General features: G+C 33.9%; 5 protein-coding genes and 1 long non-coding RNA gene across 7 annotated transcripts; all 6 read right to left on the bottom strand.

Moving 5' to 3' along the window:
* Positions 1 to 29,850: 29,850 nt before the first annotated feature.
* On the bottom strand, positions 29,851 to 40,366 carry LOC145252390 (klaroid protein-like). Of its 2 annotated transcripts, none has more exons than XM_080111786.1 (14): positions 40,209 to 40,366; positions 37,048 to 37,114; positions 35,930 to 36,061; positions 35,545 to 35,638; positions 34,549 to 34,622; positions 33,975 to 34,015; positions 33,817 to 33,851; positions 33,337 to 33,478; positions 32,613 to 32,669; positions 32,202 to 32,286; positions 31,754 to 31,869; positions 31,161 to 31,328; positions 30,401 to 30,493; positions 29,851 to 30,287 (listed from the first exon to the last, which is right to left on the bottom strand). In XM_080111786.1, exons 2-14 carry the CDS (start codon positions 37,097 to 37,099, stop codon positions 30,171 to 30,173), a joined length of 1,206 nt encoding a protein of 401 aa, XP_079967912.1. In that variant the 5' UTR covers positions 37,100 to 37,114; positions 40,209 to 40,366; the 3' UTR covers positions 29,851 to 30,170. The 2 variants fall into 2 exon arrangements, with proteins under 2 accessions (XP_079967912.1, XP_079967911.1); XM_080111785.1 differs by having other exon boundaries at positions 29,853 to 30,287; positions 37,048 to 37,121.
* Positions 40,367 to 49,531: 9,165 nt separating this feature from the next.
* LOC145252863 (uncharacterized) lies at positions 49,532 to 59,874 on the bottom strand. Its single transcript, XM_080112875.1, has 14 exons — positions 59,732 to 59,874; positions 56,850 to 56,923; positions 56,077 to 56,208; positions 55,696 to 55,789; positions 54,927 to 55,000; positions 54,228 to 54,268; positions 54,052 to 54,086; positions 53,485 to 53,626; positions 52,748 to 52,804; positions 52,336 to 52,420; positions 51,901 to 52,016; positions 51,328 to 51,495; positions 50,124 to 50,216; positions 49,532 to 50,010 (listed from the first exon to the last, which is right to left on the bottom strand). The coding sequence occupies exons 2-14, from the start codon at positions 56,899 to 56,901 to the stop codon at positions 49,894 to 49,896; spliced, it is 1,206 nt and encodes a 401-aa protein (XP_079969001.1). The 5' UTR covers positions 56,902 to 56,923; positions 59,732 to 59,874; the 3' UTR covers positions 49,532 to 49,893.
* A 13,463-nt stretch (positions 59,875 to 73,337) lies between these two features.
* LOC145252389 (SUN domain-containing protein 5-like) lies at positions 73,338 to 80,451 on the bottom strand. The gene is made up of 13 exons (XM_080111784.1): positions 80,375 to 80,451; positions 79,584 to 79,715; positions 79,203 to 79,296; positions 78,287 to 78,360; positions 77,628 to 77,668; positions 77,452 to 77,486; positions 76,824 to 76,965; positions 76,186 to 76,242; positions 75,775 to 75,859; positions 75,339 to 75,454; positions 74,766 to 74,933; positions 73,927 to 74,019; positions 73,338 to 73,813 (listed from the first exon to the last, which is right to left on the bottom strand). The coding sequence occupies exons 1-13, from the start codon at positions 80,424 to 80,426 to the stop codon at positions 73,697 to 73,699; spliced, it is 1,206 nt and encodes a 401-aa protein (XP_079967910.1). The 5' UTR covers positions 80,427 to 80,451; the 3' UTR covers positions 73,338 to 73,696.
* A 16,621-nt stretch (positions 80,452 to 97,072) lies between these two features.
* Positions 97,073 to 101,457, bottom strand: LOC145252862 (SUN domain-containing protein 5-like). The gene is made up of 9 exons (XM_080112873.1): positions 101,384 to 101,457; positions 100,712 to 100,785; positions 100,012 to 100,052; positions 99,836 to 99,870; positions 99,127 to 99,268; positions 98,522 to 98,578; positions 98,111 to 98,195; positions 97,676 to 97,791; positions 97,073 to 97,270 (listed from the first exon to the last, which is right to left on the bottom strand). Exons 1-9 carry the CDS (start codon positions 101,422 to 101,424, stop codon positions 97,073 to 97,075), a joined length of 789 nt encoding a protein of 262 aa, XP_079968999.1. The 5' UTR covers positions 101,425 to 101,457.
* Positions 101,458 to 101,783: 326 nt separating this feature from the next.
* Positions 101,784 to 106,156, bottom strand: LOC145252388 (uncharacterized). Its single transcript, XR_013863588.1, has 3 exons — positions 106,000 to 106,156; positions 102,583 to 102,656; positions 101,784 to 101,898 (listed from the first exon to the last, which is right to left on the bottom strand). It is a non-coding gene; the product is annotated as an uncharacterized LOC145252388 (long non-coding RNA).
* A 13,999-nt stretch (positions 106,157 to 120,155) lies between these two features.
* On the bottom strand, positions 120,156 to 129,159 carry LOC145252387 (uncharacterized). The gene is made up of 14 exons (XM_080111783.1): positions 128,997 to 129,159; positions 126,956 to 127,029; positions 126,059 to 126,190; positions 125,679 to 125,772; positions 125,070 to 125,143; positions 124,370 to 124,410; positions 124,194 to 124,228; positions 123,652 to 123,793; positions 123,007 to 123,063; positions 122,596 to 122,680; positions 122,161 to 122,276; positions 121,588 to 121,755; positions 120,749 to 120,841; positions 120,156 to 120,635 (listed from the first exon to the last, which is right to left on the bottom strand). The coding sequence occupies exons 2-14, from the start codon at positions 127,005 to 127,007 to the stop codon at positions 120,519 to 120,521; spliced, it is 1,206 nt and encodes a 401-aa protein (XP_079967909.1). The 5' UTR covers positions 127,008 to 127,029; positions 128,997 to 129,159; the 3' UTR covers positions 120,156 to 120,518.
* Positions 129,160 to 144,179: the final 15,020 nt, after the last annotated feature.

The raw sequence follows: 144,179 nt of genomic DNA, 5'->3' as shown, positions 1-144,179 counted from the left end.
GTGTTTTCAGCTAGACGAGTGTTTCACGTGAAAGTTTGGCAAGGGAGACCATAGATTGAAGCTCAGTCGAGCACTTGCCATGAAAATAACGATAAAGTAGAGACAAACTCGCAACATCTCTTCTGTGAGATAGAAGTTGCAGGGAAGAGAAAAGGACATCTCCTACGAGGCGATGAAGTCTATTTTGAACTCTATCAAGGCAGGACAAGTCATTTCTAGCAGCTCCTGCCCAGATGTGGCAACAGTACCTGGCTCTTATATAGATAGGGAATTGCATCAGCAGTGAGATATCTACTGGATCGATAGAAGGATTCCACCATTTTTCCAGCGGCCTTGGTAACAGATTTGATGTACATGTTCCATTTAAGATCAAGAGTAAAGGTCAAGGCCAGAAGCTTGTCAAAACATGAGGCCTCCCCAAGACGAGAGCCATTCATTTCAATTGATGCCAGATGGGGATCAGAGCGTTGATGATGTAAAGATAGAAGCTTGGTTTTAGATACATTAAAAGTAACAAGCCACACCTTTCCCCATTGTACCACGTGCTCAAGATCAGAGAAAGAGAATCGGAGAGAACTTGGTCGTTTACCGTCTTAGATGTGCTACCATAAATGGTAGTGTCATCAGTATAAATGTCTACGAATGATGTAAGGATGTGATTTGGAAGATCAAGAAAAGAGTTGGGCCCAGGATGGACCCCTGAGGGACTCCAGCATTAATACTGTGAGCTTCTGATTTTTGCACATCAACTACTACTCTTATGAACCTATCAGAAAGAAATGATTTAATAATTGAGAAGACATTTCCAGCTATACCATAGCTGGAGATCTTGTGAAGTAAACCTTTATGCTATACTCTATCAAAGGCCTTTGATATGTCAAGAGCAATTGCCCTAGAAAGGTTGCCTCCGTCGAGAGATTCGCTAATCCTATGGGATATAACTGTAAGCACATCTGCTGTACATCTAGCAGAATGGAAACCATATTTTGTTTCACTAAGAAGGTTATTTTTGCTGAGATGGTTGATTACTTCTCTATTTTACACAGATTCCAGCAACGTACTCATGACGCACAGGAGACTTATTGGCCTGTACTGAGAGGAGGATGAGCAACCACCTGAATTCTTAAATATAGGGCATACTGATGAGATTTTTCAGGGTGATGGGAAGCAATTCTCCTTAAGACAACGTTTTTGTAAGTATGGGCGCTAGTTCTGGTTGAAGTTTTTGGAGTACTATAATTCGAATACCGTCAGGGCCGGTTGGTTTACTGGAATCAAGGTTTTTGATTAGCTTAGCAGCATCACATACAGATATTTGTATATCACACTGTTTAATATCATTGATTGGTCACTGATAATAATGTTCCTTTGAGTATGAGCGTCAACAATTCTCCCTATATTTTGCAACAACCGTTTACCATTGATTTCTTGCTGTCAACGATCATTGTCTTCTCTTGGATTTGGGTATTAGTATTATCCCTCCTCGGCTTTCTATCCTCCTTGACCCTTCAAGACTATTTAAGATGGTTCCATCACATTATTTGGGGGAGGGGTAATTCATGAGATTTCCCTTAGATTCAAATGTAGTTTTTGCTTCATTTCTATTGCAACATTCATATGTCTGGTTTAGTCTATGTTCATTGGTTTCCGCATTTGAGTGTTTTCCTTCACATTGTTTTCATTATTGCCGTTCATCATTATCGCAACAGCCGTTTACTATTAATTCTCACTAGAATTTGAATGGCAAGGTTTCATTAATCTTTTTACGCTTTCAGTATAGGTTAGATTACTATTCTTTTTCTATTATCTTTCTGTCCTTCTTCCATCTTCAAGACCATTCTATGGAATCAATTTAGTATGTGTGGGTATGAATTCTGGGAGTTCATAGGTCATAGGTCATAAGAGTTTTGACACTTTCAATGCCTTTGGAGAGGTTCACTTTCTATTTCTTGTTCAGTTTTATTTAAACTGATTTGAGCAGTCAGAATTACCGAATTATGTTCTGCACTCGAGTACTTTTTAGGTATTTCAGCTGTTTTTATTAGTGCTATGCGTTGTCCGGTGTCGATCCATTTAGTCTTAGTGTAATATTCTCGGTGGGTTTATAACATGTAGAGGTTTATATACACGTGTCAGTCATCTATATAACGTATGTGTATACATCGTGGAGAGAACAACACTATTTTAAAACTTTCATTGAAAATATCAATTCAGGTAACTTGCTTTTGTAGCAGAGCTGACATCTACAGGGTGACTCAAAAAAAAACGAAAGCTAAATGGATGCCATCTAGAACATATGCTGTAGAACGGAGAAAAAAAAAGGCCAAAGACCCTAGTGTTTTGATGTGATGTTTTGAATATAACAAACTAGTTATGACCAAAGTTTTATTTCATTTGGACAAAACGCTAAGAAACAGGGCCTAATTAGAATTGAGTCACCCTGTATTCAATGTAGAAGCCGTCAGCCTGAATCACCGCTTCGATACGGGTCCGGAACTGGGAGCATGCCTTTTCCACAAGCGCGGGCTGGAGCTCGAATACTCGGTGATCAGGCTGGCTTTGGTGTTGTGGGAGGTCATGTTGGTGATGTTACAGAGTGGCCGGGCAGAAGCAGTAAGTTACCTGTTTATCGATCTGTTTATCTAATTACCTGTGTATCTGTCTATCTATCTATCTATCCATCTATCTATCTATCTATATGCATATATATATATATCTATACCTATCTATCTATCTATCTATCTATATATATATATATATATATATATATATATATATATATATATATATATATATATATATATATATATATATATATATATAATCATTTATCTAGCTAGAGTTGTATAAACAAGTGATGGGGAGCCATGTTTTTGACAGATAATCAAAACATGTCAAACTCTAATACCTATCAAATTTGTACCAGAAGGTATCCGAACAGGTGATCGGAAGTTGACATGTCGCATGTCACGTGTTCCATTCTGGGTGAAGAAGTCAGAATGGAAGCATAGAAGAACCCCACCCCCAAACTAGAGATCGTCGATCACTCCTCTGCTGTGACAAAGATATGGGAGGGAATAAAATATATAAAAACACATATCGTCTTGATCTGTCTTGTGAAGTGTCTCCCCTAAAGCAGGTCCGGCTCCCGAAGATGTTGAAGAACTCCCAGAAGAAACAATAGCAGAATAGGTATTTTGCTATGTCGTTAGGTCATGTTATATGTATTTATGTCGACACACACGAATCAACACCACTAGATGAGACGAATCACGGGTCGTAAAGTAGACATTTAAAGCAAGGACAACAGTCCATTATACAACGTGCATACACATGTCCCGTTTATCATTACAAACAGCAGACACTATTCAAGCACGTACGATTCAACAATATACACATACTAGCAAAGATACCCGCGCATCGCACGGGACTTTTCTACACACCTAATTTCGGTTTGTGTCAAAAAACGAAAATAAATATTTTTTTATCATAAAAACAGTTATTTGTCGAATCATGAGAAAGTGAAAGGAGGCCTGGGGGTCATTTTTTTGGCTCGTTTAGCTCTTTTTAGTGTTTTTTAGTAAATGCACGGGCGGCCATTTTGCTTGCTAAACTGTAGAGTGATTACGTTGGATACTAAATGTCTTCAAACATGAATAACTACTCGTTTGCGCAAGAAATAAATGCAATATTTGTTCTCAGCGTCCTCCAAAACTTATACAAGTCGACAATTCAAAGGTGAATTCTGAGGTGTCGATAAACTAAAAAAAAAAAAAAACGATTTATGGTAATAATTATACCATAGTGATGTATGTGATATCATATATGGAAAAAAAATTATATTTTATTTTAAATCTATATAATTATAAAACTCAAATGACCTGTTAACGGGTATTGTAACCCAACATCCGGTTTACGACTTCCGGTTGCGTATGCGTACATAAACATAAACCCATAACAACGTAAACAAATAAACATAAATCGCTACTTTTGCAGAATTTGACCTGCGCACTAAAATATTAACGCTATTGTTTAGAAATTATTATTTAACATAGGAAGGGTGGGGATGTTTTGCAAATATTCTGTATTACAACTATACTGTCACAATTTTCTTACAAATAAATCAACTTTAACTGGTTGATAGCGTATTGTTTTACTGTGTACGTTTTCAGCGTCTCAATTGTTTTCTTGTTTTTTTTCGCGTTTAAATTATCCAAATAAACAATTGTTAATACTTTCTACATTTTTTTTACATCGTTCATTTCCGTATTACGTTTAAGTTATTTTAACGCAATTTTCTTATAAATAAATCTAATTTAACTCGTTTACAACCATAAGAGCATTTTACAACGTATTGTTTTACTGTGTACGTTTTCAGCGTCCCAATTGTTTTTTTTTCTCGTTTAGAAAAGAGGCTTGCATTTTTTCTGTTGTTCTGGGCCTTCAGGTCGGGATCAAAGTGTAGTATCTGTTCTACAGATGCTGCACTAAAGGTAATTTGTCCCAGTCAATGGAGGGGAAACCCTCTATACTGGGACAATTATTATTTTGGTAACCAGAGTGCCCCTTTTTGCCTACTTTTAGGGGCGCTGTTTTTTACCCCACATTAAAAATGGCCTTGTGCCTAATTTGCTTTGGTGGGGAAACAAATAAATACATTAAATTAAAAAAATATATCAAAATTTGAATTTAACTTTAAGTATTATGCTATCTGTTCAGTGCACATTTACCTATAAGTATGGCAAACAAACCACTTATAGTTCAATGGCTGTAATTTTTTTTAATTAAAAAGAAACAATTATAAACAGAACGATGAATTATATCGGCGTAAAACTACTAAATACAGTGAAAAAAACCCTGGATAACTCAACAATAACAAATAAAAAAAGGTTTGTACTCATGCAGAGAGTGATCCAGATGTAACTCAGCGCACGCCCGGCTTTCTCCGAAACATGACGTCAACAGCTGGAGTAAGTCGAGAGTTGCCGAGAAAATTAAGCCGTCTGACGAAACATAAAGCTGAACCAATGACAATGTAGCGTGATAGTTTTCAACGCGACGCGTGTTCACGCTAGTTGAAAATTTAACGCAGCAGACAACAATTTGGAAGAGGAAGAAAAGAAAATTAATTAGTAAAAAAAAAAGCACACCATTTGATACTTTAACATCAGAAAAAAAATCATGAATTTTACAGCCTTAAGTGAGCAACTGGAAACACCAACTGGAGTCCTCGACTTTTGTCAAGAAAAAAATTACTGGCACGGACGAAAACTTGTGCATCATGTGGACAAGAAAAGGTAAGCGATGGCTATGCCTGGAGGTGTCAGGCTACCACATGCCGAACCTTTACATCATCCGGACTAGTACCTTTTTTTTTGCCAAGTCTAGGCCTACAATTGCCATTTCGGGCGTTTGAGCAAGCAAACCAGAAAGACCCCCCAGCGTGAATGTGGAATACGATTTACGCACACACACCATTAATAAAACAACGGTCTGAGGAAACAACAACAATATATGTTTTAATATAAAAAATAAAAATAAAAAAATCCATCCCACCCAGTTTTGTTTCAATTTTCCTAGTTTTCAGGTTTTTCCTTGAGAAAAAAAAATAATAAAAATAAAAATAACACCTCAAAAAACAAAGATCATTTTTTTTTCAATTTTTCTTGAAAAAAAAAAACTTTACAAAAAAAAGTGTTTATTTGACTTACCTTTGAACTTTTCCTCGAACAAAAAAATCGGTCAATGTCAAGTTTCCATCCAACTCCTCAGAAAAGATTTGTAAGGTTTTCGGTGGTGCTGAAAACGAATATCACATTTAAATTTGTGGCAGATTAGTAGTTTTAATGATATGAAGAAATTTTTTTCAAAAAGTGGAGGATCACTTTCCTATATAAATTTAACATAAAATGAGCTCCCACCTTCTGGCCATATAGTAATTTCTTCATATCAAAACATTTAACTGATATTCGTTTTCAGAATCTCCGAAAACCGGCGCTGTTTTTTTTTTTTTTTTTTTTTTTTTACTAAGATTCGTTCATTTTTCATCTCATAATTTAGGACGCTAATTATGCTGTCGGTAAGTTTACAAAAAGATGCTTTTTTTTTTCATTATACAACTTGTATAGTTGTTAACCGGTGCTTCAGCAGTTAAATATTTCACAAAAATTCTGTAAACAGAATTCATGTGAAATATTAAACGATTGTGCTTTAATGGTTTAATGGTTAATGTCGGCACGTTACTTACGGAAAAACGGTTAATTCAACTACAGAAGCACCTGTTAAAAACTATACAAGTTCTATAATTGAATACACACCTAAAAAAAAACAAACCCACTCATGTAAGGTTACTAACGGCATTATTAGTGTCCTAACTTATAAAAAAATTAACGAATCTCTTAGTTAAAAAACAAAAACAAAACAAAAAACAGAACCAGTTTTCGGGGGTGCTAAAAACGAAAATCACAGTTAAATTTGTTTTATGATAGGAAGAAATTATTAGGTGACCAGAAAGTGGGTGCTCATTTTACATAAAAATTTATATAGGGCAGTGATCCCCCACTTTTTGAAAAAGTAATTTCTTCATATCATGCCCCAAATTTAAATGTGATATTCCTTTTCAGCACCATAGGAGAGACGTTGCGAGCTTTGTTTTATCGTTTCGTCTGAGCTCCAATCTCTGGTCTCCCCTCGCCGATCTTTCACGAAAAACACCTGTATAGCTGAAACCACTGTCAATAATTTTCCTCACTCTTTATCTGTGCCAAAACCAAAACGTAGATTCCATGAACAAAGCTTCTTTCTTAGAAGTGCACGCTACTGGAACTCTGTTCCGTCTGCCTGTTTCCCACCTGACTACAACTTGGATGTCTTCAAGTCCAATATAAACAAATTCCTGATGAACCGCCCCCTTAAGTAGACACTTTATCAAATCTCAACATCAACGTACTGTATACGCAATAACCCTTATCCCCGAGTGGCTTCCGGGCCTTGATAAGTGGTGACCACCTTGTAAAAAAAAAAAAGAAAAAACACCGAAAACCTATAAAAGTCGTCATTTTAATTTTTTTTTGAGGAGCTGGAAAGAAACTTGACATTGACCAAAAAATCTTTAACATTATTTATCTAAAAAATATATGGTGCTAATGCAGAGAATGATCCGAACTATTTTTTAAATCGTATGTCCACGTTTAATTAACGTTTTATGATATGTTTTTATTCAATTGTAAGGTTCAAGTACAGAATAGGTACAAAACACCCTCCCCATGTTAAGAATGGCTTTTTAAATAATAACGTTATTATTTGAGCACGGATGACTCTCTGCATGAGTACCAAATATATATATAGCAAAAACAAAACAAAACAAAAAATATTATTATAAACATACATTAAATTTAAAACAAAAAAAAAGAGAAAAAGGACGCGCCTTGCTTATAGAACAAATATTGGTCTTAGTCTTAGGTTCGAGTTTTGTGAAATTTTCTTTTGACTTTTCATTAATGTACTCTGAACTGTTTTATTCTTTGAATAATGTATGTAAACGTATTTGATAAGTGTAAATGTAATTATGTGATGTATTAATGTGTTTGTATTTGTTTTTAAAAAGCTAAATGTTTTTATCGTGTTTTAATGCTTTTTAAGAAATCGTGGATCCCTGTTCAAACAGGTGTCTGTAATATGACGGTAGCGCCGATGACATGGCGCCGATGACGTGGCTCCCAGCAAAGATTTTGTTACTAATTTATTGGAACTTTTTTATGTATTTAATAATAGAAGCGAGTCCGAAATTTATAAGTTGAAATGTTTTATGATTTACTGTTGCCGAAGTCAAAATATTTTTTCAGTCGACCTCCAAAATTGCTCACGTGGAAAGTTTTTACTCCATATATTTGTTTTTTATTGTTTGAACTGATGTTCTTTGTGTAAAAGGACTTCTGTGAAAAATCTGTTTTAATGTTTATTTTTGTATGCAAACGACTGCATGTACTTTAACACCATTTTTGTACATCTTTTTTGTCTTATATTGTTTGTATTGTGCAGATTAGGTGATTTGAGGATCTTTGGCTTGTGGGAATACTTACGAACAATTCTAAACAGAGTAAATTATAAAAAAAAAAAGAAAATAGTTAAGCGGAATACCGAGAAAGGAAATGCAGAGAAAAAAAACTATGATTTATAAAATCTGAGGTCAGCAATAAATTAAGATTGAATAGAAGGGTTCTGTAACGATCGGCAAAAAAAAAAAATATGTTCTCAAAGTGATTTGCGATCATTTTCGAGATTCTATTGACAAGGAGTAGTGTCGACGAGGAGCGAGGAAGCTCCTCACAATGGGAATCTGTGTTACTGCGTGCTGTGAGTTAGAAAGGGCTAGCTGTGGGTACAGGCTGGAGAATTGATTACTCCACACAGCGAACAAGGCAGACTTATTCCTGTTAACGTGCACTTCATGGCGAATTGGATGAAAGATCAATTTGGGGGGCAGAAGGATCCCTAAACAGGTTGGCAGAAGGATGTGATGTCTGTTGAAATCCATCAAGATGCAATCATTCGAGTGAGACGAGGAGATGTATATAAAAAAGTATGGGCCGACATTTTGAGCAATTAAGTTCCTTCCGTAAGGAGAGTGATAGAACAAGATATTTGGCTTTTAAAGTAGTATGAAAGGGAAGTTATTCTGTCCCTAGTTAAGGGTCCTCTAGGCGCCGTTAAGATGGTGCAAATTGTTAGTTTAGTTAGGGTGTGGATTGTTTCCTTTCCAGGACACTGGTCGGATGGTCGTGGCCCCCAAATCTGGTGAAATCCGAGTGAATCTGTATGTTAAAGGGTATCTTGGAAATTAGAGCGCTGAACACCAGATAGGCTAGAAGGGGTTTTCTGTTTTGTTCCCCAATATTATTAGAGGTATGATTGAATGTTGATAATGACAGAGGGTGTAAGACCAGGGATGTTGATAATGACAGAGGGTGTAAGACCAGGGATGTTGAAGTATTTTGACGCCACCTGTGAAAAGTAGAGCTTGTCTATAAAGCCAGGGACAATGAGTCGTCCGCGTTTATGAAGCAAAGGGTCTCGATTTTTGGTGTTTCGGCTATATGTTCCTGGAATTGAAATTTCGTTTTATAAAAAAACCATGAGGTCACAGGAACTGAGTCGTACTTTCGACATGGTGCAAGGATTAGCACCACATGGCATTAATTGTGGATTTTATTTTATTGTGAATTATGGTATCACAACTATCTTTGCCAGCGGGGTGTGCATATGTAGTTCTTTTAATTTCAACGTGAGTAGTAGAAAATGTATATCTTCGCCATACATTTTGATAAAAATAGGGGAAGGAATGATATAGAGTGGCCGAACAGAAGCAGTTAGTTATATGTATTTATTTATACTGGTATATCTATCTATTTATCTATCTATCTATCTATCTACCTACCTACCTACCTACCTACCTGTCTATCTGTCTATATAATTATTTTTCTAGTTAGAGTTATGTGGAAAGGGATGTGAGGCCATGTTTTGACAGATTATTAAAACATGTCAAACTTGGTGACCAGTCAAGTTTGCACTGGAAGGTATTCGAACAGGTGGCCGGAAGTTGACATGTCGTATTTCATGTGTTCGTGTCTGCGCAAGCATCATTGGCAGTCGGATTTGAGATATCAGTAAAGGCAGATGGGCTAGAAATGGGTCTTCCTATGAGAGGGGAATAAGTCTCCAAATGGAGGTATAGTAGAACCCCACCCCAGGCTAGAGATCTTCAATCACTCCTCTGCTATGACGATGACCTGGGAGCGAATCAAATATATAAAAACGCATATCATTTTGGTCCATCTAGCGAAGTGTCTCCCCTGAAGCAGTTCCGGTTCCCCAAGACGCTGAAGAAACACCCAAAATAAACAATTGCAGAATAGGTATGTCGTTATGTTGTTATGTCATGTTATATGCAATTATGTCGACACGCACACATCAATACCACTAAATAAGACGAATCACGGACTGTAAAATAGACACTTAGAACAAGGACAACAGTCCGTTATACAACGTACATACATATGACCCGTTTATGATAAGAAGTAACAGACATTAGAAGTGCCACATATACAACATTCAAACACGTACAATTCAACTATATGCACATATATATAACATCTCACAAATGCAAACACGAATATACACACTTTTTTATATATAAAAGTATGTTTATTTAGTACCATAGTATATACTCGGACATATAAACACCACCACGTTCTCGACGTATGACTAAACGAAGTAGTTCAGCGTGTTTAAGTCGGGGCCGGAAGGGAGCAAGTGAGAGAAGGATACAAAATCGTAGCACTCCTTCTGAAGCCAAAGCTAGGTCTCTTTGAACTTGTGGGCCGGCGCCGAGTCCTGCTGCCCCATCGAGAGGCTGCCAGCGGCCACCTGACAGCACCAGGGGATCACCACATTCAGCTCATCAAGGTACATTTTGGTTATTACTTTCAAGCCATCTTCGAGGATGCGAGGTGGCATGATGTGGTCCTCACTTGAAAACTCCCCAAAGCCGTGGGTTCTTCGATGCGTGCCGGCAATGGTCCTGTTGCTATAACTTGCATCGGTGTAGAGCATGCTCCATCTCTGATCTTGATTTGACGAAAAAGCTGCAAATGAAAATTCATACAACTGGAAGTTTGGATTCATTACTTCTCCATGAACCGTCTTTCTCCCATTAGCTACCAGCTTGGTCTGTTCTCTGACTTTCAACTCTTGACTAACTTATGCGTGTCTTTCAAACTCTCTCCTAAGATCCACGTCACCTTAAGTGATTTCTATGTCAGACTCTAGAGGCCAGGCCTATTTTTAAATTATTGGTTATGTTTTAACATTCTTTTCTATAAAAATATTTGAACGTAAATAATTTTATGTGTATATATTCATTTTACTATGATAACATTCTTGCTGCCATTCTATTTTTATAAATTTAATAACCATCGTACGAATCGTCGAACACCTTGCGGCATTTTCCGGCCAATATCTCGCATTAGTGTTCTTACATATATTGGCTTTGCAGTAATTTTCCTGATTGGCCTGCCACAGTGAAATCGCAGATAATTAGTGTTATGGATACTTATTCATTAATTCGCAACGGACTGTTCTAATTATTATAAAAAAAACTGATAATTTATAGTCTCTTGAGGAATTATTGCGACCCTGACGCCAAAATTTTCGACAACCAGTCCGACAGAAACTAGGCCATTTTGGTCACCTTTTTACTGTCGGACTGTTTTTGGTGACTTTAGGAGGTCCACTTATCCACGACTCGCCCCTCAGTTTCTGGAACGAGCAAGTTTATCACTTATTATTAAAGGTGCCCCACCGGGGAATGTCGACAGGGCCATTCAGACTTATTTTTGCAGCGCTATAGTGCTCCTCTTCTCGTGGTGAGAAACAGAGACTGTGGTAAATACCAAATTATCGCAATACAACGCGAAATTACAGACTGTTGAAACAATCGGAAAATACCTGCATCCTTTCTTTGTATTAACTTTCTTGTATAATATATTCTTTCTACCTGAACTGGTTGTTCGAAAGAAGTTGTTGCCAAGGCGAGGTTGGTTGAGTCTTGCGAACCTTTTACAGCTAAATTGTCCAGACTGCTCACTTGCCGTTATCAGAGCCGACTATTTCCCCCTCCCTGATGATTATCCACAGGACATGGATATTACGGTTCTCCGGTAACTTGCATTATAGACCATTTATAATAAGAACAAAGTTGCTGGGTAAAAAAAGGAGTTTTGCTTGGGTAAAATTTTATATATATATATATATATATATATATATATATATATATATATATATATATATATATATATATATATATGACATTTTATTTATTTTTATTATTTTCAAAACAGTAATCTACGTACAAGCGATAAAAATAAACAGTAAAAGTCATCAACCTTTGTCTCGATATATATACTTGTTGGCGATAATAAAAGACGCACAGCTGGTTATAAAAATATTTTGTTTATTAAAAATCACTGTTTTTAAAATAATAAATAAATAGATAAATAAAAAAAAAGTACGTCCAAATAAAAAATGGGCTACTTTCTAAGAAAACCCCGGATCTCCGAGGCGGAGTCGTTAACCTTAGTATCGTTTAAAAAATCAACAACAAAGACTATATATATATATATATATATATATATATATATATATATATATATATATATATATATATATATATATATATATATATATATATATATATATATATATATATATATATATATATAGATAGATAGATAGATAGATAGATAGATAGATAGATGCATGCATACATAAATAGATAGAATTCGTATATCCGACTGAACCGACTATTCTAAGTGCGTACATTTTCTCACAATCTCGTTTTTTTTTTTTTTGCGTCGAAAACGAGGCTCTGATTTTTTTTTAAACAAGAATCACGCACAATGTCTCGTATTGTTTTTGTCGATCCTAATTAATCTGATTTCTTTCAAGATTCTGTATCAATGACCCAAGTTTAGTCATGAGCAGACGACCAGTCTCCTCGATAAGTCCACACGGTGCCTTACCGCCTCGAATTCAGCCAGCATTCCCTCTGAAAAGCGAAGTTAGCTGTCTCTCCCAGCCAAATTGTCCAGACTGCCCACTTGCCGCTATCCGAGCCGACTATTTCTTCCTGCCCGATGATTATCCACAGGACATGGATAATTACTGTTCTCCGATAACTTGCATCATAGACACTTTATAACAAGAACAAAGTTGCGGATATATATATATATATATATATATATATATATATATATATATATATATATATATATATATATATATATATATATATATATATATATAGAATAAAAATTACAATAAAATTTACCAAAATGATCCAAGATGGTAAAATTTAAGTATATTATAAATATTAAAGAATTAATATTTATAAAATTATCTCAGCCAGATGTAAAAGCTCGATAAAACCAAATAGGAGATAGAACTTATAATACGAGCAAACAGTTAAAAAAACATGTTAAAAAACACTTTTTAAAAGAATAAAAACATATTTCATCTGAAAAGGAAACACTAGATAACTGGATATATATACAAGGCATTTTCTGTTTGTGTGTATGTGTGTGTTCGTTCTCTATAGATTTCGATACAACTGGGCCGATTTTTTTTTTAAGTTTTCACACAAATATACTTTGTGTCTAGGAGTGTTCTTAGATAGCTGTTATATCAAAACGCCTTCAATAATCATCGCAAATCGAGGAAGTTCGCTTAAAAAAGAGATAGTCCAATTTTGACCAAAGTAAACACGCTTATGCAGCCTTACGCCACAAATGCATTTGAGAAGTTTCATCATTGCATAAACAGAAAATAAACATTAGGTTATTTAATATGACAGAGGCACGTTCGAAACGATTGTTTCAGTTTAGAGCGCTATTGAACCATGATACTTGCCTTTTGGATATTAAATGCAATATTGTATGCATAAATGTATAAATGTATTTAAATAAATTAATGTACCTTTCGACAATTACTTAAAATAATTAAATAAATGTATGCATAAATGTATAAATGTTTTTAAATAAATTAATGTACGTTTCGACAATTACTTAAAATAATTAAATAAATGTATGCATAAATGTATAAATGTTTTTACATAGATTAATGTACGTTTCAACAATTACTTAAAATAATTAAATAAATGTATGCATAAATGTATAAATGTATTTAAATAAATTAATGTACGTTTCAACAATTACTTAAAATAATTAAATAAATGTATGCATAAATGTATAAATATTTTTACATAAATTAATGTACCTTTCGACAATTACTTAAAATAATTAAATAAAAGGCTAGTACACTTAAAGAAAATTAAAATATAAATTAATAATAAAAAAAAATAAGATAAAATGCAATAAACAGTAAAATTTTAAATTCTTCTTATTAACGTCTTAGTTTGTTATGGCCCCGGACAACGCCGGCTAATCCTGCGAATTCAATGACACAGCACAGGTTACAGCAATAGGAAGAGCTGAATTATCTGGGGGTCTAAAGCTAAAGATGATATCCACGAGGGGTCACGGCATTTTTTGTAATGGACTGCGTGTGTAGATTTGCCAACTTAAGATTTTCAAATTTTTTCGAGATCGGAACAAACAAATCTCCATAAAACGGTTAGATTTTAATTTGGGGGGTATTTTCTTATGTTTTGCTGTCTACGGTTGAGCTAGGTTACAAACATGACCATTCTCATGACAGTTTTTTTGGGCCTTACTACTTCCGTGCTGGCTCATGACAAATTGGAAGCGAATGTTTTGTTTGTGACACGATCACTCAAAAGATTGCTCTACAGGTCAAACGGGCTTCCTCTATCTGTTTTTTTTTTTTAACAGTGCGCACTTTACACACACACACACACACACACACACACACACACATATATATATATATATATATATATATATATATATATATATATATATATATTACATAGGAGTCACCACTTATCAAGGCCCTGAGGACACTCGAGGATAAGGGTTATTGAGTGTACAGTAATCAATAGGATAATATCGTAGTAGTCGTTATTAATGAAAATCTGGTAGATTGGATTACTTAAGGGAGCAGTTCATCAAGAATTTGTTTACGTTGGACTTGGAGACAACCAAGTTGTGGTAAGCTGGGAAGTAGGAAAACAGAAGAGAGTCCCACAAGCGTGTTGTTCTAAGAGGGAAATATTGTTCATGGAATCTACGTATACATTGTCTTTATTTCGGCTGAGATCCTCCATCTACCCCTCGCATGTTACGGTTAGTGATTAGGAAACACATGCTTCACTATAAAATTCGACATTGCTTGAGAATATCACAGGATGTAGTACACCATGCCTAAAGGTGGCCTGGAACTGTGCTGAGGTATAATACTTAACTTGAATACATGCGGTGTCTAGTATTACAAAATAGTCACTCCTCTGGTACTCGCCAGGCTCAACGTCAACGTTTTATGTTTACTTTCAGCGGCCTTGTAACGCTTGCTTCTCTTATTTTGTTCACTAGTCCTTATATTGCAAGAGTGATGTTTCTGTCAAAGAGGGAAGAATCTATTTGGGGTCAAAATCTATTCCATCCAACACAGCGTTGGTAAGTTTTGATCTTGAAGAAGTTAATTTTAGCTCTTTGCATAAAGTGGCTTCATATCTTGTCTTGAGCGATTGTCATATAAAAAACTTTGATGATCTAACGAGAACCGACTAGTCACAGTGTTTATGCCGAATTATCTTATCGTATCATATCTATATATATTCCTTCTATAGTTAGTTTGTACGTTACGCCTTGAAGAAAGTCAAATACAATTTTTAAAAAGATCAAACTGCTTTTTAAAAGCCAAATTCGCATAACTTAGCTTTTAAAAAGCCAATCTGGACAAGAATATGAGGGTGATCTCCCTTTGGTGCAGAATTGTCTTCAAAATATCATTATAATGATAAAACCTATGATCATTGTTGTAATGGTTTAAGAAAGAAACACGTAATAATTTTGACGAGTAGTGGTTTTTCACCAAAGAAAGAAGTCAGCGAAACGTTACGTAAAAAGGGAGCATTCAAAAGAAACAGAACAAAAAGAACACTGCCTACCAAGAGTTGCTGGAGTGAAGGAATAAATTAAAGATTGTTCCTTACAATGTAATTTTATTTGTATTGAACTATGTAGCATAATGTTACTTTGTGAGTATTTATTAGTATTTATTAATTTATCTCACTTGAATCAGCTCTATATCTAAAATCATAATTGACACTATTTTCATAGTAATGTTAATAGACTCATATTTTCTGTTATTAGTTTTTCTGTCAAAAAAACTTAATTTTAAAGATATTTGTTGATTAAATACATTTCTGATTCCGTGAAATTTCCACGGGTCCTACTAGTTACATATTATTAATTTTAACGTCATTTTAATTGTGGTTTGTCATTTTAATATTGTTTGTATTTAATTTACATGTAAAAAGAAAAAAAAAGCAATATAATACACGAATGAGCGGTGCTGAATACTCATGAAATGTAAAATTTCATAAATCTTTTTATGAAATGTAAAATTTCATAAAAAGATTTATAAAGTCGTAATGAATTCGTCTTATAGAATCGGGGGATCCTGGAGATATATTTTGATATTGTTGTTGAAATGTACGTACAATTTATGGAAGATTGTTTAAGAAATAATCTCGTATCATGACTAGAGAGGAAAGGAATATGGAAATTCGGTAAAATGAAATCTGAAATTTCGGCTGTTTGAGCAGAAAACGAAATTTCCAGATTTGCCAGAAAAAAAAAATGCTAACCTCTAGATCCAAATTTTACCAGCTAGATTCCAAGCAAAATATTCAGATCTAGCGAGAAAACCGTTAAATTGCCAAATACAAGTTGGAACGATAAAAATGTCGCTCTAAAAAAAACACTACATCTTTATTTTAAAACCTTTATTGAAAAGATCAAATCAGGTAACTTGATTATGTAGTAAAGCTGACATTTATTCCATGTAGCCGCCTTCAGCCTCAATTACTGCTTCGATACGGACCCAGAACTGGGAGCATACTTTTTCCATAAGCGCGAGCTCGGCGAATACTCGGCGGATGGTGGCGATCAAGCTGGCTTTGTGTGTTGTGGAAGGTCATGTTGGTGATGTTATCGACGTATGACCAAACAAAGTAGTCCATCGGGTTTAGGTCGGGGGAGGAGAGGGCCAGTGAAAAAAAGGTTACAAAGTCGTAGAACTCCTTCTGAAGCCACAACCCTAGGGTCTGCCAGTGGTAACCTGCTTGCACCAGGGGATCACCACACCTTTCAGTACATCCAGGTACACTTCAGTGTTGACTTTCAAGTCAACTTCGAAGATGTGAGGTGGCATGATGTCGTCCTTACCTGAATCCACACCAAAAACTATAAAGGTGGCCGGAAACTTTGTTTTCATCGCCCTGGGTATGTCCCTGTTATTCGTGGCAATCCAGCGATGCATTTTAAGAGTTCTGGCAATGGTCTTATTGTTATAACTTAGATCAATAAAGAGCATGAGTTTTACAGTGGCGCATCTCCAATCTCGCTTGTTGAATATTGTGTCACCTTCAGACATGATAGAAGGCTTTTATCGCTTTTGGGATTTGTACACAATTGGCAGACTAGTAGATGGTCTGCAATAAAAAAAAAGAAGAAAACGTGTTTTCATCAAGTGGAAATGGAATCATGTCGTCTTTTCTAGGGCGACAAATTGTTCCACCTGGTATAGTGCATGTGTCGTCATCGCGAAGCATGAAATGATTGGAACTTTTTAGGGTTTTTTTAAATGAGCTTGAGATGTCAGTAATGGTCGATTAAAGAGCGTTTATTAGGTTCCTTGATATATTTTGGCGGGCAGTTAGCATGGCAATACGAATGTTTTGTTTTATGGTATATAAATCTTTTCAGGTTATTTATTTTTTTTTTTTTTACACAGTGATCACCACTTATCAAGACCCGGAAGCCACTCAGGGATAAGGGTTATTGCAAGTACAGTACGTTAGTGTTGAGATTTGATGAAGTGTTTACTTAAGGGGGCAGTTCATTAGGAATTTGTTAACGTTGGACTTGAAGAGATCCAAGTTGTAGTCCGGTGGGAAGCAGGCAGACGGAACAGAGTTCCACAGGCGTGCACTTCTAAGAAAGAAGCTTTGTTCATGGAATCCGCGTTTTGATTTAGGCACAGATAAAGAGTGGGGAAAATTTTTCACAGTGGATTCAGTTAGACGGATGTTTTTCGTGAAAGATTGGCGAGGGGGGAACCAGAGATTGGAGTTCAGACGAGCACCTGCCATGGAAATAACGATAAAACAAGGATAGGATCGCAACGTCTCTTCTATGGGAGATAGGTTGCAGAGTAGAGAAAAGGGCATCCCCCACTAAGCCACAAAGTCTATTTTGTAGTCTGTCAAGGCAGGATAGGCTGGTTTTAGCAGCTCCTGCCCAGATAAGGCAACAGTATTCCATCCTTGGACGTACTTGGCTTTTATATTTGATTTCGAAACCAGCCATCTATCTATCTATCTATAATTATATAAATGCAACTTTATCTCTGTGTGTAAGTTGGTTATTTATAGATTCCGAAACGGCTAAACAGATTTTCTTTAAAAGCTACAGAACTTTAGTGGATAAGACTGGGAGTGATCTTAGTAAATTTTTGTCTCAGAATACCCCCGATAATTACCGATAATCAAAACCGTTATTTTAATTTATCTATCACCGGTAAAGCCATTTTTCCATGTCATCGCTTAGCAGCAATGATAGAATAACAGGCCATGAAAATTCTACTGCGGATAAGGTGATCTAAGGTGATAGCGTGTTTTTTTGTTTGTTTGTTTTTTTTTTTTTGTTTTTTTTACACGGTGGTCACCACTTATCAAGGCCCGGAAGCCACTCAGGGATAAGGGTTATTGCAAGTACAGTACGTTAGTGTGGAGATTTGATGAAGTGTTTACTTAAGGGGGGCGGTTCATTAGGAATTTGTTAACGTTGGACTTGAAGAGATCCAAGTTGTAGTCCGGTGGGAAGCAGACAGACGGAACAGCCGACATTTTATTTAGCAAATCATCGTCACCATTGGTTAATTTCAACGTTTTTGACTTCCGGCGACAGATTTTCTTTCACTTTCATATCTGCCTTTGCGTCACGCGTTCGAGCCTGTCTGCCTACTACCACTTTTTTGTGCTCAACACACACCTTCAAGCACCCAAAATTCAAAGTTCCCCAAAGAGAAACAATGCGTTTGATGTTTCCTTTTGCCGGCACAAAGAAGGTTTACGCACCGCAATTCTTTGTGCCGGCAAAAAGAAACATCAAACGCATTGTTTCTCTTTGCGGAACTTTGGATTTTGTTTTCTCCCGCTTTTTTTTTTCTTCCCCTCGTTGTGCAAATATTTTAATCGTTTTTAAACGTTAATAAACTTATTTTAGTGCCCCCGTACTTTTGGCACATTCAATAGTTCCACTTTAGAACTCTTTATTTTTCGACATAATATCATTTTTTACGCTATCGATTTTTCCCTGGTGAGATGATAGCCGAAAGAGCTCTTGAGAAACCGCCGCCTATTTTATTTAAAAGTGTATATAAATTCTGTACCTCCAAACATATATATATATATATATATATATATATATATATATATATATATATATATATATATATATATATATAATTTATTTATACAAACATTGATGGATACATATGTGCATACATGTTTCTGTAATCACCCGCGTTTGGGGATTACGTCTTCAGGCCAAGAATTATCGTCAATAATATACCTGCTCTGTTCACTCATTGAGTACTCTTTGGTAGACACATGTTGTTTCATTGGATGTACTTCTAGGAAACTAAACTTTACTGGCTAAATATATATATATACTAGTGACATATGGCCGAGTGGTCCTAAACGTTGTATCAAAGTTTACAGTTACCCAAAGGTGTTGAGTTCAATCCTGAACGAAGGCAGTGAAAAGTAACATTCAAAACAGAGAATCATCAACTATGTCTCAGAGCCTAGCTGAGGTCCGAACACGGTACCCCCGTAATAATAATAAAGGGTTGGGTTCGAGACTCCTAACAATCGGTTCCCCAGTTCGATACAAAACACCTGATGAAGGCCGGAAGGCAAAACGGCTGAAACGTTGTGACTATAACAACCAAGATGAGGAAGTCAGTCCTACAATCTCAATCAATGAAAACGCCTCATCTAAAAAATACAGGCAATTACTAGAAAAAAGGATTATCAAACTAATAGCCCTGTTTTTAAAAAGGTGTAACACAAAACAGAACCAGAAAAAATGAATAGTTATCTTAATCGCCAATATAATAAAATGATAACTAGCAGGACCCATGGAAATTCCACAGGGGACTCATTCATATGTAATATATTGATGTTGGCATTCTGTAGATGGTCAGCGTAAATGGAGACGCTCTGATATTATTGTACCTATTTACTATGCCTCCCCACGGGACAGAGTTAGACACCAGGGTTGTTTTTTAACGTGGAGAAAAGGTACAAAAATAAAAAATTGTCTCAGTCGTGAAGGATTTCTCCTCCACCGAAAGAGAACAAGAAATGGAAGTGCAGCATCTGAAGAACAGATGGTGTTTATTTGCTCCCCCACAGAGCAAATTAGGCACAAGGCCGTTTTTAATGTGAGGTAAAAACCAGCTCCCCTTAAAGTAGGCAAAAAGGGGGCACTCTGGTTACCAAAAATAATAATTGTCCCAGTATAGAGGGTTTCCCCTCCATTGACTGGTACAAATTATCTTAAGTGCAGTATCTGCCGGAACAGATGGTATTTATTTGCTCCCCCACCGAGCAAATTAGGCACAAGGCCGATTTTTAATGTGAGGAGTGAAGGGAGGGGGAAGGGAAAAAGGGGACCAGCTCCCGAGAGGTGGGAAATGGGAGCTGGTTAAAGGTCAGGCATGTGGGGTTGCCCCCACATCTGGTCTTTGCTAGTCATAGCTAGTCAAAGCTAGTCATAGCTTGCAGTATCTGCCGGAACAGATACTACACTTTGATCTTGTCCCGAAGGCCAAGAAAAGAGCTCTTTTGTTAAAACTGCAAAGTATTTACCTAAGCTAGCACGAACGGTCTGAAAATATTTTTTATTTATTTTATTTTATATCTTTTGTTTTGTTTTCTGTTTTTTTGCAAAATATTTATCAACAAAATGTTTGTTTGTTTTTTTCCTACAAAAAAATATAAAATTTTTACTTTTTGTCACCGTAAATTCTTAGGTGTAAGTACAATTTTTCTTTTGGACTTTTTGTTCAGACAATTTTTTTTTGGGGGGGGGGATATAAAATATGTAAAATATGTTTACGAAAAGCATCAATCGTTACATGAAAGTACCGTAAAATATTTAGTTTTTTGTTTTTTCTAAAAAACTTAATATCTTTATTTTTTTTTTATATTATTATTATTATTATTATTATTATTATTATTATTATTATTATTATTATTATTATTATTATTATTTACGGTTGTTCATTGCCGGTGTAAGAACTTTCTCGAGATAAGAATATTTCCTTAGGAATCTTTTACTTCGGTCGACTTTTGAACCAAAGTTGTCCCGAAGTGTTTTTAAAAATTATTTTTGTTTAATTTTCATGCCGTTATTTATATCTATTTTAGGCACCGCCAAAAATGGCCGCAAAATCAAGTTGTTGTTGTTTTTTAAAACTAAATTACATTTATTAAAATCCATTATTTCTGAGTAACTTTTTTTTTCCAGAAAGATAAAACCCTGAATTTTATCATATAGAAAACAGAAAAATGTAAAACTTTTTCTACTATTTTTAATTGAATTTTAAATGTTAAATTTTCCCAAAACGTTAACAATTGACATTTTTTGTCTTGCACAAAAAACGTACTTAAATATTTAAAAAAAAAAAAAGGTTTTTGAAATAATCAATTTATTTATTTATTGTCTAACTAAGATTTAGGATGATTTTCTAATAGAATATGCAAAAATATTATAATATAAGTACCTGAATTTCAAATAATTCCACTCATTCATATAGGTAACCAGATATTTCGCGTCGATGCAGAGTCGAGATCGACTCTGTTTACGTTTGCGTTTTATAAGAAGAAAACTATGGAAGACCAAACAGGCCAAAAAAACTTATTTTTCAGTGACGAAAATTTCAATGTATTATTAAGCTGAGGCTGGCCAGTACCAGATGGGTGATCATTTGTATGAGTTTTGTTTTTAATGTGTATGTGTATGGGGGCCAGGCTCCCCAAAATGGGGGGGGGGCAATTTAAAGCAGAATAAAAAAAAATTATTTCAGCGCGTTTGGTCCACCGTAGTCGAAAGGCGGCAAACGTTTTCAAACGGGATCGAAAAAAAATGATGCTATTTTTAACACAAAGGGCACAACATTTATCGATTTTTTTTTGTATCGATTATTCAAAGCATGCCCTGTTTAATAATGGTCATGCATTATTCGGCTCGCTAAAAAAAAATTGTTAATTTATTTATCAAAAATTTTAAAATGGCTTTTTTCGTATAAATATTAAAAAAAAATTTTCTTTTGTTTTGCTTAACTTAAATTAATTATTTTACTCAACATATTCACCGAATTTCACACTTCAAAACTCAAAAGCGGGATAATTAAACACAATCGAAGTTCTGATATTCAGACGTCAAAATAAGGTATGCAAACAATTTTTTTTTTTTTTTAATCTATAATTCTGTCCCTTACAATAACACAATATGTTTTGTTCAGTTTCAGATGATTATTTTAAGCATATTTGTTCCCACTTCAAAACAAGGGGGGGGTTGTAAGCAAAAAAATATATATATATAAATATCGTTTATGAAAAATGAGTACACTGTTATAAAGTTCATTCTTCTCTTAATAATCGCTGAAAATTTCGTATTGATCGGATAATTATCTGATTTTTGGTAGATTTTTAAAAAGACGGTCCGTCAAAAAGTACTGACCTGCCCCCCCCCCCCAGTTTTGGCGGTGCCTAATCTATTTAGTTTAAAAAAAACGATTTGGAAAATTAAATTGTAACGGTTTGGCCATTAAATTATTCTATTAATCGGCGATCTTGTTAAATTTACTTTTAACGGTCCCACGGATACCCTCCTACGTTCAACTTCAAGAAATATCAACTTCGAGAAATTTCAACAACCACAACCTCGGTCTTAAAATTGATAGGTCCCAATTATGAATTGGTGAACACTGACTCACACCCTTACAAATAGGATTCCATGTAGGTTCCTATAATTGGCAACCTCTGCACATCTTCCTATAATCGGTAATCCCGCGAGAGTTACTATAAATAATAATAATGATAATGATGATAATGACGATGAGGAGTAGGATAGAAATACCAAAAAGAGAAAACACTAACCAGACCTCCACTGGATGTGTGCGAATAGTACTGAGACTTTGAGGAGCTTATTGCCACCCAAATTCCAGTGAAGATCAATGGTCATTGTCAGCAAGAAATCAATGGTAAGCGGCTGTTGCGACAATGCAATGTTATGTGTAATGATTATTAAAAGAGGTGATAAATACTGGAAATCTGAGGAGACTTGCTGTTACTCAGACTCCAGGGAACACCAGCAGTTATTATCTGTGAGTAATTATGGATGATGACGTGTGTGAGAAGTTAAGACCCTAACGATTGGGAAAAGTAAGGTACATAGCTAGTAGCTATGCAGTTTGCATAGCTGGGTAGCCTTCTATATATATAAAAGCGAAAACGTGTGTATGTATGTTGGTTTGTATGTATGTATGTATGTGTGTTTGTATGTCTCGCAAAAACTTTCGACACAGGCCACGTTCGTTGGCTGTTATTTTTGTTTGGGTTTTTCCGATTTTTTAAGAAGTTCTTTACCCCCCCCCACACACACACACACACCTCCAAACACCCTGGCAACGCCGGGTACCTCCACTAGTTAGATATAAAAGGAATATTATAACAATCGAAAATACGTTAATAGTAAAAAAAAAAAAAGGTTTACAATAAACAAAAGCAATGAAAATAGTTTAAAGAATAAACAAAGTTGAACTTTTTACAAACGCAAGAGATTGCTTAAGCAGGAACGGAGATGTTTTGTTATAGCTGAGTTAGCGGAGAGGAGAGCTTCCAGTTACCAGGGAGATTCGCTCGGTCACATGATGACTTTCATTAACACATGATAACTTTCATCCTGGGAGTTAATATGGACGCTACAGCTGAGATGTAAAATCTAGCAAAGAGGTTGCAACTCCGGGGAATATGGGGAACATGAAAATAAAGTTACAGAAATATAAAAAGAAGATATTAGTGTCACTAATTCACATAGAAGCATTTCTTTTATAGCAGTTCAAGTCAAGTACCAAACCGGCATGGATCAAAGGTAACTATCGAACTAAGAGGTATGTCCTCTTTGTCTGTGTGGAGCACAGACAATATGTTTATACACACATTTATTGAACTGTGAAAAAGTATGAAACGCCCACACTCACTCCCACACCTAATCAGTGACAAGATGACAACATTGTATTTTATACATGCATCTCAGAGACATACTACAGATCAACCATCAATCGAGCGGGAAACACTTCAACATTAGAGTAATTTAATTACATGCAATAATTTTAATTCTCTCTTTTGTAAAGAATAAACGAGTAAAACTTTTTTTCCTAGATGTTCGTATATTAAACATTTTGTGACTTAAGAAGAAAGAAGTTGATTTGTTATGGTTTTAATTAGATTTTCAAGTTAAACAAGGTAATGCAATCATCATCATCATCATCATCATCATCATCAGTTTAATGTCGTTTTAACACATTGACATGCGTGTATGGCTTTAAGATTAAATTTCTAAGGAACATATCTCTGGCCAAGTCTTTATTATCCCTCCTTCCCTCAGGTCCATTTTTATCACTTTCTCCTCATTTTTCCTTGGCCTTCCCTTCTAAGCTGAATCATCTGCCTCAACTGTTGTACATCTATTCACTCAATCATGTTCATCTTTTTTTTTCAACGTGGCCATACAACCAAAGTCTACTCTTCTGCACACATCTCCTTATTTCATCTTCCTCCGAGGTCTTCGGATTATAATTTGTGATGTAGATCATATGTTATCAGAGAATTTCATCATCATCATCATCATCATCATTAGCAGCAGCAGCAGCATCAGCATCAGCATCAGTTTAATGTTTAATGTTGACATGCATTGCGTGCCTTTAAGATTAAATTTCTAAGGAACATATCTCTGGCCAAGTCTTTATTATCCCTCCTTCCCTCAGGTCCATTTTTATCACTTTCTCCTCATTTTTCCTTGGCCTTCCCTTCTAAGCTGAATCATCTGCCTCAACTGTTGTACATCTATTCACTCAATCATGTTCATCTTTTTTTTTTCAACGTGGCCATACAACCAAAGTCTACTCTTCTGCACACATCTCCTTATTTCATCTTCCTCCGAGGTCTTCGGATTATAATTTGTGATGTAGATCATATGTTATCAGAGAATTTCATCATCATCATCATCATCATCATTAGCAGCAGCAGCAGCATCAGCATCAGCATCAGTTTAATGTTTAATGTTGACATGCATTGCGTGCCTTTAAGATTAAATTTCTAAGGAACATATCTCTGGCCAAGTCTTTATTATCCCTCCTTCCCTCAGGTCCATTTTTATCACTTTCTCCTCATTTTTCCTTGGCCTTCCCTTCTAAGCTGAATAATCTGCCTCAACTGTTGTACATCTATTCACTCAATCATGTTCATCTTTTTTTTTTCAACGTGGCCATACAACCAAAGTCTACTCTTCTGCACACATCTCCTTATTTCATCTTCCTCCGAGGTCTTCGGATTATAATTTGTGATGTAGATCATATGTTATCAGAGAATTTCATCATCATCATCATCATCATCATTAGCAGCAGCAGCAGCATCAGCATCAGCATCAGTTTAATGTTTAATGTTGACATGCATTGCGTGCCTTTAAGATTAAATTTCTAAGGAACATATCTCTGGCCAAGTCTTTATTATCCCTCCTTCCCTCAGGTCCATTTTTATCACTTTCTCCTCATTTTTCCTTGGCCTTCCCTTCTAAGCTGAATCATCTGCCTCAACTGTTGTACATCTATTCACTCAATCATGTTCATCTTTTTTTTTTCAACGTGGCCATACAACCAAAGTCTACTCTTCTGCACACATCTCCTTATTTCATCTTCCTCCGAGGTCTTCGGATTATAATTTGTGATGTAGATCATATGTTATCAGAGAATTTCATCATCATCATCATCATCATCATTAGCAGCAGCAGCAGCATCAGCATCAGCATCAGTTTAATGTTTAATGTTGACATGCATTGCGTGCCTTTAAGATTAAATTTCTAAGGAACATATCTCTGGCCAAGTCTTTATTATCCCTCCTTCCCTCAGGTCCATTTTTATCACTTTCTCCTCATTTTTCCTTGGCCTTCCCTTCTAAGCTGAATCATCTGCCTCAACTGTTGTACATCTATTCACTCAATCATGTTCATCTTTTTTTTTTCAACGTGGCCATACAACCAAAGTCTACTCTTCTGCACACATCTCCTTATTTCATCTTCCTCCGAGGTCTTCGGATTATAATTTGTGATGTAGATCATATGTTATCAGAGAATTTCATCATCATCATCATCGTCATCATTAGCAGCAGCAGCAGCATCAGCATCAGCATCAGTTTAATGTTTAATGTTGACATGCATTGCGTGCCTTTAAGATTAAATTTCTAAGGAACATATCTCTGGCCAAGTCTTTATTATCCCTCCTTCCCTCAGGTCCATTTTTATCACTTTCTCCTCATTTTTCCTTGGCCTTCCCTTCTAAGCTGAATCATCTGCCTCAACTGTTGTACATCTATTCACTCAATCATGTTCATCTTTTTTTTTTCAACGTGGCCATACAACCAAAGTCTACTCTTCTGCACACATCTCCTTATTTCATCTTCCTCCGAGGTCTTCGGATTATAATTTGTGATGTAGATCATATGTTATCAGAGAATTTCATCATCATCATCATCATCATCATTAGCAGCAGCAGCAGCATCAGCATCAGCATCAGTTTAATGTTTAATGTTGACATGCATTGCGTGCCTTTAAGATTAAATTTCTAAGGAACATATCTCTGGCCAAGTCTTTATTATCCCTCCTTCCCTCAGGTCCATTTTTATCACTTTCTCCTCATTTTTCCTTGGCCTTCCCTTCTAAGCTGAATCATCTGCCTCAACTGTTGTACATCTATTCACTCAATCATGTTCATCTTTTTTTTTTCAACGTGGCCATACAACCAAAGTCTACTCTTCTGCACACATCTCCTTATTTCATCTTCCTCCGAGGTCTTCGGATTATAATTTGTGATGTAGATCATATGTTATCAGAGAATTTCATCATCATCATCATCATCATCATTAGCAGCAGCAGCAGCATCAGCATCAGCATCAGTTTAATGTTTAATGTTGACATGCATTGCGTGCCTTTAAGATTAAATTTCTAAGGAACATATCTCTGGCCAAGTCTTTATTATCCCTCCTTCCCTCAGGTCCATTTTTATCACTTTCTCCTCATTTTTCCTTGGCCTTCCCTTCTAAGCTGAATAATCTGCCTCAACTGTTGTACATCTATTCACTCAATCATGTTCATCTTTTTTTTTCAACGTGCCCATACAACCAAAGTCTACTCTTCTGCACACATCTCCTTATTTAGTCTTCCTCCGAGGTCTTCGAATTATAATTTGTGATGTAGATCATATGTTATCAGAGAATTTTATCCCCAGATATCTACCCCCCCCAAAAAAAAAAAATAAAATAATTGAGTGTTTTTTTTGTAGAAATAAAGAAGTAATTGCATATTAATAGAAAAAAAGTTATCGTATTTTACGTTCAGGGTAAACTCTAAATTATTTTTTAAAAACTATGTTCAAACAATTTTTATTAATCGTATTATTTTGATTCATCGGACTACTGATTTTATCTTGAGTGTGATTAAACCTCCGACTTCTTCAGGTGTATCTTGTCAAACTTGCGAATGTCTCTGTCAAACGGAAGAATTTGGACAGAATTTCAAATGAAACACTTTATTTATTGGGGAAGCAGGTTTTGTTCCGTCAGCTATGACTGTATAGAGGTCCTAAGTAATTCACAAATGTATTTTTCGGTGGTCCATCTTATGGTGATAATGCCCCATCATATGACCTTGTAAAACGCTGGCATCGTGAATTCAAACATGGCCGAAAGTCTGTGGAAACAACTCCCAGACCTGATCGACCCTCTCCTGCCATTGATGAGGCATCTGTCCGTCAAGTTGAGGCTGCCATTTTGGAAGATCAGCACATTACTATTCGCCAAAGAGCCCAAGATGTCATGATTAGTACAGGGTCTGTGGAAACTATCATTCATGACCATTTGCATATGCATAAGGTGTCTGCCAGATGGATTCCCAGGTTGCTCACACCATTCCAGAAGTGAGAACGCGTTCAGTGCTCGAGGATGAATTTGGAAATGTGGCAAGAAGATGAGTCAAAGTTTTTCAAATGACTGATTAGACAGAATGAAACCTAGCTCCATCACTATGATCCAGAGACCAAAGCCCAGTCAATGCAGTGGAAGCACTTGGACTCACCACCTCCAATGAAGGCAAGGGTGCAGCCCTCCGCTGGAAAGGTCATGCTTACAGTCTTCTGGGACCAGGACGGAGTAGTGATGACAGATTTCCTGGAAAAGGGTACCACAATTTCAGGAGCCTATTATGCTTCACTTTTGAGGAAATTAAGGGAGCTATCAAAATCAAGAGGTGGGGCAAGATCAGCAAAGATATACTCCTCCTGCAGGACAACACTCCGGTCCACAACTCACATGTCGCCAGATCAAAAGCATGGGCATGTTGTTATGAAACCCTTCACCATCCTCCCTACTCTCCTGACATTACATCCTCTGACTTTCACCTATTCCCAGCTATGAAGTTGTTTTTGAAAGGAAAGCGTTTCCCAGATGATGCAGCTTTGATTTCTGAAGTAACGTGGTGTTTGGAGGATGGTCTCCAGAGCTGCATAAAACGATGGGAGAAAAGCATAACTCTGGGTGGTTCCTATGTAGAGAAAGACTAATAACTGTGCCAAGTTTCGTTGCTCTACTGCTATGGGAAGTGGATGAGAGGCATTACTTATTGCACACCCCTCGTATAACCTTATGCAGTGTGTATTTTAGTGTATATTGACCTTGCAATATATACAGCATTTAATAGCAACTTTTTCATACGTGTGGATATTTTGGGCCCTGGTAGACCAAGGAAGACGACCTGGCTTGTGTGGGTAAAAAGTCATATAACTGCATGCAACCTGATTGATGTCAACCATTTGCATCAGATGACACAGAGAACAAGGATGAAGCATTGCCTGACGTTTCTCACACTGGAATCTGGGACACACATTGGTTCCATTGTTTGTTGAATTGAATCCAAAGTTTATCATCCAAAGTTGCCATCTATTTCAAAGATTTTAATTATTCAATGAATCTGACTAGGATATCTTGGGCACTAAGACACTTGCAGCATCCTAAATGGCAAAACCTTATGATTATAATAATGATGTAGAAGCAGTAACAAGAAGTTGCTCAAGTATATCAACAATGTGATCAGCATAAATAGTTTTCAAAATAATCGTGTTTGATTATGGTATGACGAATGGATTGCATAAAGAGTATTGGAGCTTTTCAGAGATTTTATTTATTCAATAAATTTGACCGTTCTGCAAGTTATAGTGATTAGTGCTTAAAGAAAGTATGTGTGTAGGAGGAGTAACCGAGACTTACCGGAAACTGAGGCGACATTTGCCATTACATCAGGTGGAATAAATGATGCGGAAGAATGAATAAAGCAGAAGAGAAATCAGTTTGCGATGGGAATGAATTGAAGACAAAAATATCCGAGTTTCAAAAGAAATTTGTTAATATTTTTCGTTTTTCATTTTTTACTTTGCAAGTCGATCTTGTAAACATTTGCACAAAAAAATAGAAGATGCAAAAATTATATTTTAATATTTTTTATATGAAGGTTTATAAAAAAAATTTCAATTATTCAATATTTTTGTTTTCAAATTAAAATTTTAAAAAAATACAAAAAAGAAAAACAACAACTTTTTATTAAAATAAAAAACTTTATTTGAACATGATTTCAGATTTAAAATATTAAAAAAAATATTAAAAGACTAAAAAGAAAAACAACAACTTTTTATTAAGAGTAGAACAGTTTATTTGATCATTTATGAAAAAATACATGAAGATGAAAAATATTTACATTTCAGAATTTCTAAAATAATCAGAACGTATTTACAAATTGATCAATGGATGCAAAACAGAAACTTTTTTTCTGGAGATTCAACAAAATTGAAACAGAAAATAAACGAATTGGAATCTACAGAAAATAAACCATTTGACCAATGAAAAGTATTTACAATCTACCCATAATTGGGAACAAAAAAAAAGTGTATTGGTGGCAAAATTCAAAAGGGCCAGAACAAATTTACATAAATTTACATAAACGATAGTTTACAGACACAGACATGGTCCGATTAAAAAAAAACAACTAAAGACGTACAAAAATCAGTGTAGATTTTTAAGGAGTGTAAGGAACTCCATGTACACGGAAACGATAAAGACAAGTATATTCTGAATTGCCGTGGTTGCTGGAAATCCGAACTTCCACATATTGTGTTGGGTTTGCATTATTCTCCTGAAATAAAATAATGAAAAGTAATTTAGCATTTCACATGGGAAAAATATTAAAATAAAAAGAAAATCTTTATGGAAAATTGGTTAAAAACAAAGAAAACACAGAAACATTACCTGTGTAATAAACTGCTGAATAGGTCTCCCATCATCTTTGTATGTATAGCTGCCTAAATAGACACCTTCATGATCATCTGGACCGGACAGGCTCTATGAGGTGGAAAAAGATGGACCAAGTTTGAAAATCAAAAGAGATTCAGTAAATACTTGCCTGTAAGAAACTTATTCATACATTTTTTTTTCATAAATAGTGTAATATTTTATCATCGCATTAATTAATGAGAAACGAATTACCTCCCTTTATAGTCACTTTTTATGAGTTAAAAATCATTAAATAAATTCCTCTGCAAAAATTTTAAACAACAAAAAATATAGCTGTCTGTTTCCGGTTTCAAATTGGTTATTTTAATTTATACTTTGAAAAAAATTCATGTCGGAAGCAGAGTTTAATTTTTTATATCATAGTTTGTTTGTTTTATTAAAAAATGTGCAAGTTAATTAAAATCTGTTCCTTTTTATCAAAAATTATTCATAAAAGCCAAATAATGTTCATTGAAAAATGTAATATTTAAAAATTAATTCTATTAGCTTCACACATTTCTAAGTTAATTATGAAGCAGAGAAGCGCATAACATTTTCATATTTTATTTTCTTGTTTGTGCATAGAAAAGCAGATAATTTCAAGCAAGACAAGATATGTATTATTGATTCTCAAAAGTTTACATTTGTTATCTATGTCGATATTTTAAAAATGAAACTCCATGTATATATAAGAAAACATTAAATATTAGAAAAACAATAAAACAGATGCACTTACATAAACTGAAAAATCCTTCGGTGCACTCTCGATGTGTCCAGAGGGAGAGATGGATTTAGGAATATGTTCCATGCTGAAGGCAGTGATTTTAATTTTATGTGATAACCGAATCACAAACTTTCCAGTACTGCCTTCAAAAGGCCAACATTCACCGACATTGACATCAGACTAAATCAAGAAATAAAGAAAAAAATAAAATAAACACACAAACACAAAAGCTGTTTTTCTTATTGCGAATATTTTGATGAATGTAACCTCTATCGTTTGTGTGAATCTTTTCAAACATGCAAATCTTTATGTTCCCAATTTTCTAAAGATGTACTTAAAGGTCATAGATCACATCTTTATATAATACAATAAAGAAAAATTAAGTTTTCATAAAAATAGTTTTTTTTACCTGAATTACAGTTCTGTTGGAATTGAATTTAGGTCTAACATCGATAATCCGACGTCATCAATAAAATTTGACTAACAACAAATCTATCCATAAGATCTGATATATAATTATGGGAAATGGGATTAAATAGACAACTACTTCGATTTTTATATGCATTAAAGAAAAATTAAGTTTTCATAAAAGAAAATTATTTTACCTGAATAACAGTGTTGGGGTAATTATATTCATAATAGAGAGGAATACCAAAGATACTGATGAGGGAAGAATACTTTGTAAAAGTCTCTGAACAACGATTAATGATCATACTGCCACCTGAAATAATAAAGAAAAGGATTTTTCAAAAATACATGAAAAAAACCTTTTTTAAATGAATGCAACTCATAATAATATATCAGCTTAAAGTGGATTATTATATAATTTGTCAATATTGATGAATGACAGTGCTATAAAAATAATTGTGTATATGTGGTTTATTAGGGGGCAGATTGATTTTAAATTTGTTTAGTCAAGAATTAGTTTATTGGCTATAATTATTGTATTTATGGTATTTTCTTTAGCTATACTTGAATTATTTTATCACACAACTTAATGACCGGTTCATAATTATCTATGGAGATAAAAACAGGGAAAAATCAAAAACGCACCTCCAGATTCCAAAGCAAAATCTGCCATTGCAGTTTTATCAGCATTCAACTTCATCAGAGCTTCGTCTATCAAAGATCGTAGAAACTGGAAAATTAAAAATGAACATTGTGAAAGTTGTACGCATAATGAAGTTTCATGTTTTACCGAAGGGGAGGGGTTAGTGTAGTGTATGTTCATTCGTTATATATACTAGTCTAGCAAAACTGTGAGGAAAGGGAGAAATGAAGAAATACAATCTTTCTTTAAAGTTATTTAATTGAATTTTTGGTTTTACATATAATTGCTGGAAATTATTTGTTCTTGTTCAGGTCATTTATTATTTGTAAAATATTGTATACTAAAAATATATAAAAGAGCATATATGTACTAATTGTCCCTAGCCGGGGTTGCCTGGGAGTCATATTACTTACGTCTTTGGTTTCCTTTTCTTTTAATAACAGAGCTTCCTTTATCAAGAATCGTACAAACTGGAAAATTAAGAAATTAACATTTTTTTATCAAGTGAAATTAAATAGGACAAAGTTTGGACATTTTTATTTCTGTATTAATGATAGTGTGTCTTTTATTGTCACATATTATCAGTGACATTTGGTATCTTTAATCCTGTAGGTTGAGTTTCCAGTGTTTGAGTGAACCCAAAATATAAAACTAATGTATAATGTCCATTGAATACAAATATATATGTGGATAACAACAGGATTTTATATATATATATATATATATATATCTATCTATATATATGTGGATATATATATCTATCTATATATATGTGGATAACAAACAATATATGTATATATATATATATATATATGTGTGTGTGTGTGTGTGTGTGTGTGTGTGTGTGTGAACAAATTATATGTATTAAAATTTTTTTAATCCTTGCATCCTAAATTATCTTACAGAGAATTTAAATCGAGTGATTGGTTGCAAATCTAATTTTACAAATTTCAAATTCACAGGAATTGACATAAAACAATGCCAGACAAGCACAATATCTGCCTCATATTGCCCCCCACCTCTATCCCAATATTCCACTTTTTAAATCAATTCATAGCAACTGTTTTTTGCATTCTTACCATTCCAACATCAAAAATGACCAAAAATGAAAGTAAATTGAATTCCGATTAAATTTACCTTTGGCAGACTTGCATGAATGTCTTCTTTGACATCAGAACGAATGTGATTGAATCCAGCAAGAAAATCAGAACGAAGAGAATTTTGAAGAGATTTTTTGATTGTCATTTCATATTTGTTCTCAAAACTTATTGAACTTTGGCTGCAAAAGAAAAATTATTCAAGTTGAAGTTAATCGTTGTAAAAGAAGTGGAATTTTTATTCTTGCAAAATGTTACAATTGATAACCTCATTTTTTTTAAAGGAAATATAGTTGGGAAATCAAGAAACAAATTATATTGATGGATCACATAGTTTATTTTTTTAATAAAAAATTCAATTTAGTGGCTAAACTACAAGCATCGATCTCATGCAGCCATCTTGAAACCAGTTTGAAGGAATAAAGGAGATAACTCTAAATAATTCAAACTATTCTGGGAAGTAAATTTCAATTTATTTATGCACTAGAAAAAGAAAAAAAATGTGAAAAATCAAACTCACCTGTTTAATGATTTTCCTAAATTTGTATTCAAACACTGAAAAAAAATTAAAATTATTAGTCGGTGAATTTGAGTTTTTACTAAGAAATAAAACATGGAGAAAAACGGGAAGAGCAAATCCAGTGGGGGGTGGGGATAAAGAGAATTGGATGTTCTTACCTCAGATTTTCCTGGGTATTGTGACATATTCGATAGGCCAGCTGCAAAAGAGAGAAAAAATAACAAGATGGATAAAAACATATACGTGATCCTCTTCTTCATAAAAGGAAATTATACCAAAGGTAGCAGTTCACCCAAAACTTGAAAAAATCACCTATAACTGGAGGCTATTCACTCATAACTAGAGGTAATTCACCCATAACTGGAGGTAGTTAACTAATAACTTGAGGTAATGTACCTATAACATGAGGTAGTTCACCTATAACCTCTTATGCAACATTTTCATTTGCTACTAAGATCTAAGAGTGCATCTCACAATTCAATATAATGTCAAAAATTATAGTTTTTTATGATGAAAAATTCCTGCAACAAACTCAAAAGTACAAAACGAAAAATACAGTAATCATCCAAATTGATAAATATTTCAACAGATTTGCTAAATTGTGATTCTTGTTTTTTAATTTACAATTAGGTTAGTCAGATTATTCTCACTATGTTCATCTTTGCTCCAAGTATAACTTTTATAATGACTCGATAGATGTCAAAACATGTCACAAGAAAAAGCAATACTTACAAATGATCCACAATCCACTGAGCAGCAGCAAAATAAATATGGGTAGACGACGGGTAAGTCGACCAGAAGTAACACTGTCAACAAGATGAGAGACATGATTAGACATATATATATATATATATATATATATATATATATATATACCAGCATTCCGCCTAGCATTACCCGATTACAAAATATGTTTTAATACAATGGTATTTTGAAGACCCAAAATTGACAAAGTAGTTTGTGAAAGATCATTCCACAGACAAAGTCACTTTTATAATAATTAGCATGACCTGAGGAAATTCCACAGCAGACTTTTTCATATGTAATATATTGATGTTGGCATTCTGTGGTTGTTCAGCATAAATGAAGCCGCCCTGGTATTATTGTAGTTTTGTGTTAAAACTGCAAAAGTATTTATTTAAACTAGCAGGGACCCCTGGTAACTATATATATATATGTATATATATATATATATATATATATATATATATATATATATATATATATATATATATATATATATATATATGTATATATGTATGTGTGTGTGTGTGTGTGTGAGAGAGAGAGAGAGAGAGAGAGAGAGAGAGTAAGTTGTGTTCTTTCAGCTATAATCGAAACCAAAACTAAAACTCATAAAGAATTCTTCATAAAATTATTTATTACAAATAGTGGAAAGTTATAACGCTTAAACGACAGTTATTCCCAAGAAAAAAGTTGTAAGCATGACAAAGAAAATAACACACACGCAATCGTATTAATATATAGATGAATCTTAACCAAAAATTTGTGAACGTTTCAAGTTTTAACACACTGTACACTTGTTTCTAGCACACACACAATAAGTTATCATGAAAATGTTAAAAATTCAAACTGTGTATTATCTGTTTCGAACCAAAGAAAGTATTTATCTTTAGAGTTTAGAAAGGAAATAAAGAAAGGGGGAAAAATTTTACGTCGATTTTTAAACATTTAATTTAACAAAACCTGTTTAGTGTTTATACTTACATTAAAGTTATGTCTGCACAGAAACGTTTTGCACCTGCCTTAAAGCCTTCATTGGATATGGGGGTTGACTTCACATTTCTGTAACGTCTGTTTTCTGAAGAAATTTTAAAATATAAACATTTCAGCTAAAAATCAATTTTATCGAAACTTATGTGCTGTTTTAATAAATCAAATTAAATATTAATTTTTTTTTTTTTGTCATTTTATAAAACAACTACATGAGAAAAAAAGTTTAAATTTTGTTTAAATATTTTTTGGATACATATAAGGATGTTTCGTATTTTTAATTGCCAACAGTTTTTATTCCATGACCCTAAATCTCGAGTATTTTGTTAATGTCTAAATAGAAATGCAATATAAATTGCTGACTTTTTCAGCCACTTACCAATTATGTCAAATCTATCCATTAGATATTCACCAGCTGATTCTAATTTAGCTGCAGCAGATGCCATCCTCTGAGCCATTAATATTTCTTGGGATGAGGAGATGCTCCTTACATTTCTATAATTTCTGTTTTCTGAAGAAATTTAAAAATAAAAACATTTCAGTTCAAAATTAATTTTGTAAGAATGTACATGTTAACCCCTCCCCATTTTGTCCTAAAAAGATTTCAAAGAACATAATGCCGTGTTTGGTTTCTGTCTTGGCTCTAACTCACTATTCAGTTGGTTTTATTCTTTGTTTATAGAGTCTGATGTCGGAAGAATGAGTTTGGCATGTGGATGTATTTGTAGACACCTTTCGTGACGATAATTTTAGCAATTTTGTTAATTTCTCACTTGGAGCCACTTTTTTTGCACAAAAAATGTAATTGATTTTTTTTTTTAGAATTTGCTTTTGTAGCATGGCTTGTTTCTTTTCATTCACACAATTAGTCAATAAATCTACAGGATTGGAAGACAAGTCAATCTAATACAATCTAATATCGCTTTTGTTAGAAATAAATTCTTGAATAATGTTGTGAAATTCTACGCAAACATAGAAAACAAGCTAATTTTTTTAGAAGTTGATTATCTTATAAACCAAACTAATTAAAGAATTTAAGTTTTCAAATTAATAATATCACTTTTGGGTAAGCATTAAAAATTGTATTTTGAGTTAAAATCTATTTAGCATTTCACATGTAACTTGAGAAAAACATGCTTGAAATGTGTCACCATTATGGTGAATTGAATTAAATTCACTCGCCATTTTATTTTGATTTTGCTTTAACGCTTATCCTCTAATAAACTACAATTTTTTTCCTCTAATTTTATTTTCATTTAATCAACACAAATAATTGAAAAATATTTTTATTATTATAATTAGTAGTTGTAATAGCAGAAGCAGTAGTAATAGTAATAGTTGTAATAGTGACATTTATTATATTAAAGCAGCAGTAGTAGTAGTAGTAGTAGTAGTAGTGTTTATGCAATTTATATTTATTTAAAAAAACTATTGTTTTCATATAATGTTTTTTATTTGTTACTTGTTAACAGGAATCAACTCTTTGCAAAGATTTACCTGAATAAACAATCCTTTGTGTTCGAGGTCTTAACCAATAAGAATGAGGCATGTTGGCTCTTGATCCCTAAAAACTGAAAAATAAGGAGAAAGAAACGACATTATTAATAAAGAAAAGCAAAATCTATATATACAACGTTGATTCTTTATCGCTCTAAAATTGATATTAAAAACACACTTTTTCTATTTAAAAAATTATTAAAACAAACTTCTTAATATATTCAGTCATCTATTTTTTAAGGTATGTGAACTTTATTTTCGACCTGAACACAAGAACTTTATTTTCGACCTGAACACAAGAACTTTATTTTCGACCTGAACACAAGAACTTTATTTTCGACCTGAACACAAGAACTTTATTTTCGACCTGAACACAAGAACTTTATTTTCGACCTGAACACAAGAACTTTATTTTCGACCTGAACACAAGAACTTTATTTTCGACCTGAACACAAGAACTTTATTTTCGACCTGAACACAAGAACTTTATTTTCGACCTGAACACAAGAACTTTATTTTCGACCTGAACACAAGAACTTTATTTTCGACCTGAACACAAGAACTTTATTTTCGACCTGAACACAAGAACTTTATTTTCGACCTGAACACAAGAACTTTATTTTCGACCTGAACACAAGAACTTTATTTTCGACCTGAACACAAGAACTTTATTTTCGACCTGAACACAAGAACTTTATTTTCGACCTGAACACAAGAACTTTATTTTCGACCTGAACACAAGAACTTTATTTTCGACCTGAACACAAAAACTTTATTTTCGGCCTGAACACAAGAACTTTATTTTCGACCTGAACACAAGAACTTTATTTTCGACCTGAACACAAGAACTTTATTTTCGACCTGAACACAAGAACTTTATTTTCGACCTGAACACAAGAACTTTATTTTCGACCTGAACACAAGAACTTTATTTTCGGCCTGAACACAAAAGAAAAACAGGTACCAATGTTACAGTCAGACAACAGAAACCATTTCTTCAGAATGCTGATATCATAGAATTCTGTCCTTCATATTTATCTTCATCAACAATATTTAGAGCAGTGTTTTTAATTGGAGAGGGGGGGCAGTGTTTTCGGTTGTAGTGGTGAGGGAAATTGGCAACAATAATAAAAATAGGATCAAAGGCCACAAAAAATACAGTGTGCATCACTTAATCTTACTGAAAGGTAGTGATGGGACATTCCAATATCTTTTTCTGATACCGTTACGATTCCGATACAATTACCGATTCCGATTCTGTATGAATCTCTAAATATTTAACTACAGAGTTGCTATTTATCCTGATTACAATAAAAACATGTGTTAAATGTGCGGATATTTTCTCAGACATAAACTTACACTTGTGCGAATGATCTATAAATTTTAGTTTAAACAAAATAAAATAAGATGATTGTGAAGCAAACAAATAATGTATAAAACTATGTTCTAAACTACACCGTATCCAATTAGCATGCAGCATTTGGTAAAAACGTGCAATCGTGCAGGTTAACAAATCACTGCAACCAATGAGGAGAACTTCATGCATATCAGACGATTGTGAAGCATAACTTTGGTGAGTTTTATGTAGAAATAAACAAATAATGTATAAAAATATCAACTTTCGATAGGATCTTCATGTCAACATCTTTAGGTTTTTGTACTAATCGTTTACTATTTTTTACTTTTTACATTTTTTAATTTAAAAATATAAAATATTTTTATTTCAATAAACAAGCAATAGTAAAATCTAAAAATAAAACCAAATAATATCTGTAAGTCACGTAAATACGAGAAATATGCAAAAGAATTTTAGTGAATAATTTATTTCAATAAATTTTTAACTTTATTTTAATTTATTACACTTTTTTTATTATCAAATATTTAAAAGAAATTATTAAGTGCCTTTTTTTGTTCCAAACCATTATTAATCATATTTACACATACAATATTTTATCCGATAATTGAATGCTCGTGCAAGACAATTATATATTAAAATGCATTTTAAATAAAATCACTATAATGTAATTACGTGTCATGTCGAAATTAGTAAAAATTCACCCAAAAAACTTTGTTATTCCACATCCACCATTTTCTAATTTGAAATACTGATAGTTAACAGAAAACAAGGGAGATAAATCAGTTTGCCATACAGATTTGGTTACAATAGAAAAAACTCATAAAACTGCATTACAACAATACCTTGAAATACGAATTTAATTCATTCCATGACCACTAACACATCTAAAAAATCGCATCTCAAAACAATTTTTCTCATTTGAATAAAAACAGACAGAATTAATCCATTCAAAGGTTAAGAAATTTATGCATCACAAGCTAAAATTATGCTTGAATTACACTAAAAAATCACTAAAGAAAGATAAATACAAAAGTAATGACACAGAAATTAAAATATAATAATAAATATTAATAAAAACAAAAACAAGATAGAATAGTACTCAACACCTTGGTGAGTGCCAGTGTTAGAGATGTACACAAGGAGGTGGGGAGAGAAGCAAGGCTACCACACACACACACACACACACACACACACACACACACACACACACACACAAACACACACACACACACACAATATGGCAACTAAAAAGGGCCAAGATTATACACGAATACAAACTAAGATAGATGCAATTCTCTACGCGAGATACGCCCCAAAATGGAGCACTGTTACTACATCTGAGCAGGAGCTTCTCGGCGTACCCTATCCAGCCTTGATAGAGTTCAAAACTATCTTTGAAACCTAGTAGGTGATGCTATTTTCTTTTTCCTGCAGCCTCTTTCACACAGAAGACATGTTGCAAGCATGTCTCTGCCCTTCTATTATTTTCATGGTAAGTGCTCGTTTGAACTTCAATCTATGGTCCCCTTTTGCCAAACTTTCACAAAAAACACTCAACTAGCTACAACCTTTATATGCCATATCCCTTATATAGTGTTATAGCAGCAAAAACCCTCAAGAAGCATTTCTTCCTGTCCCCTAGACGCAATAGCTTATCAACTTAAGAGGAAAAATAGATAGAAATAGAGTCCGAAAGAGTGTTTATAGCAACTCTCCCGTTTCGTTTTTATGGCTGGGCAACGCAAGATAATTATGTTTGTGTCAAATAAAATACACTTTTAATGCAGGAAAAAAAGATCCTTACCTGTAGATCCTTATTTACTCTTTCTGTATGATGATAGGATGTGACACAAGGTCGTCAAAAAGATATTCAGCTTCTCAAAAAGGGAGACTTATTGATCTATATCTATCAGTATGTCACTAAAACTTTGTTTGGCGTTGCTGACTTGTTATCGTGCACAATGAAGAATGAGTGGCAATTGTTAAAAGATTTCCCTTTATATAAAGAATGGTAGTTGACAAAATTCTTTTATGACGTCACAGAAAAATGATTTTTTTTCTATTGACATTAAATGGTAAGGAAAAAATCTTTTATGACGTCATAAAAGGATAACTTTTCTATTTAGATAGATATGTAAGAAAACAAAAATCTTTTATGACGTCACAAAACGATATTGTACCTATTTATTATTGTAATCTACTAAAAAAGCTGATAGATAACTCATGACATAAAGGTCAAAGGTCGTATTTTTTTACACAGTGATCACCACTTATCAAGGCCCGGGAGCCACTCAGTTATAAGGGTTATTGAAAGTACAGTACGTTAGTGTGGAGATTTGATGAAGTGTTTACTTAAGGGGGCGGTTCATTAGGAATTTGTTTACGTTGGACTTGAAGACATCCAGGTTGTAGTCATGTGGGAAGCAGGCACACGGAACAGAGGTCCACAGGCGTGCAGTTCTAAGAAAGAAGCTTTGTTCATGGAATCTACATTTTGATTTAGGCACAGATAAAGAGTGGGGAAAATTTTTCACAGTGGATTAAGCTAGACGGATGTGTTTCGTGAAAGATTGGCGAAGGGGGACCAGAGATTGGAGTTCAGACGAGCACCTGCCATGGACATAATGATAAAACAAGGATAGACTTGCAACGTCTCTTCTGTGGGAGAGAGGTTGCAGGGTAGAGAAAAGGGCATCCCCCACTAAGTCACGAAGTCTATTTTGTACTCTGTCAAGGCAGGATAGGCTGTTTTTAGCAGCTCCTGCCCAGATATGGCGGCAGTATTCAGTTCTTGGACGTACTTGGCTTTTATATAGATAGAGAATTGCATCAGTAAGTGAGATATCTTCTGGAGCGGTAGAAGGATCCCACCATCTTTCCAGCGACCTTGGCAACAGACTTGATGTATGTGTTCTATTTCAGATCAGGAGTAAAGGACAAACACAGAAGCTTGTCAAAACATGGGGTTTCTCCTAGACGAGAGCCATCCATTTCAATAATAATAATTATAATATATATATATATATATATATATATATATATATATATATATATATATACATATATATATATATATACTGTAATGCTCCCTATCTTAGGTTGAGAATATTGGGCAATGATGTACAAATTACCCTTAGTGTATGAAGTCATGCTCTTTTTGTAAACAAATTAACATTGGGTATTTGGAAATCGTCAAAACATTGTTAATTCACTACCCGCATAGTAGCTACCGAATAGCGCAACTGTTAGAAGTTCCGACTGTTATATGGATGGTTGGGTTTCGATCTTTGCTTGAGGTAGTTGCTTGTCTAGCAGTAGTGATGAGCTATGATACAGCGAAATAGTGCTGTATGTGGATGACATGTATATATATATATATATATATATATATATATATATATATATATATAAGACAAATTAAATGCTAACAAAAAATTTAAATTACGGTTTGAGCAAGCAAGTAAAATAAAAATATAGAACTGCATGAAATTAAAACTTTGAAAATTACAATGTATGAAAAAGTGCAATTTTCAAAGTTTTCATTTTTATATTTGCTATTATTTCCTGTGAAGGATAAACATTTTTTAAAATCCACATAATTATTCTTTATATCTATTGAACTTAATGTTCCATGTTTACGCACTTATCAGTGTAAAACGAGACACTTCCTTCCAGTCATGAGTTTCGGACATCTCTCCTTCACTCTTTCTCTCTCTCTCTCTCTCTCTCTCTCTATATATATATATATATATATATATATATATATATATATATATATATATATATATAAATAATGTGCTACATATTCTCCCCCCCCCCACAAAAAATCTTTAAAAAATACAAAAAAAAAACTACATAAAAGAATAATAAAATTATTTTTATTCTATTTATTTCCTCAACCGTCACTTCATTTTACCTTTTTTTTTATTTTAATGTGTCATTTTTATAAGGACGGATTTTTAAGACAAGTATAATCACCTCAATATAACAAGAATTACTCGTGAGTATAAGTAATGAATATATATTCCCTACCAAATAACTCTGTCAATCTATATTTTACTAAATATGTGTTGCCTACCTTTTAGTGATTCGTGAGGAAAGAACACCTTTAAAATTCAAACATGTACATCTGATTTCAATGCAATTTAAACCATATATACAATGGTCGTTGTAAAAGTAAGGCTTCTTTTTTTTTAACTCATGAATTAAAACGTTTGATTTTTCAGAGCATACTTTGTCAATAAAATAATTGACGCCACTCTGAAATCCACAAACTCATCTCCTAACTGTTGACATCAACTGCATCGACTTCAAAAAAGTTCAACAGCCGCTGTTGAATATTGATCAGGTCAATTTTTCTGCATGGAGAAATTCAATGATATCTTTTCTTTTGACCTACCTTTTTTTTTTTTTTTTTTTTTTTTTTTTACACAGTGATCACCACTTATCAAGGCCCGGAAGCCACTCAGTTATAAGGGTTATTGCAAGTACATTACGTTAGTGTGGAGATTTGATGAAGCGTTTACTTAAGGGGGCGGTTCATTAGGAATTTGTTAACATTAGACTTGAAGACATCCAAGTTGTAGTCCGGAGGGAAGCAGGCAGACGGAACAGAGTTCCACAGGCGTGCAGTTCTAAGAAAGAAGCTTTGTTCATGGAATCCGCGCCTCGATTTAGGCACAGATATAGAGTGGGGGAAATTTTTCACAGTGGATTCAGCTAGACGGGTGTTTTTCGTGAAAGATTGGCGAGGGGGGACCAGGGATTGGAGTTCAGACGAGCACCTGCCATGAAAATAACGATAAAACAAGGATAGGCTCGCAACGTCTCTTCTGTGGGAGAGGGGTTGCAGGGTAGAGAAAAGGGCATCCCCCACTAAACCACGAAGTCTACCTTGCACTCTGTCAAGGCATGATAGGCTGTTTTTGGCAGCTCCTGCCCAGATATAGCAACAGTATTCCATCCTTGGACGTACTTGGCTTTTATATAGATAGAGAATTGCATCAGTAGTGAGATATCTTCTGGAGCGGTAGAAGGATCCCACCATCTTTCCAGCGACCTTGGCAACAGACTTGATGTATGTGTTCCATTTCAGATCAGGAGTAAAGGTCAAACCCAGAAGCTTGTCAAAACACGGGGCCTCACCCAGACGAGAGCCATCCATCACAATTGATGCCAGCTGGGGATCAGAGCGTTGATGATGTAAGGATAGGAGTTTGGTTTTGGATGCATTAAAGGTAACTAGCCACAACTTCCCCCACTGAAACACGCGCTCGAGATCAGAGGAGAGAGAATCAGAGAGAACTTCATCATTTACAGCCTTTGATGTGTCGTGTCATCAGCATAGATGTCAACGAATGATTTAAGTATGTGTTTAGGGAGGTCATTGATGTAGATCAGGAAGAGAGTTGGGCCCAGGATTGAGACCTGAGGGACTCCAGCATTTATATTGCAGGCCTCCAATTTTTGTCCATCGACCACTACTCTTATGAGCCTATCGGAGAGAAATGATTTAATGATTGAGAAAACATTTCCAGTTATACCGTAGCTGGAAATCTTGTGAAGTAGACCCTTATGCCATACCTTGTCGAAGGCCTTTGATATGTCAAGAGCAATTGCCCTAGAAAGGAAGCCTTTGTCAAGAGATTCACTAATCCTGTGGGATATAACCGTCAGCACATCTGCGGTAGATCTTGCAGAGCGGAAACCATATTGTGTGTCACTAAGAAGGTTATTCCTGCTGAGGTGGTTGACTATTTCTCTATTTAATATTGATTCCAGCAACTTACTCATAACACAGAGAAGACTTATTGGTCTGTACTGAGAGGGAGATGACTTATCACCTGAATTCTTAAATACAGGGCAAACTGATGAGGTCTTCCAGGGGGTCGGAAAGCACTTCTCCTTAAGGCAGCGCTTAAATAGTTTCGTAAGTATGGGAGCAAGTTCTGGTTGAAGCTTTTTTAACACTATAATTGGGATGCCATTAGGGCCAGTTGCTTTACCGGAATCTAGGTTTTTTATAAGCTTGGCGACCTCATGCACGGATATTTGTATGTTACCTAGCTTGTTCTGTGTTATAGGAGGAAATATGGAGAGTTGATGGCCTTCGTCGCATAGGGTAGAATTAGCTGCAAAGTTCTTTGCAAATAGTTTGGCCTTGTCTGACGCTGACGAGATGACCTCTGGTCCATTGATAATGGTTGGGATAGAATGCACACTTCTGTTCAGGATCCTATTTGTTATTTGCCAAAACTGGTGGGAACCAAGCTGCTGATCAGCTACCTTGGATTTAACAGACTGGGCATATAGCTCTCTTGCATTTTTTATTACTCTTTTACAGTGGTTGCTGGCAGTCCTGAAAGCAGCTTTAGTCTCAGTGCATCTATTACGTTGGTAGTTATGGAAAAAGTGCATCTATTACTATTACTACTTACTATTACTATTATTATAGCTATGGAAAAAGTGATTTCTGTGCGCGATAGCAGTAGCACATTCTGGGGAGAACCATGGCTGGCTGTTAGGTTTTTGTTGGAACCTCCATAACAGGGGTTGTTTTAATTAGAGTCTCACACTGTCAATATCTACAACAGAGATATAAAACTTTCAGGTTATGAATGCATCAGTTCAGTCACCATAACAATGCAGTTTGCAATCGTTTCTCATCTATTCAGGCAGAATTTAACAATAGGAGGCATTTCTTTCTGAATACCCCTCGTTTAAGATATTAATTCACAGAATTTTCCAACATTTCATTTTTTCCGCCTATATTGAGAAGCAAAACGGGAGGGGAGGCAGTAAAACCAAAGGCAGTAAAATATTATGAAAATAGTACAAAATTACATGGAAATAATCCTCATTCAATCCCGAACGATGCCAGGTTTTCCTGTTAGTTAATTAAAAAATGGTGCTTCGTGATGAAGATGTTTCTGTATTTTTAAATATTTGAAAAATAAAATCTTTAATTTAAAAAAAATATTTTAATTCTATTTATTTCCTCAACCGTCACTTCATTTTACTTTTTTTATTTTTGTTGTTATTTTTGTTGGTCATTTTTATGAGGTCGGATTTTTTAAAGACAAGAATAATCACTCCAATATAACAAGAATTACTAGCGAGTATAAGTAATCTATATATCTATAAAAGTGAAAATATGTGTGTCTGTCTGTGTACATTTCTCTACCAAATAACTCTGTCAACTTTCGGCCTAGAAACTCGAGATTTAGCATAAGGAGCATTGAAATTTGGGGAGATCTTTTTCATCCGTTTTCGTCTAGAAATTTGAACGCCAAAAATTTGGATTTAACGTTGGTAATCTCTACCAAACTCCTCTGTCAATTCTGGGTCTAAACACTTGAAATTTTAGATGTTGGTTACCTGAGTCAAATTTTTTAATACGTGGGGCGTGCAAAAAGTAAAGCCCCTGACCCACTTCCAGTTATCTGATGAAATTTTGCATGTGTAATGATTTATATATCTCTACGGGTTATGTGGCAAATTACAGCTCTGAACTAATTGTGGTTTCTGTTTTACAGGTGTTTGAACTGAGTCAGGTGTGAAATGGAGCATGTTGAATGTCGAGCAGTTATCTGGTTTTTGCATTTGAAAGGACGCACACCACAGGAGACTTTTGATGAAATGAAAGAAACTTATGGTGATAATGCCCCATCATATGACCTTGTAAACGCTAGCATCGTGAATTCAAACATGGCTGGCAGTCTGTGGAAACAGCTCCCAGACCTGGTCGCCCCGCTTCTGCCATTGATGAGGCATCTGTCTGTCAAGTTGAGGCTCCTATTTTGGAAGATCGGCGCATTACTATTCGCCAAATAACCCAAGATGTCAAGATTAGTACAGGGTCTGTGCAAACTATCATTCATGACCATTTGCATATGCATAAGGTGTCTATCAGATGGATTCCCACGTTGCTCACACCATTCCAGAAGTGAGAATGCGTCGAGTGCTCGAAGATGAATTTGGAGATGTGCCAAGAAGATGAGTGAAAGTTTTTCAAAAGACTGATTACACAGGATGAAACCTGGGTCCATCACTATGATCCAGAGACCAAAACCCAATCAATGCAGTGGAATCACTTACGCTCACCACCTCCAAATAAGGCAAGGGTGCATCCCTCCGCTGGCAAGGTCATGCTCACAGTCTTCTGGGACCAGGATGGAGTAGTGATGACAGATTTCCTGGCAAAGGGTACCACAATTACAGGAGCCTATTATGCTTCACTTTTAAGGGAATTAAGGGAAGCTATCAAAATCAAGAGGCGGGGCAAGATCAGCAAAGATATACTCCTCCTGTAGGACAACGCTCCGGTCCACAACTCGCATGTTGCACGATCAGAAGCACAGGCATGTTGTTATGAAACCCTTCACCATCCTCCCTACTCTCCTGACCTTGCACCCTCTTACTTTCACCTCTTCCCAGCCATGAAGTTGTTTCTGAAAGGAAAGCGTTTCCCAGATGATAAAGCCTTTATTTCTGAAGTCATGTCGTGGTTGGAGGACAAACCTGGGGTGTTCTACAAAAACGGTCTCCAGAGCTGCATCAAACGATGGAAGAAATGCATAACTCTGGGTTGTTCCTATGTAGAGAAAGACGAATAACTGTGCTAAGTTTCGTTGTTGTAACCTCCGAACTTCTTAACATGTATTTTGTCGAACTTGGCAATGTTTCTTTGAACTCGGAAATGTGGACGGAACATTGAGCGGAACCCTTTAATTACTTCACAGGCATAGCATGCACTTGTTCCGTCAGCCATGATTGGATAGATGTCCTAAGTAATTCACAATTGTATTTTTCAGCCGCCCACACTAAGACTTGAACCTTCAACCTTCAAGAGAATATCACTTGCACAATTGATTTCGCCAAGTACTCTAACCACTGCACCATGGGTCCTTCTGGAAAATCAATTATAAAAGTGATATTCTTCTGAAGGGTGAAGGTTCAATCCTCAGTGTGGGTCACCGAAAAATACATTTGTGAATTACTTACGACCTCTATACAGTCCTGGTTGATGAAACAAAAGCCTGAAGGGTGAGCTTCTTATTTCTGCCAATCAACCACTACTCTCATGAACCTATCAAAGAGAAATGATTTAATAATTGAGAAAACATTTCCAGCTATACCGGAGATGGAGATCTTGTGAAGTAAACCTTTATGCTATACTCTATCAAAGGCCTTTGATATGTCAAGAGCAATTCCCTAGAAGGGTTACCTCTGTCGAGAGATTCACAAATCCTATGAGATACAACTGTAAGCACATTTGCTGTAGATCTAGCAGAACAGAAACAATATTACATGTCACTAAGAAAGTTATTTTTGCTGAGATGGTTGACTACTTCTGTATTTAAAACAGATTCCAGAAACTTACCCATGATGCACAGGAGACTTATTGGCTTGTACTGAGATAGAGATGACCAATCATCTGAAATCTTAAATACATGACAAAGTGATGAGATTTTTCTGGGTGATGTCAGGGCCAGTTGCTTTAAGGTTTTTGATTAGCTTGGCAACATCACGCACAGATATTTGTATGTCACATAGCATGTTTTCTGGTACAGGAGGAAAATTGGTTGGCGGCATTGGTTAAAAAGTGTAGAATCAGCTGCAAAGTTCTTGGCAAAGAGTTTGGATTTGTCTGATTCTGACGAGATTACCTCAGGTCCATTGATGATAGTTGGGATAGAGCACACGCTTCTGTTAAGGACCCTGTTTTCTATTTGCCAAAACTGGTGAGAACCAAGCCGCTGCTCAGCTACTTTAGACTTGACAGACTGTGCATACACCTCTCGCGTTTTTTATTACTTTTTTTCAGTGGTTACTGACAGTCCTGAAAGAGGCTTTAGTCTCAGTACATTTCTTACGTTGGAAATAATGGAAAAAGTGATTTCTGTGCACAATGGCAGTAGCACATTCTGGAGAAAACCATGGCTTGCTGTTAGGTTTATGCTGGAACATTTTCGAGGGTATGAAACGAGCTCGGCCTACACTAAACCATTCCATCAGGTCTGATACTATAGAGGAAACATCTTTTTTAAACATAGGCTTAGTTTCCTTGTTTCACTTCAAACTGTTTTTAAAACCATAATAAATGCACTTCCATAAATGCCACGTTTTATAGCAACCCTTTAATAAGCCTGGATATCTTGGGCCCAGGTAGAACTGCCTTGTGTGTGTAAAAAGTCACATAACTGCATGCAACCTGATTGATGTCAATCATTTGGGTTAGGGTTAGAAAGAGAGACCAAGTGTGAAGTGTTGCCTGACATTGCTCACACTGGAATTGCGGACACACATTGGTTCCATTATTTGTTGAATTGAATCCAAAGTTCATCAACCAAACTTGCCATCTATTTCAAAAAGTTTACTTATTCAATGAATCTGACCTGGATATCTTGGGCACTAAGACACTTGCAGCATCCTAAATGCCAAAACCTGATGATTATAGTAATGATGTAGAAGCAGTAACAACAAGTTGCTCAAGTATATCAAGAATGTGATCAGCATAAATAGTTTTCAAAATAATCGTGTTTGATTATGGTATGACGAATGGATTGCATAAACAGTATTTGAGCTTTTCACAGATTTTATTTATTCAATAAATTTGACCGTTCTGCAAGTTATAGTGATTAGTGCTTAAAGAAAGTATGTGTGTAGGAGGAGTAACCGAGACTTACCGGAAACTGAGGCGACATTTGCCATTACATCAGGTGGAATAAATGAGAGTAAAGAATGAACAAATAAAGCAGAAGAGAAATCAGTTTGCGATGGGAATGAATTGAAGACAAAAATATCAGAGTTTCAAAAGAAATTTGTAAATATTTTTTGTTTTCATTTTTTACTTTGCAAGTCGATCTTGTAAACGTTTGCAGAAAGAAATAGAAGATACAAAAATTATATTTTATTATTTTTAATATGAAGGTTTATAAAATATTTTTTCAATTATTCAATATTTTTGTTTTCAAATTTAAATTTCATAAAAAACAAAAAAGAAAAACAACAACTTCTTATTAAAATAAAAATCTTTATTTGAACATGATTTCAGATTTAAAATATTTAAAAGAATATTACAAGACTAAAAAGAAAAACAACAACTTTTTATTAAGAGTAGAACAGTTTATTTGATCATTTATGAAAAAGTACATGAAGATGAAGAATATTTACATTTCAGAATTTCTAAAATAAGCAGAACGTATTTACAAATTGATCAATGGATGCAAAACAGAAACTTTTTTTCTGTAGATTCAACAAAATTGAAACAGAAAATAAACGAATTGGAATCTACAGAGAATAAACCAATGAAAAGTATTTACAATCTACCCATAATTGGGTACAAAAAAGTTGTTTGATGGTAAAATGAACATTCAAAATCCATTTATTCTTAAGACAGGGCCAGAACAAATTTACATAAAGGACAGTTTACCGACACAGACATGATCTGATTAAAAAAAAAACAACTAAGGACGTACAAAAGACTTTTAAGGAGTGTAAGGAACTCCATGTACACGGAAACGATAAAGACAAGTATATTCTGAATTGCCGTAGTTGCTGGAAATCCGAACTTCAACATATTGGGTTGGGTTTTCATTATTCATCTGAAATAAAATAATGAAAACTGATTTAGCATTTCACATGCGAACAATATTGAAATGAAAAGAAAATCTTTAGTGAAAATTGGTTAAAAACAAAGAAAACACAGAAACATTACCTGTGTAATAAACTGCTGAATAGGTCTCCCATCATCTTTGTATGTATAGCTGCCTAAATAGACACCTTCGTGATCATCTAGACCGGATAAACTCTATAAGGAGAGGTGGAAAAAGATGGACCAAGTTTTAAAATCAAAGAGATTCAGTAAATACTTTCTTGTAAGAAACTTATTCATACATTTTAATTTTTGCATAAATATTGTAATATTTTTTCTAAAGATTTAAAATGAAATATTTTTTCTTATTTTAATGACAAAATAATGTTATAAAGTAACTTTCATTTTATTTTTAAACACTTAACATAAATTTGTTACGGAATGAATATTTAATAATTTATAAAATATTCACTTTGGTATGAAATTTTACAATTAAGAATAGGAATTAGTTTCAGTCAATTTGAAATTCTAATAAAATATATTAGTTTATTTCAAAAGTAAGTTTATCGCTTTTATAGATATTTTTAAAAATCATGAAAATCGAAACATCTGTTGAACAAACTTTTAAAACATCCTATAGTCATCCTGTAGGATTTTAATTTAAAACTGTATTTTCTTATATAGCCACATCTCTTTATGTATTAGTTTATTCAATTATTAATTTACTTGTCCGACGTCCGGTGTCACACAAAATGTTAAATTTTTAAACAACAAAAAATGTAGCTGTCACTTTCTGGTTTTGAATTGATTATTTTATTTTATAATTAAAAAAATGATGTTGGAAGGAGACTAATTTTTTTATCATCGATTTTTTTTATTTAAAAAATGTGGAAGTTATATTATAAATAATTCATAACACAAAAGCAAAAAGATTTTTTTATTAATTATTTTAGCTTAAAAAGTTAAAAGCAATTAACTACAATATGTTTTAAATTCGTCCTATTTGTTATATTGTAGTTTTTTCATTTAATTTTGTTTATGATGTGTTTTTAAAATTTTCACGTTTTATTTATTTGGTTTAAGCATCATAATGAGTTCTTTAAAAACAAATTCACCCACTTTTAAGCTAAACATGAAGCAGAGAAGCGCATAACATTTTCATATTTTATTTTCTTGTTTGTGAGTAGAAAAGCAGATAATTTCAAGCAAGCCTAGATATGTATTAAGTTCTCAAAAGATTACATTTTTACCTATGTCGATATTTTCAAAATGAAACTCCATAAGGAAATTTTAAATATTAGAAAAACAATAAAACAGATGCACTTACATAAACTGCAAAATCCTTCGGTACACTCTCGATGTGTCCAGAGGGAGAGATGGATTTAGGAATATGTTCCATGCTGAAGGCAGTGATTTTAATTTTATGTGATAACCGAATCACAAACTTTCCAGTACTGCCTTCGAAGGACCAACATTCACCGACATTGACATCAGGCTAAATCAAGAAATAAAGAAAAAATAAAATAAACACACAAACACAAGCTGTTTTTCTTATTGCGAATATTTTGATCAATGTAACCTCTATCGTTTGTGTGAATCTTTTCAAACATGCAAATCTTTATGTTCCCAATTTTATAAAGATTTACTTAAAGGTCAGAGATCACATCTTTATATAATACAATAAAGAAAAATTAAGTTTTCATAAAAATAATTATTTTACCTGAATTACAGTCCTGGGATCTAACATCGATAATCTGACGTCATAAATAAAATTTGATTAACAGCAAATCTATCCATAAGATCTGATATATAATTCTGGGATATCTGATTAAATAGACAACTACTTCGATTTTTAATACATTAAAAAAAAATTAAGTTTTCATAAAAATAGTTATTTTACCGTAATTACAGTCCTGGGAGAATTGGATTTATAAACGAGAGGAATACCAAAGATACTGATGTAGAGAGAATTCTTCGTGAAAGTCTCTGAACAACGATTAAGGATCACACTGCCACCTGAAATAATAAAGAAAAGGATTTTTTCAAAAATACATGAAAAAAGCTTCTTTAAATGAATGCAACCCATAATAAAATGTCAGCTTAAAGTGGATTATTATTTGAAATAGAAATTAACACTTGGAAAGATAAATTTGTGAGCATTGGAGAATGTCAGTGCTTTGATTTGAAATTTGTTTAGTCAAGAATTAGTTTATTGGCTATAATTATTGTATTTATGGTATTTTCTTTAGCTATACTTGAATTATTTTATCACACAACTTAATGACCGGTTCATAATTATCTATGGAGATAAAAACAGGGAAAATCAAAAACGCACCTCCAGATTCCAAAGCAAAATCTGCCATTGCAGTTTTATCAGCATTCAACTTCATCAGAGCTTCGTCTATCAAAGATCGTAGAAACTGGAAAATTAAAAATGAACATTGTGAAAGTTGTACGCATAATGAAGTTTCATGTTTTACCGAGGGGGAGGGGGTTAGTGTAGTGTATGTTCATTCGTTATATATACTAGTCTAGCAAAACTGTGAGGAAAGGGAGAAATGAAGAAATACAATATTTCTTTAAAGTTATTTAATTGAATTTTTGGTTTTACATATAATTGCTGGAAATTATTTCTTCTTGTTCAGGTCATTTATTATTTGTAAAATATTGTATACTAAAAATATATAAAAGAGCATATATGTACTAATTTTCCCTAGCCGGTGTTGCCTGGGAGTCATATTACTTACGTCTTTGGTTTCCTTTTCTTTTAATAACAGAGCTTCCTCTATCAAGGATCGTACAAACTGGAAAATTAAAAAATTAACATTTTTTTATCAAGTGAAATCAAATAGGACAAAGTTTGGACATTTTTATTTCTGTATTAATGATAGTGTGTCTTTCATTGTCACATATTATCAGTCACATTTGGCATCTTTAATCCTGTAGGTTGAGTTTCCAGTGTTTGAGTGAACCCAAAATATTAAACTAATGTATAATGTCCATTGAATACAAATATATATGTGGATAACAAAATATATATATGTGTGTGTGTGTGTGTGTGTGTGTGTGTGTGTGTGTGTGTGTGTGTGTGTGTGTGTGTGTGTGTGTGTGTGTGTGAATAAATTAAACGTATTAAAATATTTTAATCCTTACATCCTAAATTATCTTGCAGAGAATTTAAATGGAGTAATTGGTTGCAAATCCAATTTTACAAATTTCAAATTCACAGGAATTGCAAAAAAATGCAACAGAAACAAAATATCTGCCCTGTACCCCCCCCCATCCCAACCCCGATATACGACTTCAAATTCACAAGATATAAAACAATGCCAGACAAGCACAATATCTGCCTCATATTGCCCCCACCTCTATCCCAATATTCGACTTTTTAAATCAATTCATAGCAACTGTTTTTTGCATTCTTACCATTCCAACATCAAAAATGACCAAAAATTAAACTAAATCGAATTCCGATTAAATTTACCTTTGGCAGACTTGCATGAATGTCTTCTTTGACATCAGAACGAATGTGATTGAATCCAGCAAGAAAATCAGAACGAAGAGAATTTTGAAGAGATTTTTTGATTGTCATTTCATATTTGTTCTCAAAACTTATTGAACTTTGGCTGCAAAAGAAAAATTATTCAAGTTGAAGTTCATCGTTGTAAAAGAAGTGGAATTTTTATTCTTGCAAAATGTTACAATTGATTTAAAAAAAACTATTGGGAAATCAAGAAACAATTTATTTTGGTTCATCCACTCATAACTCCAAATAATTCAAACGATTTCGGGAAGTAAATTACAATTTATTTATGCACAAGTAAAATATAAAATATAAAATATATAAATTAATCACATAGTTTTATTTTTGAATAAAAAATTGAACTCAGTGGCTAAACTACGAGCACCGATCTCATGATGTCATCTTGAAACCAAATTTCAATTTATTTATGCACAAGTAAAATAAACGCATCAGTATTAAACTTACTTAATATGCAGAGAGAAGGTACATCATAAAAAACTTTTAAAAAATGTGAAAAATCAAACTTACCTGTTTAATGATTTTCCTAAATTTGTATTCAAAGACTGAAAAAAATTAAAAATATGAATCGATGAGTTTGAGTTTTTACTAAGAAAATAGAAAGAAATTAAAAAATGGAGAAAAAGGGGGAAGAGCAAAGCGAGTGTTGGGGGAGGGGTCGAATAAAGAGAATTGGATGTTCTTACCTCAGACTTTCCTGGATATTGCGACATATTCACTAGACCAGCTGCAAAAGAGAGAAAAAATAACAAGATGGATAAAAACATATACATAATCCTCTTCTTCATAAAAGGGAAATTATACTAAAGGTAGCAGTTCACCCAAAACTGGAGGTAATTCACCCAAAACTTGAGGTAATTCACCAATAACTGGAGGTGATTCACCAATAACCGGAGTTAGTTAACCTATAACTAGAGGTAGTTCACCTATAACTGGAAAAAATTCATCTATAACTGGAGGTTATCCACTCATAACTAGAGGTAATCCACCCATAACTGGAGGTAGTTAACCAATAACTGGAGGTAATTAACCAATAACTTGAGGTAATTAATCTATAACTGGAGGTAGTTCACCTATAACCTCTTATGCAACATTTTCATTTGCTACTAAGATCTAAAAGTGCATCTCACAATTCAATATAATGTCAAAAATGATAGTTTTTTATGATGAAAAATTCCTGCAACTCAAAAGTACAAAACGAAAAATACGGTAATCATCCAAATTGATAAATATTTCAACAGATTTGCTAAATTGTGATTCTTGTTTTTTAATTTACAATTAGGTTAGTCAGATTATTCTCACTATGTTCATCTTTGCTCCAAGTATAACTTTTATAATGACTCGATAGATGTCAAAACTTGTAATAAAAAAAAAACAATACTTACAAATGATCCACAATCCACTGAGCAGCAGCAAAATAAACATGGGTAGACGACGGGTAAGTCGACCAGAAGTAACACTGTCAACAAGATGAGAGACATGATTAGCCATATATATATATATATATATATATATATATATATATATATATATATATATATATATATATATATACATACATATATATATATATATATATATACATATATATATATACATATATATATATACATATATATATATATATATATTATATCACACACATATATATATATATATACATATATATTAATATATATATATATGTGTGTGTGTGTGTGTGAGAGAGAGAGAGAGAGAGAGAGAGAGCGAGAGAGAGAGAGACTTGTGTTCTTTCAGCTATAAACGCAACCAAACTATAACTTGTGAAGAATTCTTCGCAAAATTATTTATTACAAATAATGGAAAGTTATAACACTTAAACGACAGTTATTCCCAAGAAAAAAGTTGTAAGCATGACAAAGAAAATAACACACACGCAATCGTATTAATATATAGATGAACTTAACCAAAAATTTGTGTACGTTTTAAGTTTTAACACACTGTACACTTGTTTCTAGCACACACACAATAAGTTTTCATGAAAATGTTAAAATTCAAACTGTGTATTATCTGTTTCGAACCAAAGAAAGTATTTATCTTTAGAGTTTAGAAAGGAAATAAAGAAACGGGAAAAATGTTACGTCGATTTTTAAACATTTAATTTAACAAAACCTGTTTAGTGTTTATACTTACATTAAAGTTATGTTTGCACAGAAACGTTTTGCACCTGCCATAAAGCCTTCGTTGGATATGGGGGTTGACCTCACATTTCTATAACGTCTGTTTTCTGAAGAAATTTTAAAATATAAACATTTCAGCTAAAAATCAATTTTATCAAAACTTATGTGCCGTTTTAATAAATCAAATTAAATATTAAATTTTTTTTGTCATTTTATAAAACAACTGCATGTGAAAAAAAGTTTAAATTTTGTTTAAAGATTTTTTGGATACATATAAGGATGTTTCGTATTTTTAATTGCCAACAGTTTTTATTCCATGACCCTAAATCTCGAGTATTTTGTTAATGTCTAAATAGAAATGCAATATAAATTGCTGACTTTTTCAGCCACTTACCAATTATGTCAAATCTATCCATTAGATATTCACCAGTTGATTCTAATTTAGCTGCAGCAGACGCCATCCTCTGAGCCATGAATATTTCTTTCGATGAGGCAATCCTCCTTACATTTCTATAATTTCTGGTTTCTGAAGAAATTGAAAAATATAAACATTTCAGTTCAAAATTAATTTTATAAGGATATACATGTTAACCCTTCCCCATTTTGTCCTAAATTTCAAACAACATAATGGCGTGTTTGCTTATAAACCAAATTAATTAAAGAATTTAAGTTTTCAAATGAATACTATCACTTTTGTGTAAGCATTAAAAATTGTGTCCAGAGCAGAAAGAAATTTTGTTTTGACATTAAAATTGTTTCATGTTGTTTTTATTATATATTAATAAATAAGAAATCATTTTGAGTTAAAATCTAGTTAGCATTACGCATGTAACTTGAGAAAAACATGCTTGAAATGTGTCACCATTATGGTGAATCGAATTAAATTCACTCGCCATTTTGTTTTGATTTTGCTTTAATTCTTATCCTCTAATAAACTTCCATTTTTTATGTTAACTTTTATTTTTATTTAATCAACAAAAATTACTGAAAATTTTTATTATTATTATTATTATTATTATTATTATTAGTAGTAGTAGTAGTAGTAGTAGTAGTAGTAGTAGTAGTAGTGTTTATGCAATTTATATTTATTTTAAAAAACTATTGTTTTCATATAATGTTTTTTATTTGTTACTTGTTAACAGGAATCAACTCTTTGCAAAGATTTACCTGAATAAACAATCCTTTGTGGTCGAGGTCTTAACCAATAAGAATGAGGCATGTTGGCTCTTGATCCCTAAAAACTGAAAAATAAGGAGAAAGAAACGACATTATTAATAAAGAAAAGCAAAATCTATATATACAAAGTTGATGTTTTATCGCTCTAAAATTGATATTAAAACCCCACTTTTTCTATTTAAAAAATTATTAAAACAAACTTCTTAATATATTCAGTCATCTATTTTTTAAGGTATGTGAACTTTATTTCTTCAGAATGCTGATATCATAGAATTTTGCTAAACAGTCCTTCATATTTATTTTCATCAACAATATTTAGAGCAGTGTTTTTAATTGGAGGTGGGGGGGTACAATGTTTTAGGTTGTAGTGATGAGGGAAAATGGCAACAATAATAAAAAATAGGATCAAAGGCCACAAAAAATACAGTGTGCATAACTTAATGTTACTAAAAGGTAGTGATGGGACATTCCAATATCTTTTTTCTGATACTGTTACGATTCTGATACAATTACCGATTCCGATTCTGTATGAATCTCTAAATATTTAACTATAGAGTTGCTATTTATCCTGATTACCATAAAAACACATGTTAAATGTGCAGATATTTTCTCAGACATAAAATTTCACTTGTGGGAATGATCTATGAATTTTAGTTTAAACAAAATAAAATAAAAAATTAAAAGAACCGTTTTTGGAATCGGAAAATAGGTACAAAGTTTTTCAAACTGGATATCAATTCCGATACCCCAAAAAATTCCAATTTTCTGATTCTTGATTCCGATTAATCATCCCAACACTACTAAAAAATTATGTTGGATTTTCCCTCTGCTAGCGTTTGTACTAAATGCTATTGTGTTAATATTAGTTATTATTGTTAATATTAATTATTATTGTTAATATGGATGCATATCTTGAGTCAGAAATTTTTGGAAGAGGGGAGGGGAATATCTTTCTGACACATGATGAATAGCTTCATGGGCTACAAACTCCAAGACAATTCAATTATGTTCTAAACTAAACTTTATCCAATTAGCATACAGCATTTGGTGCCGGTGGTAAAAACGTGCAATCGTGCAGGTTAGCAAATCGCTGCAACCAATGAGGAGGACTTCATGCATATCAGACGATTGTGAAGCACAATTTTTGGTGAGTTCTATGCAGAAACAAACAAATAATGTATAAAAATATCAACTTTCGATAGGATCTTCATGTCAACATCTTTAGTTTTTTTACTAATTTTTTTCTTTTTACATTTTTTAATTTGAAAATATAAAATGTTTTTTTTCAATAAAAAAGCAATAGTGAAATCTAAAAATAAAACAAATAATATCTGTAAGTCACGTAAATACGAGAAATACGCATAAGAATTTTAGTGTATAATTTATTTCAATAATTTATTTTAATTCATTTAATTTTTATATCATTCAAAGAAATTATTAAGTGATTTTTTTGTTACAAATCATTATTAATCATATTTACACATACAATATTTTATCCAATAATTGAATGCTTGTGCAAGATAATTAAATATAAAAATGCATTTTAAATAAAATCACTATTATGTAATTACGTGTCATGTCGAAATTAGTAAAAATCCCCCCCCCCAAAAAAAAATTGTTATTCCACATCCACCATTTTCTAATTTGAAATACTGATAGGTAACTAAAAACAAGGGAGATAAGTCAGTTTGCCATACAGATTTGGTTACAATAGAAAAAACTTGGCCTTTTGGTCATGCTTTGCCTTTTGGCCAAGATCAAAGTGTAGTATCTGTTCTTCAGATGCTGCACTTCCATTTCTTGTTCTCTTTCGGTGAAGGAGAAATCCTTCACGACTGAGACAATTTTTATTTTTGTACCTTTTCTCCACGTTAAAAAACGACCCTGGTGTCTAACTCTGTCCCGTGGGGAGGCATAGTAAATAGGTACAATAGAAAAAACTCATAAAACTGCAGATTTGGTTAAAACTGCATTACAACAATACCTTGAGATATGAATGTAATTCATTCCATGACCACTAACATATCTAAAAAAATCGCATCTCAAAACAATTATTCTCATTTGAATTAAAAAATACAGAATTAATCCATTCAAAGGTTAAGAAATTTATGCATCACAAGCTAAAATTATGCTTGAATTACACTAAAAAATCACTAAAGAAAGATAAATACAAAAGTAATGACACAGAAATTGATATATAATAATAAATATTAATAAAAACAATAACAAGATAGAATAGTACTCAACACCTTGGTGAGTGCCAGTGTTAGAGATGTACACAAGGAGGTAGGGAGAGAAACAAGACTACCACGTACACACACACACACACACACACACACACAGACACACACAATATGGCAACTAAAAAGGGCCAAGATTATACACAAATAAAAACTAAGATAGATGCAATTCTCTACGCCAGATACGCCCCAAAATGGAGCACTCTTACTACATCTGAGCAGGAGCTTCTCGGCATGCCCTATCCAGTCTTGATAGAGTTCCAAACTTTTCCCTGCAGTCTCTTTCACACAGAAGTGATATTGCAAGCATGTCTCTGCCCTACTATTATTTTCATGGTAAGTGCTCGTCTGAACTCCAATCTATGGTCCCCTTTTGCCAAACTTTCACGAAAAACACTCAACTAACTACAACCGTTATATATGATATTCGTTATATAGTGTTATAGCAGCAAAAACCCCCAAGTAGTATTTTCTTCTGCGAATTGATACTAAGCGATTCAGCTACAACTGATCAATCTCTCTTCTTCCTGTCCCCTAGACGCAATAGCTTATCAACTCAAGAGGAAATGTAGACAGATAATCATGTTTGTGTCAAATAAAATATACTTTAAATGCAGGAAAAAAGATCCTTACCTGTAGATTCTTATTTACTGTATAAGTATGATGACAGGATGTGACACAAGGTCGTCTAAAAGATATTCAGCTTCTCAAAAAGGGATACTTATTGATCTATATCTATCAGTATGTCACTAAAACTTTGTTTGGCGTTGCTGACTTGTTATCTTGCACAATGAAGAATGAGTGGCAATTGTTAAAAGATTTCCCTTTATATAAAGAATGGTAGTTGCCAAAATTCTTTTATGACGTCACAGAAAGATGATGTTTTCTATTGACATAAATGGTAAGAAAAAATCTTTTATGACGTCACAAAAGGATAACTTTTCTATTTAGATAGATATGTAAGAAAACAAAAATCGTTTATGACGTCACAAACAATATTGTAATCTACTAAAACAGCTGATAGGCAACCCATGACACAAAGGTCAAAGGCCATTTCTTCGAATAATGTCAGCCCCTCTAAGAACTAGGTTTTTAATTTTGAGCACTCTAAAGTTGAAATGAATTTCGATCACTTAATCTCGCATGCACAAATCACGATTTGAGCGGTTATTATGCCATTTAAAAAAAAGGGTTTTAATTTCAATGATATTTCTTGTGGTTTAGGTTAGTCGTGGGGTTAGTTCCTTGTTAATAGAGTCACACAGGTCTTTGTGGCCGGGTTCAAATCTCCTGCCTAGCAGTAATCGTGTCACCCTGCACTGATGATTGCAAAAAGGTTGAAAAACCCGTATCTCTAGGTATTTTAAAATTATTGTAATAATAATAATGATAATGATAATAAGATTAATAATTATTATTATAATAATAAAATATATATATATATATATATATATATATATATATATATATATATATATATATATACTATAATTCTCCCTATCTTAAGTTGAGTATATTGGGAAATGATGTACAAATTACCCTTCGTGTATGAAGTGATGCTCTTTGTGTAAACAAATTGAGCTTAGGTATTTGGACAATGTCAAAATATTGTTAATTCACTCCCCACATAGTAGCAGCCGAATAGTGCAACTATTAGATGTTCCAACTGTTATATGGGTGGTTGGGGTTTCGATCCTGGCTTGAGGTAGTTGCTTGTCTAGCAGCCCTGATGAGCTATGAAACAGCGAAACAGTGCTGTATGTGGATGATATATATATATATATATATATATATATATATATATATATATATATATATATATAAGTTAAAGTGTGTCTGTGTGTATCTGTGTGTATGTCTGTGTACATTTCCCTACGCAATAACTCTGTCAGTTTGTATCCTACAGATTCGAAATTTGATATACAGGGTACTGAGATTTGGGAAAATCAATGTGATTGGTTTCCGGACAGAAATTTGGTGATTAAGGGGTCAAAGTTCAACGATTTTATCTTTGAGAACTCTACCAAACTACTCTTACAATTTTGGGTCTAAACACGTGAAATTTTAGATATAGATTCCTTGGACATGGATCTAACTTAATAACTTTATTTCAGCCCTAAACAATAAATTTTATCGGGTCGTAATAGTTTAAAGAATTGATTGTTTTTTTTTTTTGTTTTTTGCTCAACATACACCTTAAAACACCCGAGCAATGCTGGGCACCCATGCTAGTATATATATAAGACAAATTTAATGCTAACAAAAAATTTAAAGCAAGTAAAATAAAAGTATAGATCTGCTATAGAATTGTTAGCATAAAAATCAAAACTTTGAAAATTACAATGTACGAAAAAGTGCATTTTTCAACGTTTTCATTTTCATGATATTTTTGCTATTATTTCCTCTGGAGAAAAAAACATTTTTTAAAATCCATAGAAAAAGAAAAATATTTCATTATATTCTTGTTTTTCAACATTTTCATAAATTAATAAATAAGGTATTTAAAAAATTTTTTTAACATTTGTTAATAACAAGTATTACTTTATGAATATAATAATATTATTCGTATACTTCAACCACATCTCAAATATCAGAACTTGTTGCTTCATCCAAAGAACACGATATCGATATTGTGTGTATTCAAGAGCACCGTCTCTTCCGCAACGACATGGACATAAAGTACCATGACATTGGTAACAGCTGGACACTAGTATCAACGAAAAAATCGACAAATAGTACCATTGGAGGAGTAGGACTTCTGCTTATCCGTCGAGCTTTGAAATCATTGAAAAGTGCTGAGAAGATAACACAAAGGATAATTCTTGCTATCTTCAGTGGTTAATCCTGCTACTACTGTTATTTGTTGCTACAGCCCTACCAAACGTCAGTGACAAGCAAGAAATCTTGAATTTCTACGATGAACTGTCAGCAATAGTGCGCTCAATCCCCAAATATAGCAGTTTCTATGGTATGTCTACTGATCATAGGATTGTAACCTCCAAGTTGAAGTTAAGCCTACGAGCGAACAAAACTAAAAAATCATCTAGACAGCCCTACTACTGGTCAACGTTGTCACAGGACAATCAGATCAAACAGAGATTCATCTTCGAAATACGAAACAGATTTGATTCTTTACAAGCACAAGAGCAGGAACCAACTGCTAATACCACCTATGAAAACTTTGTTAGATCGCACCAAGAAGCAGCAAAGAAGTGTATACCTCTGAAGCCCAAGGTAAAGCGAAAAGTACCGTGGGAAAATGACAAAATAATATTAAAACGAGAAAAGTTAAAAAACATAATCAAAAAGCAACATAAATACCCTGCTTGACAGAATACAAAATAAAGGAAGCAGGCGCTTCAAGAGCTTAGTATGATATACCTATCAGAACAACACAAGTATGTTTAAGAACAAATAGATCGAATCCAGAATGCAGCAGATAACAGATAATCCTATCTGGCTTGGCAAGTAGTAAATGAGATATCTGGGTGCAAACGACCTGCCAAAGCTGAGTTAAAGGCAAACACTCTGAAAAATGCATGTTCGAAATGGAAAGCACATTTTGAAAAGCTACTCGGAAACAAACCAGAAGTAACAGACCAACCAATTCAGCCGATTGTTGTACAGGAACTCGATATTGAGAAGGGTGATTTTACAATAGAGGAACTTCTAACTGTACTAAAGAAGACCAAGAATCGTAAAGCTGCAGGGTTAGATAACATACCTCCTGAAGTATGGAAGACAGGTGGTTTCAATGACATACTTCTTAATTCATGCAATTTTGTATATAAACAAAAAAGTTATTCATATATGGAGGGAAGGATGCATACTTCCCTTCCCCAAGAAGGGTGACCTAAGCATACCAAGCAACTACAGAGGAATAACACTCACTCCAATTGCAGCAAAAATCTACAATGCCATGCTTCTCAACCGTATCCAACCAAAGATCGAAGAAGTGCTCAGGAAGAACCAAAATGGATTTAGAAAGAATCGCTCTACTACTAGCCAAATACTTACTGTCAGGAGACTGATTGAAGAAGTCAAAGCAAAAAACATTCAGGCAGCCATGATCTTTGTATATTTCTCCAAAGCATATGACTCTGTACATAGAGGAAAAATGGCCAGCATATTAAAAGCATATGGCATTCCAAATGAAGTCATTAATGCTATCATGATACTATATGAGCACACTCGAGCAATGGTCAGGTCCCCAGATGGGGACACTGAATTTTTCAACATCCGCACTGGAGTTCTACAAGGAGATACTCTTGCCCCTTTTCTTTTCATTGTCTGTCTTGACTTTGTACTTCGCACCTCTGTTGATACATACAACATGTTAGGCTTTACCCTAAAGGAATCCAGAAACAGACGTCATCAATCAGTTCACATAACTGATGCAGATTACGCAGACGATATTGCTTTGTTCGCGAACAACACTGCCGATGCGCAAACACTGTTATGTAAGCTAGAAAAGCTAGAAAACGACATTGGTCACCACATAAATGCGGATAAGACAAAGTTTATGACTTTCAATGTGAAAGGAGAGATCAGGGCTTTGGTTGGATCAACATTGAAAGAAGTCGCTGAGTTTACATATCTAGGCAGCAACATAGTTTCCACAGAGAGAGATATCGGAATTCGCATCTCAAAAGTATGGACCGCATTGGATGGGCTACATTCAGTATGGACTTCGGGACTGGCTGATAAACTGAAAAGGCAGTTCTTCAGGGCAGTGGTAGAGTCTGTCCTTGTTTACGGTGCTACAACCTGGACACTCACCAAAAGATTGGAAAGAAAACTAGACGGCACATATACTCGTATGCTAAGAACAATATTAAATATATATTGGCAAAATCATCCCACGAAGCAGCAACTTTATGGCAACCTACCTGCCATATCTTTAATTCAAAAAAAATATTTTGATTCTATTTATTTCCTCAACCGCCACTTCATTTTACCTTTTTTTTAAATTTTTGTTGGTCATTTTTATAAGGTCGGACTTTTTAAAGACAAGTATAATCACTCCAATATAACAAGAATTACTAGTGAGTATAAGTAATCTATATATCTATAAAAGTGAAAATATGTGTGTCTGTCTGTGTACATTTCTCTACCAAATAACTCTGTCAATTTTCGGCCGAGAGACTCGAGATTTAACATAAGGAGTATTGAGATTTGGAAAGATCTTTTTAATCTGTTTTCGTCTAGAAATTTGGCTGTCAAGAGGTCAAATTTTAGGGTTCTGAACATTTAAAATTTTACACAAAAGGTATTCAGAGATAGGGCAAGGTTTTTAATCGGTTTGGGTAAAAAATTTGAGCTGTCAAGGGGTCAAAGTTCAAAGGTTTGATCTTTGCGATGTCTAGAAAACTATTCAGCCAATTGTGAGTCTAAAAATTTGAAATTTCTACATAGCGGGTATTCAGATCCGTGGCAAGTATTTTAATCAGTTTTGAGGCGAAAATGTAGCTGCTAAAAGGTCAAAGTTGAAAGAGTTGGGTTTGACCTTTACTCCTGATCTGAAATGGAACACGTACATCAAGTCTGTTGCCAAGGTCGCTGGAAAGATGGTGGGATCCTTCTACCGCTCCAGAAGATGCCCTTTTCTCTACCCTGCAACCTCTCTCCCACAGAAGAGACGTTGCGAGCCTGTCCTTGTTTTATCGCTATTTCCATGGCAGATGCTCGTGTGAACTCCAATCTCTGGTCTCCCCTCGCCAATCTTTCATGAAAAACACCCGTCTAGCTGAATCCACTGTGAAAAATTTCCCCCACTCTATATCTGTGCCTAAATCAAAACGCAGATTCCATGAACAAAGCTTCTTTCTTAGAACTGCACGCCTGTGGAACTCTGTTTCGTCTGCTTGCTTCCCTCCGGACTACAACTTGGATGTCTTCAAGTCCAATGTTAACAAATTCCTAATGAACCGCCCCCTTAAGTAAACACTTCAGCAAATCTCCACACTAACGTAATGTACTTGCAATAACCCTTATCCCTGAGTGGCTTCCGGGCCTTGATAAGTGGTGATCACTGTGTAAAAAAAAAAAAAAAAAAAAAAAAAAAAGTTGACCTTTGCAAATTCGACCAAATTCCTCCACCAAATTTGAGTCAAAAGACATAAAATTTTAGATGTTGGTAATTGGACATGGGTAAAACTTTGTATTTCGATTTAAGACTAAGATAATAAATCTTAAGGAGTCAAAATTGGGATCAAATTTAAAAATCAAAATTTAAAAAAAATGACCTCTGTAGTCTCTACAAAATTACTTGGACAAATTTTGGTCTAAAAATTTGAAATCTTACAGAAAGTGTATGAACATGTGGGACAAGTTTTGAACAGTACATAGGGCCCGAGCAAAACCGGGCTGGACGCCTAGTGATCTATATATCTACGAAAGTGAAAATGTGTGTGTGTGTGTGCGTGTGTGTGTGTGTGTGTGTGTGTGTGTGTGTGTGTGTGTGTTTGTACATTTCCCTACGAAATAACTCTGTCAATTTTCGGTTTACAGACTCGAGATTTGACATAAAGAGTATTGAGATTTGGGAAAATCTTTTTAATGTGTTCTCAGCCAAAAATTTGGCTGTCAAGGGGTCAAAAATTAAGGATTTGACGTTGGAAATCTCCACAAAACTCCTCTTTTTTGAGTCTAACCACTTAAAATTTTAAATGTAGGTTCCTTGGACATGGATCAAAATTTATAATTCGATTTTTGGCCCGAAACAAGAAATATTAAGGGGTCAAAATTTAAAAAAAATTTACCTCTCACTCAATTTTTGGTTTAAACATTTGAAATCTTACATATAGTATTTTCAGACATAGGGCAATCCTTTTAATCGTTTTTTGGCTGGATATTTAGCTACCAAGAGATCAAAGTTAAAAAAGATTAAACATTTGCAGTCTATAGCAATCCGTTCACCAAATTTTTGGTTTAAACATTTGAAATTTTACAAAAGGGTATTCAGACTTGCGGCAAGCATTTAAATCAGTTTTGGGGCGAAAATCTGGTGGCCTAGAGGTCAAATTTGAAAACGTTGACCTTTAAAGACTCTACCAAACTCCTCGGTCAATGTTGGGTCTGAACACTTCAAATTTTAAATGTAGGTTACCTGGACATGAGCTAAACTTTTTCATATAAATATACACATGCACATAAAGCTATGAACATTATATAGGGCCCGAGCAAAGCTGGGCAGAACCACTAGTAATACTAATAATGAATGTGCAAGGTGAACCAGTTCGAGCAAAGAAAGACATTTTTACATCTTCAGTAAGGAAGAGGGGAACTGAATTCAAGGTAGTCTTGCACAAGATTCAAGGTTTTACGTAAGGAGTATTGAGATTTGGGAAAATCTTTTTAATCGGTTTTCGGCCAGAAATTTTTAATGTTTAATTATTTCACCTTTGAAAACTCTACCAAACTCCTCGACCAATTTTGAGTCTAAACACTTGAAATTTTAGATGTAGGTTACTTGGACATGGATCTAGCATTTTAATTCAATTTGAGCTCAAAACAATAAATGTTTAGGGGTCAAATTAAAAAAAAAATTGACCTCTGCGGTCTCTACCAAATTACTTGGCCAATTTTTGTTCTAAACATTTGAAATTTTATATAAAGTGTACTGAGACATAGGATAAGCTTTTTAATCGGTTTTGGCCGAAAATATTGCTGCCAAGAAGTCAAAGTTGAAAGAGTTACTATTTTTAGACTCTACCAAACTCCTCCGCCAATTCTGGGTCTAAACACTTGAAATTTTAGATTTTGATTACCTGGACATGAGTCAACTGTTTTAACACGTGGGGCGTGCAATAAGTAATGCTCCTGACCCACTTCCAGTTGTCTGACCTAGCTGAAATTTTGCATGTGTAATGATTTATATCTCTATGGGTTATGTGGCAAATTACAGCTCTGAACTAATTGTTGTTTCTGTTTTGCAGGTGTTTGAACTGAGTCAGGTGTGAAATGGAGCCTGTTGAATATCGAGCAGTCATCCGGTTTTTGCATTTGAAATGACGCACAGCACAGGAGACTTTTGATGAAATGAAAGAAATTTATGGTGATAATGCCCCATCATTTGACCTTGTAAACGCTGGCATCGTAAATTCAAACATGGCCGGAAATCTGTGGAAACAGGTCTCAGACATAGTCGCTCCCCTTCTGCTATTGATGAGGCATCTGTCTGTCAAGTTGAGGCTGCCACTTTGGAAGATCGGCACATTACTATTCGCCAAATAAGCCAAGATGTTAAGATTAGTACAGGGTCTGTGGAAACTATCATTCATGACCATTTGCATATGCATAAGGTGTCTGCCAGATGGATTCCCAGGTTGCTCACACCATTCCAGAAGTGAGAACGTGTTGAGTGCTCGAGAATGAATTTGGAGATGTGCCAAGAAGATGAGTCAAAGTTATTCAAATGACTGATTACACAGGATGAAACCTGCATCAATCACTATGATTCAGAGACCAAAGCCCAAACAATGCAGTGGAAGCACTTAGGCGTACTACCTCCAAAGAAGGCAAGTGTGCAGCCCTCCGCTGGCAAGGTCATGCTCACAGTCTTCTGGGACCAGGACGGAGTAGTGATGACAGATTTCCTGCAAAGGGTACCACAATTACAGGAGCCTATTGTGCTTTACTTTTAAGGAAATTAAGGGAAGCTATCAAAATCAAGAGGCGGAGCAAGATCAGCAAAGCTAACCTCCTCCTGCAGGACAACGCTCCGGTCCACAACTTGCATATCGCTAGATCAGAAGCACAGGCGTGTGGTTATGAAACCTCCCCTCCATACTCCCTACTTTCCTGACCTTGCACTCTCTGACTTTCACCTCTTCCCAGCCATGAAGTTGTTTCTGAAAGGAAAGATTTCCCAGATGATGTAGCCTTGATTTCTGAAGTCATGTCGTGGTTGAAGAACCAACCCGGGATGTTCTACAAAAACGGTCTACAGAGCTGCATGCTGATGGTAGAAATGCATAACTCTGGGTGGTTCCTATGTAGAGAAAGACTAATAACTGTGCAAAGTTTCGTTGCTGTAACCTCCGACCTTCTTAACATGTATCTTGTCGAACTTCGGAATGTGTCTTTGAACTAGGAAATGTGAACGGAACGTTGAACGGAACTCTTTATTTACTTCACAGGTGTAGCATGCTCTTGTTCCGTCAGCCATGATTGGATAGATTTCCTAAGTAATTCACAATTATATTTTTCAGTCGCCCACACTAAGACTTCTTCCTCTATAAAGTAAATAAAGTGTTTCATTTGAAATTCAGTATTCTGATGAAACCAAATAATACGATTAATAAAAATTGTTTGAACATAGTTTGAAACTATTATTTAGAGTTTACCCTGAATCTAAAGCATGATAAATTTTATTCTATTAATATTCAACTAGCGGGACCTGTGGAAATTACATAGAAGCCTCATTTATACGTAATAAATTGATGTTAGCATTATGTAGATGTCGGACGTAAATGGAGACGCTCTGATATTATTGTAGATCTTTTGTTAAAACTGCAAAACTAATTATATAAGCTAGCAGGGATGCCCGGCATAACTTAGGCTTGCAAGGAAAAGAAAAGGGCATGCCCTACGAGGCTACAAAGTCTATTTTGAACACTATGAAGGCAGGATAAGTCCTTTCTAGCAGCTTCTGCCCAGATGTGGCAACAGTACTCCATCCTTGGACATACCTGGCTCTTATATAGACAGACAATTTCATCAGCAGTGAGATATCTACTGGATTTATTGAAAGATCCCACCATTTTTCCAGCAGCCTTGGCAACAGATTTGATGCCCATGTTCCATTTCAGATAAGGAGTAAAGGTCAAGCCCAGAAGCTTATCAAATCACGAAGCCTCTCAAAGACGAGAACCATTCATTTCAATTGATTCCAAGGGGATCCAAGCGTTGATGATGTAAAGATAAAAGCTTGGTTTTAGATGAGTTAAAAGTAACCAGCCACCTCTTTCCCCATTGTACCACTTGCTCAAGATCAGAAGCGAGAGAATCAGTAATAACTTGGTCGTTTACAGTCTTAGATGTGCTAGCATATATGGTAGTGTCATCAGCATAAATGTCTACGAATAATGTAAGGATGTGATTTAGAAGATCATTAATGCAGATCAGGAAGAGGGACTCCAGCATTAATACTATGAGCTTCTTATTTCTGCCCATCAACACTACTCTCATGAACATATCAGAGAGAAATGATTTTTTTTTTTTTTTTTTTTTATTCAATTTTCAACCCAAACAAGGCACTGTGCCACTTTGAAGCAGGGGGCTACTATTAGGGAATTAATTAGCGGGGTCATTATGAGGGGAGAAGAGTAGAAAGATGTTTGTTAACATTACACTTGAACTTCTGCATATCATTGCAGTTGGGAAATCAGAATCCGGGAAGGGAGTTCCAAAGACCCGCAGTTCTGGGGAAGAAACTATTGGAGTAAAAGGCTTTCTTGCACCTAGGGATCTCTACTGTAAAGGGATGAGACTTAGTAGCTTGTCGGGTTTGTCGGCGGTAGTTACGTCGGGGAGGTACAAGTGTTTGCAGTTCGTCAGAGCATTCACCATTAAAGTATTTGTAGAACAGGCAGAGGGATGCAACATCTCGTCGATGGGACAGAGGTTGAAGCCTAGATGACAGTTCAGGACCTATCAGGTTGGCGACTCTTTTTTTAACCCTGTCCAGGAGCGAGAGACAAGCAGCAGATGCACCAGCCCAGATGTGACAACAGTACTCCATACATGGGCGAATGGTTGCCTTATAGAGGTATAGGATACTGGCAGGCGTAAGTAGTCTTCTAGCACGGTAGAGGGAGCCAACCTGCCTTGCAGCAGCCTTGGCAATGCTCTCAATGTATTTATTCCAGTTCATATTCCCTGTAAACGTTAGGCCGAGGAGTTTAAAAGAAGTACTTTCAGGCAATGTGTTCTTGGCCATTGCTATTGGTGGTAGAGAAGGTTTCTTGTAGTTATTGAAGGAAACAAGCTTAGTCTTAGCAGCATTGAATGTGACCAACCATTTTTGTCCCCGTTCCGCTACGCATTGGAGGTCGTCCTCTAGTGTTTCTGCCATTTCCTTGGATATGTGTTCATTTGTTTTCCCCTCATATCTGTTATAGAGACTGGTGTCATCGGCAAATATACCCATCTCCGAAACAATATTATCAGGGAGGTCGTTTATGAATATCAGGAATAATAGAGGTCCAAGGATAGACCCCTGAGGTACTCCCGCATTTATGTCATATTGTTTGGATGTATGTCCATCGAGGACAACTTTGATTTTTCTATTACTTAAGAAGGATTTAATTACATTATGAATTCTTCCAGTGATTCCATATGATCTAATTTTCCTTAGAAGACAATCGTGCCATACCCTGTCAAAAGCCTTAGATATATCAAGGGCCACCGCTCTACCCTCCCCTGTTTTATCCAATGAACGGTATATACGTTCAGAAACTACAATGAACGGTATATACGTTCAGAAACTACAGATATCTGCTGTTGAACGGGCTTGCCTGAATCCATATTGTTTGTCAGTCAGGAGTTTAGCAGCTGTTAGGTGCTGGACTAGGGCTTGATTAACTAAGGACTCAAATATTTTGGCGAAAAGCGGGAGGAGGCTAATGGGGCGATAATTTAGTGGGTCAGTTCTTTCACCAGAATTCTTGAAGACTGGTACCACAGAGGCGGTTTTCCAGCAGTCGGGAAAACAAGATTCGTTAAGGCATTTATTGTAAAGTTTTGAGAAGACATTTCCAGATATACCGGAGCTGGAGATCTTGTGAAGTAAACCTTTATGCTATACTCTATCAAAGGCCTTTGATATGTCAAGAGCAATTGCCCTAGAAGGGTTGCCTCTGTCGAGAGATTCACAAATCCTATGAGATACAACTGTAAGCACATGTGCTGTAGATCTAGCAGAACGGAAACAATATTGCATGTCACTAAGAAAGTTATTTTTGCTGAGATGGTTGACTACTTCTGTATTTAATACAGATTCCAGGAACTTACCCATGATGCACAGGAGACTTATTGGCTTGTACTGAGATGGAGATGACCGATCATCTGAAATCTTAAATACAGGGCAAACTGATGAGATTTTTCTGGGTGATGGGAAGCAATTCTCTTTAAGACAATGTTTAACCAGTTTTGTAAATATGGGCGTTAAATCTGGTTGAAGTTTTTTGAGCGCTACAATTGGAATAGTGTCAGGGCCAGTTGCTTTACTGGAATCAAGGTTTTTGATTAGCTTGGCAACATCACGCACAGATATTTGTATGCCACATAGCATGTTTTCTGATACAGGAGGAAATATTGGTTGGTGGACTTCGTTAAAAAGTGTAGAATCAGTTGCAAAGTTCTTGGCAAAGAGTTTGGATTTGTCTGATTCTGACGAGATTACCTCAGGTCCATTGATGATAGTTGGGATAGAGCACACGCTTCTGTTAAGGACCCTGTTTTCTATTTGCCAAAACTGGTGAGAACCAAGCCGCTGCTCAGCTACTTTGGACTTGACAGACTGAGCATACAACTCTCTCGCATTTTTTATTACTTTTTTTCAGTGGTTGCTGACAGTCCTGAAAAAGGCTTTAGTCTCAGTACATCTATTACGTTGGAAGCAATGGAAAAAGTGAATACCGTGCACAATGGCAGCAGCACATTCTGGAGAAAACCATGGCTTGCTGTTAGGTTTATGCTGGAACATTTTTGAGGGTATGAAACGATCTCGGCCTACACTAAACCATTACCTCAGGTGTTATACTATAGAGGAAACATCCTTTTTAAACATAGGCTTAGTTCTGATGACCACAGAAGAAGATGAAATAAGGAGATGTGTTCAGAAGAGTAGACTTTGGTTGTATGGCCACGTTGAAAAAAAAAGATGAACATGATTGAGTGAATAGATGTACAACAGTTGAGGCAGATGATTCAGCTTAGAAGGGAAGGCCAAGGAAAAATGAGGATAATGTGATAAAAATGGACCTGAGGGAAGGAGGGATAATAAAGACTTGGCCAGAGATATGTTACTTAGAAATTTAATCTTAAAGGAACGCAATGCATATAAACATTAAACATTAAACTGATGCTGATGCTGCTGATGCTGCTGCTGCTGCTGCTGCTGCTGCTGATGATGATGATGATGATGATGATGATGATGATGATGATGATGATGATGATGATGATGATGATTGAGTTTCCTTGTTTCTCTTCAAACTGTTTTTAAAACCATAATAAATGCACTTCCATAAATGCCACGTTTTATCGCAACCCTTAAATAAGCCTAGTTATCTTTGACCCTGGTAGAACTGGCTTGTGTGTGTAAAAAGTCATATAACTGCATGCCACCTGATTGATGTCAATCATTTGGGTTAGGGTTAGACAGAAAGACCAAGTGTGAAGTGTTGCCTGACATTGCTCACACTGGAATTGCGGACACACATTGGTTCCATTATTTGTTAAATTGAATCCAAAGTTCATCAACCAAACTTGCCATTCTGACCTGGATATCTTGGGCACTAAGACACTTGCAGCATCCTAAATGCCAAAACCTGATGATTATAGTGATGATGTAGAAGCAGTAACAACAATTTGCTCAAGTATATCAACAATGTGATCAGCATAAATAGTTTTCAAAATAATCGTGTTTGATTATGGTATGACGAATGGATTGCATAAACAGTATTGGAGCTTTTCAGAGATTTTATTTATTCAATAAATTTGACCGTTCTGCAAGTTATAGTGATTAGTGCTTAAAGAAAGTATGTGTGTAGGAGGAGTAACCGAGACTTACCGGAAACTGAGGCGACATTTGCCATTACATCAGGTGGAATAAATGATGCGGAAGAATGAATAAAGCAGAAGAGAAATCAGTTTGCGATGGGAATGAATTGAAGACAAAAATATCAGAGTTTCAAAAGAAATTTGTAAATATTTTTTGTTTTCATTTTTTACTTTGCAAGTCAATCTTATAAACGTTTGCAGAAAAAATAGAATATTCGAAAATTACATTCTAATATTTTTAATATGAAAGTTTATAAATAATTTTTTAATTATTCAATATTTTTGTTTTCAAATTTAAATTTCATGAAAAAACAAAAAAGAAAAACTACAACGTTTTATTAAAATAAAAAACTTTATTTGAATATGATTTCAGATTTAAAATATTAAAAAAAAATATTACAAGACTAAAAAGAAAAACAACAACTTTTTATTAAGAGTAGAACAGTTTATTTGATCATTTATGAAAAAATACATGATGATGAAAAATATTTACATTTCAGAATTTCTAAAATAATCAGAACGTATTTACAAATTGATCAATGGATGCAAAACAGAAACTTTTTTCTGTAGATTCAACAAAATTGAAACAGAAAATAAACGAATTGGAATCTACAGAGAATAAACCATTTGACCAATGAAAAGTACTTACAATCTACCCACAATTGGGTACAAAAAAGTTGTTTGATGGTAAAATGAACATTCAAAATCCATTTATTCTTAAGACAGGACCAGAAAAAATTTACATAAAGGACAGTTTACAGACACAGAGATGATCTGATTAAAAAAAAACAACTAAGGACATACAAAAGACTTTTAAGGAGTGTAAGGAACTCCATGTACACGGAAACGATAAAGACAAGTATATTCTGAATTGCCGTAGTTGCTGGAAATCCGAACTTCAACATATTGGGTTGGGTTTTCATTATTCATCTGAAATAAAATAATGAAAACTGATTTAGCATTTCACATGCGAACAATATTGAAATAAAAAGAAAATCTTTAGTGAAAATTGGTTAAAAACAAAGAAAACACAGAAACATTACCTGTGTAATAAACTGCTGAATAGGTCTCCCATCATCTTTGTATGTATAGCTGCCTAAATAGAAACCTTCATGATCATCTAGACCGGATAAACTCTATAAGGAGAGATGGAAAAAGATGGACCAAGTTTGAAAATCAAAGAGATTCAGTAAATACTTGCTTGTAAGAAACTTATTCATACATTTTAATTTTTGCATAAATATTGTAATATTTTTTCTTATTTTAATGACAAAATAATGTTATAAAGTAACTTTCATTTTATTTTTAATCACTTAGCATAAATTTGTTACGGAATTAATATTTAATAATTTATAAAATATTCACTTTGGTATGAAATTTTACAATTAAGAATAGGAATTAGTTTCAGTCAATTTGAAATCCTAATAAAATATGTGGAAGTTATATTATAAATAATTCATAACACAAAAACAAAAGATTTTTTATTAATTATTTTAGCTTAAAAAGTTAAGAGCAATTAACTACAATATGTTTTAAATTCGTCCTATTTGTTATATTTTAGTTTTTTCATTTAATTTTGTTTATGATGTGTTTTTAAAATTTTCACATTTTATTTATTTGGTTTAATCATCATAATGAGTTCTTTAAAAACAAATTCACACACTTTAAAGCTAAACATGAAGCAGAGAAGCGCATAACATTTTCATATTTTATTTTCTTGTTTGTGAGTAGAAAAGCAGATAATTTCAAGCAAGCCTAGATATGTATTAATAAGTTCTCAAAAGATTACATTTTTACCTATGTTGATATTTTCAAAATGAAACTCCATGTATATATAAGGAAATTTTAAATATTAGAAAAACAATAAAACAGATGCACTTACATAAACTGAAAAATCCTTCGGTGCACTCTCGATGTGTCCAGAGGGAGAGATGGATTTAGGAATATGTTCCATGCTGAAGGCAGTGATTTTAATTTTATGTGATAACCGAATCACAAACTTTCCAGTACTGCCTTCGAAGGACCAACATTCACCGACATTGACATCAGGCTAAATCAAGAAATAAAGAAAAAATAAAATAAACACACAAACACAAGCTGTTTTTCTTATTGCGAATATTTTGATCAATGTAACCTCTTTCGTTTGTGTGAATCTTTTCAAACATGGAAATCTTTATGTTCCCAATTTTCTAAAGATGTACTTAAAAGTCATAGATCACATCTTTATATAATACAATAAAGAAAAATTAAGTTTTCATAAAAATAATTATTTTACCTGAATTACAGTCCTGGGATCTAACATCGATAATCTGACGTCATCAATAAAATTTGATTAACAGCAAATCTATCCATAAGATCTGATATATAATTCTGGGAAATCAGATTAAATAGACAACTACTTTGATTTTTAATGCATTAAAGAAAAATGAAGTTTTCATAAAAATAGTTATTTTACCGTAATTACAGTCCTGGGAGAATTGGATTTATAAACGAGAGGAATACCAAAGATACTGATGTAGAGAGAATTCTTCGTGAAAGTCTCCGAACAACGATTAAGGATCACACTGCCACCTGAAATAATAAAGAAAAGGATTTTTTTCAAAAATACATGAAAAAAGCTTCTTTAAATGAATGCAACCCATAATAAAATGTCAGCTTAAAGTGGATTATTATTTGAAATAGAAATTAACACTTGGAAAGATAAATTTGTGAGCATTGGAGAATGTCAGTGCTTTGATTTTAAATTTGTTTTGTCAAGAATTAGTTTATTGGCTATAATTATTGTATTTATGGTATTTTCTTTAGCTATACTTGAATTATTTTATCACACAACTTAATGACCGGTTCATAATTATCTATGGAGATAAAAACAGGGAAAATCAAAAACGCACCTCCAGATTCCAAAGCAAAATCTGCCATTGCAGTTTTATCAGCATTCAACTTCATCAGAGCTTCGTCTATCAAAGATCGTAGAAACTGGAAAATTGAAAATGAACATTGTGAAAGTTGTACGCATAATGAAGTTTCATGTTTTACCGAGGGGGAGGGGTTAGTGTAGTTTATGTTCATTCGTTATATATACTAGTCTAGCAAAACTGTGAGGAAAGGAAGAAATGAAGAAATACAATCTTTCTTTAAAGTTATTTAATTGAATTTTTGGTTTTACATATAATTGCTTGAAATTATTTGTTCCTGTTCAGGTCATTTATTATTTGTAAAATATTGTATATTAAATATATATAAAAGAGCATATATGTAGTAATTGTCCCTAGCCGGGGTTGCCTCGGAGTCATATTACTTACGTCTTTGGTTTTCTTTTCTTTTAATAACAGAGCTTCCTCTATCAAGGATCGTACAAACTGGAAAATTAAAAAATTAAAAAAATTTTATCAAGTGAAATTAAATAGGACAAAGTTTGGCGATTTTTATTTCTGTATTAATGATAGTGTGTCTTTTATTGTCACATATTATCAGTCACATTTGGTATCTTTAATCTTGTAGGTTGAGTTTGCAGTGTTTTAGTGAACCCAAAATATTAAACTAATGTATAATGTCCATTGAATACAAATATATATGTAGATAACAATATATATATATATATATATATATGTGTGTGTGTGTGTGTGTGTGTGTGTGTGTGTGTGTGTGTGTGTGTGTGTGTGTGAATAAATTATACGTATTAAAATTTTTTTAATCCTTACATCCTTAATTATCTTACAGAGAATTTAAATGGAGTAATTGGTTGCAAATTCAATTTTACAAAAGGAATTGAAAAAAAAATACAACAGAAACAAAATATCTGCCCTGTACCCCCATCTCAACCCCGATATACAACTATATAAAATCAGTTGATAACAACCTTTTTTTTTTGCAGATTCTTACCATTCCAACATCAAAAATGACCAAAAATGAAACTAAATTGAATTCCGATTAAATTTACCTTTGGCAGACTTGCATGAATGTCTTCTTTGACATCAGAACGAATGTGATTGAATCCAGCAAGAAAATCAGAACGAAGAGAATTTTGAAGAGATTTTTTGATTGTCATTTCATATTTGTTCTCAAAACTTATTGAACTTTGGCTGCAAAAGAAAAATTATTCAAGTTGAAGTTAATCGTTGTAAAAGAAGTGGAATTTTTATTCTTGGAAAATGTTACAATTGATTTAAAAAAAAAACTATTTGGGAAATCAAGAAACAATTTATTTTGGTGTATCCACTCATAACTCCAAATAATTCAAACGATTTCGAGAAGTAAATTTCAATTTATTTATGCACAAGTAAAATATAAAATATAAAATATATAAATTGATCACATAGTTTTATTTTTGAATAAAAAATTGAATTCAGTGGCTAAACTACGAGAATCGATCTCATGATGTCATCTTGAAACCAATTCGATGGAATAAAGGAGATGACTCTAAATAATTCAAACTATTCTGGGAAGTAAATTTCAATTTATTTATGCACAAGTAAAATAAACACATCAGTATTAAATGTACTTAATATGCAGAGAGAAGGTACATCATAAAAAAACTTGAAAAAAAAAAGGTGAAAAATCAAACTTACCTGTTTAATGATTTTCCTAAATTTGTATTCAAAGACTGAAAAAAATTAAAATTATGAATCGATGAATTTGAGTTTTTACTAAGAAAATAGAAAGAAATTAAAAAATGGAGAAAAGAGGGGAAGAGCAAAGCGAGTGTCGGGGGAGGGGGCGAATAAAGAGAATTGGATGTTCTTACCTCAGATTTTCCTGGGTATTGCGACATATTCGATAGGCCAGCTGCAAAAGAGAGAAAAAAATAACAAGATGGATAAAAACATATACATAATCCTCTTCTTCATAAAAAGGAAATTATACTAAAGGTAGCAGTTCACCCAAAACTGGAGGTAATTTACCAATAACTGGAGGTGATTCCCCCATAACCGGAGTTAGTTAACCTATAACTAGAGGTAGTTCACCTATAACTGGAAAAATTCATCTATAACTGGAGGTTATCAAAACATAACTAGAGGTAATTCACCCATAACTGGAGGTAGTTAACCAATAACTTGATGTAATTAACCTATTACTGGAGGTAGTTCACCTATAACCTCTTATGCAACATTTTCATTTGCTACTAAGACATAAAAGTGCATCTCACAATTCAATATAATGTCAAAAATTATATTTTTTTATGATGAAAAATTCCTGCAACAAACTCAAAAGTACAAAACGAAAAATACGGTAATCATCCAAATTGATAAATATTTCAACAGATTTGCTAAATTGTGATTCTTGTTTTTTAATTTACAATTAGGTTAGTCAGATTATTCTCACTATGTTCATCTTTGCTCCAACCATAACTTTTATAATGACTCGATAGATGTCAAAACTTGTAATAAAAAAAGCAATACTTACAAATGATCCACAATCCACTGAGCAGCAGCAAAATAAACATGGGTAGACGACGGATAAGTCGACCAGAAGTAACACTGTCAACAAGATGAGAGACATGATTAGACATATATATATATATATATATATATATATATATATATATATATATATATATATATATATATATATATATATATATACATACTAGCATTCCATTATTTAACATTGATGAGATGAGAGACATGATTATATTATTTAACATTGATTTATATATATATATATATATATATATATATATATATGCATTCCATTATTTAACATTGATTTATACCAGCATTCCGCCTAGCATTGCCCGGTTATAAAATATGTTTTAATACAATGGTATTTTGTAGACCCAAAATTGACAGAGTAGTTTGTTAAAGATCATTCCACAGACAAAGTCACTTTTATAATAATTAGCAGGACCTGAGGAAATTCCACAGCAGACTTTTTCATATGTAATATATTGATGTTGGCATTCTGTGGGTGTTCAGCATAAATGAAGCCGCCCTGGTATTATTGTAGTTTTGTGTTAAAACTGCAAAAGCATTTGTTTAAGCTAGCAGAGACCCCTGGTAACTATATATGTGTGTGTGTGTGTGTGTGTGTGTGTGTGTGTGTGTGTGTGTGTGTGTGTGTGTGAGTAATTTGTGTTCTTTCCGCTATAATCGAAACCAAAACAAAAATTTATGAAGAATTCTTCGCAAAATTAATTATTACAAGCACACACACAATAAGTTATCATGAAAATGCTAAAATTCAAACTGTGTATTAACTGTTTCGAACCAAAGGAAGTATTTATCCTTACAGTTTAGAAAGGAAATAAACAAACGGGAAAAATGTTACGTCGATTTTTAAACATTTAATTTAACAAAACCTGTTTAGTGTTTATACTTACATTAAAGTTATGTTTGCACAGAAACGTTTTGCACCTGCCATAAAGCCTTCGTTGGATATGGGGGTTGACCTCACATTTCTATAACGTCTGTTTTCTGAAGAAATTTTAAAATATACACATTTCAGCTAAAAATCAATTTTATCAAAACTTATGTGCTGTTTTAATAAATCAAATTAAATATTAAATTTTTTTTGTCATTTTATAAAACAACTGGATGTGAAAAAAAGTTTAAATTTTGTTTAAAGATTTTTTGGATACATATAAGGATGTTTCGTATTTTTAATTGCCAACAGTTTTTATTCCATGACCTTAAATCTCGAGTATTTTGTTAATGTCTAAATAGAAATGCAATATAAATTGCTGACTTTTTCAGCCACTTACCAATTATGTCAAATCTATCCATTAGATATTCACCAGTTGATTCTAATTTAGCTGCAGCAGACGCCATCCTCTGAGCCATAAATATTTCTTTCGATGAGCGAATCCTCCTTACATTTCTATAATTTCTGCTTTCTGAAGAAATTGAAAAATATAAACATTTCAGTTCAAAATTAATTTTATAAGGATATACATATTAACCCTTCCCCATTTTGTCCTAAATTTCAAACAACATAATGGCGTGTTTGCTTATAAACCAAACTAATTAAAGAATTTAAGTTTTCAAATGAATAATATCACTTTTGTGTAAGCATTAAAAATTGTGTCCAGAGCAGAAAGAAATTTTGTTTTGACATTAAAATTGTTTCATGTTGTTTTTATTATATATTAATAAATAAGAAATCATTTTGAGTTAAAATCTAGTTAGCATTACGCATGTAACTTGAGAAAAACATGCTTGAAATGTGTCACCATTATGGTGAATCGAATTAAATTAACACGCCATTTTGTTTTGATTTTGCTTTAACGCTTATCCTCTAATAAACTTCCATTTTTGATGTTAACTTTAATTTTTATTTAATCAACGCAAATTACTGAAAATTTTTATTATTAATATTATTATTATTATTATTATTATTATTATTATTATTATTAGTAGTAGTAGTAGTAGTAGTAGTAGTAGTAGTAGTGTTTATTATATTTAAGAAAAACTTATTAAAAAAAATCTATTGTTTTCATATAATGTTTTTTATTTGTTACTTGTTAACAGGAATCAACTCTTTGCAAAGATTTACCTGAATAAACAATCCTTTGTGTTCGAGGTCTTAACCAATAGGAATGAGGCATGTTGGCTCTTGATCTCTAAAAACTGAAAAATAAGGAGAAAGAAACGACATTATTAATAAAGAAAAGCAAAATCTATATATACAAAGTTGATGTTTTATCGCTCTAAAATTGATATTAAAAACCCACTTTTTCTATTTAAAAAATTATTATAACAAACTTCTTAATATATTCAGTCATCTTTTTTTTAAGGTATGCGAACTTTATTTCTTCAGAATGCTGATATCATAGAATTCTGCTAAACAGTCTTTCATATTTATTTTCAGCAACAATATTTAGAGCAGTGTTTTTAATTGGAGGGGGGTACAATGTTTTAGGTTGTAGTGATGAGGGAAATTGGTAACAAAATAAAAAATAGGATCAAAGGCCACAAAAAATACAGTGTGCATCACTTAATGTTACTAAAAGGTAGTGATGGGACATTCCAGTATCTTTTTTCTGATGCCGTTACGATTCCGATACAATTACCGATTCCGATTCTGTATGAATCTCTAAATATTTAACTATAGAGTTGCTATTTATCCTGATTACCATAAAAACACGTGTTAAATGTGCAGATATTTTCTCAGACATAAAATTACACTTGTGGGAATGATCTATAAATTTTAGTTTAAACAAAATAAAATAAAAAATTGAAAGAACCGTTTTTGGAATCGGAAAATAGGTACAAAGTTTTTCAAACCGGATATCAATTCCGATACCCCAAAAAATTCCAATTTTCTGATTCTTGATTCCGATTAATCATCCCAACACTACTAAAAAATGATGTTGGATTTTCCCTCTGCAAGCCTTTGTACTAAATGCTATTGTGTTAATATTAGTTATTATTATTAATATTAGTTATTATTGTTAATATTAGTTATTATTGTTAATATGGATGCATATCTTGAGTCGGAAATTTTTGGAAGAGGGGAGGGGAATATCTTTCTGAGACATGATGAATGGCTTCATTGGCTACAAACTCCAAGACTATCAATTAGACAATTCTACCCTTAAAACTATGTTCTAAACTAAACCTTATCCAATTACCATACAGCATTTGGTGTCGGTGGTAAAAACGTGCAATCGTGCAGGTTAACAAATCGCTGCAACCAATGAGGAGGACTTCAAGCATACCAGACGATTGTGAAGCACAACTTTGGTGAGTTCTATGCAGAAACAAACAAATAATGTATAAAAATATCAACTTTCGATAGGATCTTCATGTCAACATCTTTAGTTTTTTTACTATTTTTTTTTCTTTTTACATTTTTTAATTTGAAAATATAAAATTTTTTTTTGCAATAAAAAAGCAATAGTAAAATCTAAAAATAAAACAAATAATATCTGTAAATACGAGAAATAATTTTAGTGTATAATTTATTTCAATAATTTATTTTAATTCATTTAATTTTTTTATTATTCAAAGAAATTATTAAGTGATTTTTTTGTTACAAATCATGATTATTCATATTTACACATACAATATTTTATCCAATAATTGAATGCTCGTGCAAGATAATTAAATATAAAAATGCATTTTAAATAAAACCACTATTATGTAATTACGTGTCATGTCGAAATTAATAAAAATCCCCCCCCCCCCGCAAAAAAAAAAAATTATTATTCCACATCCTCCATTTTCTAATTTTAAATACTGATAGGTAATTGAAAACAACCCTTCATACCAATTGTCACTATCCAGCTCCCCTACTCCCCGGGGGGTTGGTCCCCATTTCCTCTTCACTCCCCACATTAAAAATCGGCCTTGTGCCTAATTTGCTCGGTGGGGGAGCAAATAAATACTATCTGTTCTTCAGATGCTGCACTTCCATTTCTTGTTCTCTTTCGTTGAAGGAGAAATCCTTCACGACTGAGACAATTTTTATGTTTGTACCTTTTCTCCACGTTAAAAAACGACCCTGGTGTCTAACTCTGTCCCGTGCGGAGGCATAGTAAATAGGTACAATAGAAAAAACTCATAAAACTGCAGATTTGGTTAAAATTGAATCACAATAATACCTTGAGATATGAATGTAATTCATTCCATGACCACTAACATATCTTTAAAAAAATCGTATCTCAAAACAATTATTCGTATTTAAATTAAAACATACAGAATTAATCCATTCAAAGGTTAAGAAATTTATGCATCACAAGCTAAAATTATGCTTGAATTACACTAAAAAATCACTAAAGAAAGATAAATACAAAAGTAATGACACGGAAATTGATATACAATAATAAATATTAATAAAAACAATAACAAGATAGAATAGTACTCAACACCTTGGTGAGTGCCAGTGTTAGAGATGTACACAAGGAGGTAGGGAGAAAAGCAAGGCTACCACGTACACACACACACACACACACACACACACCCACACACACACGCACACACACACACAATATGGCAACTAAAAAGGGCCAAGATTATACACAAATAAAAACTAAGATAGATGCAATTCTCTACGCCAGGTACGCCCCAAAATGGAGCACTGTTACTACATCTGAGCAGGAGCTTCTTGGCATGCCCTATCCAGTCTTGATAGAGTTCAAAACTTTTCCCTGCAGCCTCTTTCACACAGAAGAGATGTTGCAAGCATGTCTCTGCCCTACTATTATTTTCATGGTAAGTTCTCGTCTGAACTCCAATCTATGGTACCCTTTTGCCAAACTTTCACAAAAAACACTCAACTAACTACAACCGTTATATACGATATTCGTTTTATAGTGTTATAGCAGCAAAAACCCTCAAGAAGTATTTTCTTTTGCGAATTGATACTAAGCGATTCAGCTACAACTGATCAATCTCTCTTCTTCCTGTCCCCTAGACGCAATAGCTTATCAACTCAAGAGGAAAAGTAGACAGATAATCATGTTTGTGTCAAATAAAATATACTTTAAATGCAGGAAAAAAGATCCTTACCTGTATATCCTTATTTACTGTATAAGTATGATGACAGGATGTGACACAAGGTCGTCTAAAAGATATTCAGCTTCTCAAAAAGGGATACTTATTGATCTATATCTATCAGTATGTCACTAAAACTTTGTTTTGCGTTGCTGACTTGTTATCGTGCACAATGAAGAATGAGTGGCAATTGTTAAAAGATTTCCCTTTATATAAAGAATGGTAGTTGCCAAAATTCTTTTATGACGTCACAGAAAGATGATGTTTTCTATTGACAAATGGTAAGGAAAAATCTTTTATGACGTCACAAAAGGATAACTTTTCTATTTAGATAGATAAGAAAACAAAAATCGTTTATGACGTCACAAACAATATTGTAATCTACTAAAACAGTTGATAGGCAACCCATGACACAAAGGTCAAAGGCCATTTCTTCGAATAATGTCAGCCCCTCTAAGAACTAGGTTTTTAATTTTGAGCACTCTAAAGTTGAAATGAATTTCGATCACTTAATCTCGCATGCACAAATCACGATTTGAGCGGTTATTATGACATTTAAAACAAAGGGTTTTAATTTCAATGATATTTCTTGTGATTTAGGTTAGTCATGGGGTTAGTTCCTTGCTAATAGAGTAAGACATGTCTTTGTGGCCGGGTTCAAATCTCCTGCCTAGCAGTAATCGTGTCACCCTGCACTGATGATTGCAAAAAGGTTGAAAAACCCGTACCTCTAAGTATTTTAAAATTATAATAATTGAATATATATATATATATATATATATATATATATATATATATATATATATATATATATATATATATATATACTATAATTCTCCCTATCTTGAGTTGAGTATATGGGGAAATGATGTACAAATTACCCTTCGTGTATGAAGTGATGCTCTTTGTGTAAACAAATTGAGCTTAGGTATTTGGACAATGTCAAAACATTGTTAATCCACTCCCCGCATAGTAGCAGCCGAATAGTGCAACTGTTAGACGTTCCGACTCTTATATGGGTGGTTGGAGTTTCGATCCTGGCTTGAGGTAGTTGCTTGTCTAGCAGCCCTGATGAGCTATGAAACAGCGAAACAGTGCTGTATGTGTATGATATATATATATATATATATATATATATATATATATATATATATATATATATATAAGTTAAAGTGTGTCTGTGTGTATGTCTGTGTACATTTCCCTACGCAATAACTCTGTAAGTTTGTATCCTACAGATTCGAAATTTGATATACAGGGTACTGAGATTTGGGAAAATCAATGTGATTGGTTTTCGGACAGAAATTTTGTGATTAAGAGGTCAAAGTTCAACGATTTGACCTTTGAGCACTCTACCAAACTACTCCTACAATTTTGGGTCTAAACACGTAAAATTTTAGATATAGATTCCTTGGACATGAATCTACCTTAATAACTTTATTTGAGCCCTAAACAATAAATTTTAACGGGTCGTAATAGTTAAAAGAATCGATCGTTTTTTTTTGTTTTTGTTTTTTTTGCTCAGCATACACCTTAAAACACCCGAGCAACGCCGGGCACCCATGCTAGTATATATATAAGAAAAATTTAATGCTAACAAAAAATTTAAAGCAAGTAAAATAAAAGTATAGATCTGCTATAGAATTGTTAGCATAAAAATCAAAACTTTGAAAATTGCAATGTACGAAAAAGTGCATTTTTCAACGTTTTCATTTTCATGATATTTTTGCTATTATTTCCTCTGGAGAAAAAAACATTTTTTTAAATCCATAGAAAAAGAAAAATATTTCATTATATTCTTGTTTTTCAACATTGTCATAAATTAATAAATAATGTTTTTAAACATTTTTTTTAACACTTGTTAATAACAAGTATTACTTTATGAATATAATAATATTATTCGTATAAATTTATCGTATATTTATATATATATATATATGTACGGCCACTTAAACCACATTTCAAATATCAGAACTTGTTGCTTCATCCAAAGAACACGATATCGATATTGTGTGTAATCAAGAGCACCGTCTCTTCCGCAACAACATGGACATAAAGTACCATGAAATTGGTAACAGCTGGACACTAGTATCAACGTCAGCATGGAAAAATTCGACAAATAGTACCATTGGGGGAGTAGGACTTCTGCTTAGCCGTCGAGCATTGAAATCATTGAAAAGTGCTGAGAAGATAACACAAAGGATAACTCTTGCTAACTTCTGTGGTAATCCTGCTACTACTATTATTTGTTGCTACATCCCTACCAACGTCTGTGACAAGCAAGAGATCCTGAATTTCTAGGATGAACTCTCAGCAATAGTGCGCTCAATCCCCAAACATAATTTATTGGTTATCGGGGGTGACATGAATGCACATATAGGACGGGAAGACAACAAGCATAAGTTCTATTTCCATGATGGAACAAACCGAAATGGGGAGTATCTATTAAATGTTCTCCTTGAAAACAACCTACAATGCATGAATACCCGTTTTTAGAAAAGACCCGGGAAGCTCTGAACCCATCAATCCCCAAATGGAGACAAGGCGCAACTGGACTATCTTTTTATGAATAAGAAGTAGATCAATAGTCATGACTAACTGTGAAGCTTATAGCAGTTTCTATGGTATGTCTACTGATCATAGGATTGTAACCTCCAAGTTGAAGTCAAGCCTACGAGCGAACAAAACTAAAAAATCATCTAGACAGCTCTACAACTGGTCAACGTTGTCACTGGACAATCAGATCAAATGGAGATTCATCTTCGAAATATGAAACAGATTTGATTCTTTACAAGCACAAGAGCAGGAACCAACTGCTAATACCACCTATGAAAACTTCGTTAGATCGCACCAAGAAGCAGCAAAGAAGTGTATACCTCTGAAGCCCAAGGTAAAGCGAAAAGTACCATGGGAAAATGACCAAATAATATTAAAACGAGAAAAGTTAAAAAACATAATCAAAAAGCAACATAAATACCCCGCTCGACAGAATAAAAAATTAAGGAAGCAGGTGCTTCAATAGCTTAGTATGACGTACCTATCAGAACAACAGAAGTATGTTGAAGAACAAATAGATCAAATCCAGAATGCAGCAGATAACAAACCATCATATCTGGCTTGGCAAGTAGTAAATGAGATATCTGGGCGCAAACAACCTGCCAAAGCTAAGTTAAAGGCAAACACTCTGGAAAATGCATGTTCGAAATGGAAAGCACATGTTGAAAAGCTACGTGGAAACAAACCAGAAGAAACAGACCAACCAATTCATCCAATTGTTGTACAGGAACTCGATATTGAGAAGGGTGATTTTACAATGGAGGAACTTCTAAATGTACTAAAGAAGACCAAGAATCGTAAAGCTGCCGGCTTAGAAGGGTGACCTAAGCATACCAAGCAACTACAGAGGAATAACACTCACTCCAATTGCAGCAAAAATCTACAATGCCATACTTCTCAATCGTATCCAACCAAAGATCGAGAAAGTGCTCAGGAAGAACCAAAATGGATTTAGAAAGAATCGCTCTACTACGAGTCAAATACTTACTGTCAGGAGACTGATTGAAGGAGTCAAAGCAAAAAACATTGAGGCAGTCATAATCTTTGTAGATTTTTCCAAAGCATTCGACTCTGTACATAGAGGAAAAATGGCCAGCATATTAAAAGCACATGCCATTCCAAATGAAGTCATTAATCCTATCATGATGCTATATGAGCACACTCGAACAATTGTCAGGTCCCCAGATGGGGACACTGAATTTTTCGACATCCGCACTAGGGTTCTACAAGGAGATACTCTTGCCCCTTTTCTTTTCATTGTTTGTCTTGACTTTGTACTTCACACCTCTGTTGATATACACAACACGCTAGGCTTCACCCTAAATGAATCCAGAAGCAGACGTCATCAATCAGCACACATAACTGATGCAGATTACGCAGACGATATTGCTTTGTTTGCGAACAACACTGCTGATGGGCAAACACTGTTATGTAAGCTAGAAAAGACTGCAAATGAGAGAGATATCGGAATTCGCATCTTAAAAGCATGGACCGCATTGGATGGGCTACATTCATTATGGACTTCGGGACTGGCTGACAAACTGAAAAGGCAGTTCTTCAGGGCAGTGGTTTAAGGTGCTACAACCTGGACACTCACCAAAAGATTGGAAAGAAAACTAGATGGCACATATACTCGTATGCTAAGAACAATATTAAATATATCTTGGCAAAATCATCCCACGAAGCAGCAACTTTATGGCAACCTACCTGCCATATCTAATACCATCAGAGAAAGATGCCTACGACTTGCCAGTCATTGTCTGAGGAGCAAGCATGAATTGGTGAGTGATGTATTGCTATGGCCTCCATGACACGGCCCCGCAAGCAGAGGACGACCTAGATCCACGTACATCCAACAAATAGCACACAACGCCAACTGTGAACCCGAAGATCTGAGGCAACTGATGGAAGACAGGAAACTCTGGAGAGGAAGAGTCACATTCGTCCGGGCAAGGAGCCCGTCATGATGATGATGTAAAATTAAACAGTAATTATTCTTTATGCCTATATACACTAGTGTTTCATAATTTTGCAATCATCAGTGTAGGAGGGGGACAATTTCTGACGGTCATGCACTTCGAAGCCAATCCAAAACCACCTGTTAATTTATTTTCTAAGCCTTTAACTCAGGGCCACCAATCAATTGCCATGGTAACGATGGGAATTAAGAACTGTTATATGCCAAATTCAGGTGAATACATTATACAATCTAGAGTGTTCGAACGATTAGAAGTGGTGAACATTGCTTAAACACCAGTTGATTGCCTTTTAGTTTTTATTCTGCAGACAATGTCCATTCTTAGGTTTTATTAAATGAAGCTTGATAATTATATTTTCACAATAATTATTCTTTATATCTATTGAACTTAAAGTTCCATGTTTACGCACTTCTAGTGTAAAACGAGACACTTCCTTCCAGTCATGAGATTCGGACATCTCTCCTTCACTCTTACTGTATCTCTCTTTCACTCACTCTGTCTCTCTCTGTCTCTCTCTGTCTCTGTCTCTCTGTCTCTCTGTCTCTGTCTCTCTCTGTCTCTGTCTCTCTCTGTCTCTCTCTCTCTCTATTATATATATATAGTGTGCTACATATTTTCCCCCACAAGAAATCTTTAAAAAACTACAAAAAAAGCCAGTAACCACATAAAAGTATAATAAAATTTAAAAAAAAAAAAAAAAGTAACCAAATAAAATTTCCTCCACAAAAAAATGAATAACAACATAAGTAAACTATAATAAAATATTTTTCTTACAATTCACTTAAAGAAAAATGTTACAGGGGTACTATGTGGGGAGTTGGGCAGCTAGATGTCGGTTCACGTTACACTTGAACTTCTGCATGTCAGTACAGTTGCAGAAGCAGGAACTCGGAAGGAAATTCCAAAGTCCAGCAGTTCTGGGGAATAAATTACTGGAGTAGAAGACTCTATTACATCTAGGGATCTCAATTTTGTTGAGATTTATATTATGCATAAAATTCTTTGGGGAAAATAATGCAAGTGGCCATACTTTACTAAATATGTGCTGCCTACCTTTTAGTGATTCGTGAGGGAAAGGAACCCCTTAAAATTCAAAGACGTACATCCGAATTCAATGCAATTTAAACCATATATACAATGGTCGTTGTAAAAGTAAGGCCTCTTATTTTTTAACTCATAAATTAAAACGTTTGAAGAACTATGAACATTATCATCACCATTCTCAATGCACTTTTGATAAACTTTTTTAATGTCTCGATGGTAAAAATTCAGAGCATGCTTTGTCACTAACATAACTGTAACAACTCTGAAATCGACGAACTCCTCTCCTAACTGTTGACATCAACTGCATCGATTCAAAAACGTTCAACAGGCGCTGTTGAATGTTGATCAGTTTAATTTTTTTGCATGGAGAAATTCAATGACATCTTTGATTTTGACCTACGTCCATAACAGGGGTTGTTTTGATTAGAGTCTCACACTGTCAATATCTACAACAGAGAGATAAAACTTTCAGGTCATGAATGCATCAGTTCAGTCACCATAACAATGCAGTTTGCAATCGTTTCTCATCTATTCAGGCAGAATTTAACAATAGGAGGCATTTTTTTCTGAATACCCCTCGTTTAAGATATTAATTCACAGAATTTTCCAACATTTCATTTTTTCCGCCTATATTGAGAAGCAAAACGGGAGGGGAGGCAGTAAAACCAAAGGCAGTAAAATATTATGAAAATAGTAAAAAATTACATGGAAATAATCCTCATTCAATACCGAACAATGTCAGGTTTTCCTGTTAGTAAATTAAACAATCGCACTTCTTGATCAAGCAGTTTCTGTATTTTTTAATGTTTGAAAAATAAAATCTTTAATTCAAAAAAAAAAATATTTCAATTCTATTTATTTCCTCAACCGTCACTTCATTATACTTTTTTTTATTTTTGTTGGTCATTTTTATAAGGTCGGATTTTTTAAAGACAAGTATAATCACTCCAATATAACAAGAATTACTAGTGAGTATAAGTAATCTATATATCTATAAAAGTGAAAATATGTGTGTCTGTCTGTGTACATTTCTCTACCAAATAACTCTGTCAATTTTCGGCCTAGTGACTCGAGATTTAACATAAGGAGTATTGAGATGTGGGAAGATCTTTTTAATCCGTTTGCGTCTAGAAATTTGGCTGTCAAGAGGTCAAATTTAAGAGGTCTTAACATTTAAAAGTTTACACAAAGGGTATTCAGAGATAGAGCACGGTTTTTAATCGGTTTGGGTCAAAAATTTGAGCTGTCAAGGGGTCAAAGTTCAAAGGTTTGATCTTTGCGATGTCTAGAAAACTATTCAGCCAATTGTGAGTCTAAAAATTTGAAATTTCTACATAACGAGTATTCAGATCTGTGGCAAGTATTTTAATCAGTTTTGAGGCGAAAATGTGGCTGCTAAAAGGTCAAAGTTGAAAGAGTTGACCTTTGCAGATTCGACCAAATTCCTCCACCAAATTTGAGTCAAAAGACATAAAATTTTAGATGTTGGTAATTGGACATGGGTAAAACTTTATATTTCGATTTGAGACTAAAACAATAAATCTTAAGGAGTCAAAATTGGGATCAATTTTTAAAAAAAAATTACCTCTGTAGTCTCTACAAAATTACTTAGACAAATTTTGGTCTAAAAATTTGAAACCTTACAGAAAGTGTATGAACATGTGGGAAAAGTTTTGAACAGTACATAGGGCCCGAGCAAAACCGGGCTGGACTCCTAATAATCAATATATGAAAGTGAAAATGTGTGTGTGTTTGTACATTTCCCTACCAAATAACTCTGTCAATTTTCGGTCTACAGACTCGAGAAAAAAGAGTATTGAGATTTGGGAAGATCTTTTTAATGTGTTTTCAGCCAAAAATTTGGCTGTCAAAGGTAAAAAATTAAGGATTTGACATTGGTAATCTCTACCAAACTTCTTTGCCAATTTTGAGTCTAAACACTTGAAATTTTAAATGTAGGTTCCTTGGACATGGATCAAAATTTATAATTCGATTTTTGCCCCAAAACAATAAATGTTAAGGGGTCAAAATTTTAAAAAATTTGACCTCTCACTCAATTTTTGGTTTAAACATTTGAAATTTTACAAAAGGGTATTCAGACTTGCGGCAAGCATTTAAATCAGTTTTGGGGCGAAAATCTGGTGGCCAAGAGGTCAAAGTGGAAAAAGTTGACCTTTGAAGACTCTAGTAATACTAATAATGAATGTGCAAGGTGAACCAGTTCGAGCAAAGAAAGACATTTTTACTTCTTCAGTAAGGAAGAGGGGAACTGAATTCAAGGTAGTCTTGCACAAGATTCAAGAATTTACATAAGGAGTATTGAGATTTGGGAAAACCTTTTTAATCGGTTTTCGGCCAGAAATTTTGAATGTTTAATTATTTCACCTTTGAAAACTCTACCAAACTCCTCGACCAATTTTGAGTCTAAACACTTGAAATTTTAGATGTAGGTTACTTGGACATGGATCTAACTTTTTAATTCAATTTGAGCTCAAAACAATAAATGTTAAGGGGTCAAAATTGGGGTCAAATTAGAAAAGAATTGACCTCTGCGGTCTCTACCAAATTACTCAGCCAATTTTTAGTCTAAACATTTGAAATTTTATATGAAGTGTACTCAGACATAGGGTAAGATTTTTAATCTGTTTTGGCCGAAAATATGGCTGCCAAGAAGTCAAAGTTGAAAGAGTTATTATTTTTAGACTCTACCAAACTCCTCCGCCAATTCTGGGTCTAAACACTTGAAGGTTATGGGGCAAGTTACAGCTCTGAACTAATTGTTGTTTCTGTTTTGCAGGTGTTTGAACTGAGTCAGGTGTGAAATGGAGCATGTTGAATGTCGAGCAGTCATCCGGTTTTTGCATTTGAAAGGACGCACACCACAGGAGACTTTTGATGAAATGAAAGAAACTTATGGTGATAATGCCCCATCATATGACCTTGTAAACGCTAGCATCGTGACTTCAAACATGGCCGGAAATCTGTGAAAACAGCTCCCAGAACTGGTTGCCCCCCCCCCATCTGCCATTGATGAGGCATCTGTCTATCAAGTTGAGACTGCCATTTTGGAAGATCGGTGCATTACTATTCGCCAAATAACACAAGATGTCAAGATTAGTACATGGTCTGTGGAAACTATCATTCATGACCATTTGCATATGCATAAGATGTCTGCCAGATGGATTCCCAGGTTGCTTACACCTTTCCAGAAGTGAGAACACGTTGAGTGCTCGAGGATGGATTTGGAGATGTGCCAAGAAGATGAGTCAATGTTTTTCAAAAGACTGATTACACAGGATGAAACCTGGGTCCATCACTATGATTCAGAGACCAAAGCCCAATCAATGCAGTGGAATCAATTAGACTCACCACCTCCAAAGAAGGTAACAGTGCATCCCTCCGCTGGCAAGGTCATGCTCACAGTCTTCTCGGACCAGAACAGAGTAGTGATGACCGATTTCCTGGCAAAGGGTGCCACAATTGTAAGAGCCTATTATGCTTCACTTTTAAAGAAATTAAGGGAAGCTATCAAAATCAAGAGGCGGGGCAAGATCAGCAAAGCTACCCTCCTCCTGCAGGACAACGCTCCAGTACACAAATCGCATGTCGCCGGATCAGAAGCACGGGCGTGTGGTTATGCAACTCTACCCCATCCTCCATACTCTCCTGACCTTGCACCCTCTGACTTTCATCTCTTCCCAGCCATGAAGTTGTTTTTGAAAGGAAAGCGTTTCCCAGATGATGCAGCCTTGATTTCTGAAGTCATATCGTGGTTGGAGGACCAACCTGGGGTGTTCTACAAAAACGGTCTCCAGAGCTGCATCAAACGATGGGAGAAATGCATAACTGTGGGTGGTTCCTATGTAGAGAAAGACTAATAACTGTGCCAAGTTTCGTTGCTGTAACCTCCGACCTGCTTAACATGTATTTTGGCGACCTTGGGAATGTTTCTTTGAACTCGGAAATGTGGACGGAACGTTGAACGGAATTCTTTATTTACTTCACAGGTGTAGCAAGCTCTTGTTCCGTCAGCCATGATTGGATAGATGTCCTAAGTAATTCACAATTGTATTTTTCAGTCGCCCACACTAAGACTTGAACCTTCAACCTTCAAGAGAATATCACTTGCACAATTGATTTCTCCAAGTACTCTAACCACTGCACCATGGGTCCTTCTGGAAAATCAATTATAAAAGTGATATTCTTCTTAAGGATGAAGGTTCAATCCTCAGTGTGGGTCACCGAAAAATACATTTGTGAATTACTTAGGACCTCTATACAGTCATGATTGACGAAACAAAAGCCTACTTCCTCTATAAAGTAAATAAAGTGTTTCATTTGAAATTCTGTCCAAATTCTTCAGTTCGACAGAGATATTCGCAAATTTGACAAGATGCACGTGAAGAAAATTGGAGGTTACATCAACTGAAACGTTGTGAAAATCACACTCAAGATAAAATCAGTAGTCCGATGAATCCAAATAATACGATTAATAAAAATTGTTTGAACATAGTTTGAAACAATTATTTAGAGTTTACCCTGAATCTAAAGCATGATAAATTTTATTCTATTAATATTCAACTAGCAGGACCTGTGGAAATTACATAGAAGCCTCATTCATACGTAATAAATTGTTAGCATTATGTAGATGTCGGACGTAAATGAAGATGCTCTGATATTATCGTAGATCTTTTGCTAAAACTGCAAAAATATTTATATAAGCTAGCAGGGACGCAAGGAAAAGAAAAAGGCATCCCTACAAGGCTACAAAGTCTATTTTGAACCCTATGAACGCAGGATAAATCCTTTCTAGCAGCTCCTGCCCAGATGTGGCAACAGTACTCCATCCTTGGACATACCTGGCTCTTATATAGATAGAGAATTTCATCAGCAGTGAGATATCTACTGGATTTATTGAAAGATCCCACCATTTTTCCAGCAGCCTTGGCAACAGATTTGATGGCAACAAATTTGATGCATGTGTTCCATTTCAGATAAGGAGTAAAGGTCAATCCCAGAAGCTTATCAAATCACGAAGCCTCTCAAAGACGAGAAACATTCATTTCAATTGATTCCAAGGGGATCAAAGCATTGATGATGTAAAGATAAAAGCTTGGTTTTAGATGTGTTAAAAGTAACCAGCAACCTCTTTCTCCATTGTACTACTTGCTCAAGATCAGAAGATAGAGAATCAGTAAGAACTTGGTCTTAGATGTGCTACCATATATGGTAGTGTCATCAGCATAAATGTCTACGAATGATGTAAGGATGCGATTTGGAAGATCATTAATGGAGATCAGGAAGACGGACTCCAGCATAATACTATGAGCTTCTTATTTCTGCCAATCAACCACTACTCTCATGAACCTATCTGAGAGAAATGATTTAATGATTGAGAAGATATTTCCAACTATACCGGAGCTGGAGATCTTGTGAAGTAAACCTTTATGCTATACTCTATCAAAGGCCTTTAATATGTCAAGAGCAATTGCCCTAGAAGGGTTGCCTCTGTCAAGAGATTCGCTAATGTTTAAACAGTTTTGTAAATATGGGCGTTAAATCTGGTTGAAGTTTTTTGAGCGCTACAATTGGAATACCCTCAGGGCCAGTTGCTTTATTGGAATCAAGGTTTTTGATTAGCTTGGCAACATCATGCACAGATATTTGTATGTCACATAGAATGTTTTCTGGTACAGGAGGAAATATTGGTTGGCGGCCTTGGTTAAAAAGTGTAGAATCAGCTGCAAAGTTTTTCGCAAAGAGTTTGGATTTGTCTGATGCTGACGAGATTACCTCAGGTCCATTGATGATAGTTGGGATAGAGCACACGCTTCTGTTAAGGACCCTGTTTTCTATTTGCCAAAACTGGTGAGAACCAAGCCGCTGCTCAGCTACTTTGAACTTGACAGACTGAGCATACACCTCTCTCGCGTTTTTTATTACTTTTTTTCAGTGGTTACTGACAGTCCTGAAAGAGGCTTTAGTCTCAGTACATCTATTACGTTGGAAGCAATGAGAAAAGTGAGAGAAATCAGTTTGCGATGGAAATGAATTGAAGACAAAAATTATCCGAGTTTCAAAAGAAATTTGTAAATATTTTTCGTTTTCATTTTTTACTTTGCAAGTCGATCTTATAAACGTTTGCACAAAAAAATAGAAGATACAAAAGTTATATTTTAATATTTTTAATATGAAGGTTTATAAAATATTTTTTCAATTATTCAATATTTTTGTTTTCAAATTTAAATTTCATAAAAAACAAAAAACAAAAACAACAACTTATTAAAATAAAATCTTTATTTGAACATGATTTCAGATTTAAAATATTAAAAAAAATATTACGAGACTAAAAAGAAAAACAACAACTTTTTATTAAGAGTAGAACAGTTTATTTGATCATTTATGAAAAAATACATGAAGATGAAGAATATTTACATTTCAGAATTTCTAAAATAATCAGAACGTATTTACAAATTGATCAATGGATGCAAAACAGAAACTTTTTTTCTATAGATTCAACAAAATTGAAACAGAAAATAAACGAATTGGAATCTACAGAGAATAAACCATTTGACCAATGAAAAGTATTTACAATCTACCCATAATTGGGTACAAAAAAGTTGTTTGATGGTAAAATGAACATTCAAAATCCATTTATTCTTAAGACAGGGCCAGAACAAATTTACATAAAGGACAGTTTACAGACACAGTCATGATCTGATTAAAAAAAAACAACTAAGGACGTACAAAAGATTTTTAAGGAGTGTAAGGAACTCCATGTACACGGAAACGATAAAGACAAGTATATTCTGAATTGCCGTAGTTGCTGGAAATCCGAACTTCAACATATTGGGTTGGGTTTTCATTATTCATCTGAAATAAAATAATGAAAACTGATTTAGCATTTCACATGCGAACAATATTGAAATGAAAAGAAAATCTTTAGTGAAAATTGGTTAAAAACCAAGAAAACACAGAAACATTACCTGTGTAATAAACTGCTGAATAGGTCTCCCATCATCTTTGTATGTATAGCTGCCTAAATAGATACCTTCGTGATCATCTAGACCGGATAAACTCTATAAGGAGAGATGGAAAAAGATGGACCAAGTTTGAAAATCAAAGAGATTCAGTAAATACTTGCTTGTAAGAAACTTATTCATACATTTTAATTTTTGCATAAATATTGAAATATTTTTTCTAAAGATTTAAAATGAAATATTTTTTCTGATTTTAATGACAAAATAATGTTATAAAGTAACTTTCATTTTATTTTTAAACACTTAACATAAATTTGTTACGGAGTGAATATTTAATAATTTATAAAATATTCACTTTGGTATGAAATTTTACAATTAAGAATAGGAATTAGTTTCAATCAATTTGAAATCCTAATAAAATATATTAGTTTTATTTCAAAAGTAAGTTTATCGCTTTTATAGATATTTAAAAAAAAAAATCATGAAAATCGAAGCATCTGTTGAACAGACTTTTAAAACATCCTATATTCATCCTGTAGGATTTTAATTTAAAACTGTATTTTCTTATATAGCCACACCTCTTTATGTATTAGTTTATTCAATTATTAATTTACTTGTCCGACGTCCGGTGTCACACAAAATGTTAAATTTTTAAACAACAAAAAATGTAGCTGTCACTTTCCGGTTTTAAATTGATTATTTTATTTTATAATTAAAAAAAATAATGTTGGAAGGAGACTGTAATTTTTTTATCATCGATTTTTTTTTAATTTAAAAAAATGTGGAAGTTATATTATAAATAATTCATAACACAAAAGCAAAATATTTTTTTATTAATTATTTTAGCTTAAAAAGTTAAAAGCAATTAACTACAATATGTTTTAAATTCGTCCTATTAGTTATATTTTAGTTTTTTCATTTAATTTTGTTTATGATGTGTTTTTAAAAATTTCACGTTTTATTTATTTGGTTTAAGCATCATAATGAGTTCTTTAAAAACAAATTCACACACTTTTAAGCTAAACATGAAGCAGAGAAGCGCATAACATTTTCATATTTTATTTTCTTGTTTGTGGGTAGAAAAGCAGATAATTTCAAGCAAGCCTAGATATGTATTATTAAGTTCTCAAAAGATTACATTTTTACCTATGTCGATATTTTCAAAATGAAACTCCATCCATAAGGAAATTTTAAATATTAGAAAAACAATAAAACAGATGCACTTACATAAACTGAAAAATCCCTCGGTGAACTCTCGATGTGTCCAGAGGGAGAGATGGATTTAGGAATATGTTCCATGCTGAAGGCAGTAATTTTAATTTTATGTGATAACCGAATCACAAACTTTCCAGTACTGCCTTCGAAGGACCAACATTCACCGACATTGACATCAGGCTAAATCAAGAAATAAAGAAAAAATAAAATAAACACACAAACACAAGCTGTTTTTCTTATTGCGAATATTTTGATCAATGTAACCTCTATCGTTTGTGTGAATCTTTTCAAACATGGAAATCTTTATGTTCCCAATTTTCTAAAGATGTACTTAAAGGTCATAGATCACATCTTTATATAATACAATAAATAAAAATTAAGTTTTCATAAAAATAATTATTTTACCTGAATTACAGTCCTGGGATCTAACATTGATAATCTGACGTCATAAATAAAATTTGATTAACAGCAAATCTATCCATAAGATCTGATATATAATTCTGGGATATCTGATTAAATAGACAACTACTTCGATTTTTAATGCATTAAAGAAAAATGAAGTTTTCATAAAAATAGTTATTTTACCGTAATTACAGTCCTGGGAGAATTGGATTTATAAACGAGAGGAATACCAAAGATACTGATGTAGAGAGAATACTTCGTGAAAGTCTCCGAACAACGATTAAGGATCACACTGCCACCTGAAATAATAAAGAAAAGGATTTTTTCAAAAATACATGAAAAAAGCTTCTTTAAATGAATGCAACCCATAATAAAATGTCAGCTTAAAGTGGATTATTATTTGAAATAGAAATTAACACTTGGAAAGATAAATTTGTGAGCATTGGAGAATGTCAATGCTTTGATTTTAAATTTGTTTAGTCAAGAATTAGTTTATTGGCTATAATTATTGTATTTATGGTATTTTCTTTAGCTATACTTGAATTATTTTATCACACAACTTAATGACCGGTTCATAATTATCTATGGAGATAAAAACAGGGAAAATCAAAAACGCACCTCCAGATTCCAAAGCAAAATCTGCCATTGCAGTTTTATCAGCATTCAACTTCATCAGAGCTTCGTCTATCAAAGATCGTAGAAACTGGAAAATTAAAAATGAACATTGTGAAAGTTGTACGCATAATGAAGTTTCATGTTTTACCGAGGGGGAGGGGTTAGTGTAGTGTATGTTCATTCGTTATATATACTAGTCTAGCAAAACTGTGAGGAAAGGGAGAAATGAAGAAATACAATCTTTCTTTAAAGTTATTTAATTGAATTTTTGGTTTTACATATAATTGCTGGAAATTATTTGTTCTTGTTCAGGTCATTTATTATTTGTAAAATATTGTATACTAAAAATATATAAAAGAGCATATATGTACTAATTGTCCCTAGCCGGTGTTGCCTGGGAGTCATATTACTTACGTCTTTGGTTTCCTTTTCTTTTAATAACAGAGCTTCCTCTATCAAGGATCGTACAAACTGGAAAATTAAAAAATTACATTTTTTTATCAAGTGAAATTAAATAGGACAAAGTTTGGCTATTTGTATTTCTGTATTAATGATAGTGTGTCTTTTATTGTCACATATTATCAGTCACATTTGGTATCTTTAATCCTGTAGGTTGAGTTTCCAGTGTTTTAGTGAACCCAAAATATTAAACTAATGTATAATGTCCATTGAATACAAATATATATGTGGATAACAAAATATATATATATATATGTGTGTGTGTGTGTGTGTGTGTGTGAATAAATTATACGTATTAAAATTTTTTTAATCCTTACATCCTAAATTATCTTGCAGAATTTAAATAGAGTAATTGGTTGCAAATCCAATTTTACAAATTTCAAATTCACAGGAATTGCAAAAAAATGCAACAGAAAATAATATCAGCCCCCCCCCATCTCAACCGCGATATACGACTTTTAAAATCAGTTTATAACAACTTTTTCTTTTTGCAGATTCTTACCATTACAACATCAAAAATGACCAAAAATGAAACTAAATCGAATTCCGATTAAATTTACCTTTGGCAGACTTGCATGAATGTCTTCTTTGACATCAGAACGAATGTGATTGAATCCAGCAAGAAAATCAGAACGAAGAGAATTTTGAAGAGATTTTTTGATTGTCATTTCATATTTGTTCTCAAAACTTATTGAACTTTGGCTGCAAAAGAAAAATTATTCAAGTTGAAGTTAATCGTTGTAAAAGAAGTGGAATTTTTATTCTTGCAAAATGTTACAATTGATAACATAATTTTTTGGAAAGGAAATATAGTTGGGAAATGAAGAAACAATTTATTTTCGTTCATCCACTCATTTGTAATGTACTTGCATTAAAAAATTTAGTATTTATCTTAGAATTTTTATTCTTGGAAAATGTTACAATTGATTTAAAAAAAACTATTGGGAAATCCAGAAACAATTTATTTTGGTTCATCCACTCATAACTCCAAATAATTCAAACGATTTCGAGAAGTAAATTTCAATTTATTTATGCACAAGTAAAATATAAAATATAAAATATATAAATTGATCACATAGTTTTATTTTTGAATAAAAAATTGAACTCAGTGGCTAAACTACGAGCACCGATCTCATGATGTCATCTTGAAACCAAATTTCAATTTATTTATGCACAAGTAAAATAAACGCATCAGTATTAAACTTACTTAATATGCAGAGAGAAGGTACATCATAAAAAACTTTAAAAAATGTGAAAAATCAAACTTACCTGTTTAATGATTTTCCTAAATTTGTATTCAAAGACTGAAAAAAATTAAAAATATGAATCGATGAGTTTGAGTTTTTACTAAGAAAATAGAAAGAAATTAAAAAATGGAGAAAAAGGGGGAAGAGCAAAGCGAGTGTTGGGGGAGGGGTCGAATAAAGAGAATTGGATGTTCTTACCTCAGATTTTCCTGGATATTGCGACATATTCACTAGACCAGCTGCAAAAGAGAGAAAAAATAACAAGATGGATAAAAACATATACATAATCCTCTTCTTCATAAAAGGGAAATTATACTAAAGGTAGCAGTTCACCCAAAACTGGAGGTAATTCACCCAAAACTTGAGGTAATTCACCAATAACTGGAGGTGATTCACCAATAACCGGAGTTAGTTAACCTATAACTAGAGGTAGTTCACCTATAACTGGAAAAAATTCATCTATAACTGGAGGTTATCCACTCATAACTAGAGGTAATCCACCCATAACTGGAGTTAGTTAACCAATAACTGGAGGTAATTAACCAATAACTTGAGGTAATTAATCTATAACTGGAGGTAGTTCACCTATAACCTCTTATGCAACATTTTCATTTGCTACTAAGATCTAAAAGTGCATCTCACAATTCAATATAATGTCAAAAATGATAGTTTTTTATGATGAAAAATTCCTGCAACTCAAAAGTACAAAACGAAAAATACGGTAATCATCCAAATTGATAAATATTTCAACAGATTTGCTAAATTGTGATTCTTGTTTTTTAATTTACAATTAGGTTAGTCAGATTATTCTCACTATGTTCATCTTTGCTCCAAGTATAACTTTTATAATGACTCGATAGATGTCAAAACTTGTAATAAAAAAAAAAACAATACTTACAAATGATCCACAATCCACTGAGCAGCAGCAAAATAAACATGGGTAGACGACGGGTAAGTCGACCAGAAGTAACACTGTCAACAAGATGAGAGACATGATTAGACATATATATATATATATATATATATATATATATATATATATATATATATATATATATATATATATTAATATATATATATGTGTGTGTGTGTGTGTGTGTGTGTGTGTGTGTGAGAGAGAGAGAGAGAGAGAGAGAGAGAGAGCGAGAGAGAGAGAGACTTGTGTTCTTTCAACTATAAACGCAACCAAACTATAACTTGTGAAGAATTCTTCGCAAAATTATTTATTACAAATAGTGGAAAGTTATAACACTTAAACGACAGTTATTCCCAAGAAAAAAGTTGTAAGCATGACAAAGAAAATAACACACACGCAATCGTATTAATATATAGATGAATCTTAACCAAAAATTTGTGTACGTTTTAAGTTTTAACACACTGTACACTTGTTTCTAGCACACACACAATAAGTTTTCATGAAAATGTTAAAATTCAAACTGTGTATTATCTGTTTCGAACCAAAGAAAGTATTTATCTTTAGAGTTTAGAAAGGAAATAAAGAAACGGGAAAAATGTTACGTCGATTTTTAAACATTTAATTTAACAAAACCTGTTTAGCGTTTATACTTACATTAAAGTTATGTTTGCACAGAAACGTTTTGCACCTGCCATAAAGCCTTCGTTGGATATAGAGGTTGACCTCACATTTCTGTAACGTCTGTTTTCTGAAGAAATTTTAAAAATATAAACATTTCAGCTAAAAATCAATTTTATCAAAACTTATGTGGTGTTTTAATAAATCAAATTGAATATTAAATTTTTTTTTGTCATTTTATAAAACAACTGCATGAGAAAAAAAGTTTAAATTTTGTTTAAATATTTTTTGGATACATATAAGGATGTTTCGTATTTTTAATTGCCAACAGTTTTTATTCCATGACCCTAAATCTCGATTATTTTGTTAATGTCTAAATAGAAATGCAATATAAATTGCTGACTTTTTCAGCCACTTACCAATTATGTCAAATCTATCCATTAGATATTCACCAGTTGATTCTAATTTAGCTGCAGCAGACGCCATCCTATGAGCAATGAATATTTCTTTCGATGAGGAGATTCTCCTTACATTTCTATAATTTCTGGTTTCTGAAGAAATTGAAAAATATAAACATTTCAGTTCAAAATTAATTTTATAAGGATATACACGTTAACCCTTCCCCATTTTGTCCTAAATTTCAAACAACATAATGGCGTGTTTGCTGATAAACCAAACTAATTTAAGAATTTAAGTTTTCAAATGAATAATATCACTTTTGTGTAAGCATTAAAAATTGTGTCCAGAGCAGAAAGAAATTTTGTTTTGACATTAAAATTGTTTCATGTTGTTTTTATTGAATATTAATAAATAAGAAATCATTTTGAGTTAAAATCTATTTAGCATTACGCGTGTAACTTGAGAAAAACATGCTTGAAATGTGTCACCATTATGGTGAATCGAATGAAATTAACACGCCATTTTGTTTTCATTTTGCTTTAACGTTTATCCTCTAATAAACTTCCATTTTTTATGTTAACTTTTATTTTTATTTAATCAACTCAAATTACTGAAAATTTTTATTATTATTTTTATTATTATTATTATTTTTATTTTTATTATTATTATTATTATTATTATTATTATTATTATTAGTAGTAGTAGTAGTAGTAGTAGTAGTAGTAGTAGTAGTAGTGTTTATTATATTTAAGAAAAACTTATTAAAAAAAACTATTGTTTTCATATAATGTTTATTTGTTACTTGTTAACAGGAATCAACTCTTTGCAAAGATTACCTGAATAAACAATTCTTTGTGTTCGAGGTCTTAACCAATAAGAATGAGGCATGTTGGCTCTTGATCCCTAAAAACTGAAAAATAAGGAGAAAGAAACGACATTATTAATAAAGAAAAGCAAAATCTATATATACAAAGTTGATGTTTCATCGCTCTAAAATTGATATTAAAACCCCACTTTTTCTATTTAAAAAATTATTAAAACAAACTTCTTAATATATTCAGTCATCTATTTTTTAAGGTACGTGAACTTTATTTCTTCAGAATGCTGATATCATAGAATTCTGCTAAACAGTCCTTCATATTTATCTTCATCAACAATATTTAGAGCAGTGTTTTTAATTGGAGGGGGGGGGCAGTGTTTTCGACCTGAACACAAGAACTTTATTTTCGACCTGAACACAATAACTTTATTTTCGACCTGAACACAAGAACTTTATTTTCGACCTGAACACAAGAACTTTATTTTCGACCTGAACACAAGAACTTTATTTTCGACCTGAACACAATAACTTTATTTTCGACCTGAACACAAGAACTTTATTTTCGACCTGAACACAAGAACTTTATTTTCGACCTGAACACAAGAACTTTATTTTCGACCTGAACACAAGAACTTTATTTTCGACCTGAACACAAGAACTTTATTTTCGACCTGAACACAAGAACTTTATCTTCGACCTGAACACAAGAACTTTATTTTCGGCCTGAACACAAGAGAAAAACATGAGCATTTGAAGAAAAAACAGGTACCAATGTTACAGTCAGACAACAGAAACCATTTCTTCAGAATGCTGATATCATAGAATTCTGTCCTTCATATTTATCTTCATCAACAATATTTAGAGCAGTGTTTTTAATTGGAGGGGGGGTACAATGTTTTCGGTTGTAGTGATGAGGGAAATTGGCAACAATAATAAAAAATAGGATCAAAGGCCACAAAAAATACAGTGTGCATCACTTAATCTTACTGAAAGGTAGTGATGGGACATTCCAATATCTTTTTTCTGATACCGTTACGATTCCGATACAATTACCGATTCCGATTCTGTATGAATCTCTAAATATTTAACTATAGAGTTGCTATTTATCCTGATCACGATAAAAACACGTGTTAAATGTGCAGATATTTTCTCAGACATAAAATTTCACTTGTGGGAATGATCTATAAATTTTAGTTTAAACAAAATAAAATAAAAAATTAAAAGAACCGTTTTTGGAATCGGAAAATAGGTACAAAGTTTTTCAAACTGGATATCAATTCCGATACCCCAAAAAATTCCAATTTTCTGATTCTTGATTCCGATTAATCATCCCAACACTACTAAAAAATTATGTTGGATTTTCCCTCTGCTAGCGTTTGTACTAAATGCTATTGTGTTAATATTAGTTATTATTGTTAATATTAGTTATTATTGTTAATATGGATGCATATCTTGAGTCAGAAATTTTTGGAAGAGGGGAGGGGAATATCTTTCTGACACATGATGAATAGCTTCATGGGCTACAAACTCCAAGACAATTCAATTGGACAATTCTACCCTTAAAATTATGTTCTAAACTAAACCTTATCCAATTAGCATGCAGCATTTGGTGCCGGTGGTAAAAACGTGCAATCGTGCAGATTAGCAAATCGCTGCAACCAATGAGGAGGACTTCATGCATATCAGACGATTGTGAAGCACAATTTTTGGTGAGTTCTATGCAGAAACAAACAAATAATGTATAAAAATATCAACTTTCGATAGGATCTTGATGTCAACATCTTTAGTTTTTTTACTAATTTTTTTCTTTTTACATTTTTTAATTTGAAAATATAAAATGTTTTTTTTCAATAAAAAAGCAATAGTAAAATCTAAAAATAAAACAAATAATATCTGTAAGTCACGTAAATACGAGAAATACGCATAAGAATTTTAGTGTATAATTTATTTCAATAATTTATTTTAATTCATTTAATTTTTTTATCATTCAAAGAAATTATTAAGTGATTTTTTTGTTACAAATTATTATTAATCATATTTACACATACAATATTTTATCCAATAATTGAATGCTTGTGCAAGATAATTAAATATAAAAATGCATTTTAAATAAAATCACTATTATGTAATTACGTGTCATGTCGAAATTAGTAAAAATCCCCCCCCCAAAAAAAAAATTGTTATTCCACATCCACCATTTTCTAATTGAAATACTGATAGGGAACTAAAAACAAGGGAGATAAGTCAGTTTGCCATACAGATTTGGTTACAATAGAAAAAACTTGGCCTTTTGGTCATGCTTTGCCTTTTGGCCAAGATCAAAGTGTAGTATCTGTTCTTCAGATGCTGCACTTCCATTTCTTGTTCTCTTTCGGTGAAGGAGAAATCCTTCACGACTGAGACAATTTTTATTTTTGTACCTTTTCTCCACGTTAAAAAACGACCCTGGTGTCTAACTCTGTCCCGTGGGAGGCATAGTAAATAGGTACAATAGAAAAAACTCATAAAACTGCAGATTTGGTTAAAATTGCATTACAACAATCCCTTGAGATATGAATGTAATTCATTCCATGACCACTAACATATCTTTAAAAAATCGTATCTCAAAACAATTATTCGTATTTGAATTAAAACATACAGAATTAATCCATTCAAAGGTTAAGAAATTTATGCATCACAAGCTAAAATTATGCTTGAATTACACTAAAAAATCACTAAAGAAAGATAAATACAAAAGTAATGACACGGAAATTGATATATAATAATAAATATTAATAAAAACAATAACAAGATAGAATAGTACTCAACACCTTGGTGAGTGCCAGTGTTAGAGATGTACACAAGGAGGTAGGGAGAGAAACAAGACTACCACGTACACACACACACACACACACACACACAGACACACACAATATGGCAACTAAAAAGGGCCAAGATTATACACAAATAAAAACTAAGATAGATGCAATTCTCTACGCCAGATACGCCCCAAAATGGAGCACTCTTACTACATCTGAGCAGGAGCTTCTCGGCATGCCCTATCCAGTCTTGATAGAGTTCCAAACTTTTCCCTGCAGTCTCTTTCACACAGAAGTGATATTGCAAGCATGTCTCTGCCCTACTATTATTTTCATGGTAAGTGCTCGTCTGAACTCCAATCTATGCTCCCCTTTTGCCAAACTTTCACGAAAAACACTCAACTAACTACAACCGTTTATATATGATATTCGTTATATAGTGTTATAGCAGCAAAAACCCCCAAGTAGTATTTTCTTCTGCGAATTGATACTAAGCGATTCAGCTACAACTGATCAATCTCTCTTCTTCCTGTCCCCTAGACGCAATAGCTTATCAACTCAAGAGGAAATGTAGACAGATAATCATGTTTGTGTCAAATAAAATATACTTTAAATGCAGGAAAAAAGATCCTTACCTGTAGATTCTTATTTACTGTATAAGTATGATGACAGGATGTGACACAAGGTCGTCTAAAAGATATTCAGCTTCTCAAAAAGGGATACTTATTGATCTATATCTATCAGTATGTCACTAAAACTTTGTTTGGCGTTGCTGACTTGTTATCGTGCACAATGAAGAATGAGTGGCAATTGTTAAAAGATTTCCCTTTATATAAAGAATGGTAGTTGCCAAAATTCTTTTATGACGTCACAGAAAGATGATGTTTTCTATTGACATAAATGGTAAGAAAAAATCTTTTATGACGTCACAAAAGGATAACTTTTCTATTTAGATAGATATGTAAGAAAACAAAAATCGTTTATGACGTCACAAACAATATTGTAATCTACTAAAACAGCTGATAGGCAACCCATGACACAAAGGTCAAAGGCCATTTCTTCGAATAATGTCAGCCCCTCTAAGAACTAGGTTTTTAATTTTGAGCACTCTAAAGTTGAAATGAATTTCGATCACTTAATCTCGCATGCACAAATCACGATTTGAGCGGTTATTATGCCATTTAAAAAAAAGGGTTTTAATTTCAATGATATTTCTTGTGGTTTAGGTTAGTCGTGGGGTAAGTTCCTTGTTAATAGAGTCACACATGTCTTTGTGGCCGGGTTCAAATCTCCTGCCTAGCAGTAATCGTGTCACCCTGCACTGATGATTGCAAAAAGGTTGAAAAACCCGTATCTCTAGGTATTTTAAAATTATTGTAATAATAATAATGATAATGATAATAAGATTAATAATTATTATTATAATAATAAAATATATATATATATATATATATATATATATATATATATATATATATATATACTATAATTCTCCCTATCTTAAGTTGAGTATATTGGGAAATGATGTACAAATTACTCTTCGTGTATGAAGCGATGCTCTTTGTGTAAACAAATTGAGCTTAGGTATTTGGACAATGTCAAAACATTGTTAATTCACTCCCCACATTGTAGCAGCCGAATAGTGCAACTATTAGATGTTCCAACTGTTATATGGGTGGTTGGGGTTTCGATCCTGGCTTGAGGTAGTTGCTTGTCTAGCAGCCCTGATGAGCTATGAAACAGCGAAACAGTGCTGTATGTGGATGATATATATATATATATATATATATATATATATATATATATATATATATATATATAAGTTAAAGTGTGTCTGTGTGTATCTGTGTGTATGTCTGTGTACATTTCCCTACGCAATAACTCTGTCAGTTTGTATCCTACAGATTCGAAATTTGATATACAGGGTACTGAGATTTGGGAAAATCAATGTGATTGGTTTCCGGACAGAAATTTGGTGATTAAGGGGTCAAAGTTCAACGATTTTATCTTTGAGAACTCTACCAAACTACTCTTACAATTTTTGGTCTAAACACGTGAAATTTTAGATATAGATTCCTTGGACATGGATCTAACTTAATAACTTTATTTCAGCCCTAAACAATAAATTTTAACGGGTCGTAATAGTTTAAAGAATTGATTTTTTTTTTTTTTTGTTTTTTGCTCAACATACACCTTAAAACACCCGAGAAATGCCGGGCACCCATGCTAGTATATATATAAGACAAATTTAATGCTAACAAAAAATTTAAAGCAAGTAAAATAAAAGTATAGATCTGCTATAGAATTGTTAGCATAAAAATCAAAACTTTGAAAATTACAATGTACGAAAAAGTGCATTTTTCAACGTTTTCATTTTCATGATATTTTTGCTATTATTTCCTCTGGAGAAAAAAACATTTTTTAAAATCCATAGAAAAAGAAAAATATTTCATTATATTCTTGTTTTTCAACATTTTCATAAATTAATAAATAATGTATTTACAATTTTTTTTAACACTTGTTAATAACAAGTATTACTTTATGAATATAATAATATTATTCGTATACTTCAACCACATCTCAAATATCAGAACTTGTTGCTTCATCCAAAGAACACGATATCGATATTGTGTGTATTCAAGAGCACCGTCTCTTCCGCAACGACATGGACATAAAGTACCATGAAATTGGTAACAGCTGGACACTAGTATCAACGAAAAAATCGACAAATAGTACCATTGGAGGAGTAGGACTTCTGCTTATCCGTCGAGCTTTGAAATCATTGAAAAGTGCTGAGAAGATAACACAAAGGATAATTCTTGCTATCTTCAGTGGTTAATCCTGCTACTACTGTTATTTGTTGCTACAGCCCTACCAAACGTCAGTGACAAGCAAGAAATCTTGAATTTCTACGATGAACTGTCAGCAATAGTGCGCTCAATCCCCAAATATAGCAGTTTCTATGGTATGTCTACTGATCATAGGATTGTAACCTCCAAGTTGAAGTTAAGCCTACGAGCGAACAAAACTAAAAAATCATCTAGACAGCCCTACTACTGGTCAACGTTGTCACAGGACAATCAGATCAAACAGAGATTCATCTTCGAAATACGAAACAGATTTGATTCTTTACAAGCACAAGATCAGGAACCAACTGCTAATACCACCTATGAAAACTTTGTTAGATCGCACCAAGAAGCAGCAAAGAAGTGTATACCTCTGAAGCCCAAGGTAAAGCGAAAAGTACCGTGGGAAAATGACAAAATAATATTAAAACGAGAAAAGTTAAAAAACATAATCAAAAAGCAACATAAATACCCTGCTTGACAGAATACAAAATAAAGGAAGCAGGGTCTTCAAGAGCTTAGTATGATATACCTATCAGAACAACAGAAGTATGTTCAAGAACAAATAGATCGAATCCAGAATGCAGCAGATAACAAAACAATCCTATCTGGCTTGACAAGTAGTAAATGAGATATCTGGGTGCAAACGACCTGCCAAAGCTGAGTTAAAGGCAAACACTCTGAAAAATGCATGTTCGAAATGGAAAGCACATTTTGAAAAGCTACTCGGAAACAAACCAGAAGTAACAGAATAACCAATTCAGCCGATTGTTGTACAGGAACTCGATATTGAGAAGGATGATTTTACAATGGAGGAACTTCTAAATGTACTAAAGAAGACCAAGAATCATAAAGCTGCAGGTTTAGATAACATACCTCCTGAAGTATGGAAGACAGGTGGTTTCAATGACATACTTCTTAATTCATGCAATTCTGTATATAATCAAAAAATTATTAATATATGGAGGGAAGGATGCATACTTCCCTTCCCCAAGAAGGGTGACCTAAGCATACCAAGCAACTACAGAGGAATAACACTCACTCCAATTGCAGCAAAAATCTACAATGCCATGCTTCTCAACCGTATCCAACCAAAGATCGAAGAAGTGCTCAGGAAGAACCAAAATGGATTTAGAAAGAATCGCTCTACTACTAGCCAAATACTTACTGTCAGGAGACTGATTGAAGAAGTCAAAGCAAAAAACATTGAGGCAGTCATGATCTTTGTATATTTCTCCAAAGCATATGACTCTGTACATAGAGGAAAAATGGCCAGCATATTAAAAGCATATGGCATTCCAAATGAAGTCATTAATGCTATCATGATACTATATGAGCACACTCGAGCAATGGTCAGGTCCCCAGATGGGGACACTGAATTTTTCAACATCTGCACTGGAGTTCTACAAGGAGATACTCTTGCCCCTTTTCTTTTCATTGTCTGTTTTGACTTTGTACTTCGCACCTCTGTTGATACATACAACATGTTAGGCTTTACCCTAAAGGAATCCAGAAACAGACGTCATCAATCAGTTCACATAACTGATGCAGATTACGCAGACGATATTGCTTTGTTCGCGAACAACACTGCCGATGCGCAAACACTGTTATGTAAGCTAGAAAAGCTAGAAAACGACATTGGTCACCACATAAATGCGGATAAGACAAAGTTTATGACTTTCAATGTGAAAGGAGAGATCAGGGCTTTGGTTGGATCAATATTGAAAGAAGTCGCTGAGTTTACATATCTAGGCAGCAACATAGTTTCCACAGAGAGAGATATCGGAATTCGCATCTCAAAAGTATGGACCGCATTGGATGGGCTACATTCAGTATGGACTTCGGGACTGGCTGATAAACTGAAAAGGCAGTTCTTCAGGGCAGTGGTAGAGTCTGTCCTTGTTTACGGTGCTACAACCTGGACACTCACCAAAAGATTGGAAAGAAAACTAGACGGCACATATACTCGTATGCTAAGAACAATATTAAATATATATTGGCAAAATCATCCCACGAAGCAGCAACTTTATGGCAACCTACCTGCCATATCTTTAATTCAAAAAAAATATTTTGATTCTATTTATTTCCTCAACCGCCACTTCATTTTACCTTTTTTTTTAATTTTTGTTGGTCATTTTTATAAGGTCGGACTTTTTAAAGACAAGTATAATCACTCCAATATAACAAGAATTACTAGTGAGTATAAGTAATCTATATATCTATAAAAGTGAAAATATGTGTGTCTGTCTGTGTACATTTCCCTACCAAAAGCTCTGTCAATTTTCGGCCGAGAGACTCGAGCTTTAACATAAGGAGTATTGAGATTTGGAAAGATCTTTTTAATCTGTTTTCGTCTAGAAATTTGGCTGTCAAGAGGTCAAATTTTAGGGTTCTGAACATTTAAAATTTTACACAAAAGGTATTCAGAGATAGGGCAAGGTTTTTAATCGGTTTGGGTAAAAAATTTGAGCTGTCAAGGGGTCAAAGTTCAAAGGTTTGATCTTTGCGATGTCTAGAAAACTATTCAGCCAATTGTGAGTCTAAAAATTTGAAATTTCTACATAGCGGGTATTCAGATCCGTGGCAAATATTTTAATCAGTTTTGAGGCGAAAATGTAGCTGCTAAAAGGTCAAAGTTGAAAGAGTTGGGTTTGACCTTTACTCCTGATCTGAAATGGAACACGTACATCAAGTCTGTTGCCAAGGTCGCTGGAAAGATGGTGGGATCCTTCTACCGCTCCAGAAGATGCCCTTTTCTCTACCCTGCAACCTCTCTCCCACAGAAGAGACGTTGTGAGCCTGTCCTTGTTTTATCGCTATTTCCATGGCAGATGCTCGTGTGAACTCCAATCTCTGGTCTCCCCTCGCCAATCTTTCATGAAAAACACCCGTCTAGCTGAATCCACTGTGAAAAATTTCCCCCACTCTATATCTGTGCCTAAATCAAAACGCAGATTCCATGAACAAAGCTTCTTTCTTAGAACTGCACGCCTGTGGAACTCTGTTCCGTGTGCCTGCTTCCCACCGGACTACAACCTGGATGTCTTCAAGTCCAACGTTAACAAATTCCTAATGAACCGCCCCCTTAAGTAAACACTTCATTAAATCTCCACACTAACGTACTGCACTTTCAACAACCCTTATCCCTGAGTGGCTTCCGGGCCTTGATAAGTGGTGACCACTGTGTAAAAAAAAAAAAAACGACTTTTGACCTTTATGTCAGCTGTTTTAGTAGATTGTCAAGATCAAAGTGTAGTATCTGTTCTTCAGATGCTGCAAGCTATGACCAGCTATGACTAGCTATGACTAGCAAAGACCAGATGTGGGGGCAACCCCACATGCCTGACCTTTAACCAGCTCCCATTTCCCACCTCTCGGGAGCTGGTCCCCTTTTTCCCTTCCCCCTCCCTTCACTCCTCACATTAAAAATCGGCCTTGTGCCTAATTTGCTCGGTGGGGGAGCAAATAAATACCATCTGTTCTTCAGATGCTGCACTTTATTTCCCCCACTCTATATCTGTGCCTAAATCAAAACGCAGATTCCATGAACAAAGCTTCTTTCTTAGAACTGCACGCCTGTGGAACTCTGTTCCGTGTGCCTGCTTCCCACCGGACTACAACCTGGATGTCTTCAAGTCCAACGTTAACAAATTCCTAATGAACCGCCCCCTTAAGTAAACACTTCAGCAAATCTCCACACTAACGTAATGTACTTGCAATAACCCTTATCCCTGAGTGGCTTCCGGGCCTTGATAAGTGGTGATCACTGTGTAAAAAAAAAAAAAAAAAAAAAAAGTTGACCTTTGCAGATTCGACCAAATTCCTCCACCAAATTTGAGTCAAAAGACATAAAATTTTAGATGTTGGTAATTGGACATGGGTAAAACTTTGTATTTCGATTTAAGACTAAGATAATAAATCTTAAGGAGTCAAAATTGGGATCAAATTTAAAAATCAAAATTTAAAAAAAATGACCTCTGTAATCTCTACAAAATTACTTGGACAAATTTTGGTCTAAAAATTTGAAATCTTACAGAAAGTGTATGAACATGTGGGACAAGTTTTGAACAGTACATAGGGCCCGAGCAAAACCGGGCTGGACGCCTAGTAATCTATATATCTACGAAAGTGAAAATGTGTGTGTGTGTGTGTGTGTGTGTGTGTGTGTACATTTCCCTACGAAATAACTCTGTCAATTTTCGGTTTACAGACTCGAGATTTGACATAAAGAGTATTGAGATTTGGGAAAATCTTTTTAATGTGTTCTCAGCCAAAAATTTGGCTGTCAAGGGGTCAAAAATTAAGGATTTGACGTTGGAAATCTCCACAAAACTCCTCTTTTTTGAGTCTAAACACTTAAAATTTTAAATGTAGGTTCCTTGGACATGGATCAAAATTTATAATTCGATTTTTGGCCCGAAACAAGAAATATTAAGGGGTCAAAATTTAAAAAAAATTTACCTCTCACTCAATTTTTGGTTTAAACATTTGAAATCTTACATATAGTATTTTCAGACATAGGGCAATCCTTTTAATCGTTTTTTGGCTGGATATTTAGCTACCAAGAGATCAAAGTTAAAAAAGATTAAACATTTGCAGTCTATAGCAATCCGTTCACCAAATTTTTGGTTTAAACATTTGAAATTTTACAAAAGGGTATTCAGACTTGCGGCAAGCATTTAAATCAGTTTTGGGGCGAAAATCTGGTGGCCTAGAGGTCAAATTTGAAAAAGTTGACCTTTAAAGATTCTACCAAACTCCTCGGTCAATGTTGGGTCTGAACACTTCAAATTTTAAATGTAGGTTACCTGGACATGAGCTAAACTTTTTCATATAAATATACACATGCACATAAAGCTATGAACATTATATAGGGCCCGAGCAAAGCTGGGCAGAACCACTAGTAATACTAATAATGAATGTGTAAGGTGAACCAGTTCGAGCAAAGAAAGACATTTTTACATCTTCAGTAAGGAAGAGGGGAACTGAATTCAAGGTAGTCTTGCACAAGATTCAAGATTTTACGTAAGGAGTATTGAGATTTGGGAAAATCTTTTTAATCGGTTTTCGGCCAGAAATTTTGAAGGTTTAATTATTTCACCTTTGAAAACTCTACCAAACTCCTCGACCAATTTTGAGTCTAAACACTTGAAATTTTAGATGTAGGTTACTTGGACATGGATCTAACATTTTAATTCAATTTGAGCTCAAAACAATAAATGTTTAGGGGTCAAATTAAAAAAAAAATTGACCTCTGCGGTCTCTACCAAATTACTTAGCCAATTTTTGTTCTAAACATTTGAAATTTTATATAAAGTGTACTGAGACATAGGATAAGCTTTTTAATCGGTTTTGGCCGAAAATATGGCTGCCAAGAAGTCAAAGTTGAAAGAGTTACTATTTTTAGACTCTACCAAACTCCTCCGCCAATTCTGGGTCTAAACACTTGAAATTTTAGATTTTGATTACCTGGACATGAGTCAACTGTTTTAACACGTGGGGCGTGCAATAAGTAATGCTCCTGACCCACTTCCAGTTGTCTGACCTAGCTGAAATTTTGCATGTGTAATGATTTATATCTCTATGGGTTATGTGGCAAATTACAGCTCTGAACTAATTGTTGTTTCTGTTTTGCAGGTGTTTGAACTGAGTCAGGTGTGAAATGGAGCCTGTTGAATATCGAGCAGTCATCCGGTTTTTGCATTTGAAATGACGCACAGCACAGGAGACTTTTGATGAAATGAAAGAAATTTATGGTGATAATGCCCCATCATTTGACCTTGTAAACGCTGGCATCGTAAATTCAAACATGGCCGGAAATCTGTGGAAACAGGTCTCAGACATAGTCGCTCCCCTTCTGCTATTGATGAGGCATCTGTCTGTCAAGTTGAGGCTGCCACTTTGGAAGATCGGCACATTACTATTCGCCAAATAAGCCAAGATGTTAAGATTAGTACAGGGTCTGTGGAAACTATCATTCATGACCATTTGCATATGCATAAGGTGTCTGCCAGATGGATTCCCAGGTTGCTCACACCATTCCAGAAGTGAGAACGTGTTGAGTGCTCGAGAATGAATTTGGAGATGTGCCAAGAAGATGAGTCAAAGGTATTCAAATGACTGATTACACAGGATGAAACCTGCATCAATCACTATGATTCAGAGACCAAAGCCCAAACAATGCAGTGGAAGCACTTAGGCGTACTACCTCCAAAGAAGGCAAGTGTGCAGCCCTCCGCTGGCAAGGTCATGCTCACAGTCTTCTGGGACCAGGACGGAGTAGTGATGACAGATTTCCTGCAAAGGGTACCACAATTACAGGAGCCTATTGTGCTTTACTTTTAAGGAAATTAAGGGAAGCTATCAAAATCAAGAGGCGGAGCAAGATCAGCAAAGCTAACCTCCTCCTGCAGGACAACGCTCCGGTCCACAACTTGCATATCGCTAGATCAGAAGCACAGGCGTGTGGTTATGAAACCTCCCCTCCATACTCCCTACTTTCCTGACCTTGCACTCTCTGACTTTCACCTCTTCCCAGCCATGAAGTTGTTTCTGAAAGGAAAGATTTCCCAGATGATGTAGCCTTGATTTCTGAAGTCATGTCGTGGTTGAAGAACCAACCCGGGATGTTCTACAAAAACGGTCTACAGAGCTGCATGCTGATGGTAGAAATGCATAACTCTGGGTGGTTCCTATGTAGAGAAAGACTAATAACTGTGCAAAGTTTCGTTGCTGTAACCTCCGACCTTCTTAACATGTATCTTGTCGAACTTCGGAATGTGTCTTTGAACTAGGAAATGTGGACAGAACGTTGAACGGAACTCTTTATTTACTTCACAGGTGTAGCATGCTCTTGTTCCGTCAGACAAGATTGGATAGATTTCCTAAGTAATTCACAATTGTATTTTTCAGTCGCCCACACTAAGACTTGAACCTTCAACCTTCAAGAGAATATCACTTGCACAATTGATTTCTCTATAAAGTAAATAAAGTGTTTCATTTGAAATTCAGTATTCTGATGAAACCAAATAATACGATTAATAAAAATTGTTTGAACATAGTTTGAAACTATTATTTAGAGTTTACCCTGAATCTAAAGCATGATAAATTTTATTCTATTAATATTCAACTAGCGGGCTCTGTGGAAATTACATAGAAGCCTGATTTATACGTAATAAATTGATGTTAGCATTATGTAGATGGCGGACGTAAATGGAGACGCTCTGATATTATTGTAGATCTTTTGTTAAAACTGCAAAACTAATTATATAAGCTAGCAGGGATGCCCGGCATAATTAGGCTTGCAAGGAAAAGAAAAGGGCATGCCCTACGAGGCTACAAAGTCTATTTTGAACACTATGAAGGCAGGATAAGTCCTTTCTAGCAGCTTCTGCCCAGATGTGGCAACAGTACTCCATCCTTGGACATACCTGGCTCTTATATAGACAGACAATTTCATCAGCAGTGAGATATCTACTGGATTTATTGAAAGATCCCACCATTTTTCCAGCAGCCTTGGCAACAGATTTGATGCCCATGTTCCATTTCAGATAAGGAGTAAAGGTCAAGCCCAGAAGCTTATCAAATCACGAAGCCTCTCAAAGACGAGAACCATTCATTTCAATTGATTCCAAGGGGATCCAAGCGTTGATGATGTAAAGATAAAAGCTTGGTTTTAGATGAGTTAAAAGTAACCAGCCACCTCTTTCCCCATTGTACCACTTGCTCAAGATCAGAAGCGAGAGAATCAGTAATAACTTGGTCGTTTACAGTCTTAGATGTGCTAGCATATATGGTAGTGTCATCAGCATAAATGTCTACGAATAATGTAAGGATGTGATTTAGAAGATCATTAATGCAGATCAGGAAGAGGGACTCCAGCATTAATACTATGAGCTTCTTATTTCTGCCCATCAACACTACTCTCATGAACATATCAGAGAGAAATGATTTTTTTTTTTTTTTTTTTATTCAATTTTCAACCCAAACAAGGCACAGTGCCACTTTGAAGCAGGGGGCTACTATTAGGGAATTAATTAGCGGGGTCATTATGAGGGGAGAAGAGTAGAAAGATGTTTGTTAACATTACACTTGAACTTCTGCATATCATTGCAGTTGGGAAATCAGAATCCGGGAAGGGAGTTCCAAAGACCCGCAGTTCTGGGGAAGAAACTATTGGAGTAAAAGGCTTTCTTGCACCTAGGGATCTCTACTGTAAAGGGATGAGACTTAGTAGCTTGTCGGGTTTGTCGGCGGTAGTTACGTCGGGGAGGTACAAGTGTTTGCAGTTCGTCAGAGCATTCACCATTAAAGTATTTGTAGAACAGGCAGAGGGATGCAACATCTCGTCGATGGGACAGAGGTTGAAGCCTAGATGACAGTTCAGGACCTATCAGGTTGGCGACTCTTTTTTTAACCCTGTCCAGGAGCGAGAGACAAGCAGCAGATGCACCAGCCCAGATGTGACAACAGTACTCCATACATGGGCGAATGGTTGCCTTATAGAGGTATAGGATACTGGCAGGCGTAAGTAGTCTTCTAGCACGGTAGAGGGAGCCAACCTTCCTTGCAGCAGCCTTGGCAATGCTCTCAATGTATTTATTCCAGTTCATATTCCCTGTAAACGTTAGGCCGAGGAGTTTAAAAGAAGTACTTTCAGGCAATGTGTTCTTGGCCATTGCTATTGGTGGTAGAGAAGGTTTCTTGTAGTTATTGAAGGAAACAAGCTTAGTCTTAGCAGCATTGAATGTGACCAACCATTTTTGTCCCCGTTCCGCTACGCATTGGAGGTCGTCCTCTAGTGTTTCTGCCATTTCCTTGGATATGTGTTCATTTGTTTTCCCCTCATATCTGTTATAGAGACTGGTGTCATCGGCAAATATACCCATCTCCGAAACAATATTATCAGGGAGTTCGTTTATGAATATCAGGAATAATAGAGGTCCAAGGATAGACCCCTGAGGTACTCCCGCATTTATGTCATATTGTTTGGATGTATGTCCATCGAGGACAACTTTGATTTTTCTATTACTTAAGAAGGATTTAATTACATTATGAATTCTTCCAGTGATTCCATATGATCTAATTTTCCTTAGAAGACAATCGTGCCATACCCTGTCAAAAGCCTTAGATATATCAAGGGCCACCGCTCTACCCTCCCCTGTTTTATCCAATGAACGGTATATACGTTCAGAAACTACAATGAACGGTATATACGTTCAGAAACTACAGATATCTGCTGTTGAACGGGCTTGCCTGAATCCATATTGTTTGTCAGTCAGGAGTTTAGCAGCTGTTAGGTGCTGGACTAGGGCTTGATTAACTAAGGACTCAAATATTTTGGCGAAAAGCGGGAGGAGGCTAATGGGGCGATAATTTAGTGGGTCAGTTCTTTCACCAGAATTCTTGAAGACTGGTACCACAGAGGCGGTTTTCCAGCAGTCGGGAAAACAAGATTCGTTAAGGCATTTATTGTAAAGTTTTGAGAAGACATTTCCAGATATACCGGAGCTGGAGATCTTGTGAAGTAAACCTTTATGCTATACTCTATCAAAGGCCTTTGATATGTCAAGAGCAATTGCCCTAGAAGGGTTGCCTCTGTCGAGAGATTCACAAATCCTCTGAGATACAACTGTAAGCACATGTGCTGTAGATCTAGCAGAACGGAAACAATATTGCATGTCACTAAGAAAGTTATTTTTGCTGAGATGGTTGACTACTTCTGTATTTAATACAGATTCCAGGAACTTACCCATGATGCACAGGAGACTTATTGGCTTGTACTGAGATGGAGATGACCGATCATCTGAAATTTTAAATACAGGGCAAACTGATGAGATTTTTCTGGGTGATGGGAAGCAATTCTCTTTAAGACAATGTTTAACCAGTTTTGTAAATATGGGCGTTAAATCTGGTTGAAGTTTTTTGAGCGCTACAATTGGAATAGTGTCAGGGCCAGTTGCTTTACTGGAATCAAGGTTTTTGATTAGCTTGGCAACATCACGCACAGATATTTGTATGCCACATAGCATGTTTTCTGGTACAGGAGGAAATATTGGTTGGTGGACTTCGTTAAAAAGTGTAGAATCAGTTGCAAAGTTCTTGGCAAAGAGTTTGGATTTGTCTGATTCTGACGAGATTGCCTCAGGTCCATTGATGATAGTTGGGATAGAGCACACGCTTCCGTTAAGGACCCTGTTTTCTATTTGCCAAAACTGGTGAGAACCAAGCCGCTGCTCAGCTACTTTGGACTTGACAGACTGAGCATACAACTGTCTCGCATTTTTTATTACTTTTTTTCAGTGGTTGCTGACAGTCCTGAAAAAGGCTTTAGTCTCAGTACATCTATTACGTTGGAAGCAATGGAAAAAGTGAATACCGTGCACAATGGCAGCAGCACATTCTGGAGAAAACCATGGCTTGCTGTTAGGTTTATGCTGGAACATTTTTGAGAGTATGAAACGATCTCGGCCTACACTAAACCATTACGTCAGGTGTGATACTATAGAGGAAACATTCTTTTTAAACATAGGCTTAGTTCTGATGACCACAGAAGAAGATGAAATAAGGTGATCTGTTCAGAAGAGTAGACTTTGGTTGTATGGCCACGTTGAAAAAAAAAGATGAACATGATTGAGTGAATAGATGTACAACAGTTGAGGCAGATGATTCAGCTTAGAAGGGAAGGCCAAGGAAAAATGAGGATAATGTGATAAAAATGGACCTGAGGGAAGGAGGGATAATAAAGACTTGGCCAGAGATATGTTACTTAGAAATTTAATCTTAAAGGAACGCAATGCATATAAACATTAAACATTAAACTGATGCTGCTGCTGCTGCTGCTGCTGCTGCTGCTGCTGATGATGATGATGATGATGATGATGATGATGATGATGATGATGATTGAGTTTCCTTGTTTCTCTTCAAACTGTTTTTAAAACCATAATAAATGCACTTCCATAAATGCCACGTTTTATCGCAACCCTTAAATAAGCCTAGTTATCTTGGACCCTGGTAGAACTGGCTTGTGTGTGTAAAAAGTCATATAACTGCATGCAACCTGATTGATGTCAATCATTTGGGTTAGGGTTAGACAGAAAGACCAAGTGTGAAGTGTTGCCTGACATTGCTCACACTGGAATTGCGGACACACATTGGTTCCATTATTTGTTGAATTGAATCCAAAGTTCATCAACCAAACTTGCCATTCTGACCTGGATATCTTGGGCACTAAGACACTTGCAGCATCCTAAATGCCAAAACCTGATGATTATAGTGATGATGTAGAAGCAGTAACAACAAGTTGCTCAAGTATATCAACAATGTGATCAGCATAAATAGTTTTCAAAATAATCGTGTTTGATTATGGTATGACGAATGGATTGCATAAACAGTATTGGAGCTTTTCAGAGATTTTATTTATTCAATAAATTTGACCGTTCTGCAAGTTATAGTGATTAGTGCTTAAAGAAAGTATCTGTGTAGGAGGAGTAACCGAGACTTACCAGAAACTGAGGCGACATTTGCCTTTACATCAGGTGGAATAAATGATGCGGAAGAATGAATAAAGCAGAAGAGAAATCAGTTTGCGATGGGAATGAATTGAAGACAAAAATATCAGAGTTTCAAAAGAAATTTGTAAATATTTCTGTTTTCATTTTTTACTTTGCAAGTCAATCTTATAAACGTTTGCACAAAAAAATAGAATATTCGAAAATTACATTCTAATATTTTTAATATGAAAGTTTATAAATAATTTTTTCAATTATTCAATATTTTTGTTTTCAAATTTAAATCTCATGAAAAAACAAAAAAGAAAAACTACAACGTTTTATTAAAATAAAAAACTTTATTTGAATATGATTTCAGATTTAAAATATTAAAAAAAAATATTACAAGACTAAAAAGAAAAACAACAACTTTTTATTAAGAGTAGAACAGTTTATTTGATCATTTATGAAAAAATACATGATGATGAAAAATATTTACATTTCAGAATTTCTAAAATAATCAGAACGTATTTACAAATTGATCAATGGATGCAAAACAGAAACTTTTTTTCTGTAGATTCAACAAAATTGAAACAGAAAATAAACGAATTGGAATCTACAGAGAATAAACCATTTGACCAATGAAAAGTATTTACAATCTACCCATAATTGGGTACAAAAAGTTGTTTGATGGTAAAATGAACATTCAAAATCCATTTATTCTTAAGACAGGACCAGAACAAATTTACATAAAGGACAGTTTACAGACACAGAGATGATCTGATTAAAAAAAAACAACTAAGGGCGTACAAAAGACTTTTAAGGAGTGTAAGGAACTCCATGTACACGGAAACGATAAAGACAAGTATATTCTGAATTGCCGTAGTTGCTGGAAATCCGAACTTCAACATATTGGGTTGGGTTTTCATTATTCATCTGAAATAAAATAATGAAAACTGATTTAGCATTTCACATGCGAACAATATTGAAATGCAAAGAAAATCTTTAGTGAAAATTGGTTAAAAACAAAGAAAACACAGAAACATTACCTGTGTAATAAACTGCTGAATAGGTCTCCCATCATCTTTGTATGTATAGCTGCCTAAATAGACACCTTCATGATCATCTAGACCGGATAAACTCTATAAGGAGAGATGGAAAAAGATGGACCAAGTTTGAACATCAAAGAGATTCAGTAAATACTTGCTTGTAAGAAACTTATTCATACATTTTAATTTTTGCATAAATATTGTAATATTTTTTCTTATTTTAATGACAAAATAATGTTATAAAGTAACTTTCATTTTATTTTTAATCACTTAGCATAAATTTGTTACGGAATTAATATTTAATAATTTATAAAATATTCACTTTGGTATGAAATTTTACAATTAAGAATAGGAATTAGTTTCAGTCAATTTGAAATCCTAATAAAATATGTGGAAGTTATATTATAAATAATTCATAACACAAAAACAAAAGATTTTTTATTTATTATTTTAGCTTAAAAAGTTAAGAGCAATTAACTACAATATGTTTTAAATTCGTCCTATTTGTTATATTTTAGTTTTTTCATTTAATTTTGTTTATGATGTGTTTTTAAAATTTTCACATTTTATTTATTTGGTTTAATCATCATAATGAGTTCTTTAAAAACAAATTCACACACTTTTAAGCTAAACATGAAGCAGAGAAGCGCATAACATTTTCATATTTTATTTTCTTGTTTGTGAGTAGAAAAGCAGATAATTTCAAGCAAGCCTAGATATGTATTATTAAGTTCTCAAAAGATTACATTTTTACCTATGTCGATATTTTCAAAATGAAACTCCATGTATATATAAGGAAATTTTAAATATTAGAAAAACAATAAAACAGATGCACTTACATAAACTGAAAAATCCTTCGGTACACTCTCGATGTGTCCAGAGGGAGAGATGGATTTAGGAATATGTTCCATGCTGAAGGCAGTGATTTTAATTTTATGTGATAACCGAATCACAAACTTTCCAGTACTGCCTTCGAAGGACCAACATTCACCGACATTGACATCAGGCTAAATCAAGAAATAAAGAAAAAATAAAATAAACACACAAACACAAGCTGTTTTTCTTATTGCGAATATTTTGATCAATGTAACCTCTATCGTTTGTGTGAATCTTTTCAAACATGCAAATCTTTATGTTCCCAATTTTCTAAAGATGTACTTAAAGGTCATAGATCACATCTTTATATAATACAATAAAGAAAAATTAAGTTTTCATAAAAATAATTATTTTACCGTAATTAGAGTCCTGGCATCTAACATCGATAATCTGACGTCATAAATAAAATTTGATTAACAGCAAATCTATCCATAAGATCTGATATATAATTATGGGAAATCAGATTAAATAGACAACTACTTCGATTTTTAATGCATTAAAGAAAAATGAAGTTTTCATAAAAATAGTTATTTTACCGTAATTACAGTCCTGGGAGAATTGGATTTATAAACGAGAGGAATACCAAAGATACTGATGTAGAGAGAATTCTTCGTGAAAGTCTCTGAACAACGATTAAGGATCACACTGCCACCTGAAATAATAAAGAAAAGGATTTTTTCAAAAATACACGAAAAAAGCTTCTTTAAATGAATGCAACCCATAATAAAATGTCAGCTTAAAGTGGATTATTATTTGAAATAGAAATTAACACTTGGAAAGATAAATTTGTGAGCATTGGAGAATGTCAGTGCTTTGATTTTAAATTTGTTTAGTCAAGAATTAGTTTATTGCCTATAATTATTGTATTTATGGTATTTTCTTTAGCTATACTTGAATTATTTTATCACACAACTTAATGACCGGTTCATAATTATCTATGGAGATAAAAAGACGGAAAATCAAAAACGCACCTCCAGATTCCAAAGCAAAATCTGCCATTGCAGTTTTATCAGCATTCAACTTCATCAGAGCTTCGTCTATCAAAGATCGTAGAAACTGGAAAATTAAAAATGAGCATTGTGAAAGTTGTACGCATAATGAAGTTTCATGTTTTACCGAGGGGGAGGGGTTAGTGTAGTGTATGTTCATTCGTTATATATACTAGTCTAGCAAAACTGTGAGGAAAGGGAGAAATGAAGAAATACAATCTTTCTTTAAAGTTATTTAATTGAATTTTTGGTTTTACATATAATTGCTGGAAATTATTTGTTCTTGTTCAGGTCATTTATTATTTGTAAAATATTGTATACTAAAAATATATAAAAGAGCATATATGTACTAATTGTCCCTAGCCGGGGTTGCCTGGGAATCATATTACTTACGTCTTTGGTTTCCTTTTCTTTTAATAACAGAGCTTCCTCTATCAAGGATCGTACAAACTGAAAAATTAAAAAATTAACATTTTTTTATCAAGTGAAATTAAATAGGACAAAGTTTGGACCTTTTTATTTCTGTATTAATGATAGTGTGTCTTTTATGGTCACATATTATCAGTCACATTTGGTATCTTTAATCCTGTAGGTTGAGTTTCCAGTGTTTGAGTGAACCCAAAATATTAAACTAATGTATAATGTCCATTAAATACAAATATATATGTGGATTACAAAATATATATACATATATATACATATGTGTGTGTGTGTGTGTGTGTGTGTGTGTGTGTGTGTGTGTGTGTGTGTGTGTGTGAATAAATTATATGTATTAAAAAATTTTTAATCCTATATTATCTTACAGAGAATTTAAATGGAGTAATTGGTTGCAAATCCAATTTTACAAATTTCAAATTTATAGGAATTGAAAAAAAATGCAACAGAAACAAAATATCTGCCCTGTACCCGCCCCCATCCCAACCCCGATATACGACTTTTATAATCAGTTTATAACAACTTTTTTTTTTGCAGATTCTTACCATTCCAGCATCAAAAATGACCAAAAATTAAACTAAATCGAATTCTGATTAAATTTACCTTTGGCAGACTTGCATGAATGTCTTCTTTGACATCAGAACGAATGTGATTGAATCCAGCAAGAAAATCAGAACGAAGAGAATTTTGAAGAGATTTTTTGATTGTCATTTCATATTTGTTCTCAAAACTTATTGAACTTTGGCTGCAAAAGAAAAATTATTCAAGTTGAAGTTCATCGTTGTAAAAGAAGTGGAATTTCTATTCTTGGAAAATGTTACAATTGATAACCTCATTTTTTTAAAGGAAATATAGTTGGGAAATCAAGAAACAAATTATATTGATTGATCACATAGTTTATTTTTTAATAAAAAATTCAATTTAGTGGCTAAACTACAAGCATCGATCTCATGCAGCCATCTTGAAACCAGTTTGAAGGAATAAAGGAGATGACTAAATAAGTCAACCTATTCTGGGAAGTAAATTTCAATTTATTTATGCACAAGTAAAATAAACACATCAGTATTAAACGTACTTAATATACAGAGAGAATATAGAAGGTACATCATAAAAAACTTGAAAAAAATGTGAAAAATCAAACTTACCTGTTTAATGATTTTCCTAAATTTGTATTCAAAGACTGAAAAAAATTAAAATTATGAATCGATGAGTTGGAGTTTTTACTAAGAAAATAGAAAGAAATTAAAAAATGGAGAAAAAGGAGGAAGAGCAAAGCGAGTGTTGGGGGAGGGGGCGAATAAAGAGAATTGAATGTTCTTACCTCAGATTTTCCTGGGTATTGCGACATATTCGATAGGCCAGCTGCAAAAGAGAGAAAAAAATAACAAGGATAAAAACATATACATAATCCTCTTCTTCATAAAAAGGAAATTATACCAAAGGTAGCAGTTCACCCAAAACTGGAGGTAATTCACCCAAAACTGGAGGTAATTCACCCAAAACTTGAGGTAATTCACCAATAACTGGAGGTGATTCACCCATAACCGGAGTTAGTTAACCTATAATTAGAGGTAGTTCACTTATAACTGGCAAAATTCATCTATAACTGGAGGTTATCCACTCATAACTAGAGGTAATTCATCCATAACTGGATGTAGTTAACCAATAACTTGAGGTAATTAACCTATAACTAGAGGTAGTTCACCTATAACCTCTTATGCAACATTTTCATTTGCTACTAAGATCTAAAAGTTCATCTCACAATTCAATGTAATGTCAAAAATTATAATTTTTTATGATGAAAAATTCCTGCAACAAACTCAAAAGTACAAAACGAAAAATACGGTAATCATCCAAATTGATAAATATTTCAACAGATTTGCTAAATTGTGAGTCTTGTTTTTTAATTTACAATTAGGTTAGTCAGATTATTCTCACTATGTTCATCTTTGTTCCAAGTATAACTTTTATAATGACTCGATAGATGTCAAAACTTGTAATAAAAAAAAAGCAATACTTACAAATGATCCACAATCCACTGAGCAGCAGCAAAATAAACATGGGTAGACGACGGGTAAGTCGACCAGAAGTAACACTGTCAACAAGATGAGAGACATGATTAGACATATATATATATATATATATATATATATATATATATATATATATATATATATATATATATATGTGTGTGTGTGTGTGTGTGTGTGTGTGTGTGTGTGTGTGTGTTTGTAACTTGTGTTCTTTCAGATATAAACGCAACCAAACTATAACTTATGAAGAATTCTTCGTAAAATTATTTATTACAAATAGTGGAAAGTTATAACACTTAAACGACAGTTATTCCCAAGAAAAAAGTTGTAAATAACACACACGCAATCGTATTAATATATAGATGAATCTTAGCCAAAAATTTGTGAACGTTTTAGTTTTAACACACTGTACACTTGTTTCTAGCACATATACACAATATGTTTTCATGAAAATGCTAAAATTCAAACTGTGTATTATCTGTTTCGAAAGGAAGTATTTATCTTTAGAGTTTAGAAAGGAAATAAAGAAACAGGAAAAATGTTACGTCGATTTTTAAACATTTAATTTAACAAAACCTGTTTAGTGTTTATACTTACATTAAAGTTATGTTTGCACAGAAACGTTTTGCACCTGCCTTAAAGCCTTCATTGGATATGGGGGTTGACCTCACATTTCCGTAACGTCTGTTTTCTGAAGAAATTTTAAAATATAAACATTTCAGCTAAAAATCAATTTTATCAAAACTTATGTGCCGTTTTAATAAATCAAATTAAATATTAAATTTTTTTGTCATTTTATAAAACAACTGCATGTGAAAAAAAGTTTAAATTTTGTTTAAAGATTTTTTGGATACATATAAGGATGTTTCGTATTTTTAATTGCCAACAGTTTTTATTCCATGACCCTAAATCTCGATTATTTTGTTAATGTCTAAATAGAAATGCAATATAAATTGCTGACTTTTTCAGCCACTTACCAATTATGTCAAATCTATCCATTAGATATTCACCAGCTGATTCTAATTTAGCTGCAGCAGACGCCATACTCTGAGCCATGAATATTTCTTTCGATGAGGGAATCCTCCTTACATTTCTATAATTTCTGCTTTCTGAAGAAATGGAAAAATATAAACATTTCAGTTTAAAATTAATTTTATAAGGATATACATGTTAACCCTTCCCCATTTTGTCCTAAATTTCAAACAACATAATGGCGTGTTTGCTTATAAACCAAACTAATTAAAGAATTTAAGTTTTCAAATGAATAATATCACTTTTGTGTAAGCATTAAAAATTGTGTCCACAGCAGAAAGAAATTTTGTTTTGACATTAAAATTGTTTCATGTTGTTTTTATTGAATATTAATAAATAAGAAATCATTTTGAGTTAAAATCTATTTAGCATTACGCATGTAACTTGAGAAAAACATGCTTGAAATGTGTCACCATTATGGTGAATCGAATTAAATTAACACGCCATTTTGTTTTGATTTTGCTTTAACGTTTATACTCTAATAAACTTCCATTTTTTATGTTAACTTTTATTTTTATTTAATCAACACAAATTACTGAACATTTTTATTATTATTATTAGTAGTAGTAGTAGTAGTAGTAGTAGCAGTAGTAGTAGTAGTAGTAGTAGTAGTTTTAATTCATGACATTTAAGAAAACCCTATTAAAAAAAATTTTATTATTATAATTAGTAGTTGCAATAGTAGAAGCAGTAGTAGTAGTTATAGTAGTAGTAGTAGTAGTAGTAGTAGTAGTAGTGTTTATTATATTTAAGAAAAACTTATTAAAAAAAAACTATTGTTTTTATATAATGTTTTTTATTTGTTACTTGTTAACAGGAATCAACTCTTTGCAAAGATTTACCTGAATAAACAATCCTTTGTGTTCGAGGTCTTAACCAATAAGAATGAGGCATGTTGGCTCTTGATCCCTAAAAACTGAAAAATAAAGAGAAAGAAACGACATTATTAATAAAGAAAAGCAAAATCTATATATACAAAGTTGATGTTTTATCGCTCTAAAATTGATATTAAAAACACACTTTCTCTATTTAAAAAATTATTATAACAAACTTCTTAATATATTCAGTCATCTATTTTTTAAGGTATGTGAACTTTATTTCTTCAGAATGCTGATATCATAGAATTCTGCTAAACAGTCCTTCATATTTATCTTCATCAACAATATTTAGAGCAGTGTTTTTAATTGGAGGGGGGGTACAATGTTTTAGGTTGTAGTGATGAGGGAAATTGGCAACAATAATAAAAATAGAATCAAAGGCCACAAAAAATACAGTGTGCATCACTTAATGTTACTAAAAGGTAGTGATGGGATATTCCAATATCTTTTCTATGTAGAAACAAACAAACAATGTATAAAAATATCAACTTTCGATAGGATCTTCATGTCAACATCTTCGGGTTTTTGTACTAATTTTTTACTAATTTTTTCTTGTTACATTTTTTAATTTCAAAATATAAAATTTTTTTTTTTCAATAAAAAAGCAATAGTAAAATCTAAAAATAAAACAAATAATATCTGTAAGTCACGTAAATACGAGAAATACGCATAAGAATTTTAGTGTATAATTTATTTCAATAATTTATTTTAATTCATTTAATTTTTTTATCATTCAAAGAAATTATTAAGTGATTTTTTTTTACAAATCATTATTTATTATATTTACACATACAATATTTTATCCAATAATTGAATGCTCGTGCAAGATAATTAAATCTAAAAATGCATTTTAAATAAAATCAATATTATGTAATTACGTGTCATGTCGAAATTAGTAAAAATCCCCCCCCCAAAAAAATTGTTATTCCACATCCACCATTTTCTAATTTGAAATACTGATAGGTAACTGAAAACAAGGGAGATAAGTTAGTTTGCCATACAGATTTGGTTACAATAGAAAAAACTCATAAAACTGCAGTACAACAATACCTTGAGATACGAATGTAATTCATTCCATGACCACTAACATATCTAACAAAAAAAAAATCGTATCTCAAAACAATTATTCTCATTTGAATCAAAAGATACAGAATTAATCCATTCAAAGGTTAAGAAATTTATGCATCACAAGCTAAAATTATGCTTGAATTACACTAAAAAATCACTAAAGAAAGATAAATACAAAAGTAATGACACGGAAATTGATATATAATAATAAATATTAATAAAAACAATAACAAGATAGAATAGTACTCAACACCTTGGTGAGTGCCAGTGTTAGAGATGTACGCAAGGAGGTGGGGAGTGAAGCAAAGCTACCACGTACACACACACACACACACACACACACACACACACACACACACAATATGGCAACTAAAAAGGGGCAAGATTATACACAAATAAAAACTAAGATAGATGCAATTCTCTACGCCAAAATGGAGCACTGTTACTACATCTGAGCAGGAGCTTCTTGGCATGCCCTATCCAGCCTTGATAGAGTTCAAAACTTTTCCCTGCAGCCTCTTTCACACAGAAGAGATATTGCAAGCATGTCTCTGCCCTACTATTATTTTCATGGTAAGTGCTCGTCTGAACTCCAATCTATGGTCCCCTTTTGCCAAACTTTCACAAAAAACACTCAACTAGCTACAACCTTTATATGCCATATCCCTTATATAGTGTTATAGCAGCAAAAACCCTCAAGAAGTATTTTATTTTGCGAATTGATACTTAGCGATTCAGCTACAACTGATCAATCTCTCTTCTTCCTGTCCCCTAGACGCAATAGCTTATCAACTGAAGAGGAAAAGTAGATAGAAATAGAGTCCGAAAGGGTGTTTATAGCAACTCTCCCATTTTGTTTTTATGGCTGGGCAATGCAAGACAATTATGTTTGTGTCAAATAAAATACACTTTTAATGCAGGAAAAAAAGATCCTTACCTGTAGATCCTTATTTACTCTTTCTGTATGATGATAGGATGTGACACAAGGTCGTCAAAAAGATATTCAGCTTCTCAAAAAGGGAGACTTATTGATCTATATCTATCAGTATGTCACTAAAACTTTGTTTGGCGTTGCTGACTTGTTATCGTGCACAATGAAGAATGAGTGGCAATTGTTAAAAGATTTCCCTTTATATAAAGAATGGTAGTTGACAAAATTCTTTTATGACGTCACAGAAAGATGACATTAAATGGAAAGGAAAAATCTTTTATGACGTCACAAAAGGATAACTTTTCTATTTAAATCTTTTATGACGTCACAAAACGATATTGTACCTATTTACTATGCCTCCCCACGGGACAGAGTTAGACACCAGGGTCGTTTTTTAATGTGGAGAAAAGGGTACAAAAATAAAAATTGTCTCAGTCGTGAAGGATTTCTCCTCCACCGAAAGAGAACAAGAAAATGAAGTGCAGCATCTGAAGAACAGATACTACACTTTGATCTTGACAATCTACTAAAACAGCTGACATAAAGGTCAAAAGTCGTTTTTTTTTTTTTTACACAGTGGTCACCACTTATCAAGGCCCGGAAGCCACTCAGGGATAAGGGTTGTTGAAAGTGCAGTACGTTAGTGTGGAGATTTAATGAAGTGTTTACTTAAGGGGGCGGTTCATTAGGAATTTGTTAACGTTGGACTTGAAGACATCCAGGTTGTAGTCCGGTGGGAAGCAGGCACACGGAACAGAGTTCCACAGGCGTGCAGTTCTAAGAAAGAAGCTTTGTTCATGGAATCTACGTTTTGATTTAGGCACAGATAAAGAGTGGGGGAAATTTTTCACAGGTGATTCAGCTAGACGGGTGTTTTTCGTGAAAGATTGGCGAGGGGAGACCAGAGATTGGAGTTCAGACGAGCACCTGCCATGGAAATAACGATGAAACAAGGATAGGCTCGCAACGTTTCTTCTGTGAGAGAGAGGTTGCAGGGTAGAGAAAAGGGCATCCCCCACTAAGCCACGAAGTCTATTTTGTACTCTGTCAAGGCAGGATAGGCTATTTTAGCAGCTCCTGCCCAGATATGGCAGCAGTATTCAGTCCTTGGACATACTTGGCTTTTATATAGATAGAGAATTGCATCAGTAGTGAGAAATCTTCTGGAGCGGTAGAAGGAACCCACCATCTTTCCAGTGACCTTGGCAACAGACTTGATGTACGTGTTCCATTTCAGATCAAGAGTAAAGGACAAACCCAGAAGCTTGTCAAAATATGGGGTGGTTGACTATTTCTCTATTTAATATGGATTCCAGCAACTTACTCATAACACACAGGAGACTTATTGGTCTGTACTGAGAGGGAGATGACTTATCACCTGAATTCTTAAATACAGGACATACTGATGAGGTTTTCCAGGGAGTCGGAAAGCACTTCTCCTTAAGGCAACGTTTAAACAGTTTCGTAAGTATGGGAGCAAGTTCTGGTTGAAGCTTTTTTAACACTATAATTGGAATGCCGTCAGGGCCAGTTGCTTTACTGGAATCAAGGTTCTTAATTAGCTTGGCGACCTCATGCACAGATATTTGTATGTTACCTAGCATGTTCTGTGTTATAGGAGGAAATATGGGGAGTTGATGGCCTTCGTCACATAGGGTAGAATTAGCTGCAAAGTTCTTTGCAAATAGTTTGGCCTTGTCTGATGCTGATGAGATGACCTCTGGTCCATTGATAATGGTTGGGATAGAACACACACTTTTGTTCAGGATCCTATTTGTTATTTGCCAAAACTGGTGGGAACCATGCCGCTGATCAGCTACCTTGGATTTAACAAACTGAGCATATAGCTCCCTTGCATTTTTTATTACTCTTTTACAGTGGTTGCTGGCGTTCCTGAAAGCAGCTTTAGTCTCAGTGCATCTATTACGTTGGTAGTTATGGAAAAAGTGATTTCTGTGTGCAATAGCAGCAGCACATTCTGGGGAGAACCATGGCTGTCTGTTAGGTTTTTGTTGGAATTTAATTTCAATGATATTTCTTGTGGTTGAGGTTGGCTGTGGGGTTAGTTTCTTGCTAATAGAGTCAGACATGTCTTCTTGGCCGGGTTAAAATCTCCTGTCTAACAGTAATCGTGTCACCCTGCCAAAAGTTTGAAACACCAGTGTCTGTAGGTAGTTTAAAATTATTGTACCTATTTACTGTGCCTCCCCACGGGACAGAGTTAGACACCAGGGTCGTTTTTTAAATTATTGTAGTAAAAAAAAAAAAAAAATAAATAATAATAATAATAATAATAATGATATATACATATATATATATATATATATATATATATATATATATGATGATGATGATTGCAATATCTTGTCAGACGAGTTCCACTCCCTCAGACACTTAAAGTCCATGAGCCCATATGTGGGTTAGAAATTATTGTAGTAATAAAAATAATAATGATAATGATAATAATAATAATAATTATAATATATATATATATATATATATATATATATATATATATATATATATATATGACAAATGAAATACTAAAATAATTTTAAATTACAGTTTTAGCAAGCAAGTAAAATACAAATATAGAACTGCTATAGAATTGTTAGCATAAAAATTTAAACTTTGAAAATTACAATGTATGAAAAAGTGCAGTTTTCAAAGTTTTCATTTTTATATTTGCTATTATTTCCTGTGAAGGATAAACATTTTTTAAAATCCATAGAAAAAGAAAAAATTTTCATTATATTCTTGTTTTTCGAACTTTTCATGAATTAATAAAAAATGTATTTTTAAATTTTTTTCGTCATTTAATTATTCTTATATTAATTCTTTTATTGTTAATAAGAAGTTTTTCTTTATGAATATAAGATGTAATATGCAGCGTTGAACTTTCACACTGATTTCGAAGATGTGTGGTGACATGATGTGGCCCTCACATAAAACCACACCTAAGGGCATAACCATGGCTGGAAACTTCGTTGAGCTCTAAAATTGAACCCTCCGGATTTGCATTTTAAGGATGCTGGCAATAAAACTTTGATCGTTAAAGAGCATGAGTTGTAGAGTGGCGCATCTCCTATTTTTCTTGTTTAGTTGAGCTTCATTTCTCGCTCTGACATTGAGCTTAAAAGCCTACTTTTTCTATTTAAATGTGATTAAAACCAACTTCTTAATATACTCAGTCATTGATATGTGAGCGACTTCATGAAAGTCACCTAATTTGCATATTCTTTTAAAAACGATCATTGATTAATTATTAATTTTATATGGTTTGTATGTTTTCATTTTACTATTGCACTGCATTCATTTTTATACATAGTTTTTACATTGCACATAATTGCTGAGTATTTAGGATGAAAATATTCTCGCACACTGACATGTTTTTCTTTCTCTCTCTCCTTCCATCTCTCTCTCTATCTCTCTCTCTTTCTCTTTCATATATATATATATATATATATATATATATATATATATATATACAGTGATGATCATATTTATTGGCACAGTAAAATAAAAGTTAAATTTTGTCTAATAAATTCTAAAAAAGGGATTAAATTAAAGAAAATAACAAAGTATATTATGTATTTTTAACTGGCCTTTCCGATGCAGCAATCGGATTTTAGAAAAAATAAATAACAAAGGAACAACAAACATAATTGCAAAAAACCCTTGTTCAAAATTATTGGCACGATTTATTTAATAATCAATTGTATAGCCTTTGGCCTTGATTACCTTCCTCAGTCGCTTTTCATAGTTTACAACCAAGTTGTTGCACTCTTCAGTAGTAATTTTAGCCCACTCTTCCTGACAATAATCCTCCAATTGAATAAGATTCTTAGGCTTCCTTTGCATTACCCTCAATTTTAATGTTCTCCATAAATTTTCAATTGGATTAAGGTCTGGGCTTTGTGATGGCCACTCCAAAACATTAATATGATTGTCCTCAAGCCATTTCTTAGTCAGTTTAGCCGAATGCTTTGGGTCATTATCTTGCATGAACCACCAACGACGACCAAGTGAGAGCTCTTTAGCAGAGTCTTTCAGGTTTTCATCCAATATTTTAACATAATCTTCCTTTTTTATGCTACCTGTGACCTTAACAAGTCGCCCTGGTCCAGAGGCAGCAAAGGATCCCCAAAACATCAAACTGCCTCCACCGTGCTTCACTGTGGGTATGGTGTTCTTAGGCAGGAAAGCTTCGCCAGATTTTCTGTAAATATAAGACACTTTATTATGGCCAAATAACTCTATTTTCGTTTCGTCAGTCCATAGAACACGTTTCCAGAATGCAACATCTTTATCAATATGACGTTTTGCAAAGGCTAGCCTTGCTTTCAGGTGCATAGGCTTCAATAAGGGAGTCTTTCTCGGACGACATGCTTTTAAACCAGCTCTCTTCAAAACTCTACCAACTGTATGTCGAGATACATTCACTCCAGAGGTGCTCTGTTCATCAACAATCTCCCCAACAGAGATCCTTGGGTTTTGTTTTACTTGTCGAACAATTTTCCGTTCATCTCTTGGGGAAAGAATCCTTTTTCTCCCTCTACCCTCTAAACTCATAACGTGGCCTTGCGATTTGAACTTGTTTATTATGGCTCTAACAGTGGATTTGGGAAGGTTTAGCTTCTTTGAAATCTTATCATAGCCCTCCCCATTGGTATGGCATGCTACAACAAGCTTCCTGACGTCTTCGCTGTGTTCCTTAGTTTTAACCATGGCGATTGAAAATTATAATTTAGTCACTTATAATAGTTTAAATAAATCGCTATCTAAAAATTATCTGAAAAAAATTATTCACTGAATTAGCGTTAAACAAGCATAATATGGCTATAAAAAGTTCAGAAAGCACGTAAACCGGAAATTGATTGATATTATACTGATACTAAAAGAAAAACAAAGCCGTGCCAATAATTTTGAACAAGGGTTTTTTGCAATTATGTTTGTTGTTCCTTTGTTATTTATTTTTTCTAAAATCCGATTGCTGCATCGGAAAGGCCAGTTAAAAATACATAATATACTTTGTTATTTTCTTTAATTTAATCCCTTTTTTTAAAATTTATTAGACAAAATTTAACTTTTATTTTACCGTGCCAATAAATATGATCATCACTGTATATATATATATAAGTGACCTTGTCAGTGAGTGTGCGAAAAATCTCAACCAAACTCCTCTCTGAATATTTGATCTATAGATATAAGGTACTCGGACTTAGGGAACACTTTCAATTTGGTAAATACCCAGATATATACACTAGTGTTTCATGATTATGCAATCATCAGTGTAGGAGGGGAACAATTCCTAACGGTCATGAGATTCAAAGCCAACCACAAAACCACCTGTTGATTCATTTGCTAAGCCTTTAACTCAGGGCCACCAATCAATTGCCATGGTAACCATGGGAATTAAGAATTGTTATATGCCAAATTCGGGTGAATACATTATACAATCTAGAGTGTTCGAACGATTAGAAGTTGTAAACATTACTTAAACACTAGTTGATTGCCTTTTAGTTTTTATTCTGCAGACAGTGCCGATTCTTAGGTTTTCTTAAATGAGGCTTGATAATTATAATTTAACAATAATTTTTCTTTATACCTACAGAAACTAATGTTCCATGCTTACGCAATTATCAGTGTAAAAGGAGATACCTCTTTCCACTCATGAGATTCGGACATCTCTTTCTCTCTCTATTTCTGTCTCTCTCTCTTTCTTTCTCTCTCTCTCTCTCTGTCTCTCTCTCTCTCTCTCTCTCTCTCTCTCTCTCTATATATATATATATATATATATATATATATATATATACAGATACCTATTAGTTTCTTTGGTTTTCTCATGAGATAATCATCTTTCGTTAACTATTATGTGCAATTATATTAATGCAGATATTCTACATGATTTATACTTGCATTTGCATAATATTTGCGCAAAAGGTTTATAGTAAACACAAAACTGTTTCCATATATATTTATGTATATGTATATATTTTTGTTTAACAAATTTTGCCTACCAAACTCCTCCTAGAGTTTTTAGTCTACAGACATGGAACTTCATATATAAGGTATTTGAATCCATACGAAACTTTATATTTGTGTTATAGCCTGGTAAAATCGGTACAAAAGGTTGAAAATTAATAAAAAAAAAAAAAAATTGTCAAGTGAAGATCGAACGCCGGCATTACAAATACATAAAGTAGTAGCTATTGGTTCATGTTTTAATTTTTAGCCTTGCAGTAAGCAAAGACGTCATGTTTTTCTTTTCCTCCTTCGCAGTACGGGTTCGAGCCTGCTTGCCTACTACCACTTTTTGTTTTTGCTCAAAACACCTCAAAATACCCGGACAACGCCGGGAACCCATGCTAGTATATCTATAAAAGTGAAAGTGCCTGTCTGTCTGTCTGTGTGTGTGTGTGTGTGTGTGTGTGTGTGTGTGTGTGTGTGTGTGTGTGTGTGTGTGTGTACATTTCCCTACACAATAACTCTGTCAATTTTCAGTCTACAGACTTGAAATTTGATACAGGTTATGGAGATTTGGGAAAATCTTTGTAATCCATTTTCGCCCAGAAATTTGGCTGTTAAGGGGTCAACGTTCAATGATTTGACCTTTGAGAACTCTACTACACTCCTCCGCCAATTTCGGGTATAAACACTTGAAATTTTAGATATAGGTTCCTTGGACATGGATCTAACTTAATAACTCGATTTGAGCCCAAAACAATAAATGTTAAGGGGTCATAATAGAGGTAAAAGTTAAAATAAAATTGACCTCTGCGGTCTCTATCTAATTACTCAGACAATTTCTGGTCTAAACATTTGAAATTTTACATAAAGGGTATTCAGGGATAAGGCAAGCTTTTTAATTGGTTTGGGTAAAAAATTTGAGCTATTTGCATGTCTGCTTAAAACTTTCGACAGAGAGGGGTAGCTTTTTTCACGAATATTTTCGAAAGTCATCCGCTCTTTTCGATTGTCTAGCCTTAATTTAAACCTACGTCACTTCCGGTTTGGCGGTGGTTGCAATAGCAAAGACGTCACGTTTTTTTCCCCCGTTCTTTTCCCCCTTTGCAGTACAGGTTCGAGCCTGCCTTCCTACTACCACTATATTTTTTCCTCGACACACGCCCGGCAACCATGCTTGTATATATATATATATATATAGTATGCTAAATATTCCCCCCCCCACAAAGAAATATTTGAAAACAAAAAAACAAACAGTAACCAAATAAAAGAATAATAAAATTTCCTCCACAAAAAAATGAATAACAATATAAGTAAACTATAATAAAATATTTTTCTTACAATTCACTTAAAGAAAAATGTTTAAAAATTTTATTGAGAAAAAAAAAAGTTCTTCTGGAAGATTGTTATCGTATTTTATTATATTGCTTTTTATTTATTTCTCTAATAAATGTTGGTCGTTTCCGAGATTTTTTTTTATTGCAATTTCACCCCAAACAAGGCCCATTGCCGCTTAGGGGGCTACTATCAGGGACATAAGCTACAGGGGTACTATGTGGGGAGTTGGGCAGCAAGATGTCGACCCACGTTACGCTTGAACTTCTGCACGTCAGTACAATTGGGGAAGCAGGAACTCGGAACGGAATCCCAAAGTCCAGCAGTTCTTGGGAAGAAACTACTGAAGTAGAAGGCTCTTTTACATCTAGGGATCTCAACTGTGAAGGGGTGGGATTTTGCTGCTTGTACGGTTTGTCGGGGTACTTATGTCGAGGGGACACAAGTGCTTACAGTTCGTCAGAGCATTCACAATTGAAATACTTGTAGAACAGGCAGAGGGATGCTACATTTCGTCGATGAGACAGTCCAGGACCTATTAGATTGGCGACTCTCTTTTGAACCTTGTCTAGGAGTGAGAGACTAGTAGCAGATGCACCAGCTCAAATATGACAACAATACTCCATACATGGGCGAATGGTGGCCTTATAGAGGTACAGGATACTTTCGGGCGTTAGTAGCTTTCTAGCACGGTAGAGAGAGCCTACATTTTTCGCAGCGGTCCTGGCAATGCTCTCAATGTAATTTTTTCAACTCATGTTTCCTGTGAACGTTAGGCCGAGGAGTTTAAAAGATGTACTTTCAGATAAAGAGTCTTTGGCCATTGCTATTGGTGGTAGAAAAGGTTTCTTGTAGTTATTGAAGGAAACAAGTTTAATCTTAGCACCATTAAATGTGACCATCCATTTTTGCCCCCAGTGCACTACAGATTGGAAGTCATCCTGTAGTGTTTTTGCCATTTCTCTAGATACATATTCATTTGTTTTCCTGTTGTGTCGGTTATAGAGCGTGGTGTCATCAGCATATACACCCATCTCACAGACAATTTTGTCAGGGAGGTCATTTATGAATATTAGGAATAATAGAAGTCCAAGGATAGACCCCTGGGGCATTCCCGCATTTATATCATATTGTTTAGATTTACGACCATCGATGACAACCTGGATTTTTCTCTTATCTAAGAAGGATTTAATTATGTTAAAGATTCTTCCAGTGATACCGTATGATCTGATTTTCCTGAGAAGACCTTCAGGCCATACCCTGTCAAAAGCCTTAGATATATCTAGAGCTACCGCTCTACCCTCCCCTGCTTTGTCAAATGAATGGTATATACGCTCAGAGATTACAGTTAGGATGTGTGCCGTGGAACGGGCTTGCCTAAATCCATATTGTTGGTCGGTCAGAAGTTTAGCATTTGTACGGTGATGGATTAGAGCTTGGTTAATAATACACTCAAATATTTTGGCGAAAAGTGGGAGGAGGCTAATGGGGCAGTAATTTACTGAGTCAGTTCTTTCACCAGAATTCTTGAAAACTGGTACCACAGAAGCAGTTTTCCAGCAGGCAGGAAAGCAAGATTCATTAAGGCATTTGTTGTAGAGTTTGGAGAGTACCAGCGCTACTTCAGCGGAGCACATTTTTAATAGCACAGCCGGGATGAGATTAGGTCCACATGCTTTTGAAGTGTCAAGATTTTTTATGATGGCATGCACCTGAGAAGGGGTGATTTCCAGATCGTCTGGTGTGGCGTCTGTCCGCAAAAAAAGTCAGGGAGACGGTGGTTTGCAGGGTCCAGTGTGGAGTTGGAGGCGAACCGACTGGCAAGCATGTTAGCCTTCTCAGTTGCAGAGCAAACAACCTCATGGTTGTTGGATAGTGGGGGGGGGGGATTGTTGAGTGCCCATTATTTACTACACTGTTGTAGATTTTCCAGAAGTCACGGGTTCCTAATTTCTGTGCTTCGATGCGTTTTTTGGTGGTTTCAGTAAATTCTCTCTTAGCTGTCGCTATTTCTTTCTTACAGTTATTTCTGGCTTCTATATACTTCTGTCTGTTTGAACTGGACTTATGTTAGTTAAATCTGCAGTACACATGCTGTCTTTGCGCAATAGCAGCTACACAAGTAGAAGTAAACAATTGGGGGAGAGTGGGGCTTGCTATAATACTTCTGTGTGGGAACATGTGCTTCAATTGCTGTTTTGAACCACTCAGTGGTCTTATGTGCGCACTGTTCAGCAGGAAGTGAGAAGATATTTCACCATGAGGTGTCTCTGATGTCTTCCGTTTTCCTGCTTTCTGGCTGACTACAATTTGACTTCAAATCTAACGTAAGCAAGTTTTTGATGAGGCGTTCCATATAAGTTAACAAATTTACAGAATTTCCATTACTAACGATTACTTTATTGTCCAATTGTCTACTGTATGCTCTTTAACCCTTATCCTCGAGTAGCCTCTGGGCCTTGATAAGTAGTGATGCCTTTGTAAAAAAAAAAGAAAAAAGTAATTTGTAAATATTTTTTGTTTTCATTTTTATCCTTTCCAAGTCGATCTTATAAACGTTTGAACAAAAAAACAGAAGACATACAAAAATTATATTCAGATTTAAAATATTAAAAAAAATATTACAAGACTAAAAAGAAAAACAACAACTTTTTATTAAGAGTAGAACAGTTTATTTGATCATTTATGAAAAAATACATGAAGATGAAGAATATTTACATTTCAGAACTTCTAAAATAATCAGAACGTATTTACAAATTGATCAATGGATGCAAAACAGAAACTTTTTTTCTGTAGATTCAACAAAATTGAAACAGAAAATAAACGAATCTACAGAGAATAAACCATTTGACCAATGAAAAGTATTTACAATCTACCCATAATTGGGTACAAAAAAGTTGTTTGATGGTAAAATGAACATGAAATAAAATATTTAATATTTGTTTACCCGAATGAATGGGAAAAGCAGAATTGAATATTGTACAAACATGAAATATTTCGGGTTTGTATTACTGTACACATAGATTCGAAAAAGTTGTCAAAAAACAAATATAGAACAAATAAATGTTATCAAAGGCAAGATAAGTTACTTTTCTACCAAACTGGATATATTTTTTGTGTTTTTATTCAGTGTAACATGTTTATTCAGCTCGAAAAACATGCAGTGTTTACCGATGTATTGGAAAATTTAAAATGGCAGCCGACTCTCTCTCGGAGAGGGTACGTTTGGGAAAAGGTATTATAAATAATAAAACTAGACAAAATACTGTTAGAAATTCGCTCAATATATGTTACCGTGACATAAGTTGACATGTATTCGGTTGTTTTCTAACAGTATTTTGTCTAGTTTATTATTTATAATACCTTTCCCCAAACGTACCCTCTCCGAGAGAGAGTCGGCTGCCATTTTGAATTTTCCAATACATCGGTAAACACTGCATGTTTTTCGAGCTGAATAAACATGTTACACTGAATAAAAACACAAAAAATATATCCAGTTAGGTAGAAAAGTAACTTATCTTGCCTTTGATAACATTTATTTGTTCTATATTTGTTTTTTGACAACTTTTTCGAATCTATGTGTACAGTAATACAAACCCAATATTTCAATCCATTCTTTCCTAAGACATGGCCAGAACAAATTTAAATAAAAGACATTTTACAGACACAGAAATGAAGATTTTAAACTTAAAATAAACACCACCCCCAACTAAATCAGACACATGATAAATGGAAAAAAAACAAAAAAAACCTTAAACCCTTATTCTAGTAACTAAGGAAACCATCTTAAGAAATTTATATACCTACATAACATATCATCATCTATAAAAACTTTTTAATAGATTAAGATATCGTAATTATAAACAATAAAATAAAATTAGAAGATAAATAGAAACATGTACGCCAAAAATGGATAAAATTCTTAAGAAAAAAAGGCAAACATCCCATACATAAAGGACAGTTTACAGATAGAGAAATGAAGATTTTAAACTTAGAATAAAAACCACCCCTAACTCACCCAACAATAAAATAAAATAAAATGAAAGGTATAAAATTAATCAAATGATATGATTAAAAAAAAAAAAAAACAACTAAAGACGTACAACAATCATTGTAGATTTTTAAGTTTTATTTTACTTCAGTCGAAGTTCTCAGAAATCAAGGGGCCCACAACCTAGGGCTAACACTTGAAGTCTATATGAGATACATAGATATTTGAATGTTCCATTAAAGTTCTTTATCTCTCAAGCACTGAGTTAGTAAAGAAATTAAGAACATAATTTTCCTCTCCCCAATTAACCATTTTCATATGTTGTAGTATATCTTTCATTTTGGTCTCTTGGTCTTACTGGATTCCAGGACAGGAATTTATCTAGTCTAGTGGAGTATCCAGCTTCGTGCTGTTACTTGAGGTAATATCATTTGGAGAAGGTGCACCATTCCTCGGAAAAGCTGTGGAGTGGCCGTAGTGAGGAGATCTTATTTGGGCTGTGAATACTATGTGATTTTGATATTTGGCCAGGGTTTACTTCTATGGAAAAGTATCCTCATGCCAGATTGTTCTGGCAAACCCCTGTACAGAGAAACCTTAGACACTCGAGGATAGGGTCTAGTAGGCATTCAAGTTCTCTCCTGAGTGTAAGGAACTCCATGTACACGGAAACGATAAAGACAAGTATATTCTGAATTGCCGTAGTTGCTGGAAATCCGAACTTCAACATATTGGGTTGGGGTTTCATTATTCATCTGAAATAAAATAATGAAAACTGATTTAGCATTTCACATGCGAACAATATTGAAATAAAAAGAAAATCTTTAGTGAAAATTGGTTAAAAACAAAGAAAACACAGAAACATTACCTGTGTAATAAACTGCTGAATAGGTCTCCCATCATCTTTGTATGTATAGCTGCCTAAATAGACACCTTCATGATCATCTAGACCGGATAAACTCTATAAGGAGAGATGGAAAAAGATGGACCAAGTTTTAAAATTCAGTAAATACTTGCTTGTAAGAAACTTATTCATACATTTTAATTTTTGCATAAATATTGTAATATTTTTTCTAAAGATTTAAAACGAAATATTTTTTCTTATTTTAATGACAAAATAATGTTATAAAGTAACTTTCATTTTATTTTTAAACACTTAACGTAAATTTGTTACAGAATGAATATTTAATAATTTATAAAATATTTATTTTGGTATGAAATTTTACAATTAAAAATAGGAATTAGTTTCAGTTAATTTTAAATCCTAACAAAATATTTTAATGGTTATATTTTAGTTTTATTTCAAAAGTAATTTTATAAGATTTTAATTTTAAAACTGTATTTTCTTATATAGTCACATCTCTTTATGTATGAGTTTATTCAATTATATATTTACTTGTCTAACGTCCGGTGTCACACAAAAGATGATAATCGCAAAAATGTAGAAATGAGAAACAAATTACATCCCTTTTATAGTCGCTTTTTAGCAGTTAAAAATCATTAAAACAAATTCCTTTCCAAAAACTTTTAAACAACAAAAAAAGAGAAAAGGGCTTCCCCCACTAAGCCACGAAGTCTATTTTGTACTCTGTCAAGGCAGGATAGGCTGTTTTTAGCAGCTCCTGCCCAGATATGGCAACAGTATTCCATCCTTGGATGTACTTGGCTTTTATATAGATAGAGAATTGCATCAGTAGTGAGATATCTTCTGGAGCGGTAGAAGGATCCCACCATCTTTCCAGCGACCTTGGCAACAGACTTGATGTACGTGTTCCATTTTAGATCAGGAGTAAAGATCAAACCCAGAAGCTTGTCAAAACACGGGGCCTCACCCAGACGAGAGCCATCCATCACAATTGATGCCAGATTGGGATCAGAGCGTTGATGATGTAAGGATAGGAGTTTTGTTTTGGATGCATTAAAGGTAACCAGCTACGTCTTCCCCCACTGAACCACGTGCTCGAGATCAGAGGAGAGAGAATCAGAGAGAACTTTGTCATTTACAGCCTTTGGTGTGTTGCCGTAGATGGTCATGTCATCAGCATAGATGTCAATGAATGATTTAAGTATGTGTTTAGGGAGGTCATTGATGTAGATCAGGAAGAGAGTTGGGCCGGTAGATGGACAAAAATCGGAGGCCTGCAATATAAATGCTGGAGTCCCTCAGTGTAACCACTGAGGGACTCCAGCATATATTTATATTGCAGGCCTCCGATTTTTGTCCATCTACGACTACTTTTATGAGCCTATCGGAGAGAAATGATTTAATGGTTGAGAAAACATTTCCAGTTATACCATAGCTGGAAATCTTGTGAAGTAGACCCTTATGTCATACCTTGTCGAAGGCCTTTGATATGTCAAGAGCAATTGCCCTAGAAAGGAAGCCTTTGTCAAGAGATTCACTAATCCTGTGGGATATAACTGTCAGCACATCTGCGGTAGATCTTGCAGAGCGGAAACCATATTGTGTGTCACTAAGAAGGTTGTTCCTGCTGAGGTGGTTGACTATTTCTCTATTTAATATGGATTCCAGCAACTTACTCATAACACACAGGAGACTTATTGGTCTGTACTGAGAGGGAGATGACTTATCACCTGAAATCTAAAATACAGGGCAAACTGATGAGGTCTTCCAGGGAGTCAAAAAGCACTTCTCCTTAAGGCAGCGCTTAAATAGTTTCGTAAGTATGGGAGCAAGTTCTGGTTGAAACTTTTTTAACACTATAATTGGGATGCCATCAGGGCCAGTTGCTTTACTGGAATCTAGATTCTTGATTAGCTTGGCGACCTCATGCACGGATATTTGTATGTTACCTAGCTTGTTCTGTGTTATAGGAGGAAATATGGGGAGTTTATGGCCTTCGTCGGATAGGGTAGAATAAGCTGCAAAGTTCTTTGCAAATAGTTTGGCCTTGTCTGACGCTGACGAGATGACCTCTGGTCCATTGATAATGATTGGGATAGAACACACACTTCTGTTCAGGATCCTATTTATTATTTGCCAAAACTGGTGGGAACCAAGCCGCTGATCAGCTACCTTGGATTTAACAAACTGAGCATATAGCTCTCTTGCATTTTTTATTACTCTTTTACAGTTGTTGCTGGCAGTCCTGAAAGCAGCTTTAGTCTCAGTGCATCTATTACGTTGGTAGCTATGGAAAAAGTGATTTCTGTGCGCAATAGCAGACGCACATTTTGGGGAGAATCATGGCTGGCTGTTAGGTCTTTGTTGGTATTTTTTAGATGGTATGAATTGGTCTATGCCTACAATTAACCATTAAGTCAGATCTGATACTATAGAGGACACTTCCTTTTTAAACATGGAGTGCAGAGGTAAATCAGATATGAATGTACGGATGCCCTTTTCTCTACCCTGCAACCTCTCTCCCACAGAAGAGACGTTGCGAGCCTATCCTTGTTTTATCGTTATTTCCATGGCAGGTGCTCGTCTGAACTCCAATCTCTGATCCCCCCTCGCCAATATTTCACGAAAAACACCCGTCTAGCTGAATCCACTGTGAAAAATTTACCCCACTCTTTATCTGTGCCTAAATCAAAACGTGGATTCCATGAACAAAGCTTCTTTCTTAGAACTGCACGCCTGTGGCTCTCTGTTCCGTCTGCCTGCTTCCCACCGGACTACAACTTGGATGTCTTCAAGTCCAACGTTAACAAATTCCTAATAAACCGCCCCCTTAAGTAAACACTTCATCAAATCTCCACACTAACGTAATTTACTTGCAATAACCCTTATCCCTGAGTGGCTTCCGGGCCTTGATATCTGGTGATAAATGTGTAAAAAAAAAAATCTAGCCGTCGTTTTCCAGTTTTTAATTTATTATTTTATTTCAAAATAAAAAAAAAAACATGTTGGAAGGAGACTGTAATTTTTTTTT

The sequence above is a fragment of the Euprymna scolopes genome, chromosome 29 (assembly GCF_053919585.1).
Source record: "Euprymna scolopes isolate OS-2025 chromosome 29, ASM5391958v1, whole genome shotgun sequence".
Taxonomy (NCBI): Eukaryota; Metazoa; Mollusca; class Cephalopoda; order Sepiida; family Sepiolidae; genus Euprymna; species Euprymna scolopes.
Note: the sequence above shows the minus strand (reverse complement) of the source record. Positions and strands in the feature narration are given on the sequence as shown.

Bases quoted from the DNA above. Each gene is read 5' to 3' on its own strand.
- LOC145252390 (XM_080111786.1), bottom strand. From the start codon at position 37,099: ATGCCTCATTCTTATTGGTTAAGACCTCGAACACAAAGGATTGTTTAT. The intron at 32,670-33,336 runs GTAAATTTAATC...TTAATTTTCCAG, and splicing joins TTCATGCAAGTCTGCCAAAG to TTTGTACGATTCTTGATAAA. The intron at 31,870-32,201 runs GTGCGTTTTTGA...TTATTATTTCAG, and splicing joins TTTTGCTTTGGAATCTGGAG to GTGGCAGTATGATCATTAAT.
- LOC145252389 (XM_080111784.1), bottom strand. From the start codon at position 80,426: ATGCCTCATTCCTATTGGTTAAGACCTCGAACACAAAGGATTGTTTAT. The intron at 77,669-78,286 runs GTAAGTATTGCT...TCTCTTTTGCAG, and splicing joins CAGTGGATTGTGGATCATTT to CTGGCCTATCGAATATGTCG. The intron at 73,814-73,926 runs GTAATGTTTCTG...ATTTTATTTCAG, and splicing joins TTCAGCAGTTTATTACACAG to ATGAATAATGAAAACCCAAC.
- LOC145252863 (XM_080112875.1), bottom strand. From the start codon at position 56,901: ATGCCTCATTCTTATTGGTTAAGACCTCGACCACAAAGGATTGTTTAT. The intron at 52,421-52,747 runs GTAAGTAATATG...TTAATTTTCCAG, and splicing joins AAGAAAAGGAAACCAAAGAC to TTTCTACGATCTTTGATAGA. The intron at 50,011-50,123 runs GTAATGTTTCTG...ATTTTATTTCAG, and splicing joins TTCAGCAGTTTATTACACAG to ATGAATAATGAAAACCCAAC.
- LOC145252387 (XM_080111783.1), bottom strand. From the start codon at position 127,007: ATGCCTCATTCTTATTGGTTAAGACCTCGAACACAAAGGATTGTTTAT. The intron at 124,411-125,069 runs GTAAGTATTGCT...TCTCTTTTGCAG, and splicing joins CAGTGGATTGTGGATCATTT to CTGGCCTATCGAATATGTCG. The intron at 123,794-124,193 runs GTAAGTTTGATT...TTTCTTTTGCAG, and splicing joins TTAGGAAAATCATTAAACAG to CCAAAGTTCAATAAGTTTTG.
- LOC145252862 (XM_080112873.1), bottom strand. From the start codon at position 101,424: ATGGCAGGTGCAAAACGTTTCTGTGCAAACATAACTTTAAT. The intron at 99,269-99,835 runs GTAAGTTTGATT...TTTCTTTTGCAG, and splicing joins TTAGGAAAATCATTAAACAG to CCAAAGTTCAATAAGTTTTG. The intron at 97,792-98,110 runs GTGCGTTTTTGA...TTATTATTTCAG, and splicing joins TTTTGCTTTGGAATCTGGAG to GTGGCAGTGTGATCCTTAAT.